Source organism: Panthera uncia, assembly GCF_023721935.1.
Source record: "Panthera uncia isolate 11264 chromosome A3 unlocalized genomic scaffold, Puncia_PCG_1.0 HiC_scaffold_11, whole genome shotgun sequence".
Lineage (NCBI taxonomy): Eukaryota > Metazoa > Chordata > Mammalia > Carnivora > Felidae > Panthera > Panthera uncia.
In genome coordinates this window covers 56,446,120-56,583,415 of record NW_026057578.1, presented here as the reverse complement: position 1 = coordinate 56,583,415, position 137,296 = coordinate 56,446,120, and the positions used below count along the sequence as shown (strand labels likewise).

At 41.8% G+C, this 137,296-nt stretch overlaps 2 protein-coding genes across 7 annotated transcripts; both read left to right on the top strand.

Annotated features, from left to right (window-relative positions):
• Nucleotides 1–6,737: 6,737 nt before the first annotated feature.
• Nucleotides 6,738–41,163, top strand: IL18RAP (interleukin 18 receptor accessory protein). Of its 6 annotated transcripts, none has more exons than XM_049651261.1 (13): nucleotides 6,738–6,840; nucleotides 6,932–7,136; nucleotides 8,641–10,662; nucleotides 15,017–15,186; nucleotides 17,212–17,530; nucleotides 17,627–17,816; nucleotides 25,169–25,319; nucleotides 29,589–29,654; nucleotides 31,132–31,255; nucleotides 33,760–33,911; nucleotides 35,050–35,187; nucleotides 37,777–37,950; nucleotides 39,510–41,163. In XM_049651261.1, exons 4-13 carry the CDS (start codon nucleotides 15,114–15,116, stop codon nucleotides 40,007–40,009), a joined length of 1,887 nt encoding a protein of 628 aa, XP_049507218.1. In that variant the 5' UTR covers nucleotides 6,738–6,840; nucleotides 6,932–7,136; nucleotides 8,641–10,662; nucleotides 15,017–15,113; the 3' UTR covers nucleotides 40,010–41,163. The 6 variants fall into 6 exon arrangements, with proteins under 6 accessions (XP_049507218.1, XP_049507221.1, XP_049507219.1 ...); XM_049651264.1 differs by having other exon boundaries at nucleotides 8,510–10,662; XM_049651262.1 differs by having other exon boundaries at nucleotides 6,932–8,744; nucleotides 10,534–10,662.
• Nucleotides 41,164–64,107: 22,944 nt separating this feature from the next.
• On the top strand, nucleotides 64,108–129,911 carry SLC9A4 (solute carrier family 9 member A4). The gene is made up of 13 exons (XM_049651259.1): nucleotides 64,108–64,363; nucleotides 69,341–69,804; nucleotides 96,863–97,122; nucleotides 98,299–98,516; nucleotides 101,466–101,668; nucleotides 102,278–102,364; nucleotides 105,620–105,690; nucleotides 109,914–110,064; nucleotides 114,838–114,855; nucleotides 115,488–115,577; nucleotides 120,882–121,013; nucleotides 122,701–122,788; nucleotides 129,273–129,911. The coding sequence occupies exons 1-13, from the start codon at nucleotides 64,108–64,110 to the stop codon at nucleotides 129,626–129,628; spliced, it is 2,394 nt and encodes a 797-aa protein (XP_049507216.1). The 3' UTR covers nucleotides 129,629–129,911.
• The last annotated feature ends 7,385 nt before the right edge of the window (nucleotides 129,912–137,296 follow it).

The following is a 137,296-nucleotide window of genomic DNA, read 5'->3' as shown; positions in this document are numbered from 1 at the left end:
TTGTGTGTACCTTCTTCGTTCTACCTTCCATCCAGGAGCAAAAAGAGAATTCTCTTCTACAAAGCCACAAAGCCACTCAATACGCAGCACAAGAATTAGCTCTTCACACGCCAGTTAATTCGCGTGCATATTTTTAAGTCTAAGTGCAAACAGTTCCAGCTGGGACCAACAAATAGCTATTATTGGTAGAATAATGGCATTCTCTTCTGTGGATTCAGGTGTCCTTAAACGGTGGGGTCCATTTCAGAGAATCAGTGAATAGCCAGCCATCCAAGATGGATAAACTACTCCATGTATGTCTACTATGTGCTGCAACATTTATTAACATAGAGTTATATTCTTTTAAAGCAGAGAGCTTATTACCCACATAGTCCAAAGCCAGGAACGGGGTAAGTCCGGGGATTGACCCAGGTCACACGACTAGCTAGTGTGACAGGCAGGGGCAGACAGGTGTATCATCTCTTCTCTTTGGAATTGCCTGTTGGGCAGTAAGTCTTGAGATGAGTTTTTGGAAGTGCTGGCACTTTCCCGGGAAGGCAACTTATTCTAGGGGAGTCTAGGACACGGCCTGCAGAGAGGAAGCGTGGCTGCTTAGGACTACCTCCAAGGAGGACAAGAGAATATGAAGGCTCTTCAGTCTTTCTTCTAGGACACTAGGGTAAGGATGGAGGGGACAAATGGCACTCCAGCCCTCACAGGATGAAAGTGTACACTTGACTGGAGCATGTCTGCTGTGGCATCTGCCAAGGTACAGGGAGTGGGGCCTCTGGCGGGTACTAGGAGCTCATGCTATGCTGATGCTGATGGTTGGCTAGGACTGTCGGCCAGGCACACAGGAGGTGAACTTCCCTCCAGCTGTCAACATATTTGCCTAAAGCAGGACACTGGCGAACCCAGTGCTCAAGGCAGATCTGAGGGAGGACACCCAACCTCTGAGGAGGCCAACTTCCTGAGCAGAAGCTACTCTAAGAGATGGGCTCAGGAGCACTGGAGGGCTCTTCAAAGGGTGACCAAGCCACAGATCTAACAGGAAATGGTATATGTGTGCCATGGGTGGGACACTGGGTCCATCCCGTGTGCTACACTGATAATGATCACAGTCCAGGCTGGGGGCTCTAAAACTAACGTCTCCATTTCTGTGTGAGGTTTGTGATGTCAAGCTGTTGTCTCTTTACAGCCTATGTTGTGGTGGCTCATACATCCCCAGGCAATGTAATTTATGTTATACCCATTCATATATCAAGATCTATAATGTGATGTGTGTGCTTAATAATTAATGGCGAACATGTTAAGAATAGACTTCCAGATTGTGTTGGGGGAGTCCTAGGGCTCCTCATGGTGCCTTAGGGACCATCCTGGGCAGCAGGGTGGAGTGAGGGGGAAACAGGTGACCTTCCCCCAGCTCTCTTCCCACTGCCATGCCTTCAAGATAGTTCAATCAGTGCAACATTGTTTTTACCCATTTTTATGTTGAGGTTGCACATAACGATTTTATTTAACAAAATAAAGTATCTCTGAATGGGTCATGCTTTAGATGTAATGGACATAATCTTCTTTAGCTAGTTTAAACAGAGATGGCTAGGGGAGCCTGGGTGGCTCTGTCGGTTAAGCCTCCCACTTAGATTCAGGTCACGATCTCACAGTTCATGCGTTCAAGCCCTGCCTCAGGCTATGTGTGGACAGCTCAGAGCCTGGAGCCTGCTATGGATTCTGTGTCTCCCTCTCTCTGCCCCTCCCTTCCTTGAGCTCTGTCTCTCCCACTCTCTCAAAGATAAATAAACATTCAAAAATTTTTTTAAAAAAATCTTAAACAGAGACAATTCTAGAATTGCTTAGAGAGGAAAAGAAACCGACCTTAGGCTCATCTTCCAAGAACATCTTTCAAAGTCACAAGGCACCGGGCTACCAAAGGAGCTGCTGATCCTGCCATAGACAGGAAGAAATCTGCCAAATCTGGAAGCTCCTGCTTACAGCTGCCAGTTCCTGACCTAGTCTATAGTCTAAGTTGAGGGAAAGCCCCATACTGTGGAATTGCCAAGGGCTGGAAAAGCCACTTGCTTCTGGGCACCTGAGTCCTCCAGAACCGACGTCATTATTAATTTGCTTTACCCTACAATAAACATAATAGCCTCAGAACAATTCATAATACTAACACAGCCATATACATTTTGTTTAGTAAAAACAGTTCGAGATTTTTTGGGGGGTGGTATTTTATACCTTCAGAATATCCCATCAGAATATAATAAAGTCAGGCTCTTATGATATAGAACCATTTGGAATTATTCCTCTTGATACAGTTTTGCCAACCCAATAAACAGTTCAATTCCTTTGATTTTGATTTTTAGGGGTTTGCTTGTTAAAATTTTGTTTTGTTTTATAATAATGCAAAAATAGCTACAGCCTTCTAGAGCCAATCTACAAAATAAGGTATATGCAGAAAATTCCAGTTTCTATTCCCTTCCCTATTTGTCTGCTCCTTCCCCTATAGGCAAAGCTTTCTAAAAATGTCAACGTAGCCTTCCATTTTTAATGTAAATAAAAATGCATACATATTTAAATCCCCTCCCTTCATACAGACAAATGGTAGGATATCAGAAGCAATTTTTCTACCCTATTTTTCCATTTCAGAATATATTCCAGAATCACTGCCTAATTGTCTATGGTGCTATTTCTCATTCTTATAGCTACATGATACACCATTGTGTGGCTGTACCACAGTTTATTTGGCCAGTATCAAATGTTTCCAGTTTTTTGCAATTTTAGATACCGTTGTGAACAGTAGTCTTATGCATACATCTTTTCACATTTTCCCTAGAATATTTGGGGGATATATTCCTAAATGTAGGATCTCTGTGTCAGAGGGCAATGCATGCATACTTTGGCCTAATATGGCCAACTTCGTTTTCACAGGGATTGTCATTTGGTATTCCCATTAGCAACGTAAGGGGTAATTATCCCTTAGCTTCTGCCAATTTTTCTGCAAAGGCATTGATCTTTTTCATCTCTGTTGTTGGAACTTCTTTACATAGAAGGCCTTAAGGCACTGCAATGTACGTTGCAAATATTTTGTTTTTCCAATTTATCACTTGTCTTTCTATTTTGCTATTGGCATTTACCCATTTCCTGATTATAGAGAGAATTTACCCATTCTTCCAATATTTGTATAGATTCACTTTTTAAAATTTAAATCTTTGGGAGGAGCCAACATGACGGAGAAGTAGGGGGACCCAAAGTTCCCTCATCCCTCAAACACGACAGTGTTGAGGCCAGAAGACTTGGAATTCCAGGAATCTGGGCTACAGAGTGACAGAAAAATCTCCAGGGGACCACGGGGACAAGTTGGCGGGCCATAGGTACATGATTGCGAATAGCTGGCATAGGAACGGAGGGGAGGGATCCCCTTCTGTGGAGAGACAAAAGGAAGAGAAAGAGAGGCTATGGAAGTGTAGGACTGTATTTGGACCAGAGAAAACCACAGACTGGGGAATGGAAAAAAAAAAAACAGAGAAAGAACCAATTTCTAACATGATCCAGGGTTGGGGGACTTTCTCTGGACTGGGGCCTGCTTCCCTGTTGCAGTGCCTGGGAAGGAGGGGAGCCAGTCCTGGGCTCATTCATGAGCTCACAGGCGCAGTAAGAGAGAGTAATCCCCTTCTTTGAGAGCTGTGGGAAGAAGGCATATAGCCGCTCCAAGGACAAAAGACCCTGCAGACGCCACCCAGCCAGAGGCCCTTTGTCCGTGGGGCAGAGTGGCACTACCCGGGGCCCAGGGCACGTGGAGCAGGATCCTTTAAGACATCAGGGTTTGAATCCCAGCCGAGCATCCTGGGAGGCACAGGAGACTGTGGAGCAGAACAGAACCGGCCGGCTTGTGCCCGTGGCACTGTGAGGACAGCCTGAACAGAGTGGTCTGGGACACCTGGTCTGGGGAGGGGAGGCTGGGGTGTTGCCGCTTTTCTCCCCATCACCAACGAGGTGAGGCTTCAGGCACCAGACAAGGGGCCCACAGTGGAGGCAGGACCTCCTACCTCTGGTAGCTGCTTATGTACCAAAGCTAGATTGACATTGACCAAACCAGACAGCCCCTCCTCCAGGCCACCAGTTCCAAGGTATCAGTCCAGCAGTTTTGCATTTTCTGATTTGATTCTTGGTCAATTCTTATTTTATACACACACACACACACATATTATATTATATTATATTATATTATATTATATTACATTATATCATATCATATCATATTATATTATATTATATTATATTATAAACATGTAATATAGTATTATAGAATATATATACGTATATATATGTATATATACGTATATATATTTTTTCCTTCCTTTTCCTCCTCTTATTTCTTCCCTTTTCTAGTCTAGTTATTCTGGTTGTTGTTTTGTTTAAGCAGACATTTTTAATCTATTCTTTTTACACTGCTTCTGTATCCCCTTCTTTATTTTCCTCTCTCTCTCTCTCTCTCTCTGGATTAAGCCATATAGCTTCTCTGATTCTCTGCCTGTTCAATTTTTTTTTCTTTTCTTTTGCCCTGCCCCTGTCCTTTCTCTCTTTGTATGGGGTAAGGCTTCTCTACCACCCCACCTTCTTAAAAAACTGAGATACCATCTCACAGTGGTCAGAGTGGCCAAAATTAACAACTCAGGGAACAACAAATGATGGTGAGGATGTAGAGAAATGGAAACGCTGTTGCACTGTTGGTGGGAATGCAAACTAGCGCAGCGCATTGTTCTCTGTATTTAAGAGTCTCCTATGGTTTGCCTCCCTCCCTCTCTGTTTAAAACTATTTCGTCCCCTTCTCTTCCCCCATGGTCTCCTGTTAAGTTTCTCAAGTTCCACTTATGAATAAAATCATGCGGAGTTAATCATGCTAATTATAAAGTTCATTAGGAAGAAAGAAACACGCACCACTTTCTTACAGCAGACACAAAGATAAACTCAAAATTGGTGAAAGACCTCAATGTAAGACAGGAAGCCATCAACGTGCTCGAGGAGAAAGCAGGCAAAAACCTCTTTGACCTTGGCGGCAACGGCTTCTTACTCAACACGTCTCGGGAGGCCAGGGAAACAAAAGCAAAAATGAACTATTGGAACCTCATCAAAATGAAAAGCTTATTGGGTACTTATCGGGATGAACACTGGGTGTTGCTCATAGACTCAACTTCTGGGCATGTAAAGCAGAATGTACACGAGGGGGACAGAGGAAGGCCCATACAGGATAGTTCATCAACTGCAAGCCTATTCAAATTCTATTCAGGTGATCAAATTCAGTGTCGAGGTCTGCATTAGGATTCTGAAACTTCAGAAGGACTGCTTCTACTTCCACATGACTCAAATCCAGTTCAATTCAAAAGTTATTGAAGGGGCGCCTGGGCGGCCTAGTCGGTTGAGCGTCCGACTTCAGCTCGGGTCATGATCTCGCGGTCTGTGCGTTCGAGCCCCGCGTCGGGCTCTGTGCTGACAGCTCAGAGCCTGGAGCCTGCTTCGGATTCTGTGTCTCCCTCTCTCTCTGCCCCTCCCCTGCTCATGTTCTGTCTCTCTCTCTCTCTCTGTCAAAAATAAATAAACATTAAAAAAAATTCAAAAGTTATTGCATACCTGTCATAAACATCGCCTTATGTTGAACTTTCTCCTTCCATGCTGGCCCCCAGCATTCCATCCTTTCCCCAGCCTCCAGGTCTCCTGCCTTTCTTCTCATCACTGTGTTGCCCCCATAGGACACTGGGAGCCTGGAGTTCTACATGCCTTTCAGCTGCTTCCTATGACCTCTCCTGCAATAGGTCTGAAAAACAAACAGAAAAACAGTCACATTCTTTTGGAATCCCACACAGATTTATGATTAGTGGCGGGTACATTTGAGGGCTCATTCCTGGCTATAATTGCTAATGCCCTCTTCCACCCTAACCGCAGGTAAACACTTATTTTGCCTTCATCCCAAAGTGAACTTAGTCTTTACTTGTGTTTTATGTTCTCCTCCAGTTATGTGTAGAGGTGGTCGTGGGGCTCTGCTGGGCTCAGATGAATCAGCCTTATCTTTCTTAGAATATGAGACTCTTAGGGCACCTGGGTGGCTCAGTCAGTCGGGCGTCCAACTCTTGATTTCAGCTCAGGTCATGATCTCACGATTCTTGAGATCAAGCCCCACATCAGGCTCAGCACTGCCAGCACAGAGCCTGCTTGGGATTCTCTCTCTCCTCTCTCTCTGCCCCTCCCTGGCTCATTCTCTCTCTCTCTCTCACTCAAAATACATAAACTTAAGAAAAAAAAAAGAATATGAGACTCTTAAGGGAAGCCAATATCAAGGCTTAACCAACATGCTTTCTAGGCAGAGCTCTTTCGGACTGTGTGGTCTCAGGATCCTTACAAAGTGATTTTAGTTGTTCTATCAAAGGAATAGTGGTGCTCTTAATTATATGTTATATTTTGAAGCTTTCTATATTAATGAACAGGTACCGAAAACCTTGGTGATTTTAAACTTTAAATTTATTTCCTCTCTGTCAATAAATTATTGCTTTATGTAAATAGCATCAGAGAGATACTATTTTTTTCCTTTTCCAGAGTTAATAAGTTAGTCATAAGAAAGGCCTAAGTTTATGTCTTAAGGGTTACACTTTCAGAGGTTAGTGTTACAAGATGAAAAAAAAAAAAAAAAAAACAACACAGTTGAGAAATTGAGTGCTATATTCTTTACAGGAAATCCCTGTAAAGGAAACAGGCTTACTCATTCTTTGAACTAAACCTGACCACAAACCTTATCTAGTCGAGGAGGTGGGTCAGAGAAGAGTTTCAGATGCTTCATCTTCAGCACATTTCCTTCTACTGATACAGGTAGTTAATTTGATTTTTCTCTGTGTGATCACGGATTTGGCAAAGACGATGGTCATTTGCAAACTAATAAAAGTTTTCTTTTGTCCTCCAGGTATAACTCATTATTTCCAAGCATGTGTGAGCCAAACGGCTGTTGCATGTCCTCCAGATATTTCTCTGGCTAGGAAGAAATAATAGTAGAGTCCTTTGAAAATGGATATTATTTACACGTTCTTCGGATGCAAAAGCCGGCAGTTACTGAAATAAGGACTTGAAGTTCCTTCCTCTTTTTTTCTGTCTTCAGCACAGAAAATAAGGTAAGAATTAGTACATTTTTCCCACTAGATTTCCTAACCAGAAAACATAAGTTGAGAAAAGAACTTAGATAATTTTCAAAGTGAATTTCTCACACAATTCCTTTTCATGAGGTTTTTAAATAACAGATTGCCATCTAAGAAAATTGAGATCTTCCTATCTATGGAGTCTTCACTTTATAAAAACATGATGGTTATGAAATATACCTATGTACCATGATTTGAGCATTTTGTGGGACAGGTTCAGAGTAAAAGGACTCAAGATGTTTGTCAAATTCTAATCCTTATCTTGGCTTGATCATAAGATCATAAGGTCAAGTGAGTGAGAGCAGGCACTACACGCTGGATTTTCTGTAATTCCCAGCCAATCAGGTATAAAGCTCACATGGACCATGTGAAAATCATAATAACATTAATTGAATTAAACAGTTACTATTGTCCTAGACCATATCTCTCTGTGTACTTGTGTTCTCAGTGTAGAGTCACTGCTGATCCCGTGAGCAATTATAAAGTACTTTGTTTATCTTTGGCAGTAAGATTTTCCTTCCTAAAGCTCTGTTGACACTTACCTTCTCTAGCATTTTCCTCTCTTTCGCCTTATCTCATAAAAAACTTAGGCCAGCAAAAATTTTAGTTCATTGTCAACCAAAGATAATTGAAGGTGTAGCTTTGACCAATGGAGGCGGAGGAATCTTCAACTTCTAACAAAAGAATTGTGCCTCTCAAAAAGCAGGTATGAGATGTTTTGGAGAAGAGACACGTCAGATACTTGAAGATGCCCTGTTGGCCTCCTGTCTTCTTCTGTGACAGGATAGCATGTAGTGATGGGATAATCAGAGGCTTTGAGACCTCTGAATCTGGAAATATTAATCTGGAATAATATTCTTCTAATACTTACCAGATGTGTGATTATCATTAATATTGGGGACTTCTATTTCAAACAATGTGAGCTTTGATGGTCCATCAGTAAAACGTGAAGGACAATCATCTTCCCATCTGTGACCAGAAAATAAATGAGAGCAGTGCACTATATTCAGTGACACCTGTCCATGGTTTTAACTCCCATCAACAGAGACTCTACAGACTGTTTTAGATTAAGTTGTCCTTGCCCAATAAAGCATATACTATGCCTCTTGTGTGATTCCATATGATTCGTGAAAGTGTTTTGGTGATGGTGGAATGAGAGTCATCACATAGATGTTAAATAGTCTTCAAAAGCAGACATTGACAAACAAGTCACACAGTGTGTTAACCCACATAAATGGGGTTTCCAGAATAGGCTTGTCTTTGTGTTGTTCAGTTGCCACCAGTGCTGACAACAGCTGTTATAACTCAGCCCGGACCCACCTCCCCAAGCTCTATTATTTCTTGAGCAGGGCTTCCCGAGGATGCTCCCTGGACCATAGTGATGGTCCTGACACTCGTTTATAAGGTAGATTCCAATGTTCTCCTGGCGAATCTGATTTAATATGATTTGGAGAGTCCAGAAATCTGCATTTGTAATCAGTATTCCAGGTGACTCTTGAAATCAAGAAAATTTCAAAAACGATGTCCCAGAGAGAGCTGTAGCATGGAAAGAGCTCCAGGCAACCTGAAGTCCTAGACCAGCAGGTGAGTGCATCATGGAGAGAGATTCTGTTGGCTCTGGTTGGGATGGAAATTTCTGAGGTCTGGAGACTGCTAGGTGTGGTAATTAATTTGCTATAGGCTCTGGATATTCAAACATGGAATCACAGAAATGTTAAAGCTGAAATGATATTAGCAATCCTGTTCTCATGGTTCCCTAGCCAAGGAGCTTAAAAACAATACACATTTCCTATCTTAGACCCCAGAAGTTCTGATTCTCTAGCTCTAAGGTGAAGGAACTACTGACACAGTCCAAATAATTCATTTTACAGATAAGAAAACTGAAGTACACAGAGAGGTTAAGTATCTTAACTGGAGTCACACAGCAAGTTAATGGTCAAACCTAGATTTTTTTTTTAAATGTTTATTTATTTTTGAGAGAGACAGAGACAGAATGTGAGTGGGTTAGGGGCAGAGAGAGAGGGAGACACAGAAGTAGAAGCAGAAGCAGGCTCTAGGCTGTCAGCACAGAGCCCGACACGGGGCTCGAACTCACGAGTTGTGAGATCATGACCTGAGCCGAAGTCGGACGCTCAACCGACTGAGCCACCCAGGCGCCCCTCAAACCTAGATTGATGTGCATTTGTTCTGACTCCTCTCGAAGTATTCCGTATTTATCTGGATGACAGAACTGATCGTGATTTATACACAAAGCTTTGTCCAAGGATTTGAAGATAAGATTTCTGAAACAGGATCCTTGTTCTTAAGGAGCTCCCAGTCTAGTGGGAGAACACAGTATATGAAATAACAATTACAGTGTGGTGTGGATAACTTACCAACAAGGAGTTACTAAGGTCCTGTTGTTGGCCAGCCACTATTCCTGGAGAGAGCATGAAGGCTGGAAAAAACAGACTCAGTTCCCACTGGCATGGAGTTTTGATTCTAGTTGAGGGAGAACTTTTTTTTTTAAGTTTATTTATTTTGAAAGAGAGAAAGGGAGAGAGCATGCATGAGTGGGGAAGAGGCAGAGAGAGAGAGAGAGAGAGAGAGAGAGAGATCCCAAGAAAGCTCTGTGCTGTCAGCCCAGAGCCCAACATGGGGCTCAAATACTGAACCGTGAGATCATGACCTAAGCCAAAATCAAGAGTTGGACACTTAACCGACTGAGCCACCCAGGTGCCCCGGGGAAGAAATTTTTTTTTAAATATTTTTTAACGTTTATTTATTTTTGAGACAGAGAGAGACAGAGCATGAACGGGGGAGGGGCAGAGAGAGAGGGAGACACAGAATCAGAAGCAGGCTCCGGGCTCTGAGCTGTCAGCCCAGAGCCTGACTCGGGGCTCGAACTTACGGACCGCGAGATCGTGACCTGAGCTGAAGTCGGACGCTCAACCGACTGAGCCACCCAGGCGCCCCAGAAGAAATTTTTAAAACAACATATTTTGAGACGGTAACGTGAACTAAGACAAATATAAAATGAGTAATAAAAGATGGTTGCTGGCCAGTACAGTGGTGAGGAGGGAGGGATGAGCTTATTATGCCAATGGCCAGAGAGGGTCTCTCTGGAGAAGAAATGCAAGATAAGACATGAGAGAGCCAAATCAAGTCCCACAGGGTTTTATAAATGGTGGCCGGGATGAATTCGGTGTCTCACATACAGTGGAGCTGGTGAAGTCTATAGCATGAAAATGGCACGCTCAGGTTTGCTTTTTAGGAAGATGTCTCTAGAAGTTGGAGATGGAGAGATTATTCTATGAGGCAAAGGGAAGAAAGGCGAAGGGGAGGCCACATCTTAAAAGGCTGTTGCTGATCTTGCCTTTTTCCTTGACCACAGTCTTTATAAAAAGAGCCACCAATGGGGATAAATAAAGCAGTGACTCTAGTCCCTGTGCCTGGCTCCCTTCAAGGTGCTCCGCCGTCTCATGAAGCCTCTTGCCCCCTGAGCACACTCTCTTCTCAGCAGGTCAGTGGCCAGGTGGAAACATCCTGTGCTCTGGTCCCCCCTGGGCAAACTGGTCTGAATGGACCTTACTGCTATGCATGGCCACGTGCCTCCTACCCAGTCCTGGTTTCTCCATGGTTTTGGGGATTCTATCGCTTCCTAATTCCTCACTCTGACCTGCTAGCCTGCAAACTCATTCTCCCAAATGGTGTATACGCTCTGCCCTTGTCCACAAGCGCTCAAACACCACCTCTGGCTTCTCTGCTCCGTGTGTGCAGCCTGTGGACTTCACGGCTTGTCCCCACCCCTCACATTCCTCCCACTACTTCTTTTTCTTGCCCTGCTCTCTGTCAACTCAGCCCCGGCCCCTGCCCAAGCTGATCTGATCTATTGGAGCCAAGGCCAGAAGCCATTTCTCAGTCCATTTTGTGCCTACTCGGTAGCTTCTGACACTAACATCCCATCTTCCTTGCAGACTCTCTCTGTGCTTAGGATGAAGATAGTCTCTGTGTTCTGTTTCTTCTCTTCCTTTTTTGGCTTATTTCGTTTCATCCTTAGCCCTGACCCACCCTTGCCAGGCCGGTGTTCTTTAGGGAAATCTGTCTGCCCTTTCCTGGCAGCTTACAGATGCTCCTGGCTTGAACGCTTCCCCATGCTGCTGACCCCCAGAAGCATTTTTTAAGTTTAATTGTTTATTTTGAGGGGGGAAGGGGAAGAAAGAGAGAATCCCAAGCAGTTTCCACACAGTCAGGGAAAAGCCTGATGCGGGGCTTGAACTCATGAACCCTGAGATCTTGACCTGAGCCAAGGTGGGACGCTTAACCAACTTAGCCACCCAGGCATCCCACAGAAAAATTTCTGAGTCCTACCCAGCTGTCTTCGCAATGCTCCAACTGGATCCCCAAAGACAGCTCAAGCTCACTATTTCTGTTAGGGAAACAGTAATTATTGACAAAAAATTATAGATATTAAAATCACTTTCTTCTCCGGCATCTGAAGATGTGGGAGATAATAGCGTGTGTTTGTGTGTGTGTGTGTGTGTGTGTGTTGGAAACTAGTTGAAATGAAGAATTTTATAAGATGAGGAAAGTCAAGCATTTATTTATGAGAAAACATGGGAATACCTGGAAAGAAAGGTCCTGGGCAAGTTGGGGGGTGGAGGCAGTGGTTGCAGGAAGGGCAGCAAGGCAGGGAGGGGTGAGGAGAGGAACTTGGTTGGCTGGTTAGATGTTGAAAGAGAAAGAGATTGATTTTGTCAGCTTCCTAAAGAATATGGATATTGGGGGGAGACTTTTAAAGGGGCCAAGTGACATTTCATGTAACCTTTCTTTCCTTTCTCTTCCTTCCTTCCTCTCTCTCCCTCTTTTCTTTCTTTCTTTCTTTCTTTCTTTCTTTCTTTTCTTGTCTTTTCTGTCTGTCTTTTCTTCCTTCCTTTTTACTTTTTTTCTGTCATCACTGTGTTTATTTCTGTAATGCATTCTTCTGTATTGCTTATTTGCATGTTTATGTTGACAAAGACACTCTTCTCTTTCTTTTTTAACTGTATATTTATTTTACAGAGAGAGAGAGAGAAAGAGAGAGAGAGAGAGAGAGAACATGAGCAGGGGGAGGGGCAGAGAGAGACAGAGGGAGACAGAATCTGAAGCAGGCTCTTCATTGTCAGCACAGATCCTGACTTGGGACTCAAACTCACTCATGAACCGTGAGATCATGACCTGACCTGAAGTTGGATGCTTAACTTACTAAGTCACATGGGCATCCTGACAAAGGGTCTCTTCTTGACCAAACTTTAGTCCAGCTCCTCTGAGACCTCTTCTCCACTAGGCCTCCACCCTGGCCCCAGTCATATGTTTTGTCTGCCCAGACCAGCCTTAGCAAAGCGTCCTGCTAAATCATCCTTCTACACTTGATATCTGATCAAAGTCCTCTTCTCCCATCCTTGATATCTAAGCCCTTGATTCACCTTGAGCAAGAACTCCATTAGATCCATTTAGTAAGATCTCTCTACCCTTGATGTCTCTTTAGTAACTTTCCATCCCCTGACCCCCTCACCTTGCTCTTTGACTATAAATTCTCGCTCGTCCTTGCTGTATTCTGAGTTGAGCTTGATTTCTCTACCCTATTGCAATAGTTTTGAATAAAAGTATTTCTTACTGTTACTTACAGTAAGTGTCAGTAAATTTTTTTTATTTAACATTGTTCTCACAAAAACATGTTTTTGACGTGAAATAAAAGTGTCAATGAAATTTAAAAAATAAAACAAAGAATTCAAAATGAAAAAACAACAACATTGTTTTTCACATTGTGACAGATCCTTGAGGACAGGGACTTTACTGTTTATTTTGTCCACCCCCTCTCCCAACTTTAAAGAGCCTAAGACAGTATAGGAGTGTCTTAGGGGGAATTCTTAGACAAAACTCAGGGATAAGTTTTCTTATACCTACCACCCCAAGAGTAACCCACAGAGTAATACAGAGTAATTTTTACATTAGTGACAATAGTTCAGGACTCTAAAAGGACAGATGAAAACAGTCATATAAAAAAATTACTTTTATTTTCTGCTTGAAACAACATTAAACAACAATCAAATATTACACACACTATTCTGGTCTGAATGTGTTCTTCCCCAAATTCATATGTTGACATTTTAACCTCTAAAGATGATATCACTAATAATGAATATTAGGAGGTAGGGCCTTTGGAAGGTGCTTAGGTCATAAGGGTGGAGCCTTCATAAATAGGATTAGTGTTTTATAAAAGAGACTCCAGAGAGATCACTAGCACCTTTTATCACCCGAGGACACCGTGAGAAGGCACTACGAACTAAGTAGAGAGCCTTCAGGATAATATGACCATGCTGGTGACCTGATCTTGGACTTCCCAGCCCCCAGAATTGTGAGCAATAGATGTCCATTGTTTATAAGCCACCCACTATGTGGTATTCTATTATAGCAGCCCATTGGACTAAGACCCACACCCAATATCCTTATCTCGCATCTCTTATAATTCATTTGAAAGTTGCAATGGCCACCCTATCAACAAGGGAGTTAAAAGTGCCATGAACGCAGGGCAGGGCTCTCATTCTCTCTTGACGTGATCTGCTCCTTTACTTTTTCTATTTCAGAGGATTATTTTGTTCCCCACCCCACCTTTACTTTAATTTTTTTTTATGTTTAGTACTGTTTTTTTTACTTTTAAATTAATTGTTTAAATAGAATTTATTGTCAAGTTAGCTAACATACAGTGTATACAAGTGTGCTCTTGGCTTCAGGAGTAGACTCCCATGATTCATCACTTACATACAACACCCAGTGCTCATCCCAACAAGTGCTGTCCTCAATGTCCATCACCCACTCCCCCCACCCCTTCAACCCCCCACCTTTACTTGTTAAAATTTATTTTTAACATTTATTTATGTTTGAGAAGAGAGAGACAGAGCAAGAGTGGGGGAGGGGCAGAGAGAGAGAGAGAGAGAGACACAGAATCTGAAACAGGCTCAAGGCTCCAAGCTGTCATCACAGAGCCTGATGCAGAGCTCGAACTCACAAGCTGTGAGATCATGACCTGAGCCGAAGTCGGACTCTTGCCTGAGCCACCCAGATGCCCCAACCCCCACTTTCACTTTAAAGAGCCTAAGACAGTATGGGAATGTTTTAGGACAAATTTTTAGGCAAAGCTCAGGAGAAAGTTTCCTTATTCTAACAACCCCAAGGAGTAATACACAGAGTAAGACAATAATATTGATATCCAGTGACCATTTTCCTTTCTTATCTGGGGAGAAGAGAGTCTATTCTCTAACAGCTATTACAACTACTAATAAAAGCAAATAAAACAGACATGTGGACATTCTCAAATTTTATACATATGAGCTATAGTACAGGCTTCCTAACTGTGGAGAACCTGACATTTTCAATCAATTTGGGTCCCCTTTTCTGGAAAAGTTTCACTTAACTTTTTCCAAAATACTCATGGAAATATGCATGCTAGGTGATAACATGAAGAAGAAGAAGAAGAAGAAGAAGAAGAAGAAGAAGAAAGAGGAGGAGAAGAGGAGGAGGAGGAAGAAGAGGAAGAAGAGGGAGGGGAAAGGGAAAGGGAAGGGGGTGGGGGAGGGACAGAAGGAGAATTCCATGAAGAAATGGCACCAAAAGAACACATGGTATGGTGCAGAGGTCCAAGTGGTTGCCATGAGTTTGAGACGCTGCTCTTCCTCCTTTAGATGTACAAGAAATGACATGTTCAACGAGACTGCCACACACTATTGTAGGCATGGGAAGGCTCGCTTGGGTGTGACCTGCCCTTTCAAAGCTTCCTGTGTGACTTGCATTTTGATAACTGGTTCTGATTTCTCCTTTTCTCACCTCTTGACTTACAGAAATGAAGAGGGTTCTCAGGGAAGAGCTCTGAAACACAACGTACCACAGCCTGGCAAGGGAACAAATTCATTCAAGTGATGACAAGACCCAGGGAGAATGACGCTTTATTTGGGCTGGATATTTCTCTGGCTTGTCACAGGAGAGAGAACTAAAGGACTGAATATTTCAGGTAGGGATTTCACTTTTCATGTTAACACTGTGTGTCTTGTGGTCAAAGTATAAAGTGACAGATATTCTGATATATCAGCAACTTGACCTGTTAATACAGAGCATTTCCTTCTTATTGTTAAGACGGGTGCAGAGGGAGAGAAATGACTGGGGTGAACAGCTTTCAGCTTATACCACACATCAGTGAGGAACCCATTTACAATAGCTGGGTGTTCAGAGGGAACAGCTGAAGATGAACGAGGGGTGGTTCAGCCTTCTCTAACAGGAAACTGCTATGGCTAGTGGCCCCTCAAGTCCATGAAGAGGGAGTTAGAACATGAACTTCTAAATGGAAACAGTGAAGAGGACAGACACACAAAAGAGCTTAATCCCTTGTTAAATCCAGCACTGTTTGTAAATGTAAGTTAGAGTTTGATCTTTTCTTCCTTCAGTTTTGTTGAGATATAAGCGATATATAGCACTGTGTAAATTTAAGATATATAGCAAAATAACTTGACTTACATATATTGTGAAATGATTACCACAACAAGTTTAGTTAATACCCATGATCTCATATAGCTACCAAAAAAAGAAAATAAATTTCCTTGTTTTTCAGTTGTAATGAGGACTCCCAAAATCCATTTTCTCCCCCTTCTTCTTCTTCTTCTTCTTCTTTGAGAGCATGTGAGTGAGGGAGAGGGGGAAGAGACAGAGAGAGAGAGAAGAGAGAGAGAGAGAGAGACATACACACAGAGAGAGAATACCAAGCAGGCTCCACACGCAGCACAGAACCCAACATGGGGCTTGATCCCACGATCCTGGGATCATGACCTGAACTGAATTCAAGAGTCAGACACTTAACCGACTGAGCCACCCAGGCGCCCCTCAGAATTCATTTTCTTAACAACTTTCAGATGTATCATACAGAAGTGTTAACTGTGGTCACTGTATTCCCACCAGTCATGTATCTTATAACTGGAAGTTTGTACCTTCTGACCACCTCATCTAATTCCCCTACTCCTCACCCCAGCCTCAGGTAACCACAAATCTGATCTCTTTTTTTATGAGCTTGGTTTTTGTTTTGTTTCTGTTGTTAGTCTCCACGTATAAGTGACATCATATGGTATTTGTCTCTCTGTCTGACTTCTTTCACTTAGCATAATGCCCTCAAGGTCCATCCATGTTGCTACAAATGGCAGGGTTTCCTTCTTTTTTATGGCTGAATAATATTCTATTGTGTACGTGTGTGTGCACAACTTCTGTATCCATTCATTTGATGAACATTTAGGTTGTTTCCATATCTTGATGATCATGAATTATGCTGCTATGAACATAGGGGTGCAGAACATCTCAACAGAGCATTTCTATTTCCTTCAGATACATTTCCAATAAATGAAATTTCTGGGTCATATCATTGTTCTATTTTTTACTTTTTGAGGAACCTCCGTACTGTTTTCCACAGTGGGTGTACCAATTTATAATCCCAACAGTGCACAAGGGTCCCATTTTCTCCGTCTCCTCACCAGCATTTATCTCTTGTCTTTTTGTTGATAAGCCATCTTCCCAGGTGTGAGATGATATTTCACTGTGATAGTGATTGTTATATCAGGACCATTCCCCTGATGATTAGCGATGTTGAACAGCCTTTCATGTACCTGTTGGCTAATTGTATATGTTCTTTGGAAAACGTTTATTCAGATTCATTGCCCATTTTTAAGTGGCTTATTTGGGTGTTTATTGTTTGTTTGTTTGTTTTTGTTGGTTTTGCTTTTGAGTTGTATGCATTCTTTATGCATTTTAGATGTTAATCAGATATATCTTATTAAACATAGTGTTTGCAAATATTTTTTCCACTTCATAGGTTGTCTTTTCATTTTTTGATCATTTCTTTTGCTGTGCAGAAGCTTTTTAGTTTGATGTAGTTCTACTTGTTTATTTTTTATTCTGTTACTTGTGCTTTAGATGGCATATCCAAAAAGATCACTGCCAAGGGAGAGTTTCATCTTCTAATGTATCTCTTTGTTGTTTTGTTCCTTGTGGTTTTCAGATTGCATCACCAAAAAACTTCTTTGGGAATATTCTTCAGGGAGTGAGAAGTTTGTCTTATTTTGTGACTTCACAGAGTCACAGAAATCCCATATTTACCACAGAAGTCAACTCTCACCAACCCAAGCCCCTGAAAACTTGCCCTGCAGTGGTAGTAAGGATCTGTCTGATGTCCAGTGGTACTTTCAACCTCAGAATGGAAATCCATTAGGGGAAATAACTAACAACTATCATCACATCATCCAGGACAAGAGCATCCTACACTTTTCGACCACAGGAATGCATAATGCTGGGTCGTATATCTGTAGACCCAGGATTCGGTATGTCCCACATGCATTCTTATGAGAAAACGTTCCCAAATCTTATATTACCTGGATATAACCTCTACGTTCACAAGACCTTGTTAACTCTCCTAGGAGCCCTCAGGGTGAGGCCTGTTGTGTCAAGACCATCTTAGAAGTTAAGCCTAAGACCAATGTATCGTGTGTACCAAATAACTTCGTATCACACGAGCAACAACTTCTTATTGGCAGCACTGCCTATATTAATTGCCCCAGCTTCAACTGCCAACGTGATGCCCAAAGTTCAGAGGTGACCTGGTACAAGGTAAGAGCGACTCCTCCAAAACCGATGTGAGAATATGGTTTTCACGGTAACATCTCCATAGGTACTTTATGGAAACGTGGGTTTGAGAACCTGAGGTCTAGAGCTTTGTGAATACTGACCTTGCACCTACAGAGAAGGCCTGGGTCCCTAAAGTGGTCTTTCTCCTAGGTAGCCAGAGTCTGATATTATCATCGTAAGAACCGTCTTTTTGATCAGTGCCAGAAAAATTTCTAGAATACCAGTGTATTACACATGAAGTGAGACATAACCTTAGGGCCATCTTCCAATACAGAAGGCCAAGTGGGTTCATTTGTACCGTCTTTGGAAAGCAGTGGGCATTCCTCGGGGGAAGGGAGACCCCAACAAGTGAATCCTGGAGGGTTTCTGAATGAAATCGCAGACTGGAACACTTTCCAAAGAGAGCATATCCGAGAGGGCAGTTACAGCAAACACAGGAGGCCAGGGTAACAAGTGTCTTGCACAGGTGAGATGGGGGTGGGGGTGGGGAGTGCAATGTGAGGATGAAGAGGGAGGAGGGGGAAGGAAGAGGCAAGTTTCCTAATCATTTCGGGTTATGAACCACATGTGAGTAAGCTTCATAACAAAAACACTTCACATTATCATTACATCTTACAGTTTTTCCAAGTGCTAGCCGATATATAAATGCTGCATAGGTGTCTCCTTCAACATAGCCTTATTGACAGTTGACCCCTTGGTGGTGGAAACCAAGAATAGAATTTAAATTGCCTCCTACGCTTGCAATAATTGTTGGAAGTCCAATACTTTGCCTTCAAACATCCTGCAAAGCTTTAAATTAGACTTCAAAATACATCTGTTAGTATAAAAATGTCGTTTTAAATCACCAGTGATCAGTCAAGAAAGTGGCTCATGTTTACCTGGTGGCTCTATGCGTTCCAAGGCTCAGCAATCAGGGTCATGGCGGCACAGGTACCATGGTGTGGAAGACATTTCATCACTTGATTCTCCAGCGACTTGGTGACAATGGGTAGACAGGTGTTATCGTGTCCACTGGGGAAATAAGTACACAAGGAGGAAAAGTGGTGTGCTCTGGGTCTCACATTTGTATTTTGAAGGGACAATGAAAATATGCCGGCCTCAGTAAAATCATAATTTTAAGAAACACCTTAATTTCATCATCTCTAAAATGAGGTTAGCCAGAAGAGACCACGGTTCTGCTTATTCTTTTCAGTTCTCTTCAGAATAAAACTTCCCGTGGTTCAAAAGTATTTGTGATCCAGGAAGACAAATCTGACTATGGCAAGGTGGGTTTGTTCCTAGGCCAGTAAAGAAGGCTTACCCCTAGTTGTTTCAGATGAAATCGCATTTGAATTTTCAATGATTAGTATCCTGAAATGAAAGCTATTTTCACTTTCAGGTAAGCATAAGCCACACGGTAGTTGCTAGCTTTCTGCATATATTGTACTTGTAAACTAAACCCGAAAGGCATATGGCATTCCCAGAAAGAAGCTTCATTTCCCTTCTCCCGGATCTTGACAGCAAATTTCAGGGTGTGTTCGGTGGTGAATAGGCATCCGCCAAAAAGTGGGCCAGCAATGGCGCTCCTTAAAATTGTACTTTCTGATGCAAATTTGGGGAGGTTATCAATCAAGTCGTGTTTCCTAATTGCACGCGTGCGCGCACGTTACATATGCACATATGCACACACATACCTACGCTGGCTCGCACACACACACGCAGTAACCTGAAAAGTCACAGACCTCACAGAAGGAGTGTATCGCCAGAACTGGTGACATTAGGCAGCAAATAATACGCAATGCTCCTTTTCTTCATGCTAAGCCCCAGGTGCTCATGTGGTGGGCAGGTCACACTTAAGCCATCTCAGAGTAGATGACAGGTGCTAAACACTGGCTGAGCAGAGGAGAACATGGCGTTTATTGAATTCAGACGAAACTCCTGATCAGGGATGCACCTGCCAGATGCATATCCAACAGGGTGGAGGCTCTAGGGGCTTTCAAAATATTTTTAATAGACACATCAAAAAATTTAGGCTTGGAGATTCTTCACTGAAATATTAAGTGACCAAGAAGTCAGGATTAAAGTGAATTATCTGGTATTTATTCAAAGAACATTTCCTCTGCATTTTGCTAATTTCTAAAAATACGATAAAAAAATGGCCTCAACAGACTTTATCTGAAATAAATGACAATGACATTGAACGAGAGGGCATTTTTTGCTCTCCAGCTAAGGAAATCTGTGACGTGGGAGAAATTATATAACAGGGCGTTGGGAGAGGTCCTTCTGCACTGGCACCGAGATACAGGTGTCAGTGACACCACTGGGGGCCTCTTGTCAGTTAGAGCTGTGCCCTGAGTACCCTTGCCATTGGTGGTTTAAGACAATCTCCCTCATATGCCACATTCACTCGCCACAATGATGACGTGGCTGCTGCGTCGTCTCTGGCCGGGCATTTAATGGAATGTGCGCACGCAGACCGGCCACTTCTCCTTCCCATTTCCTTTTGGCCTAGTTTTCTTGTAGTCACTAGTGCTGCCTGGCATTCTGAGAACTGGTGAGTATTTGAGACTGGCTGAACCCAAGATCGATGGGATTCCCAATAGGAAAGAAGTAAAGATCATTTCGATTAGATTTTTGGAAAGTATTTTCAAGGTCCCTACAGTGGCCCCTTTTGTTGTTCTCGCTATGGTATTTCAGAATGCTCAAAATCCTGCACAACTTCCTGACATCTGTTCAGTGCTATAACCCCCATGTGGCCTAACCCATAGTGAAAACAGAGGCTACTTTCTTCCTTATTTTGAATAGTGTATCAATGTGGTCTGGATGACATTAGCCTTGGGACAGCTCCATTATGTGGTTGATTCATTCGTAGTTGGCAGGTAAGCAGTTTTTTGTGTTTTTTGTTGTTATTGCTGTCGTTGTTTTCTCACAAGCACTGCGATCAGGCCAATGCAATTTTGTGCTGGGTAGAATTTGTAACTCGTCTTCATGATTTCACATTTATTCCTGTTAAATTCAAATTTGTTGGTTTTGGCAGCATATCAAGAGGATGGAATTCTGAGTTTGAAATCCACCATACTAGCCATCACTCCCAGATTTGCGTGACTTGTAGATGAGAGGCAGGAATGACAGGTCTTAGCAAAAATACTGAAAAGACTGGCACTGAACAGCCCGTCGACTCAGCTATTGATTCTAGCACGATCCTTTTAGTTATACGTGGTCCCTTGATCCACAACTTGGGAGGTATTACTACTCAACTAACTGAAAAAAGGCACCTAAATGTTGACTCATTCAGCCCATGTGTATACATTTTATTTAACAAAGACACCGTCAAAGTATTTTCCAAATGAGTCAGTCACTACAGCGGAGACAGAACATCTACTGTAGTCCTGTATTCCTCTGAGGCTCTGGTCTATTCATTCTATCGTGGAAGGAAATGATCAGACAACATGCCACGGTCTGAATGTTGACAGTGAGTGCGAGCTGGCTGATGTTAACCAACGTTTCCTTTTTAAGGGTTCATAGGCATCTGTTCAAATAACCCATTCAAGATTTTGGCTAGAGATTAGCATCTAGCTCATCAGTCTATACTGTTCATAATGTACCCTTTTCCAATTAAGAGGTAAGCACTAGTACAAAATTTATGTCTGAGTAGAATGTTATCAGTTGATGACTGGGGCAAGAGACCGGGAAGCTGCAAGAACAGGCACATGGGCAATGGAAAACAGAAACACGAGGGGCACATTCTGTGAATGGTGATTGGCTCAGCATGGTGGGAGTGGAGAGTTCCCGAGAGGTGTAGTTAGGGTTAGAGCTGGAAACAGAGGCTGTAGGTTGGTTATGTGGTATGGTTATTGGGGGGTTCCTGTTGGTGTGATTGAACTTTGTAAGGGTGAATCCTGATCTAGGGAACTAGCAGTGGGAACAGAAAGAAGGTGGTGGGTGCCAGTGATATCTTCAGAATTAAATACAAGATTAAATATTTAGGGAAACGTGAAAGAGATGACTCATATGTTGGGTCTTTCTGGCTCAAATATACTCACAGCATTTAGGAAGTTGACAAAATAGAAGTAAATTCAACGAGGGGTGAGAAGAGGTCACAGACACAGATCTGGACATAACGAATCCTTAAAACAGACGTGAAAACGTCAAGTCCATCAGGGAGGATAGGGTTGAAGATGTACATGCCGAGAGTCCTCCCAGACTAGGTAGTGAAAGCCCCAGTAGGAGCTCGACTGTGTCACCCAACTCCACCATATGCATAGTACCATATGCATAGTACTCCCTGGAGTGGCTGCACTTCCCGGTAGTATTAGAGCTTGGTGATATTAGAGGGTAATATTACAAGAACAGTCCTACTAGAATACATTTCCTTTGTTTTTCTGGCTTCACACATACCTTTAAAAGTTCTATTTTCATGTGTTCCTCTTTTCTGTATGCCTCAGTTCTATCTCGGACTTACCCAATTCATACAGGTTCACACTGGAGATGCCCCTCCTTCCATATTTTGTTCCAAGACTGTTTCACGGCTGAGCAAAACAGCCCTATTAGCACCCCTCTTTTCTGTTAGAATCATTTGTGATCGTCTTACCAGAATGGGTCTCCCATCATTGTCGCACAAATTGCCTCTCCCTTATCCGTTTTCTTTGATGTTTCCTTTTAGTTCCATCTTATTAAGTTTTTTTTTAAGTTTATTTATTTATTTTGAGATAGAGAAGAGTACATGTGAGGGAGGGACAGAGAGAGAGAGAGAGAGAGAGAGAGAGAATCCCAAGCAGCCTCCGCGCGGACATCACGGAGCCCAGTGCGGGGCTCGAACTCACAAACCATGAGATCATGACCTGAGCCGAAATTAAGAGTCGGACGCTTAACTGACTGAGCCACCCAGGCGCCCCATTTATTAAGCCTTAATAATACATATGAAGCCATACTTTTCTTTTTATGGAAAAAAAAAATCAGGTTGACTTTGTTTTGACCCATCCTCCCTGCAGCTTAGCTGAGGTCTTGGTCACGACTGCATTTTCTCCCCATTACTTTCTCATGGGACTCATGAAACACCTCCACTCCAATTTCTGCTCTTTGTATGTATGTTGTCTAGGGTTTTAGCTCTGAATTTTACCCCATGCTCTGAAAAGGGGTTCTTGACCCCTGAGATCAGCTGATTGATATTTAACCTTATCTGCCCCATTTCTTCGCTTCCTTTTACTTCCTGCAGCCTGCAGCTGCCCCTCTCTGATCAGTTCTGACCCCCCACCTTGGTCTCCCTGCCAATCTACTGAGGTTCCTTCTTGGGCCACAGGAACCACACCAGAGACTTGGAGTGGGGAAACCCTGCTCCTACCAGTCAGCAGGGAAACAGAAGGGAAACTCCTCAATGAGAACATGAAACTCAGAGTCAGAAAAATTCAGATTGACCCTCAGCCCTCTCACTCGCTAGCTCTGTGATACAGAACAACACACAAACGCCAGAGCCTCAGTTTCCTCCCAAAGCCTGTGCAACCCAAGTCAGAGAGTCCTTGGAATGAGTCATATGAGGTAATACACGAGAAAGAATTTTATAATCTGTATAGATACTAGGTGATTTCGCTGTGTATGTCTTTGCTTTGGACTGTGTGGTAAGACACACACTCCAGGTGCTATTTGCTGGAGATTGGAAGGCCATGGGCTACATGGAGATTAGGGGCTACAGAATTATTGGCAAAGGGATACTCAACCGTTCAACAAAGATTTTTTGAGCCCCTACTAGGTCCTAGCCCCTACTGATAACTTACATGATTCTCACGCTTCAAAACGTTTCAATTATATATACTTTATTCACGCATCATTTACAAAGAGCTTACGATTCCTGGCCTGCTTGCCATATAGTAGAGACACAAAGACCAAATCCGTCTACATGCATCAGCCTCTTCACCTTGGCCCTATTTCCTATATATATTCTCCATTTCAAATATTTCTGAGAAGGCACTTAGCTTAATGGAGTGATTCCTACATACTCCTTAAGGTCTGATTGGCCTGGAGGGAGTAGCCCTGCTTCTTTTGAGTTGAGGCCAGGTCGTCCAAGTGCATCGCACTCTGGCTTATTGCTTGGGACCTGCCTTCTTAGACTGAGTGCTCTCTGCAAGGAGGGATCTGTGTTTATTCCTGCCAGTGTGTGTAGGAGCAGTTATGTGTCTTGGCACAAAGGCTGGTCTTCACAACTTCGGAGAAGGAGGTAACTATACACATCGTTATGATCAGAGGGCTATGCGCGATCATGGAGGTCTGGGAGCACGAAGGGACTGGTTCTGCTCAGGGAGTGTGTGATCACCCTCTTCTCTCTGTGAGAATCATCCTTCTGAGTTGGAGTTAAAGACTGAGCTGCAGCCTACCCAGGGGGAGAGAGTGCTGGGAGAGACTTACAAACGGGTAGCTGATGAAGGAATATGGTTATTTCGGGAATGGCAAGTGAGTGGAGGGGCAGTAGCAGGAAAGGAGACCAGGAAGGAATGGTCTCCTTCCTGGAGACTGCAGCCGGGGGAGAACTCCAGACCTTAGAAGAGCATCCCTGAAGGATATGCTGAGTAAGGGAGAGAAATGTTCATAATTGCATTTTAGTTCTCAAGTGACTTTGGGTCCGCCATGAGTTCATTGTGTCTCACTCACTAGTCATTCCTTGTCATATGTCTGTACACCTGTTTAGTTATTTACTTAATATTTTAAATTTACACTTCACCTTTAAAAAAATAAATTTCACCTTTTTTTAGAGTGAAATTTACTTATTATTTTTTTGAGAGAGAGAGGGCACAAGTGAGAGAGGGGCAGAGAAAGAGAGAGGTGGGGCTCACCCAAAGCAGGGCTCGTGCTCACCAGATATGGGGCTCGAACCCATGAACCGTGAGATCATGACCTGAGTCAAAGTCAGATTCTTAACCAACTGAGCCACCCAGGTGCCCCAAGAGTGAAATTTATTTAAACAGGAAGTTTTATATTAGCCCGTCCCCACCACAAAACTATGTCAATTTCTATAACCATAAATATACATGTTTTCAAAAAATTCATTGAGATATCAGTTATGTAGAGTACTATGAGTTTTCTAGAATATTCTCAGGGTTCTGCGTCATATTTTGGGAAATACTAGGCCACATAACTCTTGGAAGATTAGTCAGATTTGGTGCCTTGATCTTAAAAGATAATGTAATTGCATGTGAAAGTGCCTCTCATTAACAAATAAGACTCTTACCAATACAGTTTTTGAACAGAAGCTCTTCATACTTGGGTGATGCCCTTATTTATGAAGTTTTTCTATAAGTTTGACTAATATTACTAACAATTCTCTGGTTAGAGAAAGTTATTCACTTTTTTGTCCCTTGGATTAGAATGGAAAACTACTCTCTGAAGAAAGGAGCAACTCAATCCTAGTGGATGAAGTTTATGACCACGACCAGGGCATATATGTATGTGATTACACTGATTCAGATAACACAAGTTCATGGACAGTCAGAGCTGTTGTCCAAGTGACAACCATCGGTAAGTGAGATTTTTCATTTCAAGATTTGGGATTTGAACCCCTATTACCCCATTAAAGCTATCTTCCTTCGGTTTAGTAATGGTTTCCTTTTTGGGAAAGAAAAAAGATAATCATATACTGGTAGTCACGTGAAGCCTTAAATGTGGGAAAACATTAATTTCCCCATAAATCTAGATTCTGTCCCCCAAGGAAGGCCTCATTCTGGATCATATTCATGTTGTCACAAGTTGGGTTTTCCATGCACTGATGAATCCTGCTAAGTTTTTGTAATAATTTAAAAAATGATTTTAAATATTTCACACACAGCAGTGGCACCATGAACCTATCAGCTTTAATACATATTACTGTTTCTCTACACACTTAGAATCTTGCTTTTTCTTTAAAGAAATGAGACATTGCAGAGACAGATTGAGGCCTATGCTCTTACCCCTTCCTGCTCTTTCTCTTCCCAGCTGTAGTCCAATCATGTACCCTATATGCTTTCCATTTATGTCTTTATGCTTTTCGACAAAAGTATATATCCATTAATAAAATAGAATACTGGGGGCGCCCGGGTGGCTCAGTGGGTTAAGCATCCAACTCTTGCTTTTGGCTCAGGTCTTGATCTCCTGGTTTCATGGGTTCAAGCCCTGCATCGGGCTCTGTGCTGACAGCATAGAGCCTGTTTGGGATTCTCTCTCTCTCTCTCTCTCTCTCCCCCTCTCTCTTTGTCCCTCCCCTACTCATGCTGTCTGTGTCTCTCTCAAATAAATAAATAAACTTAAAAAAATAAAATAGAATATCGTTTTATATTACAAAATGTGTTTTGTGTTAAAAACACACGGTACTATTCTATCATTTTGCCAGTTTATACCCCCCTTAGTGAAGAACAGATTCTCGTTATTACCAAATAATGTTTGATGTTTACAGACTTTTTGACTGGTGTCAAGTGAGACCTCTTTCTCTCTCCCCCTTTTTAAATCCCAATTTACATCTCTCTGAGTACTAATGAAGTTTAATACCTTGTTATATGTTTGGTGGTCTGTTGGGTTTGTTCTTTTGTGCTCTATTTTGGCTCAGTCTTTTCACTGAGCCGTTCTTCCCAGATTTATAAGTATCCACATGAATAAATTATACGACGTCATTAATTTAAACATGGTTCTTGTCAAAACACAACAGGGTCAGTCATCCATGCTTTGTATTAAAGAGCTACAGAATGGTTGACCTAGCTCTTAGTAAACATATCGATTATTTTTACCTCTTCTTCTTTTAGTGTAGGATACAAATTACGTTAAACACCTTGAGGCCAAGGTAACCACTTCTGCCTACTTTCCTGGACTTCAGCAATGACCATTTACATTAAACTCTTCCTTGGAGGAGAAGTTAGAGCACAAGCACCCCACTTGTGCCACTAGCCCCCTCCAAGGGATGTGTGATTCCTCTTCCCTCGGACATGCCACTCAGCCCATCAAGTTTTCAGGGGCTGAGTCTGCTTTTCTCGCTCGCCCGAGGGATTCCCCGCAACATCGATTGCGTGTCTTTCGACCAAGCCTTCTCTGTCATCATTCCTGTCTTCCTCAGTCATTCACTTTTTCACATATTCATTTTCACACAAGTATTTGTGGGACATCTAATATGTATCAGGCGTTGGGCTTGGTGCTCAGGCTGTAAGAACGAATACCTGGACACATTGTCTGTGATCACCCGGAACTTGCCACTTTGTGGGCACACAGGCTGTCACTAGACAGTATGATGAGTGGGGAGAAAGGGAAGCAGTGGGGCATACAAGAGGCCCACTAAGCCCAAACCTGGACATACCACGCTCGAGCAAGAACAGACGGGTGAGGACCAACCAGCCCAAGGAAGGTGGGAAAATGCCGTTCCGGGCAGAGAGCTGCAGTGGGGATGGACAGATGTGGACAGACTCAGAGACTACGGAGAGGGTACAGCTGAAAGGACTTGGAAATTGGGAGTGAGGAAGAGGAAAAAGGAGGGATCCAGGATGAGAGAGAGTTGGGTTTTAGGTTGGGCAACTAGGTGGATTTTCTGTTGGACGCTGATGGAGGATGGCCTTGCACGGCATACATAAGAACTTACACAGCAGGTCTGATGCACATTCTTGGAAGATATCTCTGATTGCTCACTGCACAGACTTAGCAAAGGAGGTGAGGAGCGGCTTTGTTTGTGCATCCACAGAACTTGATGATGGATTTAATGTGTGAAGAGGGAAACCAAGGATGTTTTTGTTTTCTGGCCTGGATAAGATGGTAAATGGTGACACCATTTCATGAAACAGGAAAGGCTGCAAGAGAAGAGGGTCTAAGGAAGAAATTAAACATTACGTCCGAAAGGACTTTCGGTGATCCGAATCACAATGACAAGGAGGAATTTGGACAAACCAGTCTGGAGATGATAGGGCCAGAGGTGTAAATGTGAGGGTGGTCAACATGATATCTAAAGCAAAAAGACTGGGGGTGCCTGGGTGGCTTGGTCGGTTAAGCGTCCGACTTAGGCTCAGGTCATGATCTCACAGTCCGTGAGTTCGAGCCCCGCGTGGGGCTCTGTGCTGACAGCTCAGAGCCTGGAGCCTGCTTCAGATTCTGTGTTTCCCTCTCTCTCTGCCCCTCCCCTGCTCATGCTCTGTCTCTCTCTGTCTCAAAAATAAATAAAAACATTAAAAAAAATAAATAACTAAAGCAAAAAAAACTGAATGAGCTCATCTGGGGAGTGAGTATAGAGAGAAGAAGGCCTGGAACCGAGGACTGTAGCATTGCAACACTTGAGAGGTTGGGAGAAGCGAAGGGATCCCCAAAGGGGGTGGAGCAGGGGAGTGAGAACAGAGGGAAACTGTCCCAGGGCATGGTGGCTAAAGTATCTCCGGGCAGAGGGAGTAACGCTCTGCCTCAGGGGTGAGGTCTGAGAACTCATCGCTGGGTTTGGGAAGGGCAACGGAGGTCATTATTTACATAAGTTAGTGAGTACCAGTGGGAGAGTGGGGATAGGAGCTGTAAAGGAAGTGAAACTGATGATGGAGGAGACAGATCATTTAAAGGTTCAAGATCTTTAGTAGGGAACAGTTCTAGAGAATGAACGGTACCACCCAGCGAGAGTAGATAGAACAAAAGACCACTAGCAGAGAACAAGGGAGAGAACTGATGTTCACGAGAAGCCCAGAAGAAGAGCCCCCAAACACACAGGGAAGTGAGCAGAGAGGCAGAAGGTAAACAGGAAAGTAGGGAAGCAGGGAACGAAAAACGAGAGGATTCTAAGAGGACATGCCCAACAGTGTCCAAAGCTGCTGAGAAATAAAGCAGAAGAAAAACTCAGTTGTGTCCAGTGGATTTAGGGGCAAGGACGTCACTGGGAACTTTAGCTGAAGCAGTTTCCGTGGAGTGATGGGGGCAGGAATTGAAATCCATGGGAAGCGAGAGAATGGAGGAGATGAGCACATATGGCTCCTTCAAGAATTTGGCTTGGAAGGAAGGAGCATGAACGTGACAAGGACATAAGGTGTAGGGAATGTTCTCTCTTTTAAAATGAAGAGACTGAGCATGGATAAATGCCAATGGGCAGAAACCCAGAGAAAGAGAGTGTGTGTGTGTGTGTGTGTGTGTGTGTGTGTACGTGTGTATGTGAGAGTGAGAGAGAAATATACAGGGAAGATAATGGAGTCATTGAAGGAAGGAGGTCCCCGAGAAGTAAGAGGACAATGTCCAGAGCAGAGGTGATGAATTTTCCTTGGTCAGGAGATGGGCCATATTCAGGAGGAAGTCTGACCACAGACCCCTATTTGACAGTTTGTGGCCGGAAACTCAGGCATAAATGAGTAATGGAGGGTCGGACTCACTTTTATCTTGAAATAAACCATGAAATTAAGGATGGAGGATTGGCCTCCGGTCTGGCTGATGTGGGCATTTTCTCAAGTGCATTCTTCTTCCGGACTACTCAGCCAGATGGTACCAAAAAGCAATGTTGTAGAAGACAGGAATGGGGGCTCAGGTCTGTAGCAGTTGAGCAGGGTTGGTGTGGAAGAAAACACACCCGGGTGGACAAGGATTTATCAGGGACTAATGTTTCACTAGCACCTGCAACCTGATGTCACGCTCATCTTTGGAGGCTTGCTTTTCATGTGGAAACCTGAGTTCCTACTAACTTTGTAGACAATGCACCAAAATCGAAGAGGGAGCGCCAAAGCATTTAGATCAAAGTGCTACTTTGCACGCACATCTTCAGCAAGGAGGCCTTCTGATTTCCCAATGCAAATAATAATCACTATTTTCATCTTTTAGTGAAAGACACTATTTTCAAGCCAGATATTCTGGACCCCATCAAGGACACACTGGAAGTAGAACTTGGTAAGGTGGGTTGTATTATCACCATTGAATGACATTGTGCTTCTGGGAGCAGGTCTAAGTGTCATATTAAGGAAAAAAGTATTGGGATTTTAAGTCAAACAGAATTCCGTGTGAATCTTGACTCAGCCACTGGCTAGTTTGTTGACCTTAGAGAGTTATTTAATCTTTCTAAGCCTCAGGTTTTAAATCTATAAATAGACAAAGGAAAACTGACCTCATCTGGTTTCAGTGAGAAATGTAGGATAATGTATGTTAGGTGGCTAGTGAACTGGTCATGTTCAATAGATTTTAGATTTCTCCTTACTCATCCCAGAAACAGGTGGTTACGTATATTAGGTCCATTGATTAAATCTGTAAATGTAACCGATTTACCACCTTGAAGAGCATTAACCTTTAAAAACGTGGTGTTCGGTGTGGGCTTTGAGATACCTATGGAAGAACACTACATCTCCTGCCCAAGTAATTTGTACTCCCAAGTGGTGTCTTTTTTGTGTAGAGGGGCAAAGTGACTTTTCTCTGGTCCCCTTTTATTTTATCCACTTCAGTAACATCTACATTTTCCCCACACAGCCAAATAAGAACTTCTCTATTTAAAACCAAGTGCTGGTTGTTCCAAGAAAATAAGTGATTCTTTTAAATGCTAACACATCTATACTTATAGAAATAAATGTCAAAATAGATACTATGGTAAAAGACCACTAGGTGGCGGTATCAGGGTATAGCATTAGCAATACCCACAGCATCACAAGAATGTAAGGAAGGAGGAAAGAAAAAACATTAATAATTCAAAAATAGCCAAGTTACCTACAGCTTCAATGAATTTGAAAACCCTAAAGGGCGGGGGCGGGACATTATTAAGGTGCGAAGATGATTTTTAATGGAATCCTTAACCATTTCATGGTGAAAATATTGAATTTGAGGCAGAGTGTATCTGGAGACCCCTTGTAGAAAAAGAGGGTAGGAAGAGGGTAGTGTCATCACATGCATGCCCACCCATAGTGCATTGTTCAAGAAACTGCTGAATATCTAAATAATTCCTTCTTTAAGCTACATTACAGTAACCTCACGATTTTAAGTTAATATGCAAATGTTGGTTAGTAGTAAAATGTTCTTTGTTGACACATTATGTACTCAATAGCAGCATTAGAAGACCAGGCTGGTCACTGAGAAGACTTCTCATTTTCCCTCCTCATTGAGGGCATTTGTGTCTGCCCTCAAACCACATCAGAATTCTTAGCGCTGTGACCAAAGAGTCACAAGTCTGAGATGTAAGTGTTGCTCAATGGAGAGAAACATACCTGGTCTTATTTGCTTGTGAATGAAAGACCGGTAGATGTTTGGTTATTTCTAGCACACCTATTTATCCTGCAAACGTGATTGCAGCAGTGAACAGTGTTCGGATGGCGTCTTCCTCCTGCACAGGACAAAGTGTCCTCACGGACTTCCTTCCTATTTTGTGTGTCTCTCTCATTTTCAGGAAAGCCTTTAACTCTTAACTGCACGGCACGATTTGGCTACCAACGAGATTTTAAACCTGTAATAAAATGGTACATTAAAGATTCCGACCAGGAGTGGGAAGTTCCAACACCTGAGCAGAAAAGGTAAGAAGGAAATTAGCAGATCATATTCTTTGCAACCTACACTGAACACTTTTTAAAACACCTTTGGAAACCTCTAAAATGGACTCACCGAGGTGAACAAGCGCGCAGTTGATGGTGTGGCCACTGGCGCCAACTAGTGGTGAATAGAAAAGGACAGAAACGCAAAGTGCAGGATCCTTTTCAACCCTGAGATCAGAAGCAGTTTCTTAATATGGCCATAAAATGAAATATTTAAGCTGTTTGAAAGCTCAGGGTTTTTTTTTTTTTTGTAATGTTTATTTATTTATCTTGAGGGGGGAGGGAGGTAGGGACAGAGAGAGAGGGAGAGAGAATTCTAAGTGTGCTCCACACTGTCAGCACGGGACCCAAGCCATGTTGGATCCCACGAACCATCCCACCAACAGAGAGTTATGACCTGAGTGGAAATCAAAAGTTGGACGCTCAACCAAACGGAGCCACCAAGGTGCCCCTAAAGTTGAGTTTATAGCAACAGTTTGACGTTTAAACATCAAGCTGACAAGAAGACAGACATACCGAGCCAGGATGGCAGAAGAGAAGTAGCGCGTCCAACCAATGGGAAAGAATGCTGCCCTCTGCCCACACCCCATTTTTCCCAGTGTCATTCATTTAGAGTAGTGGTGAGTTCAGGGATCCAAATATGCAGAGTCATTAACAGTCTGGAATGTATGGAGAGGAAAATGCACAATAATAAGGATTCTGACCAAAAATATGTGAAGCGAGGAATAGTTGAAGAAATCCAACCTGGAAAAGGAAATGCAGAGGTGAGATATCTTGAAGTACTTGGAAACCACAGTGTTTTATGGAAACGAGGCTTAGTTTGTTGTCCAGATTAGTGGACAGAATTTACGGGGAAGACGGTTGGGCTCAATAGAAAGGAAAACTCTGTTATTCAGAGCTATCCAGTGCCTCACAAAACTGGACTCCGGCCGCTGGCGGGATTATGGGTTTCAATCCGATTGGTCAGGCCTGTCACTAAAAAACAGAGTCCCTCATCTTTCCAAGATCCGTTCCACAGTAATAGACTGTGTATTAAGCACGTCCTTCTGAATTTTAAAAAGATTTCAATGAACAAATGTAATATCATTTTGAAAAGTTTATGTCATTACGAAAAAATAAAGGATGAATTTTGAGAACAGCAATAAAAGTTATCAGGAGCTTCTAAGACAAGGGAAGTCACACAACTTATTTGGGTTTGGATTTCTGTTTTCCACCCCCTGGCAATGTGACACTTGACCCCTGTAAGCTTCCACTGTACCATCTGTAATCTGTGGACACTTACGTCCACTTTACTAGGTCCCTGTACGGAGTAGATACAGTAGAGGTGAGAAGGTCATCACGGTTCCTGATTGGTAGGAAATATTCAGTGAATAAGTGTTGGTATTGTAGGGTTCCAAGCAACACAGCCTAAAATATCATCCACCCAGGCAAGATGCCTTAGCTAGTAAAGAGAGACTGTAGATTGGCAACCTTAGAGAACACAAATTGTGCATAAATACTGAGACTTACAACTTGCTGGATGGGGCAGAATGGCCCAGACCCAGAGCATGGGCTGCCACTTCCAAGCAGAGTGACCATGCACGGTCACCTACCTTCTATGCCTGGTCTGCGTTGCTGGCCAAGTTAGGACGACCATACTCTTACCTTGTGGGGGTTCCTGTGAGGAATGAAGGATACTTGATAGTCTACATTTAGTGTTAAAAAGGGTGAGCACAAGGGCACCTGGGTGGCTCAGTGGTTAAGCGTCTGACTCTTGATTTCAGCTCAGGTTATGATCTCACAGTTTGTGGGATCAAGCCCCACATCTGGCTCCATGCTGAGCGTGGAGCCTAGTGGGATTCTCTCTCTCTCCCTTTCTCTCTGCCCCTCCCCTACTCTCTCCCTCTCTTTCAAAATAAATAAACATTAAAAAAAGAGTGAGACGGGGAGCCTGGGTGGCTCAGTTGGTTAAGTTTCCCACTTCAGTTCAGGTCACGATCTCACAGCTCATGGGTTCAAGCCCTGCATCAGGCTCTGTGCTGATAGCTTGGAGCCTGGAGCCTGCTTTAGATTCTGTGTTTCCCTCTCTTTCTACCCGTCCCCCACTTGTTCTCTCTCTCTCTCTCTCAAATAAATAAATAAATATTAAAAAAAAATGAGTGAGCAGAGAAACATGGTCAGCCCTTGGTGGAAGTGCATCATGTTCAACATTATTCTTAAATTATTATTATAGTCTGTTTTCAAGGAGAATGCTTCGCGTAATGGAGGTCAGATGAGGCCCACAGTAAATTAAATTCTGGTGATGCATAAAACGATGCCCAGAAGATTCAATAATCAAAAATGAACCCCCTCTGACCATCTTATGGTCTTCTGGCATCTCCTTCTATGCTTTGATCCGATAGCTCTCCCGAAATCCAAACTGTTGGCCACTAATAAGAATTCCAAATACTGCAAAAGTGGTCAATTTATGCTGCTGAATGAATGGGGTATTTCCCCTTCTTTCCTAGAGTTAAACACACCAAAAAGGATGACGTTATAGAGCGTGTTGTCCACTTGAAAGAAGTCACTCAGAGGGATCTTCACCGGAAGTTTGTTTGCTTTGCCCAGAACTCCATCGGGAACACGACCCAGTCCATCCAGCTGAGAGAAAAGAAAGGAGGTAAGCCTGGAAGGTGGCCGCAGAAGGCACACAACTGCTTTTATCTGAAAGGAGAGGAATTTTCCTAAAGAAATATCCTGCTGATGATGTTGATGATGATAGCAATTAACATTTGTGAGAAGCCAGACATTATGCATTTTGCTCATATTAAACCATTTAATACTTTGACCAAGGACACATCACTAGTAATCACAAAATCACAATCACATCACAGTGATCCAGAACTGGTCCTCTTGACTAATACTCTTTGTACGGGGCCTGTGTTGGAAAAGCCTGCCAACCATTCATTCATTCATTCACTCATCCGTTATTCTACAAACACCTAAAGGGCATGTCTTGTGTAACAGGTATTGTGCTAGGACCTAGCTCCCTTTCAGGGTTTTCTTTTCCTGGCTTCTGAATCCAGAGACCATGATGGTAGGGTACTGGAGAGTGGAGGAGAGAAGAGTCATCTTGCTCACTGCTCAGAGTGATATGTGTGTATCACAGACCATAGTCTTTGACAGGAGGAGTGGAAATTCCTGATAAAGAATAGCTTTGAAATTTCCTTAAGAAGATACTCCGTGATGGAGTTGATATCATTCATTCATTCAATTAAGAACTGATTACAGAACAAGCAAGTTTTGACAGCTAGTGAGGCTTAAATAAGACAAAACTTGTGCTCGGTGTTGTGGATGCTCTGTAGTGGGGCTCCCGTCAGGAGAGGCATGTGAAAGTTCTCACGCGTTAGGTACCGTGAAGAGTGTGAAACCGAGCCATGCGTGCCTCCTGGCCTCAGGAAGTTTAGACTTTTGTAGGGAAGATAGGGCATGAAGATAATTTATAATATGCAATGAGAAGGATGCGAATGGGTTTTGTGGAGGTTTATGGGGGAAAAAATAACTAAAAGTGACCATGATTAGTTTCCCCATCCGTTTCCTGTTCAGGAACGTGCCATTCCCGTGGGTTCTTTCCAGTTCATTGTAAGACAGTTCCCTCAAGATACGATTTTAAGTGTTTCCAGAGTCAAGAGGAATGCTCCCAAGAGCAGTGATTTTGAGAAAATAATAGAGCCTGAGAAGGCGCTGGGGGGCCCACAGCGTCAACCCAAATGTGGTCTCGCAGAGACATTTGTTCATGGCTACCGTGTTTCCCCCAGTGGTGTTCATCTACATCCTACTTGGTACCGTCATGAGCCTGGCAGGCGTGCTGACCACAGGTGCTCTGCTCTACATGTACTGGATTGAAATAGTGCTGCTGTACCGAACCTACCAGAACAAGGATGAGACATTTGGGGGTAAGGTGACCCCGACCTGCCTCTGACATTTCTTCTCAGACTTAGAGGGAGAAGCTCAAGAAATGGATGTTCCCTGATGGATAAAGTCATGCCCCTCAGCCTTTTAAACCTCCTTCCAGGTGTGGTGGCTCAACCTGGGAGAACTGGGAACAGGTGGAGAAAAAATTTCTTTTCATTCCAGTTTCCAGGAATCTTGCTGATCAACGATGCTATTGCAGAGCATGTTGGGCTCGAAAACAATCTCTCTGCTCACCAACCTGACGCAATATGACAGATGAGCTAACATCTCCATGACTTAGTTTCCTCTTCTGGAAAAAGGGATTATGATCACAATCACGATGAAATCTATGAGGACCCATTGGGTTAAGAAATATTTGTCATTTAGAACAGCATCTAGCATGTGGTAAACAGTCCATGCCAGTCAGGTGTATTAGGTACTTTGTCACTTGAATCCTGCAATCAGACAGAGAGACGTAAAATCGCGTGCCCAAAACCGAACTGCAAGATGGTGTTAGAACTCAGGATTTGGACCCAGGTGATTTGGCTCAGAGCCCCCATTAGCTATTACCTCAGCCTCATCTGTAAAATGAGGGGCTTGAAGATGGTGGCAATGTCCCCAAACATGTGACACTCTGTAAAAGGCAACCACTATTACAATTAATGGAGCTGTCTGCCCATTTCCCCAGGAGACAGGATGATAGTGCTTCTTTAGAATAGAAGAGCTGCTGGTGTGTTTTTCTAGCCCTGGAGGTCTCTAAGATTAGGTGTACTGTTTTACTGGATGGTTCTCTTGCTTGCAAAGGGCAGCATCCACTCTGCTGGAATCCGGGGATAATTACTTACCTGCCTGGGATAATTAATTCCCACACCGCTGCTCCTCCCACGCCGGGAATGCAGCGAAAAGCTGTCAGATTTACAGGAAAAGGAGAAGTCGAGATGCATCAATCATACCTTCCTTTCAACTAATTATTGAAAATTCACGCTAGAAACCCGTCAGCCAAGAGTGTTTTTTGAGATTTATTTTTTTAATTAGCTTCTTAGCGTTTTTGAATTGAACAAATTATTTAGCCAATGCCTCAATCATCCCCCTAAAAGATTTATATTTCCTTTACTAAAATGTTATTTATCTTAAGATTCTAGAGCTTGTACAAAAGAGCCAATCAACTGTGACACTTTTAAATCTGCCCTTTCTCTTTTTACTTTGCACAAGACACTACCCTGATGAGGACGCAGACGCCGGTTTTCAAGCACGGTGATTCAGTGCCCTCTGTAGCTAATCTAATGTTTTACAGCAAAACGGCTGTGTCCTTTGAAGTTAATGCCGAATATCCAAAATTTTAGAGAGATGCAGAATGTCAGAGTTGCAGAGGACCTAAGAGAGCTCTAATACTCCCATTTGTTAATTTTCTTACTAAAGAAATGTAAATGTCTCCAGATGATAGAAAAATCCAAGCCTGTTGGAGTTTCACAGGGACGTGGAAGGAATCCGAGGTGACTGTGGTGTCTCACACATTTAAAATGCACAACACTTCCTGCCGGCCATGCCCCATGAGCCTCCTCCTTCCCACCTGGGCAATGAGGCGCTTCCCAGATGAGCCTCCCGGGTCCCTTTCTTGTCTCCTGGACCTCCTCCACTCCTTCTTCTTCTTCTTTTGCTGGCATTTCCATCCAGGAAGGCCTCTTCTTCCGTCCACATTAAGCAAGCGTTCTGCCCATCACATCAGCCACCGGCGCTATTGTTTGCTATTTTGTAACACTGCTATTTGCCAGCCATTGTGCAAAGCACTGGAATATGACACCAAATGGGTATGTCCAGACTCTGAAGCCCATGAGCGAACTTTTGAGATTTTCTGCCTCTCTTGGTTAGTTCGGTAGCACATCCCAGTAATCAACGTGAATTTGTACTAATCGACTCAACAGAGGCACATGAGACTTTACAAATATCCTAAAACAAGTTTCATAAATAGAGTTTCCCATCTGGAAGGCAGGGGGGAGTGGATATTTATCTTGTGCCCTGCTGTGAGCCAGACACCACGCGCTTTATATACGTTATATCATGCAACCCTGAAGACAGTCTGCCAGGGAGTTACTATGATCTCATTTTACACGGCGGGGATTCTAATAGAGGTACATGTGCCGTCAGCTCTCTCGTTCACGTGCAAGGTGCTGGGTCTTGGCCGTGCTCCGCTTGCTGGATATTATCATGCTTTGATGGAACAGACTCTTCTTTGATGTGTAACTCATGAGACAGCAACACTGCAAAGAAAAAAAAAAAAAAAAAAACCCAGAGGAACCCCTGACTAATATGATTTAATCACAGAAGCTGCAACTGTTTGATCTGACCCCAGTGAAAATGCAGGACCGCGTCATAAATCAGAATTCGAATTTGGTTGGGCAATCGATACGGCTCAGCAGTGTGATTCTGAATTGGACGCAGCTGCTGCTTTTTATTGTTAAATCAATTCAGTAAGGAGCCCGGCACTTAATTCTTGCCCATTTGCCATATGACTCCAGCACGTGTAGATATGCCACGATAGTGAGAAAAACGTAAATGGCTGACTTTTTTTCCCTAACATTTCTCTTCCTCAGATAAAAAGGTATTTGATGCTTTCGTATCCTATGCGAAATGGAGCTCTTTTGAGAGTGAGGCCACTTCATCTCTGCATGAGGAATACTTGGCCCTGAATCTATTCCCTGAAGTTTTGGAAAACAAATATGGATACAACTTGTGTTTGCTTGAAAGAGATGTGGCCCCAGGAGGAGGTAGGTCCTATAAGCCAAGAGAAGATATAGAACAAAAAGAACAGTTGAATGCAAGTGCTCTATGGGCTTCCCTGCTATTCCTTCTGTTGGGATATACACCCTCTGGAATATTTCATGAGCTTAGAACATGCTGGGCAACAACACAGAAAAACATACATTGCAGAGATGTGCTGCATCATCCAAGAATAAGCCATCTTCAGAAAAAAAAAAATTATTGGGCCCTAGGGATGCCTTCCAGAACAAGATATTGCTCCTGGGTCCCCTGTAGGAAGTCACCTCTGTCAATCTGAACAGGTGGTCTCCCTGCTTTGTAGGACTCTGCTGGCCACAAAAATGAACAAATCAGGAGACTATAGATGCTGGAGAGGATGTGGAGAAACGGGAACCCTCTTGCACTGTTGGTGGGAATGCAAATTGGTGCAGCCGCTCTGGAAAGCAATGTGGAGGTTCCTCAGAAAATTAAAAATAGACCTACCCTATGACCCAGCAATAGCACTGCTAGGAATTTACCCAAGGGATACAGGAGTACTGATGCATAGGGGCACTTGTACCCCAATGTTTATAGCAGCACTCTCCACAATAGCCAAATTATGGAAAGAGCTTAAATGTCCATCAACTGATGAATGGATAAAGAAATTGTGGTTTATATACACAATGGAGTACTACGTGGCAATGAGAAAGAATGAAATATGGCCCTTTGTAGCAACGTGAATGGAACTGGAGAGGGTTATGCTAAGTGAAATAAGCCATACAGAGAAAGACAGATACCATATGGTTTCACTCTTATGTGGATCCTGAGAAACTTAACAGAAACCCATGGGGGAACGGAAGGAAAAAAAAAAAGAGGTTAGAGTGGAAGAGAGCCAAAGCATAAGAGACTCTTAAAAACTGAGAACAAACTGAGGGTTGATGGGGGGTGGGAGGGAGGGGAGGGTGGGTGATGGGTATCGAGGAGGGCACCTTTTGGGATGAGCACTGGGTGTTGTATGGAAACCAATTTGACAATAAACTTCATATATAAAAAAAAATTAAAAAAATTAAAAATAGTATATATAATTTGAAAATAAATAAATAAATAAATAGATAAATAAATAAATAAATAAATCTATTAAAAAAAAAAAAAAGGATGCTGCTGGCCACAAGTGTCAGCATTGGGTGAGGCGGGGCGCAGTTCTTGCCACTCACCAGATGTACAGACATCATTCCTTCCCCCCATTTCCTCTGCCTCGGACACCCCACCAGGGAGCCTGGGACATCCCATGCCCCTCTGTTATCCCAGCCTGACTGGTGCCAACAAGGTCTTCTCCTAGAGGGAGTGACAGTTTGAAGAGACAGAACACAAAGAGAGGAATGTAGAGTAGAGAGTCCCCAGATACTTGAGTGTATCTTCAACTGTCCATAGAGTTGATACAGGAAAGCGACATAGCAAACCAAGCTTCCTTTCCTCCTTCCCTAAAAACCTTTGCAGGGAACTCTCTGGGTAGGTCTGGGAGATTTGGGGTTATGGAGACTCCGGGTTCAGCAATACAATAGCAAATGATTCAATTCCTTATTTCCAGCATATGCAGAAGACATCGTAAACATTATTAAGAAAAGTAGAAGAGGAATATTTATCTTGAGCCCCAACTATGTCAACGGACCCAGTGTCTTTGAACTACAAGCAGCAGTGAATCTTGCCTTGGATGACCAAACACTGAAACTAATTTTAATTAAGTTCTGTTCCTTCCAAGAGCCAGAGTCTCTACCTCATCTGGTGAAAAAAGCTCTCCGGGTTTTGCCTACCGTCACTTGGAGAGGCTTAAAATCGGTCCCTCCCAATTCCAGGTTCTGGACTCAGATGCGCTACCACATGCCGGTGAAAAACTCCAAAGGATTCAGGTGGAACCATCTCAGAATTATGCCTGAATATTTTTCCACTGGAAATGATTCCGTAAAACAGAAGCCACTGGGAGGAGCTCCCAGCCTACAGAATGGTAAAGCAGACCCTGAACCACCTGCCCTCAGTCCCTGGGCGAGTAGAGACGTTGATGGACAGAGCACAGAGCATGAATCGGGCTGACATAAGATGGAGAGTGTTTTGCCGACCCCGAGCAAGCCTGACAGGCAAAGCAATGACCCCGAAACTGTGGTTAGAGCTTCTGATTTCCTCTGGACAGAGGAAGAGTAAATTCTGCAGACGCATGCACACGTTCAGCACACAACGCTCTTAAGATTTGCCAAGGGGTCTGAACAGAAGTGGCAGATACAGCCGCTTCTGCATTGGGCTACCTATTGGCTGTCACGTCTACTATGGATTGTACATATAAATTATATATATTTGCAACCAAATAAATATTATTTTATTAGGAGCGATTGATTTGAACTTTACCTAAATCTTCCCTGTAAAAACAAAGCAACACAAAACAATTTTTATTCAATGTCCACCCATTAACTCTGGAGCACAGAAAGCAAGTAGGAAAGGCAGACACCGGGGAGGGAGCGGGGGGGGGGGGGGCAAGGGGCAGACAGGGCCCCAGTCAATCTCTACTCTGTCCCTGCCAGAAGCACCCCCTGTAAGCAGGTGAAATAGAGGAAGGAGACCCTTCTGGTGGGCAGTGCAGCCCTGTGCTAGACACAAGGCTTGGAGAGCAGAGTAGGGCTAACCTCAGCATCTCCTCATCCCCTTGGCCTTGGTGCAGGGCAGGAGGTCCCCAACCTTACCCTGGGCTGCTGAAAGTAGGAACGAACTAGGCCAAAATGCTCAGGCCAATGAGGAGGCAAGGAATGGGCCAGCACATACGTACAAAGTAGAAAGACAGTGACAAGAGCTAGCAGCCAAGGTAAGAGTTTGGTAAGTAAATGTAGAAACTGGTTAAAAGACAGCAAGAATGGAGCTTGAACAGAGCTTTAGTCTGAGCTCTTTGCCCATCAAGGCTGGCACTCCTTGTATGTGCTTCCTGACCGAATGATCTCAGTGGAGTCCTAAGTAACAAGGCAGGATGCTGGAGCACCAGGAGAGAAAAGGTGGATTTCACTCTCATAGTCTGTTTTCCTTATGGGGATTCCAGTTCCAGCTAGAGTTAAAACAGTGTTCTAGTCACGTAGGGATATAAAACCTTCATGCTCTGTCCTCGCCTGAGTGGAATGATTCATTTGAGCCTAAAGACTAGCAACTTCTGGACTCATTCAGATGTAATGTGTCACAGTCACTGGTACGGACACGATCCAAGTTCAGAGTGGCTAAAAGTCACTGTCATCTGGCTACCACTTGGAGCCTGTATGAAATGGTCTTGAGCTCTTTTTCCGCAAAGGCTCCCACATCATAAAAACCACTGCGGCCTTGGCACCGAGAAACATCCTTGTTGGGAATTTCAGTGATAAAGTTAAAGATGAGTTAAAAGGTATAAATTATTCCTGGAGGAAGTTTCTTGTGGGAAGGCTCATTGTAGGGTCTCAGTGGGGAAGAATCCACACTGTCATTGTGCCGTTGTGCTATGGTGATGGTCAGAATCCCTGGTTTTCCTGCCAGCCGCTCTCTGAGATCTAAGACTCAGAAACCTCTTTGGGCCAGTTTACCCGGGTTTACTTTATTCTAAAATAAATTTTTCTATCACCGATCTATCCAGTAGTCCAGACTTTTGTTCTAAGCTTAACAGAAACTCAAACTGAGCCTCAGGTTTGTATATATACTCAAAATAAAAGAAAAAAAAAAAAAAAAAGAAAAGCACTTCCCTAGGCCTAACATTTACAGAACGCACTCTTTCCAGGTTAGTAGATCCACTGAAGACGACAAATTAGCATTTAGGACAAAGGTTTATTTACATTTCTTACATGCAAATCAATCAAAACAAAGTGGGCAGCAGAAGCACATTTTCTCTACATAGGAGACTAATGGTAATCAAACAACTGAACTCAGTGAAATACAATGAGAAAAGAGTATAACTCTCTCTCTCTACATTTTCTTTCTTTTTTTTTTTTAATTTTTTTTTTTAACGTTTATTTATTTTTGAGACAGAGAGAGACAGGGGGAGGGTCAGAGAGAGGGAGACACAGAATCTGAAACAGGCTCCAGGCTCCGAGCTGTCAGCACAGAGCCCGACGCGGGGCTCGAACTCACGGACCGCGAGATCATGACCTGAGCCGAAGTCAGCCGCTTCACCGACTGAGCCACCCAGGCGCCCCTACATTTTCTAGATAAGGTGACTTGTTTCCGGCTTACACCTGGTGCCTAACTATAATGAAAACGTGTCCTCGTTTGAATGATGGTCACCCTACCTCTAACACACACTGGAGAGTACTCCTTAGTAACCCTGGATGATTCCTCAGGCAGATCTCACAGCTGTCCTGGTCTCTTCTGGATTTCAATATCTACATTTTCTATGTATATTATTTCCAGATCACAGTTCCAGGTAAGATGGAGTAGGAAGGACACCACCCCCTCTCTCCCACTCATTGCAGCTATAAAACCTGAATAAAATGCTTGCGAAATCAGTTTGAGGATTTCCGAAGCTAAATCAAAGCAGAATGATAAGACAAGAGTTCAAAGTTCCATGACTTTATTTTCCTCCAATATCCCTTGGCTTGGACTCAGTGCACTGTGAATCCCACAAATGGACATTAGTAATGACAGAAGGTTCCAGAAGGAGCCCTCTTGTCCCACCTTGAAGACCGAGAAAGGAGTTTCTTAACACTCTCGTACTTTTTCCTTTTTATATTCTTAGTGGCACCAACAAAAAGGGGGCCCTTGAGAGCCTACATCTCTGTGGAAGGAGAACTGTCCACTTTGATACCAAGAGAGTGTGGTAAATCTTTTTTGATTTTGATTTTTTGGTCTCTCTGTCCTCTTACCATTTAGGTGTGGAGACAGAAGCAGTCAGGGAAGTGCACTGCAGAGTAGGGTATACACACGCCAACACTCTGGCCAGAGAACTGCATAAAAAGGCTAAGAGGCCTCTAGAACCAGAAAGTGCCATAGAGATTGCAGACAGAAAGGTGGTCAGGAAAGCAAACCCATGAAGTTCCTTGCAAATTCCCGGGCTCATCCCTAAGCTGCATATGCAAGAATCTGACCAAAAATAGAATACCATAAACTCTGAGAATTAAACTATAGGATAGACTACTTCCTGAGCTCCAGACTGACCACTGAAAGGTGTATATATGGAATAAGTCTAAATAGAACTGAAAGACAGTGAAATAGAACAGACATTGAAACCACAAGGCTGGTTAGAATTTGGGGCTTGAATCCAACTGGGTCAATTGCTTGCTAAACAAAAATAGCATTCTACATAGGATTTCAACAAGATCCAAAGTCGCATAACAGAATATTTAAAATGTTCAGGATATAACCATTGAAAGCAAAAAATTACATCTTCTGATTGGGTTTTCGATGTAAGTTACGGTAATATGTAAGTTAACTACAACATAAAGGAGAGAGGGTAGGGGAGCTTATATGGTGGTAAGGTTATCTTTGTATCTCTTGAAGTGATAAAATATTGACTCTAAATTGAAAATGAAAACATAAGTATGTTATATTTTAATGCCTTGGGAAACAACTAAAGCAAACAAAGAAAAAAATTTTAATTAGAATAATGAAATTTTGGGGGCACCTGAGTGGCTTGGTCAGTTAAGTGTCTGACTTTGGCTCAGGTCATGATCTCACAGTTCACGAGTTCGAGCCCACATCAGGCTCTGTGCTGGCAGCTCAGAGCCTGGAGCCTGCTTCTGATTCTAAGTCTCCCCCTCTCTTTGCTCCTCCCCTGCTCGTGCTCTCTCTCTCTCTCTCTCTCTCTCTCAAAAATAAATAAACATTTGAAAAAATTTTAAAGTGGTAAGTACTTACATTAGAAAAGGAAAGTATGTCAAATTAATAAGCTAAATTTCCACTTTAGCAAGAGAGAAGGGAAATAATAAAGATAAGGATATAAATTGATTATATTCATTATATTGAATACCACAAAACAATAAGAAAATTAACAACACTAAAAGCTGGATCTTTGAAAAGATCAATAAAATTGATAAATCCCTAGCAACGCTGATCAAGAAAAAAAGAGAGAAGACACAGATTACCAATATCAGCAATGAAATGAATGGTAACACGACAGACCCTGCACACCCTAAGGGGATAAGAAGGGGACACTATGAGTAACCATATGGGCAATGGACATGTGTTTGGCAACCTAAATGAAATGAACAAATTCTCAAAAAAAAACCCTAAAAGCTATCAAAACACAGCTAGATAAACTGAATTTCACATAACTATTAAATAAATTAAACTCTCAGTTTAAAATTTCCAAAAGCAAAATCTCCAGAACCAAGTGTTTTCACTGCCTAATTCTGCCAAACACTTAAAAAGGAGGGGGAAAAACCCCACCAATTTTATATACTTTCTTCCAGAAAATAGAGAATGTGGGAGCACTTCCAAAATCATGTTATGTGGCCTGAATTTTCTTAATACCAAATCAAACAAAATATTAAAAAACTACCAACCAAAGTCCTTTATGAACACTGACACAAAAGTATTCAAGAAAATATTAGCAAAGTGAATCCAGCAATATATAACTATAATAATATACCATAGCCAAATAGAGTTTATCCTAGGTGTACAAAATTGGTCTAATATTGAAAAATCTTTCAATATAACCCTCCATATTAACAGCCTGAAGAAGAAACTTCACACAATCATATCAACCGATTCCAAAAAAGCATCTGACAAAATTTACCACCCTTTCATCATGAAAACTCTCAACAAACTTTCTCACTATGGTAAAGGACTCTACAAACACACACACACAAATCTATAGCTAAGATCATTATTGATGGTGACACACTGTTTGCTTTCTTCATAACATTGGGGAAAAAAACAAGGATGTTTGCTCTCACAACCTATTCAAACTTGTACTGAAAGTCCTCACCAGTGCAATAATGCAAGAAAAAGAAATAAGATGCATGCAGTTTGGAAAGGAAGAGATAAAACTGTCCTCATTCTTGACACAGGAATTTTTATGTAGGAAGAAAGCTACAAAAAAAAAAAAATCTAGGACTAATGGGTGAGTTTAGCAAGATCTCAGGATACAAGATGAAAATGAAGAAACCAAATATATTTATTTATTATTATTATTATTTTTTATTTTTTAATGTTTATTTTTGAGAAAGAGAGAGAGAGAGAGGGAGGGGCAGAGAGAAGAGAGAAACACAGAATCTGAAGCAGGCTCCAGGCTCTGAGCTGTTAGCACAAAGCTGGACTCAGGGCTCGAACCCATGAACCGTGAGATCATGACCTAAGCCAGAGTCGTACATTCAACCAACTGAGTCACTCAGGTGCCCCAAATCAAATATATTTCTATCTTTAGAAATAAACCATTCAAAACCTAAAATTATAAAGCATTATCATTTACTACAGTTACCTCCAAAAAGAATTACTTAAGAGATAAATCCACAGAATGTGTGGATGTTCTGTACACTGAAAAATACAAAATTCTTATGAAAGAAATCAAAGAACAATTGAATAAATGGAGAGGCATAGCATGTGCATTTACATAAAAACTCAACATATTCTCAAATCAGCAATTCTCCCCAAACTGATTTAGAAATTTAATACAATTTCAATCAATATCCAAGCAAGATTTTTTTTATAGATACAGGCAAACTGATTTGAAAATTATATGAAAAGGTAAATCATCTGGAATAACCAAAGCAATTTGAAAAAGAAAGTTGGAGGAGTTACATTACTCAATTTTATAAATCAATTTACAATTACAGCAATTAAGACAGTGTGATACTGGCAAAGTGAAAAAATGGAACAGAGTCAAAATTGTAAAAATATGCCCACACAAATATGGCTTGTTGAATTTTGATAAAGTTTCTGAGGTAATTCAGTGATGAAAGACAGAGTTTTAAACAAATGGTGTTGGATAATTGGGCATAGATATGTGATAAGATGAACTTCATACCTTATGCAGACATTAACTCAAAAATAGGCCATGCATCCAAATGTAAAACCTAAACCTATAAAACATTTAGAAGAAAACATGACCTGAGATTAGGCAAAGAGTTCTTAGATATGTCACCAAAAGATGAACTATAAGAAAAAGACTGATAAATTGGACTTTGACAAAATTAAAAACCTTTGTTTTGAGAAAAATGCTATTAAACAAACGAGAGCACAAGCTTTAAACTGGTAGAAAATATTTGAAAAATCACACATCCAACAAAAGACTTGGATCCAGAATATATAAAGATCTTTCTAAATTCAATAATAAAAAGCAAACCACTTAATTAAAGAGAAGCAAAAAACTTAGACAATTCATTGATATACAAATGGCAAAAAACACATGAAAAAAACCCATCATCTATTAGAAAAACACAAATTAAAATGACAAACTAAAATGGCCAAAAAATAAAAATTAAAAAAAGGGAAAAAAAAAAGGAGGAAAGGAAAGGAAGGAAAAGAAAAGAAGAGAAAAGAAAGAAAAGAAAAGAAAAAAGAAAAGAAAAGAAAAAGAAAAAGAAAAGAAATCTGACAATCCCAAATTCAGGCGATGATTTGGAACAACTGGAACTCTCATGCACTCCTGGTGAGAATGAAAAATGGTGAAGGCACCCTGAGAAAAGCTTAACAATTCCTTATAAAGTGAAAATCCACTTAATTATATATCCCAGAAATCCCATTCCTAGATAATCTACCCCAGAGAAATAAAAACTTATGTTCACACGCACACAAAACCTGTACATGGATATTTATAGCAGTTCTATTCATCATCATTAATATCTGGAAAAAACTCAGTGACCTTCAACTAGTGTATCCGTTTGGGTCCAATCAGAAGACTGAAACCACACAGTAGTCTTAAAAGGGAAGTTTTAATATAAAGAATTATTTGGCTATAAGAGAGTAAAACACGTGAATAGAACTCCAGACTATATCAGGGCCAAAAGAGACTAGGAAGACAGACTTGGGGGGGCCCTTCTCCCATCTGGGGTTCAGATGTTGTTAGAGAAAGTGTGGTACTGCCCACTGAATGGCAAAGTTCTCTTGGTTGCCTGTGTCAGAGCTGGTCCACGGTTGCTGGAAGACAGCAAGCAGACCTCTGGGACATGGCAAACCGTGGCTGGCGGACAGACCTGAGACATGGACATGGCTGGGGGAATGAGGTCTGGAACACACAGTGTCGGGAGCTTCAGAGAACAAAGGAGAGCTGCAGCTGGTGTGGGGGTGCACAGGGGCATGTGGAGTGCCACCTTGGGCATGAAGAATTGGAGGGTGGTGTCCATGTCAGGAGGCCGTGGGCAGGTGGCCACCTGACTTAGGCCAAGAGAGACTGCTTCCTCTGGGTGCACGGCTTGGGTAGGGCCCCACAGATGTCTCACACGCCCACGCTGCTGACTGATGGTCCATACAGCTCAAGCAAGAAAAATGCGGCATTCGGCACCTGGACTCAGGAAGACCCTCATGCAATGCCCCTCCAGCCCCCTCTACTGACGGAGCTCAACATTGCACTCACTGTAAAGGATAAATTCTCCAAAACTCTCTCGTCCATCACGCAGAGTAGATACTGAATGGTGAATCCGGGGCTGACAGCTAACAAAGTGGTAACTGGCACAGGCCAAGTCAATAATAGCTGTACATGAGAAAGATTAAATACTTCTCGGCAGTAAAAAAGAGTTCACTACCGAGATGCAATAACTTGGATGAATCTTAAAGCGTCGCAAAAAAGCTAATCCCAAATGATTACATTTTTTTTTTCATTGATCTGACATGTTCAAAAAGGCAAAACTGTGGCAGAGGAGAGATCTGTGGTTTCCAGGGGTTGGAGGTGAAGAAGGGTGTGACAAAGGGACACATGAAAGGCGAGAACCTGCTTGTCTTGGGGATTATGTCAACCTACACGTGTGTTAACACTCAGATGGCTGTACTTTATTATAGCTTATTTTTCTTCCATTGTACTCTATTATTTTAATTGTATTCTATTTCATTTTAAAACAAAAAGTTTAAAAGTCTAGTCCAACCTAATATCAAAACTTTAGTTTTGAATCCAGCTCAAACTTCTCCCTTTCCCCTGGTTGAGACCCAACCCGTGAGTCTGTAGACCGGCAATGGGACAGAGGAATGAAATCTACTTTTCCCTGTCCTCCTGCCTGTTCTGTCTTTTTCCTCATTGGGTTATGATGGGGGAGGAAGTAGAGGAGGAGGAAAAAAGCTGAACTCAGATGGTGTTCTTTGAAATGCTCTCTGAACAGTAGAATGCTGCTCCTTCTACCCGATGCCAAACTGCAGGCTCCTTCTGGGTGAGGCATTCTGGTGAATTGTTTGGACAACCTCCCCTCCCCCGCAGCCCCACCAGGACCCCCACTGCTTGTGGTGCACCTGCAGCAGGTGATGCCTTCTTGGGATCCCCTTCATCTCCTGCCCCATACACTGGCCCCTGATGGCCCCTGATGGCCCCTGATGGCCAATTCTTTCAGCGTGATTCACCTGGCTCGGGAGGAATCAGATGCCCACTTTCCCCACCACCGTGGTTCTTCCAGCTGATGTCTTACTGCCAGTGATATTCTGCTGAGGGGTCAGGCACCCGTCTGATCTTTGAATCCCAAAGGAAAAATGCCACATTCTCCCAAAATTGTTTTGAACTCTTCTACATCCAAACCCCAAGGAAGCTGTGAGAATGATAATTCTTCAGCTCTGCATACCTTCAGCTAGGAGTGGTAGGGGTGAATTGTCAGATGTCAGTCTTCCAGCTGGCGGATAAGCCCCACCTCTGATTTTCTCTTAGAGGCTCTCTCCCTGGTGATAGTGATGAGGGAAACAAAGGCAAGAGAAATGTAGCTTAAATGAAATCTCCTTACAGTTTGCAACCTGATGATAGACACCTGAAACATGCAGAGTGTGACCTTGCTCAAGGAACTCATGGCCGCCTTACTTCCTTAACGTTTTTGTTTTATTACAGACGAAAAGCAACCTTATCTTAACAGTAGCTAGCCCCTCAAGGTCCTGAAAGCCTTGCTTCCAAATTCCTTAGAGACTTACACTCTCCCTAACTCCCACCAATTTAGAAGTATATAATCAGTCACTCCTCACAACCCCAGTGCAGCTCTTTCTGCCCACGGGTCCTGTCCCCATGCTCTAATAAAATCACCTTCTGCACCAAAGAATTCTCAAGATTTTTTTCTTAGCTGCTTGCTCAAGAACCCCATCAGTAGGGCTGAGGCTCCCCTTCTGTTGGTGGCTGAGGGTTATGATCTGGCAATTCAGCTACCCTCAGAAAGTCCTGCAGGGGACTTGCTAACACCTTTGTCTAACACCTCTGTGTGGACCAGGAAGGCACCTGTAACTCACAGTCCTTAAATTTGTGATGTCTGCCAAAATTCAAAGTCCAGGGCAAAAGCCCCATCTAACATCTCCTTGTACCCACCCTTGGGCGAGTTTCTGTGACCTCTTTAAAACCAACTACAGGGACACCTGGGTGGCTCAGTCGGTTGAGCATCCAACCCCTGATACCGGCTGAGGTCGTGATCTTGTGGTCGTGGAAATGAGTTCTGTGTTGGGCTCTGTGCTGACAGAGTGGAGCCTGCTTGGGATTCTCTCTCTCTGCCCCTCCCTCACTGACCCTCTCTCAAAATAAATAAATATATATATATATATATATATATATATGTATATATATTTAAAAACATAAAACTATACAAAAGCAAGTTTCTGACCACAGCACATTTAAATACCACATACTGGCTATTCTTACCTTTCGAATCTGGCTCATTTCATGTCTGGAAGTTTTTCACAACCTCTCCGGCTATAAGTGGATTGTTGAACAGGTTGAATTTACGAAGATATCTGCAGGAAATGTCTTTATTCTTCTCTGACCGGTGCCTGATCGTATTCCCTAGAGTCCCTTTCACCTCCCCTGCTCAGATTCCAAAGGAAAATATTTACAAACCACCATTCGGTTGTGGGTGGATGATCACTTACATAATTGTACCTTGAGTCTAATTAGAGCTACTGCAGGGGTGTAGTGAACGTTGCTATGTGTTCACCGAGATCATTTCGTTTTTTTGAACATATGGGATGGTCACTTTGTCCAGCCTCCTTTGCAGTTGGATGAGGACACATGACAATTTTTTTCTAGAAGGTGAATGGATATGATATGCGGTCTCTAGACTGAGGCAGGTAAGTGCAGGTATCATGTTTCCATACTCTCTCCCCCTGCCATTGTGACCTTGGAGTCCACAGCCTGAGATGGCATTTCCTTGTGATAAAGAAGGGCTTCCTGGGGCGCCTGGGGGGTTCAGTCACTTAAGCGTCAGACTCTTGATTTCAACTCAGGCCATGATCTCACGGTTGTGAGATTGAACCCTGAATCAGATTCTGCATTGTCAATGTGGAGACTGCTTGGGATTCTCTCTCTCTCTCTCTCTCTCTCTCTCTCTTTCTCTCTCTCTCTCTCTCTCTCTCTGCCTCTCCCCCCACTCTCTCTCTCAAAATAAATAAATAAACTTAAAAAAAAAGAAGGGCTTCCCAACCCACTTTGAACTGCAGTGTAAGTGGGACATAGACTTGCTATGTTGAGCCCCTGAAATTCCAGGATTATTTACTACCACAGCAAAGCCTAAACTGTCCTGACTAATATAAGGCAAAGACTTTTCTGTTTCCCTTCTTAATATCTCAGAGAACTCGCCCTAGGCTTTGCCGTTTGAAACTGTCGTGATCTTCAGAGTTAAAGAAAATAATATGGAAACAGTTCTATTTTGGTGGGGAGGATCATCATGTCCCTCCATGTTCTTTCACTTCATTTCTCCTCTATGACCTCTTCCTTTTGCCTTCTTGTTCTGGACAACGTGCTTGTGATGGAGTAGGTCAGTCAGTAATTATTGAATCAAACTGAGTCCTGGGGTTCTACTTTATGCACTGCTAATGAAGAAATCCATCGCTGTTAGCCCCAGAGATATTTACAACTTATTCTGACAGGAGCTCTTTTTAATTTTCCCATGCCTGTCTTTTTTCCTCCTCTTAAAATTAACTAAATGGCTCTTCTCTTTTGTTGGGGAAGCAGAACGTAGAGATTCCTGAGAGGGATCCAAGTACACCAGAATCACATCAATTAGCATATTTCTCAGTAAAATGGGATCCACTATGATTGTGTGGATATGGGTACTCCATTGCAAGTGGGTTTAATTGGTGGGAAAAGGTCACATCTCCAGGCTTTTTCTTTTGCAACACACACACACACACACACACACACACACACACACATGCACACGGTGTGTACTTGCACATGAACACTGAACTCTGTGGAAAGAAGTTGGCTGCCCCAGAAGGAGCAGATGCAGCCTATAATGTGGCTGATTTCCCCAGAATTTTAGCTTTCTAGTGATCATGAGAAGCCAGTCACTTTCTCCATCCAATGAGATTCCTGGCAGAGTAGAAAGTAGTACTTGACAAAATAGCACCATTCTTGGGACCCTGCTAGTCTTGGTCCTCAGACCTTACATGAACTTGTCCTAACAATCCGTGACTTCGGTTTAAGGGATTTAGAAACCTTATGCGTCTTTAGCTCTCACACCAAATTCAACATTGGTTAGGCCACATCCGTGAGTGGGGAGAAGGTAGAGATAATGCCTGGGCCCTTGAATTTACCACTGCCCTGTTTTTTTTTTGTCCCAGATGCCTTTTCTCTCACAGAGAACATCCTGACTCTGATGAAAATCTCTCCTACCTGGGTGGTTCTGTAATGACTTTGTACTAAGAATCCTGTGTACAAATTCATTTGCCCACAATAAGACATGATCCCAAAGACTTGATCATAAAAATTGACACCATAAAACTTCTAGAAGAAAACATAGATGATAAGCTCCTTGACACCAGTCTCGGTGATGATATTTTGGATTTAACACCATAAGAAAAGGCAACAGAAGCAAAAATAAATAGGTGGGACTATACTAAAATAAAAATCTTCTGTACAGCAAAGGAAACCATCAACAAAATGAAAAAAACAACCCACTGAATGTGAGAAAATATTTTCAAGGCATCTATCTGCTAAGGGTTAATATCCAAAATAGAGAGAGAACTCATACAACTCAATAGCAAAAAACAGAAAAAAAAACAAAAACAAAAGCAAAAAGTAAACAAACAAAAAAAACCCCAAAAGCAATTCAATGAAAAAATGGGCAGAAGATCCAAACAGACATTTTTCCAAAGAAGACATACATATGACCAACAGGAACGTGAAGATACATTGTATATCACTAATCACCAGGAAAATGCAAATCAAAACTACAGTGAGATATTACCTCACACCTATTAAAATGGGTATTGTCCGAAAGACAAGAACCAACAAGTGTTGGCAAGAATGTGGAGAACAGGGAACTTCTGTACAATGGTGATGGGACTATAAATTGGTTACAGCTACTACAGAAAACAGTATGGAGATTCCTTTAAAAACTCAAAAAGAAAACTACCATATGCTCCAGCAATCCCACTCTGGGTATTTATCTGAAAGAAATGAAAATGCTAACTCAAAAAGGTATATGCCCCCTAATTTATTGCAACATTATTGTTTAAAATTTTTTTAATGTTTATTTATTTTTGACAGAGAGAGAGACAGAGTGTGTGGGAGGGACAGAGAGAGATGGAGACACAGAATCTGAAGCAGGCTCCAGGCTCTGAGCTGTTGCTTAGGAAGCAACCTAAGTGTCCATCAATACATGGATGGATAGATGTAGTGTGTTCACACACACGCACACACACACACACATACACACATACATGCACACACACACACACACACACACACGCAGGAATGATTATTCAGTCATAAGAAAGAAGTAAATCTCGCCATTTGTAACAATATAGATGCATGTTGAGGACATTGTGCCAAGTGAAATAACTTAGAGAAAGAAATACGATATAATCTCACTTATATATAAAATCAAAAATAAAACCATGAACTCATAGATACAGAGAATAGATTGTGGTTGTCAGAGTTAAAGGGCAGGGACTGGACAAATGAGTGAAGATGGTCAAAAGGTACAAACTTCCAGTTATAAAATAAGTCCTAGGGATGTGATGTACATCCCAGTGACTGTAGTTAATAATACTGTATTATATATGTGAAAGTTGCTAAAAAAGGAAATCTTAAAAATTATCATCGCAAGAAAAAAATTGTAATTATATGTATGGATGGATACTAACTAGACATCGTGGTGATCATTTGCAATATACACAAATCTCGATCATTACATTGTATACCTGAAATAATATAATGTTTAATTAATTATACATTCATTATATCTCAATAAAACAAAATAAGTTTTTAAAAAAGACATAACCCCATTCAAATTGCTTCAATTATCAAAAAGCTGTAAGAGCCTTTCTCTTATACCTGAGCTAGGAGTTTCATAAATATCCCAGAAACACGGTCCTGTCTTACAGCTTTCAAGAGGGAATTGTGTTTGGGAATCTCCCAGAGTTGATTAAACCTTTAAGCAGCCCCCTCTTTCTCTGAGCAGTAGTAGGTCGACTTTAGTGAGCAGGGACAGAGCTCAGCTCTCTTGTCCTGAAAGCAGGGTCAAAGCTCTTGACTTCACTCCAGTGTGGGATGCAGGCTTTCAATTTAGGGGTATGATACACCAGAACTCCAGCCAAGGCCATCCAGCTTAATTGCTAGCTAGGGGCTTAGAAAGAAAATCATGTTTCTGGACAGCACTGACCAGTTGTCTATCACTGCTTCCTTCTTCTTCTCTTAAAAAAAAAATACAAAGTTTAGCCATAAGAAGGTAATAAGAGATCAGGGGCAAGCAACATATCCTTCAGTCCCAAAAGTGCTGCACAAATACTTTCTGGTAAAGTCAATTACTGCCAGACACTGGGAAGGAAGAAAAGATGTGCTGATCAGTTTGTTTAAAACTTCTGTTGGAGAGAAGGGATTTTCTAACTCATCGTGTGCAGGCACAGAATATGGTGTCAGTTTTACCCTTGTTTCTTTTGGATCTTCTCCTAAAACAAAGGTTGCCTTGGGGAAAGTGAGGGTGAAAAGGGAAGAAGACCAAACTCCCAAAACTCTGCTTCCAGCTGTGTGCAGCTGGAGCCCTGGGTGAAGGGCAATCCCTCTGCTGGGTGCACCACCCTTAATTAGTCCCATGAGGGTGGACCGGATATGGTCACTTAAATTATAAGGGATCCACTGGGGAGAGGACATCAGGTCATTCCTTCCCTACCACTGGGCCATATGAGTAGATGGGTTTCCAAGAGCAGATGACAAGGATCACAGGGATTCTTGGGACCTGGCACCAAAGGTCAGAGCAGGCCCGGTTTCTACCGCCAATCCAATTATCTGGATAATCAGACCAAAGGCATCGGATAATTCAGTAGCTTGCTGCTGACCTAAAATTCCAGAATTATTCCTTCAATTCTCTGTCTGGCAGGTTAAAGCTGGTTCTTTTCTCTTTCCCTTTAAAATTTCTCTTTCCATATACAACTGTGGATGGATAGGTGCCCAGCACCCTACAGTGCCCTGAGACTTCTCAATTGATCTTTCTCAAGGAATTAAATTAACTGGTAATTTTCACATAGATCTTATTACAATGTAGACTCCTAAAGAAGAATTTGTTTCAGCTAAACAATGCAGATCTAACTGAAGTCTCCTTCTTATCAATTGCCTGGACCCTTCCTAAATGACCACATCCTCTTGGTTCTAGTTGGAGAAACCTGCACGATGCAAAATGTGTTTCTTGACACATCACATATTCTTTCCCCTAAACAGCGTCTTTTCCTTCCCCTTATCCTCAGGACATATGACAACAAATTCATCATGTTTGTTGAATGAAGAAACGCCCTCCTCCTCCTCTCCCCTTCTTGCCCTTTTCTTAAGCAAAGCTTACTTACTGTTTCTTATGTGCCAAGCACTGTGCTAAGCACTTTATAAATATCAACCCACATAATACTCAAACGCTTTTTTAAGTTTATTTATTTATTTTGAGAGAGAAAGATAGAGAGAGAGAGAGAGAGAGAGAGAGAGAGAGAGAGAGAGCACACAAGCAGCTGAAGGGCAGAAAGAAAGAGAGAATTCCAAGCAGGCTTTGTGCTCACGGCATGAATTGTGAGATCATGACCTGAGCCAAAACCAAGAGTCTGACGCTTAACCGACTGAGCCCCCCAGGCACTCCAATACTCAAACACTTTTATGTTTAGGGGCACCTGGGTGACCCAGTTGGTTAAGCATCAGATTCTTGGTTTTGGCTCAGGTCATGATCTCACAGTTCATGAGTTCTGACAGTACAGAGCCTGCTTCAGATTCTCTCTCTCTCCCTTTCTCTGCCCTTCCCCTGTTCTCTCTCTCTCTCCCAAAATAAATAAATGAACTTTAAAAAAAAACCACTGTTATGTTTAGTATTCTCCTTACATTACAGATGACGAAGTCAAGGCACAAAAATGGCGAAGCAACTTTCCCAGGTCACTTTTCCAAGCCAGTAAAGAGGAGAGCTGGGATTTGAAACCAAATCATCTACTCTAGAACCCGTGTTCTTAACCACCCCACGGTACTGCTTCGCTAAGAAGTTTTCTCAGTGTGCAGCTTTTCCAGAAAGGCCTCTTAGCGTTGTCTTCCTTAGTTGTGACTTTTAGAAGGAAATGAGTTTGCTCTGAAACTTTGAAGGAAGAGTTTAGTTTTTCCTTATCGAGAAAATCAGAGTGTGGAATAACTGAGATTAGTGGGGAAAACTTTTCATTGCAACATGGATTTTTAACATCTGTCAACCAAGTGCAGCCCCTTTGTGCCAGACAAGGCGCTGGGCACCGCAAACTCTCAAAGATAAACATGGAGGTACTTGCTCTGATGAGCTCATCATCTGGTGGGAAGAGACAGGTTCACGAAGTCCCAAGAGAAACCCTCTTCCAGAGTAGAAGAAAGTGAGATGCTCCTGGCTTGAATCCTGAAGGACCAGAATGCATCGTTCAGATTAAGGGCAGTGATGGGATGTAGAACTGAGGTATCCCAGTCAAAGGGCATTTTCAATTATGCAGGTGTGAAGGGCGAGTGTAGGGCTTTGTCTCCAAGGAACTGCTAGAAATTCGGATAAGTGGAGCTGGAGATGTTCTCATGGGTTAGAACCTGCAAGCCACTTACATTATGCTAAGGAATAGATGGACCACAGAGGCTTTTTTTTTTCTTTTTTTTTTTTTTAAATTTTTTTCTTTTAACGTTAATTTATTTTTGAGACAGAGAGAGACAAAGCATGAACAGGGGAGGGTCAGAGAGAGGGAGACACAGAATCCGAAACAGGCTCCAGGCTCCGAGCTGTCAGCACAGAGCCCGACGCGGGGCTCGAACTCACGGACCGCGAGATCATGACCTGAGCCGAAGTCGGCCGCTCAACCCACTGAGCCACCCAGGCGCCCCTTTTTTGTTTCTTTTTACCAGAGCCAGTTTATGTCCCACGACCTCTACCCCCTTCCTCCCCCACCCCCCCCCACCCCCCAGGATTTCCTGGGCTCCATCTGTATGAGTCTCGACCACTTGCTCTGGCTGCAGTAACCTCCTTTGCTCCCCTGGTCCCACATCAGATTGGTCTTGTTGGGCGGATGCCCTTGAGCCCGTGCATGAGCAGTTGTTGTCGGAACGGTAGCTTCTCACCCAGCAGATGGATCATAATCCCAGGAAGCTAGGATGCCCGAAACTTTTCTATGTGCTTTGAGGTCAGCTTTCACAACCAGGGATGAGCAGCTACGATGACCTGTAGCTCACCCTCTAGACCTTGCCCCTTCCTATCCCAAGCCAATATGAAGCCCTGCAGTACAAAGTGTATTGCCTGGCTTTCTCACGGGTGCTCTGTAAATACATCCTAACGTATAAGGAATTAATACCCAACGGGGCAAATGTGGACCGATAAGAGATAGGGGATAAAAAGAACACTCCAGATAAATCCTTTCTTATTTCCCCCAGTCCCATAGACTTTTCCAAAGCATGGTGATTCCACAAGGGTCCTGGCAGATATCTCATGTGACTAAGCAACCGATCATGTTTTCTTATGATGCTATAGCTGCTGAATAATAACAAATGAGCTCCCTTCCCTGTCTCACTTCCTAGATTTTTAAACAGGTTTTTTGAGATGTAATTCAGATTTTGTACAATTCGCCCATTTAAGGTGTACAATTTCAGGTGCCTGGGTGGCTCAGTCAGTTAAGTGTCCAACTCTTGATTTTAACTGAGGTCATGATCCCACAGTTTGTGGGCTTGAGCCCCACATGCAGCTAAGTGCTGGCTGTGCATCCAAAAGACTTGTCTATCTTGGACACATCGTATAAACAGAGCCTTATGATACGTGGTCTTTTGTGACTGGCTTCTCTCACTTAGCATAGTTTTTCTGATGTCATTCATTTTGTAGCACATGTCAGAACTTCATGCCCTTGTATAGATATTCTAAATTTCATTTATCCATTCAAACAATTGATAGACATTTGGGGTGTTTCCACTTATTGGCTTTTGTGAGTGATGCTGCTAAAAATATTCATGGACAAGGTTTTGAGTGGATATATGTTTTCATTTGCTGAGTTGTGTGGTAACCCTGTGTTTAACATTTTGAGAAACAGCAAAACAGCCCCATTTTTTATTTCCATTAGCATTTTACCTTCCCACCACATCCTTGCTAGCTTTGGCACCATTGGTTATCACGTGTTAAATTATTATTATTATTATTATTTATTATTATTATTGTTTAGACATTCTAGCATTCTAGTGAGTATGAAATGATATCTCATTGTGGTTTTGATTTGTATCTTCCTTTTGACTAATGGTATTGGAACTCTTTTCATGTGCTTATTGCCCATTTACATATCTTTTTGAGAAATGTCTTTTCAGATCCCTTTGCCCATTTTGTAATTGGGTTATTTATATTTTTATTATTGAGTTGTAAGAGCTCTTTTTATATTCAAGATACAAGTCCCTTATCAGATATGTGATTTACAAGTATTTTTTTCCATTCTGTGAATGGTCTTTTACACTTCCTTGATAGAATAGTTTGGAGCACAACGTTTTTATTTTGATGAAGTTTAATCTGTTGGGTTTTTTTTTTTCTTTTGTTGGTGTGGTTTTGGGGTGTGTATGTAAGAACATTTTTGCCTAACTCAAGGTCACCCAAACTTACTCCTGTTTTTTTGGTAACTTTTGGTGTTTAGCTCTTACATTAATGCATACTCTATTTTGAATTAACTTTTTTTTTAAATGCTTATTTATTTTTGAAGGAGAGAGAGAGTGTGAGCAGGGGAGGGGCAGAGAGAGAGGGAGACATAGAATCTGAAGTGGGCTCCAGGCTCTGAGCTTTCAGCATAGAGCCCAACGCGGGGCTAGAACTCATAAGCTGTGAGATCATGACCTGAGCTGATGTTGGACACTCAACCAACTGAGCCACCCAGGTGCCTCCATTTTGAATTAACTTTTATGTATGGTATAAAGATGGAGTACATTTTCATTCTTCTGCATGTGGATATTCAGATTTCCTAGCACCATGTGTTGAAATGGTTATTGTTCACCTATTGAATTAATCGAGTTGGAACACTTGTCAGAAATCAATTAAATGAATAAATAAATGAATGAATAAATGAATAAATAAATAAATGAATGAATAAATAAATGATAAGGTTTATTTCTGATTTCTCAATTCTGTTCTATTTACCTATATGCCCATTCAGATGCCAGGATTACATTAGTTTGATTACTATAGCTTTTTAGAAAGTTTTGAAATTGGGAAGTATAAGTTTTCCAGCTTTGTTTCTCTTGTTTCAAGATTTTTTTTTGAGTGGGGTGCCTGGGTGGCTCAATCAGTTAAGTGTCTGACTCTTGATTTCTGCTCAGATCATCTCAGAGGCTTGAAATCAAGGCCACATAAGATTCTCTCTGTCTCTCTTTGCCCCTCCCCAACTTGCTCACACACCCACACAGTATCTCTCTAAAACAAATTAATTAATTAATTAGTTAATTAATTAATGTGTTTGGTTTGTTCATTTTTGGACAGGGGCATTTCTGGGCACATTCCATATAAATCTCAGGACCAGTTTGTCAATTTCTAAAAAGAAAAAAGGCACAGGATTTTGATAGAGATTGTGTTGAATCTGTAGATAATTTTGGGGAAGTATTTCCATCTTAACAATATTAAGTCTTTTGATCCACGAACAGAGATATCTTTCCATTTATTTAAGTCTTCTTTAACTACTTTCAACATTGCATTTTTCAGAATGCAAGTTTTATACTGCTTGGTTCAATTTATTCCTGAGAAATTTAGCTTTTGATGCTATTAATTTCATTTTGGTTAATTCGTTGTTACAGTAAAATACAATTTGTCATTATATATTGGTGTCGTATCCTGCAAATTTGCTGAAGTTATTAGATCTAAAATATTTTATTCACTTATTTAGAATTTTCTGCATAAAAGAACATGTCATGCGTAAATACAGACGGTTCTACTTTCCCCTTCCAATCTATGTATCTTTTATTCTATTTTTCTTGTCCATTGCCCTTACTAGAACCTCCAGTAAAATGTTGAATGGAAATGGCAAAAGTGAACATCCTCGTCTTGTTCCCGATCTTATGGGAATGCATTTAACCTTCACCATTGGGCATGATGGTGGCGGTAGGTCTTTTATAGATGGGCTACAGCATGTTGAGGAAGTTCCTGTCCATTCCTACTCTGTTGCGTGTTCTTAAAATGAAGGGGTATTACATTGTGTTAAATGTTTCTTCTCAGTCTACTGAAAAGGTCATGTGGTTTTGTCCTTTATTCTTTTGATATGATGTTATATTAAATGGCATTTGGATAGTTAACTGGCCTTCAATTCCTGGAACAAATCCCACTTGGTTTAGATATGTTTATAATTGTTATGTCTTCTTGGTAAACTGTCCCTTTTATTTTTATAAAATATCCCTCTTCCTCTCTAGTAAAATTTTGTGTCTTAACATCTGTTTTGTTTTGTTATTTGTATAGCCACTCCAGCTTTCTTACCGTACTGCCATATGGTATATTTTTTCCATCCCTTTACTTTCTATCTGCTTGTATCTTCGAATCTAAGGGTGGATCTTCTGGGGACAGCATAGAGTCTTACATTTTTGTTGTTAAAAACTGGGCATTTTAACATCTTACAGTGATACTTGATACTGATTCTGCCCCCTCCCCTAACTCCAGGTGTTACTGTGGTTTGGTTTTCTGTTTATTTGTTTAGCGACTTGGCTGGACTATTTCAATAAAGTCTATTTCCCTATGCAGACTTTAACATCGCCCTTGAGTCTATACGGTCTTGGGCGTACTCATAATCCCCCTGACCTCTTCCTCTCTCACCCAGGATGACAGTGGCTTGAAGAGGGTCCTCTTTGACTCTTTTGCTGATCTCCCTGTTCAGCTTTCACCTGGTCTGCTGTCTCTATTAACATTGCACCTAGCTGCTAGCCTCCTGTAATCGCAAGTGAGTTCAACATTGTGTTCAACATAGCTTAACTAGCTCCACAGTGGGATCCAATTAAAGTCAGGTCCCTTTGCAGGATCATCTTGGAAGCCAGTCTTCGACACTTCTTTGACCTCATGATGACCTTTGACCCCATGATGAGCCTTCTGATCTGTTTCCCTCCAGAGTTCTTCTCTTATCTTTTGAGTGGTCTACTTTTCACATGTTGATATCATGGAGCTCCCAGCTCTTCTTACTCGTGCAATCTACATCTCCATTGTTGTTGACCGTGCCCTTAGGCTTGAACTTCCCTACGTTCTGTTCCAAGTAGTCAGTTCCCTTAGCGATTCTTAGGGAGTTCTTTGTTACTATGGCCTGCCTCCCCCCTTAATAGAAACTCAGCTCCAATACTCTGGGAAGGGACACGGGGACAGCACTCTGCTTCTCTTCGAGTGACACTCCTGCTTTATGAAGGAGGTGCTGGACAGGGACAGTAGCTCTTAGTCTTCTTGGCTTGTCTTCCCTGGTGTGGAAACTCAGCCCTCTGAGTAAGCAAGGGCGAGAGTGACTGGTGGCCAGTACTCGTGGCCTGCCTCACTTGTGGTAGAATTTCAAGCCTGTAAGTGAGTGGACCTGTACAGAAAAAGGGATCTCTCAGGCACGCTTGCCTGCAACACAGCTTGTGCAGCACAAGACGTGGGGCGTTGGGGTGGAGGTTGGAGACTGATGACAAATACCGCCAGCCTGACTTTCTGAGTAGAAATTGTAGCCCTAGACTGGGAGCTGGGGTTAGAGGGAGTCCCATCCTCTTGGCTGTGCCCACGCAGAGTAGAGTTTTCTTGACACTCGGCTGGGAAACGGGGGCCGGAACCAAGTCATGCCACAGACTCTCCCAGGTTTTACCAATATTTAGAAGGTTGTCTTTAATTTCTGTATGCCCACAGGCCATTTCCACAGACTGAATGGTTGTTCTTTTTTTTTCTCATGTCTATTTCTTTATTTTGAGAGAGAGAGAGAGAGTGCGTGCACACACACGAGCAGGAGAGGGGCAGAGAGAGAGAGAGGGAGAGAGAGAATCCCAAGCAGGCTCCACGCTATCAGTACAGAGTTGGATGTGGGGCTTGATCTCCCAACCTGTGAGATCTGACCTGAGCTGAAATCAAGAGTTGGATGCATAGCCTATTGCTGCATAGCCTATTGCCGCCCAGCCACCCCCGAATGGCTGTTATTTTTATTTTCATTGGTTGTTCCCAGTTATGGTTGTCTCCCTGCCACTAGGGAGAGGGTCTGGAGAGTCCCCCACACTGCCATTCTGGAAATGTTTCTCTCTTGTTTCCCTCTTCCTCGCACTTTTGCTGCCTTTGGTTTGCACCACTCACGCAAGCTTTGTCTCACACTGTTTTCTAGAGAACCGGGATGAAGAGGGCGTTTTAGAAAGAATATCCAGGGCGCTGTGTGAAAGCGCTGTTGAACAGGTGGAAGTGGTACCAAGGATTGACAAGGCAGACAGCAAACCTTGACCTGGAAGGCAAAGTGGTCAGCTGCTCTAGAACTCAAGATTTCCCCTCACTGTTCCCTACATTGGCCTTACTTCTCTGACATTACTTGCACTCTCCACTACTATGTAAGGCTAAACAGGTGCTAATACATTCACAAAGACTTGAAAGGAAAAGCAGGAAAAAACACCTCATACGGACAGCATCTTCATGTATTATTTTTATTTTTTAAATTATTTATTTATTTATTGTGAGACAGAGAGACAGCAAGTAGGGGAGGGACAGGCAGAGAGAGAGAGAGAGAGAGAGAGAGAGAGAGAGTCGAACTCAAAAAATGTAAGATCATGATCTGAGCCCAAACCAAGAGTTGGACACTTAACCGGCTGAGCCACCCGGGTGCCCTGTGCATCTTCATCTTATAGATGAAAAAAAACCTGAGGCTCAAATAGGTACAGTGACTTTCCTAGAGTGAAGCAGGTAATTAATGCCCAGGAACAGAGGTGTTCCGAGTCTTAGTTTCGGTCTTGGCAGGGAGCACCATGGGAAACCCTCTCCCATTTCTTTTTTAGAAAACAAAAGTAAAAGTGTGAATAAGAAGATAAGGTGTCTATTCCAAGGAAGTTTTTCATTACAAGGCTATGCATATCATCTTTTCTGAAAAAAAAATATTGACCCAATATGGTGACCTGCTTGTGGTCAACATGATGGTCTCAGTTTAGTGACTAAATCTGATCTCTTTTAGAGCCAAACTGCAAAGGAAAGAGAAAAAAAAATACACATGTGCGTTCTTGAGATGTTGTATCTAGATGCCAGCCTTCCTCAACATGTCCTATCTCCGTTTTCCAGTGATCTTTGCTGAGTATGGGGAGGGGGATGGGAGTCATCGACACTCACTAACATGAACCAAATATATATATAACTCATCCTGCAGTTAGATACAGAAGAGGCATTGAGACTGTTTATGAACAATAATTCTCATTTTCTATTGAATGCTATTCCTCATTGCAACAGAGTTCTTATTTCCATATAGAATAAGAAATGTGATTAAAAATAATAAAAACCAACATTTATTAAGTGCCAGTAATATGCCAGATACTTTGCTTGTTCTCTCTTATTTAATGCTTCTAGGCAATCAATGAGTTAGATATTTTTGTCCTCCTCATTTTCAGATAAGGATGCTTTGAGAGGTAACAAATTAGGTTAATGTCAAACAGTCTGTTGTATCGCTTTTTTTTGAACCAGGGGGCCATTAAAAAAAAAAAAAATCCTTTAAAATGAAAAATTTGGATGTGCCATGGAGTTTTTTAAAACTAGGTTTTAGATGTATTTCATGAAACTTGTTCTTCTGTTCATTTTTTTTTTTTTCTGCATACAATTCATGGAAAGCTGGAACTTCTGTCTTTCTTTGGATTACTACTCATGCGTTCAGTAATGTGTATGCTGCCTTCTCCTCTTCCTCGTTCCTAATTTATAGAGACCATACGACTCCAGGACAATCCAGGCTGAAGTCTATGGTCTGGCATAATTATTAATAGCTCTTCCTTATTCTCAGAAATGCCCTGGTGTGGATGACAATTTCACCACCACCTTTAAACATTTCATCATTAAACACGCCGAGGTGTCACATTGAGGCTGCCCACTAGGTGTCAGTAATGTAACCCCCGGAAAACACTCAAGGAAAGCATTTCATTACAAAAGTCATATCAGAGCAAATAATTAAGTGTAGTGCAGGAGCTACCTGCAGCCTGTCCATTCAAAACAAGTGAGAGAGCTCGGGGAGGAGAGCGGGATCAGGTGCAGGACAGACAGGTAGCTCCTTACTAGGATCTGGTGGAGAGGGAAGGACTCCTTTCTTAGCCAAAGGACTCCAGTGATATCTGGAATGGACACCCTGGTGTCTTTTTTTAATTTTCACTCACAAGATGAAGCCAGTGTGCAGTGACGTGAAGAAACAGCTTTGAATGAAGACATGTTTTTCCCCTTCCTAAGCTGCTCTTCAGATCATGATCGGACGAAGGTCACATAGGCGACCTGGGCTTTAAGGAGTCTACCGAATGACTGACGCACTTGAGCCAGAAGCTGAGTTATCTGAACACGAATCCTTTAAAGGACTCAGAACTCAATGACATGCTCGGACTCTTCTTGGAATGACTCACGGACTGTACGTATATTACCCTTGACCCAGGTGGATGCCCCTGCTCTCTAGAAACCCTCCTCACTGCAGATGTGTGGCACACCATGACATACAGGGTCGGGGAAGCCCACAGCATGGGTTTTCAAGTGTTTGTGCCTTTCAGTCCCTGGAGCTGGTTGCTATTGCTGGTGGCCCTCAAGTGTCCTGAAGCATCTTCTGATTTGAACGAATCCACAAATTCCACTGCCCAGCGTGAACCTAACGTTCGGTTTGCTGCTGCAGGCTCAGAGCCAGATGAGAAGATATCTGTTTTTGCACTGGATTATGACTATGTGCAAATTCCTTATGAGGTCACCCTCTGGATACTTCTAGCATCCCTTGCAAAAATAGGTAAGTCCCCGCACACCTGGCTGTGAGAGTTGTTCTCCCCATGAGATAATGTATGTGAAAATGCCTTGCCCCTGGTGAACTACGTGGATTTTAACTGTTACTGCTATTGCATCAAAAAAATCTGTTCCTTCGAGTCAAGGGGAAGCCATAACTGCTTTGTGTAAAGCCATTTAATCCTTCGGGACTGTGCTTTGAAATTTGAGCATACTTCTGGGTTCCGGGTTGTTTTGATTTCTTCTTGTTTCAGGATGACAACCATGTGACTATTTGGCACATGAAAATCTCAAGTTCTGTGCATTAAAAAATAGAGCAAGGCCTGTAGGTCTCGGAATGATGCTCCTTAGAAATTTTAGGAGCACATAATGATTCTTCTGTGAAATACTCTTCCTTCATTCTTGGCAGTGTAACTGTGGGCTTCATAAATGACTCCCATTGTTTATTCTTTAAAAGCGTGACATGCGCTCCTTGCAGATTGACGGAAAGCAAGGAGCAAGACAACCACACTCAGTGGTGGGATATGGGGGCATAGAAGATGACATGTCAGTAAGATATAAGTTTATGCCTGAGCCAAATGGAGCCGGTGGGGCACCTCTGGTTTCCTTTGTGAAATAAAGGAATTCGAATTCATGGATTAATTTCTAATCAGGGTTATCTGTGTCAAAAACCAAAGTGATCTTTTACACTCTGTGACCATTTAATCCTTAACTCCACCCCCTTGTCTCCTTAATACCAGCTTATTCCAAAGTGGAAAACTGATGCAGTTATCTCACTTATTAAGCATAACATCTCCTTTGCCTCAGTTACGAACTTTGTTATTTGGGTAGATACATTGTCCTACTGGGATAGAATCCACGAAACATTTTGATGCTTATTTACCCTTTTCTTCTAGCATGGGTATGAAATATGGGTTGAACCACCGGATCTGGCAGTTAACTCCTTGGGATCAGGACTGTGGGTTCCATCTATTCATCTAACTTCCTCCCTGGGGATGACAGGGGTACTGGTGTATTCACTCGATGCTCCTTCACAACTGCTTATCATTATGAGCTAGTAAAGTCTGAAGAGTGAATGGAAATTGCTAGTGTGAAGAACTCTTGTGTGATTTGTCAAATCATTAACTTACACAAAGGGTCTCATGTTATTTCTAAAAAGTGCTCAAGTAAAACCGGCTTTCTAACAGGGTAACATTCTCAGTTCAGAGCTAGGGTTCTACTACCTTTCATGCAACCACATGGGCGCTGAGATCATTCAAAGTGACCTTATGTGGATCTTGAGTTTTCCTTTGTGAACAATGCTGTAGATTCTGCCCCACCCCCTCCCCCCAACTCCTTTCCTCTTCACAGTAATGGGTGAAGTAGGTCTGGGAATCAAGGAATGACAGCTGACACTGACGAGCTAGTCACCTTGACTTTCTAGGTCTCTGTGTGCCCAGCTGTGAGATTATTTCTAAGACCTCTTTGGGTGCAAATAAGGATTTTCTAGTGGCAAAGAGGTTTACATTCTCTAAACAGGGCAATGCAGAAAGGATATATTTGACCTTGGTTTTATGTTGTCATAAAACGTAGATTGTTTTTTAGAGTATCTCATGTGTCCACACTCACTATGCCTAGAAGTTCAGAGGATGGTAAGACAGTATTTTTCACAGGACTACTGGCTTAAATGATCTTGATTTTCATGTTGATGGAATGCAACATACTTTAGAAAAAAAAAATAACTTCAGTAGGTTATCAGTTGGATCATGCTTATTCAAGTTCAATGTCAAACTTGTTAGTCTTTAAGGATTCAGACTACTTCTATACTGTACCAGAAAAAAAGGTCACATTTATTGATTTTTATTTCTTACATGTCAAGTACTGGACTCGTAGTTTTATATATGGTGGCTCATGTGTCTGGGGCAAAAAAATATGACATAGAACTATAACATGCAAGAAATCTATATAGATTTTCTTAGATTCTATATTATAAAACTAGAATCAAAATATAATTGATAATCATTATATTTATCATTTATTCTTTCATTCAGTCATTCTATCAAGATACATTTATTAAATGCCCATACCATATGTGGAAATGACCATGGTCCCTGGCCTCAAGGGTCTAGTTGAATGGGGAAAACAGATGAATTTAGCACTGCCTGATAGGCACTCTGACAGAAGAATATCACAACTCTCCCCCAGTCTTTTTTAAAACATCCAACTATGTGTGTTATAGAAGAACAAAATTATAGAACAAAGATAATACAGAATCACCTCAGACTTTTTCTTTGTCTTTTATTTTAGATCCACCTCTTGGAACACTATAGAAGGGTGTTCCTTGAGTCATTGGGCAGAATGGAATTGTAGCACCATCTTTGACTTTCAAGCAGGACTTTGTTATTTGTGGCCATTTAAATTTAGGGCCCTGGAACTGTAAACTCTCTCAAAGTGACTGACTCTATTGTCCATCATGAAAGGGAGGAGAGTTGTACAGTGTGAAATGCACATGATGGTTCTCTTTACAATGCCTTACTTTACAGTGCATGGCACCTCTTCCTGCTACCACTGCGTAGGTGTAGCTTAAGGCAGTTGCATGTGGGATCCATTTCAGGAAACTCAATTCCTGGAAGCAAGACCAAACTGGGAAGACACGGGGACTGAGAAAATCACACTATAGACTCTTCCACCTCTTTTACATATTAAAAAGTTCAGTGTAGTTAAAATAAGCACTAACTGAAGAAGATGAAGAAGAAGAGGAAGGAGAAGAAGGGAGAGGAAGAGAGGTAAGAGGAGAAGGAGGAGAAGGAGGACAAGAAGAAGGAGGAAGGAGGGGGAGGGGAGAGGAAGAAGAGAAGAAGGAGGAAGAGGAAAAAGACAAGGAGAAGAAGAATAGAGGGAGGAGGAGGGTGGGAAGGAGGAAGAGAAAGTTATCATTAGGAAATGGAGAGAGCAGGACTCTCAAACTCTTGAAGGAGGCCTTAAAGCCTACTTGAAGGAGGCCTTAAAGCCTACTTCAAGCCACTGGCTTGAAGCCAGTGGATAGGCTTGTGGTTTTGGATTGTCCCTTGATACTAATTACATTCTATCATAATAACCTGCCTGCTGATAATAAATGAAATTCAAAGCTGTGATCAAGGAAACCCACATGCTCTTTGGATGGCTGGACTTAAAATTCCCAAGGAGACATTCAATGGCTCTCTGTGGCCTATGGGAGAAATATTCACTCTTTAGCCTTAAACTCAAGACCCCCTATTATATGGCTCAAAATCATCTTCCAACTCTTCTTCCAATATTCATCCAATTCATAATTTCCTCCAGCCAGGTGACCTCCTCGATAAATGTTAGACCTATCTGACTGGGCCATTCCCACCTCTTTTCCTTTTCCACTGGAATTCTCCCCACCTAAAATCTCTCCCATTCTTTTGTCCAACTATGTAACTCCTTGTCATACCCCAACAGCCTGTTCAACTTCTGCTTCCCATATAAAAGCTTCTTTGGTGAACATTTAACCTGATCAATCATTCATTTACACACTTATGGATTCTTTCAGCAAATAGACCAGCTGCTGTGGGCAAGACACCTTGCTAAGCATGTTGGGGAGATATAGAAATGTATGTCATTCTGTCTGAGTTGGAAGAGTCTGGAGGTGAGCAGGGGAGATAAGTCATGCACAAAAAATGATAGAGAACATTGTTGTTAGATACTGATAAAATAATACAGTAATTCAGAGGAAGACATATGCTTTCCTTGGGAAGTGGTTGGGAAAGGTTTGAAGACTGAGATGGACCTAAACAGGTTGAAGAAAAGACAACCCAGGCAACATTAATGGTAAACGAAAACTAGAAAGGTGTACCGCAGGGAAAAGATGTGTAGTTGGCTGTGATGTAGGATGGATATATAAGGATAGTGTTGGGTGGGAGGGATATTGATTTGGAGAGAACCCCAGAGTGACCTGCTGTGCTCTGATCTCTTCTTATATTTGTGGAAATAGTCAATGTACACTTCGCTGTATACTTATGCATTGCCTTGCTTTTGTCTTCTTATTTGTTAATGTCTTATTTCTGAAATTCCACCAACAGCTGGAATTGTAATAAACATGTTTGGTTCTCCACTTTATACACAGTGCTTCCCAGTGGGTTGGTCTTGGCCCAAGGATGCTTCCCAAATGCCCTCAGTTTAAAAATCTGTGAGTTGCTTTATGTGCCTTCAGAGACTTAGGTGCGGACTGAGATGATCAGATACATGTGGTTTGGAAAAGTCATCTGGCAGCAGGAAATAGAGTGGACTGGGGAATTGAGGGTGAGATAGGAGAAGAAGCTAATGCAGTAGTCAGGATGGGAAATGAGGAGCCTTCAAAAAAAGGCGGTGGTTGTACAAATGGGGAGGAAGAGCTGGTCTTTAGGGGCATGGCTGAGAGACATAGCTGATGAAATAGGGAGCTGGTTGTAGGAGGGGCAAAGTTGACAGGGCTTCAGGGATTGTGACTTGATTTCCTACTTAAGTGGCTGACCGGCTGGCAGGGTCATAGGTTAAATAAGGAAAATAAAATAAAGGACTGAATTTTTGTTTATTGGTTTGGGGAAGGGAGGCTCGGAAGAAGCTGATGTTTAGGTGACTGTGATTGACTGCCTGAGCCCTGAAGGTGGGTTTTGCAGGAATGCAAAGGAACTCCACTCTCTTCTCTCCTCTTCCCCCACTGCCCTCCTGGATCCTGTAAGGTGGGGAAGCAGGGAGGGGCAGGAGAGGGGACGACTGGCTGAGGACCACTCTGGGACCTGCTCCGGGCCTGGCATGTTAAGTACTGGATCTTGTTTAAAGCCCCCACAACACTTCCAGTCCCTGCTATGCATGGGGACCTGAGGCTCAGGGATGCACTCCAGCCTACCCAAGGTCCCCTCTGCTTGGTTTTAGATGGCCTCTTGTATACCAGTCTCCTGGTAGCTTAGTGGCCAGAGCCATCTCATTTGCAAACATCTAAATGTGGTTCTCTGCTTTTCCCTAGGCTTCCATCTTTACCACAGACTGCCAGGCCTTATGCCAGAAAGCTGCCTCCTCATCATCGTTGGGGCTCTGGTGGGCGCCATCATCTTTGGCACTGACCATAAATCTCCTCCTGTCATGGATTCAAGCATCTACTTCCTGTATCTCCTTCCACCCATTGTCCTGGAGGGTGGTTACTTCATGCCCACCCGGCCCTTCTTTGAGAACATTGGCTCCATTTTGTGGTGGGCAGGCCTGGGGGCCCTGATCAATGCTTTTGGCATTGGCCTCTCCCTCTACCTCATCTGCCAGATCAAAGCCTTTGGCCTCAGTGATGTCAACCTGCTTCAGAACCTGCTGTTTGGTAGCCTGATCTCGGCTGTGGACCCTGTGGCCGTGCTGGCTGTGTTCGAGGAGGCACGTGTGAACGAGCCGCTCTACATGATGATCTTCGGGGAGGCCCTTCTCAATGACGGCATTAGTGTGGTGAGATGTCAAAGCATGTCCCCGGGGAGATGAGGAGTCAGGTGAAGCTGGAGACAGCAGTCCATCCTCTGGACAAATGGAGAAGGCTGAGCATGGCTGCGTCAGGGCAGGACAGGAATAGGCTTTGGTCAATAGAGTGTAGCCAAGTTCTGGTGACTTCTCTTAGGATCTGCTACAAATAAATAATTGCTCACTAATGCTGCTTGTCACTCAGTAACCAAATAGCTTCTTTAAACAGAGGAAAAGGAGAGGACAGATCATTTTTTAGTTAAAATCAGGTTCCCAGAAGAAACTGTTGTCAAAGCCTCTTCTGGTCTTTTCACTAGGATAATCCATACTTTACCATTTTTCTTTTCTCTCATTCACTGGACCTCATCCTCATTCCCTTCATATGCTTTTCGTTTGTTTTGTGTTTAACATGTTGCATGCAATAATGAATTTAAATAAAAGATGAGATAGGAAGGGAGTTGAAAAGGATTTGCAAAATTGTGTTAGCAGCCTTGATTGCATGACTCCTACAGAATATGTGAATGAGGCATTTTTGTGTAAGGACTCCTTCTGGGGAGAAGCTGAGAAAAACTTCACAGGCTGTCAACACAGGGCATTGAGGCCCAGAAGACGTCTTTGGTGCTGGAATATTCAGGCAAGTCAGCCCATTGCTTAGTTTCATTACGTTACCTCAAACATTTACCAGGTGTTAGACTGTGAAACTTTTTTTTAAATTGTTTATTTATTTTTGAGAGACAGAGCATGAGCAGGGGAGGGACAGAGAGAAGGGGAGACAGAATCTGAAGGAGGCTCCAGGCACCGAGCTGTCAGCACAGAACCCGACGCGGGGCTCGAACTCACAAACTGCGAGATCATGACCTGAGCCGAAGTTGGATGCTTAACCGACTGAGTCACCCAGGTTCCCCTAGACTGTGAAACTTTTATATATAGTTTGATTTGCTTTTCTTATCTTTTTTAAAAACTTATTTTTTTTAATTTTTTTTAAATTTTTTTTTAACACTTATTTATTTTTGAGACAGAGAGAGTCAGACCATGAATGGGGGAGGGTCAGAGAGAGAGGGAGACACAGAATCTGAAACAGGCTCCAGGCTCTGAGCTGTCAGTACAGAGCCTGACGCGGGGCTTGAACTCACGAACCATGAGATCATGACCTGAGCCGAAGTTGGACGGCCAACCGACTGAGCCACCCAAGCACCCCAAAACTTATTTTAGAGAGACTGTATGAGTGGGGGAGAGGAGCAGAGGGAGAGAATCTTAAGCAGGCTTTGCACTAATGGGGGGCTTGATGCCAGACCCTGAGATCATGTCCTGAGCAGATATCAAGAGTCGGAAGCTCAACTGACTGAGCCACCGAGGCTCCCCTAACTTTTCTTATCTTTAAATTTACATCACACCACATAAGTGATACAGGAATGCATTTTTATCATAGAAGTTCCAAACAGTACAAAATTACACAGCATAAAAACACAAAAGCTTCCACTTTCCCCTCTCCTCACTCTCTAAGCAAGCCCTTTGATCAGTTTGGCATTTTCTTTCCCTGTCTTTTCTTTTTTTTAATGTTTATTTATTTATCTTGAGAGAGAAAGCACATGCGATGCAAGGTGGGGGAAGGGGCAGGAAGAGAAGGAGAGAGAGAATCCCAAGCAGTCTCCATGCTGTCAGAGCAGAACCCTATGCCGTGTCTCAGGAATGGTGAGATCATGACCTGAGCCAAAATCAAGAGACAGATGCTTAACCAACTAAGTCACCCAGGCACCCTCCCTGTCTTTATTATATGCATATGTGAGCGCACGCATGCATGTGTGTGTGTCTAGATAGATATTATTTTGCATAAACTGGGTGGGGTTATATTATATGCATTGCTTAAATATAACAATTCATTCTATATCATTTGTTATGGAGTATTTCCCAGATTATATTGATGGTAAGTTATTTAACCATTTCCTGATGATAGAAATTCAGGTTGTAACCAAATTTTCACTTTTGAAAACTACAACATTGTGATGAATATTATTGTTTCTGTGTGAGTATTTTTATAGGGTACATTCTTGGAAATGAAATTTCTGGGTTAAAAAGTGGGTACCTTAAAAAATTTAAAAGATGCTGCTCATCCAGTTGGTGAAGGAAGGATTCTTCCCCCAGGGATAAGGAGTGACACCCAACAATAAACAGATGACAACAGTTAGATACATACACTCATAGCCCAGGGGAGGAGGACATTGCACACCATGCAAGGCCACATGGGTGCTGCACTTGGGAACAGAGAGAACAATCAGGGATATGGGAGTAAGGCTTTGTGGTAACAAGAAGAGAGGTACCTCCTGGTTCCCCCAGGATGATGTGATTGGCTTGTTTCAAATCATTCCACAGGCTGTCAGGAGACTGACGCCTGATACTCAGGAATGAGCAAGTATAGGGCCTGGTCCCATATAGGAAGGGCTATTTGGCCAGTGAGCGGTCAGGCTGAGGAGCAGAACTTGGAGTTATGCCACTCAGGACCCTCCCCATTTTACCAAATATCAAGGTAGTACACAATATTGGACCTTAATTTTAGTTGTTATACCATAGCTGCTAGAATTTTCCAGAAACCCTACATGGTCTTACATTTCCATAGACAGTATGTTAAATGCATGTTTTCTTTTATTGATGTCTATAAGAGTTATTTCTTCTTAATGTTTTCCAATTGAATGAGCACAAAAGGGTTAATCTTGTTTGTTTTAATTTGTATGATGATATGAAGCATCTTTGCAACGATCTTGGATCATTAGTGTTTCTCATTCTGTAAATTGGAAGTTCATATCCTCTTAGGGTGGCCAGACTTTAAAAACATGAAGGACGCTCAGTTAAACTGAAATTTCTTATAAACAATTAATTTTGGGGGGCACCTGGGTGGCTCAGTAGGTTAAGCATCCGACTTCGGCTCAGGTCATGATCTCGCCGTCCATGAGTTCGAGCCCTGCGTCTAGCTCTGTGCTTACAGCTCAGAGCCTGGAGCCTGTTTCAGATTCTGCATCTCCCTCTCTCTCTGACCCTCCCCCATTCATGCTCTGTCTCTCCCTGTCCCAAAAATAAATAAACGTTAAAAAAAAATTTTTTTTAAATAATGAATTTTTTATATGTCCCAGTTATTGTATGCAAGTATCATATCTCGTCCATTTTTCTTTGCTGTTTTTTAATTTTCAAGTGATTTGTAGAAACTCATTGAATTATCTAAATTTTAAACTTTTGAGTATTACATACAAATCAAATATTTTCTCTTATTGTGTCACTTAAATGTTTTTAGGGGCACCTGGGTGGCTCAGTGGGTTAAACATTTGACTTTAGCTCAGATCACGATCTGGTTTGTGGGTTCAAGCCCCACATTGGGCTATCTGCTGTCAGCATGGGGCCAGCTTCAGAACCTCTGTCCCCTCTGTCTCTGCCCCTCCTCCACTCATTCTTTCTCTCTCTCAAAATAAATAAAAACTTTTTTTCTTAGATTATGGTATCTTTTATCCTATAAAAGTTATAAATTTTTATGAGCTCAAACCTAATGTACTCTTTTATTGACTGTGGGTTTCATATCTTGCTTTCAGAGATTATGCCCAACCAGAGATCATGCAAACATTGTTTTTTTTTTTTAATTTTTTTCCCTTTTACCATTAGTTATTTAATTCATCAGGCACACAATATTTTATGGTGAGGACTTTATGCAAAAAATAGATAGTGCAGGGAGCAAAAGGCTCTTAAAATGTAACCCAAGATATCTAGGATGGATTTACCAAGTGAAGGAGAAAAAAACCATACATGAAGTCAGACATCAATTAACTTATTCATAATGAGAATCTCTAACTGTTCAGCAAGATGCTAGACTCATCAGGGCTACACATTCTTTCCTTCTGGACAAGTTCCACAGGAAGCCAAGTTGTCTGAAACTGGGAGGAGAGATTGGGACTGCCCATGGAACTGCCACGGGAATGACCTCCTGCCATGTGCTTCAGAATCACTTAGGTGGGACTGATGAATATTCAGATGTCCAAACCCCATCCCAGACTCTCTGGGAATGGACCCTGGGAATCTGTACTTTAACAGACACCTCAGGTGATTACCAACGTTTGAGAACTAATGGTTTCTCACCTTTAGGTTGAGAGCAGCTGATGTATCTTGACCTAAAACAATAATACGTTTAGAACATGGGTGGTTCTCTCCTCAGACTGGGCTGGTTGAAGCTCTGAGATCACCTTTCGCCACCATTTGGTCTTTAGATATTTTCATACCTCTGGTTTTGTTATAATGGAGTTAGTGGCCCTATTCCACTCCTAGGTGGCCCCTCTGAACCGTGATGTGTTAATTTCACACTTCATCTCCTAAAGATAATCTGATTTCATTTAAATCTAAGTTATTTGGTATTACTTGCTTACTGTAACCCCCATCACTGGCTGAGCCACTGAGAGCGCTTATCTGTAATAACATCAAAGCCACCTCTTGACTGTCCATTCCAGGGTAATTCTTCAAACTTTCCTTCACAAATGAGTTTCTAAATCCCACCTCTTGTAATTTTCACAGGACACCCTATTTCTAACATTGGACTCTGTTGCTTCTTTGGTGTTGCCTCTGAACTTGAGAATCTGACTTCACCCTGAAATTTCTCTAGAGTTTATATCTAAAGCCAATCACAGCTCGGTTTCTGGTTGGGGTTTCTTGGCCAGCGACAGTTGTTTGATTTTCCCAAAGTTAAATTGTTTCCACTTGGACATTTTTTTTAAAATGATCATTTCAAAATAAAATTATAATTTTCAACCGACCAGAGTATCTGCTGAGGGCACTGTTGTGACCTCCAATGGGCGAAGCTGCTGTTGTTTTGGCTCCAGGGGGGTTGCCCACACGTCACTCCTGGGTCACTCTGTGGTCACCCAAAGCACAGTGAGTATTAAGTGTGTGCTCGGGCACTTCTGTGCCCCTACGTGAAACCAGAGAAGCTCCAGGGCCAGATTTAGAAAGCAGTTTGAAAGCAACTGGTATTTAATGCAGTCCAGTTGTATTTTGAGCTAAGGGCCTTGAACTCACCCTTTCATTGAGGAAGGGGCCTTCCTGAGGGCAGCAGTCATAAGCATGCTCTTTCAGCAGAAAGTCTGAGTCATCTGGAAAGCGATCTGTGATTTGCGGGTTACATAGGACAACTCTCCAGATCTTTATTCACTAAAGAATTGCTTTCTTACTAAAGAGGAGCTGTTCCAGAACTGTCGAAATACCAATGAATCTGATTCTCCAGGTCTCTTGCCCCATGTGTTTCTCCCTCTTGTTGAATATTTCACCAGAGCACACCCTTCGTGATAGGCAAAGGGAGCAGAGCCAAAACCCAAATAGCTCTAAAATGATAACTAGTATCCCCAGTTGAATCTCAGGGCCAAAGCCATAGCAGGAAGAGAGGTGCAGCTATTATATCCAGGCCCTGCATGGGGTCACTTTGACACTTACTATTTTATTAAATTGTTGCTTTTTACTATGAGGCATGAATTAACAAACACATTTCACGGATGAAGAAAACAAAGCAAAGGAAGTTAAAATAAATTGAACAAGGGCATGCTGCCAGGCCAAGGACAGTCTGGACATGGACACACAGGACTGTCTCATTCCAACCTTTTTCCTTTTATTCTTGCCTCTTGAGTTTTCTTGTTTCCTTCCTTCCTTCCTTCCTTCCTTCCTTTTTTCTTTCTTTCTTTCTTTCTTTTTTCTTTCTTTCTTTCTTTCTTTCTTTTTTCTTTCTTTCTTCTTTCTTTCTTTCTTTCTTTCTTTCTTTCTTTCTTTCTCTTTCTTTCTGATTTTGTTTTTAACTAATCTCTACAGCTAACATGGGGCTCGAACTCATGACACCAAGGTCAAGAGCTGCCTGCTCTACTGACTGGACTGAACCAGCCAGGCGCCCCATCCTTCTGAGTTTTCAACTTATGGAGCCAGAAGGGATAGGAGAGAATCCATGTGTTACCGATGACTACTCTGGGCTCAGGTCCAGTTGGCCGTGAAGCCAGCATTCTTCCTCCTAAACAGAATTGCCTTATTTGGCCAAATCCAAGGTGTGGCTCCAGGAAAGATTCTGATTATCTCTGGGCCTCATTTCTATAAAATCGGGTCGATAATATTACTTAGCTCATAGGGTCACTGGAAAATTCATATTAAGCTTTTTGTATAGTGAGTGCCCCGTGAGTCCTGGCTGTTATTGTTATATCATATCAGCTCATGGACATGGCATGGTAGTTGGCTCCCTGTTCATAGGTACCTGGTTTTAAACATGGCACTGCTTCATTTATTGTAGGCAGATGGTTCTTACTTCAAGCAGATTGTTCCTCCCTGGTTCTCCTGGGTCGATTTGCTGAATAAGCAACAAGGCGATATTGCCAAGGTTTCTTTTGTGTCCCGTCTTTCCCCATCGGCCCCCTCCTCCAACTCATCTGAGAGGTCCAAAAGGCTAGTACAAGCCAGGCCTGAGACCTGAACCCAGGCAGATGGCCCCAGAGCACGTCTGCTCCTGACTGCTACTCCATGCTGTCCCTCACCTCTCCCTCTCTCCCTCCAGCTTTCTTTCCCTCTGCCTTTCCTTTCCCTAGTGATATCTTCATTTGGCATCTTGCTGTGCTAGAGTCTGTCCTCTAGGACCACAGTGAATGAGAGAGTGGTAAAGGGGGGCAAATGAAAATGTCTGAACCCAGACCTTGGGCCATTCACATTAATGGTGCTTTACATAATTTTCCTTATTAAAACTTCATAACAGCCTAGTGTGGAGGGGGGTTGTTGTCCCCATTGATGAGATTTTGGAGAGGTGGGGTTGTTCGGAGCTGACAGCCTAGAAATAAATCTTGAAGACATCTTTGGTACAAAAAGGTGATTTTATTAAAGTACGGGGACAGTACCTGTGGGCAGAAAGAGCTGAACTGGGGTTGTGAAGAATGACTGGTTATATATTGCAGGGGTGGGGGAGGTAAAGTCAAAAGGGAAGTTTCCAAAGAGGTTTTCATATGCTAAAGAAGACTCACAGGATACTGGAGGTCTAGCTATTGTCGAGCTAAGGTTGTTTTTCCTTCTAGCAAAGCATTAACATTAAGACAGTAGGGAGTTCTTGAACTTTAGGCTATTGATAAGAATGCGTTTTTCTTGTAATATTACCAAGGTATTTACAAACTGATGGAGACTCTCAGCTTAGCCATTTGTTTTTTGTCTTTCCTTCGTTCTTGGGCAACCGGGAGTGCCTGAGGAATGTCACACATATCCCACCTGAGGAGGCCGGGGGGGGGGGGGGGGGCGGGGAGGGATAGCTTGTACTTTGCTCTCAGCTTACCTTATGCTCCCTCATCACTCATGGTGTGAAAGGACTGTATGTAGTGTTTAAAAGCAGGGGCGCCTGGGTGGCTCAGTCGGTTGAGCGTCCGACTTCGGCTCAGGTCACGATCTTGCGGTCCATGAGTTCGAGCCCCGCATCGGGCTCTGGGCTGATGGCTTGGAGCCTGCTTCTGATTCTGTGTCTCCCTCTCTCTCTGCCCCTCCCCCGTTCAAGCTCTGTCTCTCTCTGTCTCAAAAATAAATAAACATTAAACAAAAAATTTAAATAAAAGCAGAGATAGCCACACCCCAGACCCAGACATCTGGGTTCACATCTCCTACTGACTCTTCTTGCTCCTTTGAGACTTGTAGGTGAATTACCAGATCTCCACATGCTTAATGTTCTTCATTGTCATTTTTATTACAAAGATACAGATTGTCTGGAAGTCATTTATTGAATACAACCTTTTTTTTTTTTAATTACTTGTTTTGAGGACAACCTTCAGAATGGTGTAGGTTGTTTTTTTTTTTTTTAATGTTTATTTATTTTTGAGGGAGACAGCATGAACAGGGGAGGAGCAGAGAGGTAGGGAGACACAGAATCAGAAGCAGGCTCCAGGCTCCGAGCTGGCAGCACAGAGCCGGAAGTGAGGCTCGAACTTGCAGACTGCGAGATCATGACCTGAGCCGAAGTCAGGTGCTTAACCCACTGAGCCACCCAGGTGCCCCTGAATACAACTTATTTTATGTGGCTCAGCATCCCTTTTGGAGGGATGTGAAAAGTTCCCCTCCCACTGCTTTTGCAAGCCAGCCATCCCCAGGAGCAGTTTTTCACGGAGAGCTTTTACCTTTCATTCAGTTAGCCCCTCTATTTATTATGAATGCTTGTTGCTAGCCTTATATCCCAAATTTCCAGACGCTGTATGCTGGAATTCCTTGCCCTCCTCTGATCTCATCTCATCTTGTCATACCATTGCCAGCCTAACTTTGCCAAACAGTTGCCAGGTGACCCCCATGATTTCTTTCCTAGCAGCTTGTGCCGTCATCATAGGACCAGCATGTAGCATTGAGCCTTGCAGGCGTGCTGAGTCATGCGCAGGAATGAATGCTGCACAAAGAGTGAATAAATGAATGGAGGATGGGGACTAGGAGAGACTGTGCAAAGGCTGTGCTTGCCCTGGAACCTGCAGCTCTGGCCATCTCCGGAGACCACAGCTCTCCCTCCCTGACTCCCTAGTGACACTCAGTTTGAATTCCAATTTGTCAAGGAAGCTGTGAGCAAACAGGGGTGTTCTCCTGACACGCTGCCACCACCTAACAGTAGAATTTCTCCCTGACCCTAAATGCTAGAGGTTGGATGAAACCAGTGGGAAAGAGGAGTCCCAGTGTCCTTCCTTCTCACACCTTCAGGGAGCACCTGTCCATGCTGGGGCTGCCTAGGCACAGGGCAGGAGAAGATGAACGGTGGGCCTGTAACCCTTAGGGCAGTCACTTGATGGAGGAGGGACAGCCATTAACCTTGCTGGTTGTGAGGACGAGATGACAGGTTTAAACCAAACTAGGACAATAGGGAGCAGCTTGCCAGAGGAAGCTGCATTGGATCTGAGAGAAAACATTTGTGTGGGGTTGGATTTTCCTTCATGATTCTCTCTGGTTTATGACTTTCCTCCCTTAAAGGGGTCTTAGCTCCAATAACATCATTCAAGAGGCAGTAAAGTGTGGCCAAGAGCACAGAGAGCAAGGCCATATGCCTTAGTTCAGTTGCTGGCTGCACAGCTTGCATCGGTATGACTTTAGGTGAGTTATCCTCTGGGCCTCAGTCTCCTTTCTGTAAAATGGAGATCAGGTTGTGTGCGGGAATTAAAGTGAGTTAACACACCTAACCACGAAAATGGTGTCTGTCACGGAATAAGTAAAGGATGTCTGGTGTGTGTGATATTGTGACTTATGATAAATATATATTTGGTCTCCATCCCCACTCAGGGCATGGAGTTCATAAAACCCTTAGAATTTCCATTGATGGCACTTGCAACAGGGTATGCCTTTTTATGTTAAAGAGGCAAATTTGGGAACCCCCCAGTCACCTAATGTTGGGGGTTGGTCTCCTGGGGAGCCAACCATGTGATTAGAGGGTTAAAATTTTCAGTCCTCACCCCTAGACCTCCAGGGAGCAGAGAAGGGCTGGAAATTGAGTTCAACCACCAATGGCCAATGATTTAATCACGCATGCCTATGTGACGAACCCTCCGTGAAAAACCAAAAGGACTGGGGCACTTGGGTGGCCCAGCTGGTTGAGCATCAGACTCTTGGTTTTGACCCAGGTCATGATCTCACAGTTGTAAGATCAAGCCCCATGTTGGGCTCTGCACTGAGCACGGAGCCTGCTTGAGATTCTGTCTCTGCCCCTCCCCCACATGTGTGCACCTTCGTGGGTTTGGTCTCTCTCTCTCTCTCAAAATAAATTTTTAATTTTTATGGAAGCTCCATATCCTGTCTCCATATCTTACCCTATGCATCTCTTACATCTGGCTATTCCTGAGTTATATCTTTCTATAACAAGCTGGTAATCTAGTCGGTAAAATGTTCCTCTGCGTTTTGGGAACCACTCTAGCAAATTACTAGAATCTGAGGAGGGGGTGTCAGGACCTCCGATCTATAGCCTATTTGTGGGAGGCAGAGGTGACAACCAGGACGTGTAGTTGGCATCTGAAGCGAGGGTGGGGAGGACATTCCTGTGGACTGAGTCCTTAATCTATGGGATCTTCTGCTATCTCCAGTGGAGTTCATTGCTTGGTATTGTGGGATAAATCACACACATCAAAATTGGTGTCAGAGTCGGGTGTTATTAATAGAAGTCCATGTACACGAGCGCTTCTAAGCCACAGAGCTCTCTTCACATCCTAAGGGATGCCACATCATGCAGTCCATCGGGCTGGACTTGGTAGGCTCAGCTTTTCCCATAGAAGTGCTGTGCACAAACTTGAACAGACTCTTCGGGGCAGGGGGAGCGGCGGCGATAGGCAACTTTTTCTTGTCCTCTTTTGAGCTCTTTATTTCCTTTCATTTCATTCAGCTTCCTAGGATAGGAGGTGAGAGGCTTCAGATACAAGTAGACAGTTTCCTCTGGCCAAGAATGTAGGGAGCTCTGTGTGTAAGGGGGAGGTGAACCTTACAAGCTGTACAATTTCTGAGCAAGTGACTCAATCCATTTGTGTCTCCATTTTCTCAGGTATAAAATGGGATGATTAATCTGACCTCAGACAGTGGTTTTGAGGAGGATGTGAAAAAATACACATAGATGCCTGGCACATAGTAGGTGATGAGTAAATTTCCTATTGCCCTTCTTGTATTCAAGAGGAGGTTCCACACAAGAAATGCAACCTGTTTGGCATCTGTTGGCATAGAAATGGGGATAAGCCCCAAGCCTCAGACAAACTGGGCTGGTTGGCTTTAGTTGCCTGGGGAGTGAACTTCACTCCCCACAGTCATTCAGCAAGTGTACCTGAGCTATAAGGAAGTTCCCCCCAGAACTGCTTCTAACGCACCATAGGGGGACAGCAAGTGTCTGGTGCTCCCCCAGCCCAGGACTCAACCAGCGGGGGCCTTTTCAGGGTGCGCATGTGTGAGCATGTGAATATATGATGCAACCACACAAATATCTTGGGATAATGCTTGACCAGGCTGGGGAGATGGAAAGAACTGGAAAAAAAGAAGGGCAGAGGACACTCCAATGCAAACAGGATGTTGGAGAGGTCAGAGATTCACCGACCTGAAAGAGGCAAATCAGACTTCTACGTTTCCCCCAAGGGATAATACCTTTACCTCCTACATGTCCAGGGTCCAAGCTGTAGACTCCTGTTAACAAGCAGCCTGAAACATCTGTCCCCCAAGGGCACCTGGGTGGTTCAGTTGGTTAAGTGTCTGACTCTTGATTTCGGATCACGTCATGATCTCACGGTTTCGTGAGTTCAAGCCCTGCATCAGGCTCAGTGCTGGCAGTACAGAGCCTGCCTGGGATTCTTTCTCTCCTTCTCTCTCTTCTCCTCCCTCATTCATGCTGTCACTGTCTCTCTCAAAAATAAATAAACTTAAAAAAAAAAAACCCTGTTCCCTGGACCCATGTGTTAACTCAGTAGCTTAGGCAGGACAGGGTCAGAGAGGGACACTTCAACCATTATTTCATTGGAATTCCTCAAATTCGATTCATAAACACCTGTTTAGTTCATTTTCTTTGGGTTGAAGAAACGACCGACTGAAGTTTGAATTGTATAAATTTCTTTTCAACCTGCCTACGCTGTGAGCCATTTATGGGTGGTTAGAACTCCCTGCAGTTCACAAGGGTAGGAAAAAAAGAACAAAGCCTCACCGGTTATCAAGTTGTCTTTCCTTTGTCAGGAGGTAGGGCTGAGAAGCTATGGAAATGGATTTGGAAAAGAAACACTTAGGGGAAAAGCAAACTCTTTAAGTCTTTAGAGAACAATCAGAATGATCGCAGAAAAGCATGTGAAAGCAGTTCTTTCAAAACCTTAACAACCACGCACCACACGCACCAACTGTGCTAAGTGCGGGGATGCGGAAACAAACAAGTCTTGTCCCTGCCTTTGAGGAGCCCCAAGCCGTCAACATTGGCCTTATTTCTTTTTGTCTGTAAATTATTCTTCTTACCCTACAAGAACGGATCTGCCTATTCCTCTGTGTTTTCTTATTGCCCTTTCAAGCCACAGAGATTTCTTAGGCGATTACATAATACATTAATAGAAATCACTGACTTGGGAGAAAATCCTAGAATTACAAAGAGCCAAGAGAGTTTCCTAGCTTGGTGGTTTTCAAGAGATCCCACCCTCCTCAACCGCATGCATGCATGCATTCTCAAGGGCGAGTTGGGTGTGTTGGGCTGTGGTATGGAAAAAATATGCTCAGTATCATGTGAAAATCCCCATGAGTTGGCAAATAGTTTCCCTATAGCTTCCTCAATGATTATGTAAAGTGAATAGTAGCCAGCAGAACCTGTTGTACAGGCCCTCTCTGTAACGTTATATCCAGGCGATGGGTTGGAGAGATGAGGCCAGTGATTCTGGTTCTGGGCGAAGGTTATTCAGATTTCACCCCTTAACACCCAGGATCAGCTTTGGTCATTAGTGAGTATGAGACTAAGCCTGAGAGTAAACAGAGAGATCAAAAAAAATCCAGCTCCTTTAAGTTAAAGGTAAAAGTTCAGTCCTATTTGATTGACCCAGAGTTCACCTGAATCTGAATCATTCATTTATTCATCATTCATTCATTCATTCATAAAAATATTATTGAGCAACCATTTTTCAGTTTCTGAAAGTTCGGTTTCTCTAAGCTAGTCTTCAGCTTATTTAATCTACTGGGCCAGGCTGATGTTTGCTTTTATAGTTAAAAAAAAAAAAAAGTCTTGAGGCTAAATAGCCTTTAAATTGCTTTTCCTGCAATGTTGGTGAAAGTCCTGTGGGCATTTGCTCTAAGTTGATGGGAGGGTGAGGGAGACAAGATGACATTGACTCAGGGGTACTAGGCTGGGGATTTCCTTCGATGGGATTATGGATGAGGAACAGGTGTTGCTGGGGCCTGGGTGATTACTATTAAGTTAGTTTTGACCTTCTGAGTTTGAGATACCTAGAAACCATTGAAAAGCATTTTTTAATTTAATAATAACTTAATTTAATCAGTAAAATCCTGCCACTGGTACTTCTCTCTATTAAATTTTCTGACGTCTACTCAGGTCAACTTCCTGGTCTCTGTTCTCTGAGGTTCTAAGTAACAAACATTCAGGGATATCAACCTTAGGAGGGTTGGTAAATCTCATGTTAAATCTCCTGTCCATGGTTGCAGATCTTCTATTTCTTTTCTTTAGGAGTGATGTTAAAGCTTCCTTTCTGTCTTTTCTGTCATTATGCAGTGCCTGCTAGGTAATTGCTGGTTTTCTTAGTTGATTTCCTTTGCCAGTCAGAGCAAGTGGTTGTCAAGGAAATGCTCTATGATAGAGTTTAATGTGCCCATGGCCCTTCAAACAAAATAGAAAATTAGCTGGATTCATTATTCAAACAAAATAGAAAGTTAGCTGGATTCATTATTTAATTTCCTCTAAGGTCGATGGATACATTTCCTTATGATATTCTCCATACCTTTCCAGTATCTGACATATAGTAAGGATCATTTTTACTGTACTGTGTTGTGTTCTGAACTTTCTGTGCTTTTCACATGTGTGTAGAATCAGTAATTAGTTAGGCTTTTGTTTTTACGAAACTGAGTTTACAGCAAGCTCAAGTAATGAGGATGAATTAAAAAGAAACACGAGGCAATCAGGGAGACACGGATCCCATATTAGTCCATTAGGGCTGCCATAACAAATAGCACAAACTGGGAGACTTAAACAAAAGAAATGTATTTTCTCACAGTCCTGGAGAAGTCTGAGGTCCAGGCGCAGCAGGGTTGGTTTGTGGTGAGACCTCTCCTCCTGACTAGCAACTGGCCGCCATCTTGCTGTATCTTCGGTGGTCTTTCCTCTGTGCACCCTCTTGGTGTCCCTTCCTTTTCTTATAAGGACAGCAGTCCTAATGGATTAGAACCCCACTCTTAAGACCTCATTTTAACTTAATTCCCTCTTTACAGACCCTATCTCTTCTTATCTAGTCACATTCTCCAGTACTGGAAGTTAAGACTTCCACACATAAATCTGGTTACTTTACAACCGGGTCTCATAAAAGCCATAACTAGAACCAAGCTCATTTTAAGGATTTCAGAAGCACCAAAGTTGAGGGAAAAATCAGAAGTAAAACCAATGAATCACTGAAGTAGTAATTAGTAAAAGTTTATTGTGCATACACCCAAAAATACAGTTCGCAAACCAGGAGCACCCAAATCAAAACATGGAATGAAGATCATAAGTATGTTGTTAGAAAGCAGCTTATATAGCATAAAGGCAGATACTTTTCTTTATAGTGATTGGTTACAGTATTAGAATTTTCTTAAATTGAAAGGAAATTGGTTAGTGGTTACTTCATATCAATTTTAGGGAATTATTTAAATTTTGCTAATGATTTTTCAGAGGCATAGGCAAAAAGGGACCCAGGTCAGGCTAGCCGAGAAAGTCTTACAAAATAAGCTAAATTAAGTGTTGCTAGTATGGTTAGACTGGTTTTGTCTGCTTAGGGAATTTTCAAGTCTGGTTTCCATTTGTGTTTGATTTTAAGAGAAGCAAGAGTTCATAGATCTTTTTTGATAGTCAGGAAGGGCCAGGTTATGCTGTGGTAATAAACATCCTTCTAAACCTTTGTTGGCCTAAAACAACAGACATATTTCTTGTTTACACTACTTGCCAGAAGAAGGCTCTATGCATCATGGTTGCTCAAGACCTTGGGCTTAAAGAGCAGGCACCATATTAAGCATTGCTGGGCACTGCACCAGAGCGAAAAAAGACTTATGGAATCTCATCTCGGCTAGCAAGTGCCCCATCTCATAAATAATATAAATCACTTCTTCCCCAAACGTATTCAAACTCAAAACTTGGCCAGGCATAGACACATGGTGGAGCTGGAAGTGCAATCCTATCAGGTGCCTAAAAGAAAAAGAAATATGGGGTGCTAATAACTATCACGTTGTCATTCCAGAGCCCCAGCACAGATGCAGCTTTGGTCAGTTGCTCAGAATCTGCCGCTTTTTATAGATCATTCCAGTTTCACTCCAAACTCTAATCCTTAGTGTTCATTATTCAGTTTCTGGCCCTCATAACCCATACTTCTTTGTGGCCCTTTATCATCTCTTAATTAGTCTCATGGTATCTATTCATCAACACCTAGTCAAGTCTCCCTGTACATCTCAGAAAATGCAGTTGCTGTAGCTCCAAACTAGGAGAGGGTTTCACTGGCAGTCCCCATCTATAAATGGGTTTCTCTGGGGTCTGTCTACTCCTGTTCTTGAATGGGAAGTCTCATGCTGAAAGTCACATGAAGCTACCTCTTCTTCAGATGCAATGTCATAGAAGTTACCCTTACAAGGAGCCATAAGCATGGTCGGGAGTATGACTCTAATGTCCAGGAGGGTTCATAGCCACAAAATATGCAATAACTGATCATTAAGGCCTCAACTGTCAGTATCAGAGGAATCCAGAGATTTATTGTGGAAACAAATAGCTTTCTCACTTTTGTTCTCAAGGATGATTAAAAGTTGGTACACTTAATGGACCTACATGGTTATAAGATTTCTGTATTTTATGTGAAGTGGTATAATGTTAATGCAAAGCATCATGTAAAAGAGTGAGAACTTTATATTGTAGAGCAGTAAACATAATGCAAAGAAGTATGGATGAGAATAAAGTTAAAATAGAATTCTAGAAAATATTCAAATAAAATGAATGCAGGAAAGGGGAAAAACAGAGGAAGGAAAGAGAGAATAAGTAATAAAGTGGTTGATTTAAATCTAATCATAACAATGGTGGATGCAAATTGACTGAATCTTTTAGAATCTCTAAAAGAAAGAATTTTATTGAAGCCCAAGTTAGGACAGCTGCCCAGGAAACACGCCCTTCACAGGGAAGAAAGTACTCTGGAGAATGAACCATTTTACAGGGTTATGTACTTTTTTACATCTTGTAAAAGCTCAAAAGATTACAGATTAACATATAAGTGAGAATCACACTTTTTATCATAAAGGAATGCAGGGAGTAAGAACATTGACAGATATCTCAAGACAAGATGGTTTTCCTTTAGGCTGCTCATTCACAAAGCCAGTGTATAGTGCATGTATGGCCAGCCATAAATCAGGCTTTTGGTTTGAACAAAGCTTATGTATAGTCATACTTACACCAATTAGAAAGAAATCTAAAATGGTTTACCTTGTATATCAGGCTTTTAGAGAGTTTTTCCTCTCGTCACAATAATTACATTAAATATTAATGGACCAATGCTCCAGTGAAAAACTGAGATTACCAGAATTGATTATAAAACAAGATTCAAATGTATTCTATTTATAAGAAACACAACATAATTATAAAGATGCAAATAAGTTGAAAGTAGATGAATGAAAAAGATGCACCAGGCAAATAGTAAGCATAAGAATGCTGGTGTGGCCATGTTAATATCAGCTAAAATAGATATCACAAGGAGTGATCACTTTCTAACTCACATTGCAAGGTCAATTCCACCCTAATACCAAAATGAGGCAAAGATAATGCAAAGAAACTACACACCAATATCCATTATGAATATAGTCCAAAAATACTTAAGGAAAAAATTAGCAAATCAAATTCAGCAATATATAACAAGAATAGTAAATCCAGACGACCAAATGTACCAGACCAGAAAATGCAAGTTTAACATTGGAAAAAAAATCTATCAATGTAATCCATGCTGTAAACAGGATTAATGATTGTATCATTAGATGAAGAAAACCACTGGACAAAAATTCAGCACCCATTTATGATAAGAAACTCCTAGCAAGATAGAAAGAGTAAGTAACTTCTTCGATCTGACAAAGCATATTTATGAAAAACCAGAGTTAACCTCATACTTAAGGGTATTCACTCTCAACACTTCTATTTATTAAGCAAGAAATAAAAAAGCATTAATACAAGATCACTAAGGAAGCAGTATTTGTGGAATACTGTTATTTCTTTATTTGTGGCAGACATGCTGACTTATGTAGGAAATCCTCAAGATGAAAGCAACTACTAGAATTAATAGGTAAATTTAGCAAGGTCACAGGACATAGGGCTAATGTACAAAAATCAACAGCACTTTAATACAGTAGTGGCAAATGACTTTAAATACTAGCAGCAAAAGGATATTTCAAAATTCCACTTATAAGTACTGTCAAAATGAAAATTCATAGAAGCAAATTCAACAAAGATGTGCAAGACAAGAACTTTTCACTGAATATTATAGAACATTGCTGACATGATTTAGAAGACATAAATAATATCATATTTGTTAATGGAATATTCAATATTATTAGAGAGGACAGCTTTCTCTTAATTGACCTGTAAATTCAATAAAATCCAATCAAAATCCCAGAATTTTTTTTGTAGAAATTGACAAGCTGATCTTAAAATCTGACTGCAAGTTCAAATGATATTAAATGCACGAAACAATTTTTAAAAAGAAGAACAAAGACAAAAGATTTATTTGAAGTTTACTATAATTCCACAATAATAATAAAGCAATAAAATCAAAATATTGATCAAACAATAGATATGACATCATGGGGGAAATAGAGAGTCCAGAAATAGACTTGCACGTATATGATCAATTAATTTTTGGCAAACGAACCAATGAAAAAGAAAGACATTGTGCCGATACTATGGGCATCCATGTAGAAAAATATGAGAATTACCCTGTACCTCAAACCAAATTCAAAAATTAGCACAAACTGTATCGTAGACTAAAAGTAGAATTTGCAATTATAAATGTCATGGAAGAAAAAAAATCTTCATGATCTTGGAGTAGACAAAGGCAGAAAAAAACACAAGCAACAGAAGTAAAAAGATAATAAATTGGATTTTATCAAAAAAAAATTTTGCTACTCAAAATACACAGTTCAGTAAACAAAAACGTAAGCCACAGAATAGGAGTCAGTGTTCACTATACATATATCTCAGAAAAGACTTACATCCAAGATAAATAATTTTATAACTTAATAATAAGAATATAAGTAACTCAAAGATGGTAAAAGATTTGAAAAGATATATCATAAAGTGTAAAATATAAGTAATCAATAAGTACATAATTTGTTCAACATCTTTCATACTCAAGAAAATGCAAATTAAAATCACAATGAAATGCTACTACACACCCATTAGAGTCTCTAGAATTATAAAGATTGACAATATCAAGTGTTGACAAGGATATGGAACAGCTGGAAATCTCATACATTTCTGGTGGGAATGGAAAATGATCCAATGACTTTGAAAGACAGTTTGGCAGTAGCTCTAGACTGAATGTTCATGCCCCTCCCCCAAATTTATATGTTGAAATCTAATTCCCAATTTGATAGTATTAGAAAGTGGGACCTTTGGAAAGTGATAAGGTCATGAGTGTGGAGTCCTCATGAATGGGGTTAATGCCCTTTATAAAAGAGACACCAGAGAGCTAACTTGTCCTTTCTGCCATGTGAGGACACAGGGAGGAAAAGCTGTGTAAGAACCAGGAAATGAGCTCTTACAAGACACCAGGGCATTGATCTTCGACTCACCAATTTCTCCAGAACTGTGAGAAAAAAACTTCTGTTGTTTATAGGCCACCCAGATTATGATATTCTATTACAGCAGACTGTATGGACTAAGCAGTTTCTTAAAATTGTAACTTGTATGTACCACACTCCTTAGTCATTTGACTCTTAGGTATATATCCAAGAGAAATGGAAACATAAGTCTACACAAAAGACTTGTAGGTAAATGTTCATAGCAGCAATATATATTCCAATAGTAGGAACAGGGTGGTGGGAGAAGTGGGGAGCAAATGTCCTTCAACAGGTGAATGGAAGAGCAAAATGTACTGTTAACCATCTAATGGAATACTTCTCAGTACTAAAAAGGAATGAGCCCCTGAAACCTATAACAACATGGGTAACTCCCCAAAACATTTTGCTGAGCTAAAGAAGCCAGTCACATAAGAGACCATACTTTGTTATTCAATTTATATCAAATACAAATTAATCTATATCAGTGGTTTCTTGGGGTCAGGGATAGAGGGAAGGAAGGACTTCAAAAGAGTAATAAAGAACCTCTCTGGGTTCGTGGAATTGTTTCCATTTCTTGACCACAGTGGTGATTTTATAGGTATATGCAATGGTCAGAATATATTCATTTTAGATGAAACTTACCATACATAAATTACTCCTCATTAAATCTGACAAAGAAAAAAAAAAAAACATCAGCACATTTGAAAATAGTTCTCCATCTCTGCTAAGACTTGGTTGGTGGGCTCGTGCTTTTAGCCATTATTTTGTGTGTTGAAAGGGTTTTGCAAACTTATGCAGTGGTATTTTGTTAAAGGGTCGTCATAATTATGACCTTGGGAGGTTTGGTGAGCTCCTTAAAGGCAACATAGGAGAACCATTTCCTGAGCCACCTTCTCTGTTTCGTTTTACAACATCGTTTCTGACACCAAATGTATGGGTGCATTTCCCTCTTCCAGGCAATTCTCCAACTCTCCAGACACCAACCTGGTTTTCTACAATTTAATTCAATTCTGACACTAATTCTGAATTAACACAGACCCTACAGGTTAAGGGCTCAGTCCCATACAATGGTCCCCTAATTGATGTCTGTCCCCATTACAGACATCAATTGCAAGTCTGGGCCACCCATACTTCTGACTGACTGGCTGTAAAATTGGGGTTCCCACAACCCTCTCCTCAGGTTTGGTAATTTGCTAGAATAGCTCACAGAACTCAAGAAAGCAGTTTGTTTGGTTACCAGTTCATTATAAGGGATGTAACTCAGGGAAAGCCAAATGGAAGAGAGACAGAGAGCAAAGCATGGGGGGAGGGGTGCAGGGCTTCCATGTCCTCTCCAGGCATGCCACCCTCCCAGGACCCACCTGGACGCTTTCTCACCCTGGGTGTTTAGGGTTTTCCGGAGGTTCCGTTACATAGGCGTGGTTGATTAAATCACTGGCCTTTGGTTATTGAACTCAATCACTAACCCCTCTCCTCTCCCTGTAAGTCATGGGGTGGGGATGAAAGGTACAGCCTTCTAAACACTTGCTTGGTTCTTCTGGCAACCAGTCCACCTCCAGAACCTATCTGGGACCCAGGCAAGAGTTACTTCATTAGCATAAACTCAGCTGTCATTGAAAATGGTCCACTATGAAAAACAAAGGATGTTCGGCTCACTCAGAAAATGACAAGATTTTTTAGGAATTCTGTACCAAGTACTGGGGACAAAAACATATATACATATATATATATATATACACATGTATATATATGTATATATATATATATACATATATTTTTCCTGTTATATCACAATATTGCACCTCCACCCTGAGTGAAGAGGATAAATCTAACCTTGTTTCCATGAATGCCACGGGCATGTTTGAGATTTAGCATTGGCCGAGATTTCCTCTCCAACATGTGAAAAATACACACACGACTGTGATTGAAATGAGTCCAAAGAAAATCTTTTACGACTGTAATGACATCCAGAGCCGTGTAATTTGAAAGATAAGAATTGTTTTTCATGTAGTCATATGGATTGTGTCTGTAAATGTAGTCTTCTTAAATTATATGTACTACTTTAGCTTCTGAAACTACCATGGCATCTTTCTGGCAGGGCATACTGGTGTCCAGAGACAGGGCTGGCCCAACTGACTTTCCCAGACCCTTGCAACAGACTGGGTAGCTACTTATAACCTGGAGAGCTATGCAGAGGAGTTTTGTTTGTGGCAACAACATGCAAATCTTTGAGTCTTAATCATATCCCCCGTGTTTCCTCTGGATTTGAGAGTCAAATCAACTCCCAAGTCCCACTAACACTCATTTAAACCTGCCTTTTTGGGGCCTTGTGGAATGTCTGTTTCCTCATCTTGGCTCCACTTCTTGGGATGTGAGCACATCTCCAAAGTGCGACATGCAGGGCTTCTAGGACCTGCACGTGGGTTGCTCCAAGGTCAAACAGAAGGTAAAGCTGGACTAAATAAACTCCACTGAGTTGGGATACAACCACTAAGCTTCTTCTGCATGCATTTTGAGAACTTAAGTTACAATTTTCTTTCACTCAGCCAGGATTTTTCTTAGAACCTGGCTTCCCTTTGCTTAAATAAAAGAGACCAATGTTATAACTGTTTGGTAAAAACATGGTGGTTACACAAACATATCACTAGATATTGTCCAGGTCAGCCACGTACCGGACATTCAAAGGGCATTAGATGCACAAAAGATTAATAGGGGAAACTCCCGTAAGAGAAGATGGGGATGGAGCTCGGAGAGACAGGGAGCCTCAGACCACCGTGCAGAATGACCCTAGGAAACTGGGTGGGAATGTCTGACTGTATTTCTGAGAGAGTTTATCAAGCCCAGCGGGAGTCTTCAGGGCTAAGAACACCCATCAGAGGAATCCTGCACCTTCCAAGATTAGGTCTGCCACAGTGCCCTGCCACGCCAGGTCCTTGGCTAAGGGCAGCAGGGGAAATCAAGGTACAGTGGCTGGCTGCTCAGTTTCATTCCCTGAAGTCCGACACCTGAGGGGTCCTGACTGCCCAAAATAGAGAAGTAGATGGTAGATGCCAGGCAGATAGATAGACGATGGATGGATAGATGGATGGATGGATGGATGGACAGATGGTTGGATGGATAGACAGATGATAGATAGATAGATAGATAGATAGACGGGCAGACAGACAAGCAGGATTAGAAAGGATATATACATGTGTGTTTATATAATGTTACACATTTACATATGTATTTATAAATATATTTACATATACACTATAATATCTATATGTAATATTTAGAGTGGCTTTCTCTGGGAAGGACTGGGTTTGTGGGGATTTTCCTCTGAACTTTTATATTTTCTAAAATTTCTGCACATCAGCATGCATATTCTTTTTTTTTAAGTTTATTTATTTATTTTGAGACAGAGAGAGAGAAAGTGCACATGCACAAGTGGGGGAGGGGCAGAGAGAAAGAGAGACAGAACCCCAAGTAGGCTCTGCACCATCAGTGCAGAGCCCGATGTGAGGCTCGAACTAACAAACCTCGAGATCATGACCTGAGCTGAGATCAAGAGTCAGATGCTTAACTGACTGCACTACCCAGGTGCCCCAGCAGCATGCATATTCTTAAGCAAATCTGGTTTGAAATTTGAGCAAGACTCTCCCTCTCTCTTTTTAAGGCAATTCCTTTCCTAATTGCAGAGATGTACAGGGCTCATGGTGGGTATGTGTGTCCTCGCTTGAGCCAATTTGCACCAAGCTTTTTGCTTCTTCTCTTTCACCTTCCCCATCTTCTTCTCTTCTAGCAGATGATACACTAGAAGCATCTCTTTGGGAGAGGAAGCAAGCCTATTTATAATCTTCTGCCCACACTCCAAAATCTAAGCAAGCTTGTAGGTTACTGGCCACTAATTACATTAAAAAGCAGGAACTAATCCAGACCCTGAAAACGTGTGCCCTAAGCTCTCTAAAGAAATAGAGTGGATCAAGAGAAGACAGGCCACAGATTAGGACTTCATGAAATTCAAAATGAAGTTGTGCCTGAGAGATTTACAATGAAAATCTGCTAGTCCATAATACAAGTTAATTTCATTGGAAGGTCATTTTGCTTATAGAAGCTGTAGTGGATTGAATAGTGCCCCTCCAAAATTCATGTTCCACCCAGAATCCCAAGATGGGATCTTATCTGGAAATAGTTCTTTGCAGATACAATTAGTAAAGATGAGCTACACTGGGCTAAGGGAGGCCCTAAGTCCAGTGACTAGTCAGTCTCCTTGTAAGAAGACAATGTGAAGGCGTGGAGGAGAAGGGAAGGCCATAGGTAGACAATGGCAGAGACTGGAATGGAGTGTCCACAAGTCAAGGAACACCGAGGCTTGCCAACAACCCACCAGAAACCAAGAAGAAGCAAAGGCATATCCTCTCCTAGAGCCTTGACAAGGAGTGTGGCCCTGTCAACACCTTGATGGCAGACTTCTGGCCTCTGGGGCACTTAATCTTATTCAACAGAATAAGTTTCTGTTGACGGAAGCCATCCAAGCTTGTGGTATTTTGGTGCAGCCACTCTAGGAAACTCTTACTCGGGGGGATGTGTCAAAGCTGTACTGGGAAGGGAAGGTGCCTGTGAACCTGTGAGCAGAGGGAACACTGCACACCCTCCTCGTGTCCCTTGTCCCCATTCAACAAAGTGCATTAGTGCTATATCTAGCACCCTATGTGAGGATTAGTGATGACAGAGCTACTTTGAGGACTGTCCTCTCTGCCAACTCACATTCCAAAGCCAAAAGCCATTCTGTACTGGATAATATTGTTTTCTTCTTGAAATTCTCTTTATTAAAGGTATTATTGTTCCCAGGGCTAGAGGATGTCGAGGCTGAAATTTCTATTTAAAGGTAAGTGCTCACAGCTGTGAGGGCCATGCAGGAACAGGAAACCACACAACCCATTGTCATTTCCGTAACATCAGGGCAGTATAAAAGAGTCAAAAAAAAAAAAAAAAAAAAAAGGTCCAAAAGGATCTTTAAGGGAAGATTAAATGGAACAAAATTGGAGGCTGTAAAATGGCAGAGTGCATGAGAATTCCTTATACACAGAAGTACCATCATATTTTAAGACCCATTATTAGGAAAACCCCAAAACAACAAATGACTTTCAGCTTTCAACTCACAAATTTCCAGAAAAAACAGAGAACTACTTGTGGGTTTTTTCCGTTTATTATCTTTTGAATTGATTTTTTTCTGTTTAACTCTCCTTCTTCATAACTTAGTATACAAAGACTAAATGTGAAAAGTCACCACTCCTGCAATATCTTGTAGCAAAACCCTTTTATCTTAAAGAAGGTAATATACAGTCTGTGGTTCAGAAAGGAAATTCAAGTCCAGAGATTCTGTAGGGAAAAAGGAGGGCCAGACAAGAGAATTTTCCCAGTGAACAGCTATATTTGGCACCCAAGGATCCAAACCAGGTTAAGGAAGAATGGAATGGATTTCCAAGAGAAGTAGGCAGGGAGCAAGATCTGAGGTATCGTAGGAAGGAATCTCTCCACGCTTGGCCCAATGAGGTGCACCCTGTGTGTGTGTGTTTTTTTTTTTTTGCCAGGAGAGGGGACCTGGAAGGGGGGATGGGCAGCATCCAGAGAACAGTATTTAAGTACTGGTCACAGCATAAGCAAGTTGTGTGGTGTTCTGTGGAATGCCCATAGTTATAGCAGTAATCAGCTAAATATGTAAAACTTGAAAGAATGGAATAATTAAACTCTTCTTAGATAAAGAACACCAATTCATCATTCAGAGATGTAGTACAATGGTACATTTTATAGACTGCCAGGAAAGGACATGATATGGGCATAAGGACCCACCCTACCCCAGGTGTCACTGGCTCCTGCCCCAACTCCTACCTCTTATCTCAAGAAATAGACTAAATATAACAGTAGAAGAAATTACTTGTTAACAACTGGACTCCAGAGAAGAATAGTGTCTACACCATTTTGAAAGAGAGAGCATGTATGCAAACAGGGGAGGGGCAGAGAAAGAGGGAGAGAGAGAGAATCCCAAGCAGGCTCTGTGCTGCCATTGCAGAGCCCGACTCAGGGCTGAAACCCATGAACTGTGAAATCATGACCTGAGCCAAAAACTGAGTCGGATGCTTAACCGACTGAGCCACCCAGGTGCCCCACAGGCACACATTTTTAAACAATTCTGCTGCAAAAGTTTTCAGATATATCAACCGAAATTTAAAACCTGTTTGTCGGGGTGCCTGGGTGGCGTGGTCGGTTAAGCGTCCGACTTCAGCTCAGGTCATGAGCTCACGGTCGGTGAGTTCGAGCCCCACGTCAGGCTCTGTGCTGACAGCTCAGAGCCTGGAGCCTGTTTCAGCTTCTGTGTCTCCCTCTCTCTCTGCCCCTCCCCTGTTCGTGCTCTGTCTCTCTCTCTCTCAAAAATAAATAAACGTTAAAAAAAAAAAAATTAAAAAAAAACCTGTTTGTCGATCCCATTTTTTTTCTTTCTCCTTCCAACTTTATTGAGATATAATTGACATATACCATCAAGTAAATCTGGATAAGATGTTTTATCTCCACACAGAAATGGACAACAAAATGTATTAACAGTTTACATGGTGACCCTAGGGTGCCCATGGACAGAGATACTCATTATAGTCCAGCCGCTCGTTCTGTTTCTGCTACAGGAGAATGACCTCACTCAAACAAATGTGAGGCACTCCTTAGAAAAAAAAAATGCAAATAAGATGAAATGGGGCTTTGCTTTAAATATACCTTGATGGTTTATGATTGTGAACCTAACAAGAAGCCAGCCTAGGCTTCTTCATTGCCCATCTCTGTCAGATAACAACAATCTTTTATCATAAAGGTGATGTCACTGGGGTGGGGGGCAAAGCAGACCTGGAGGGCCAGGACTGGGAAAAGGGCTGGGGAAGGAATGGCAGATTGAAGACCACGGGCAGGGAGTCAGCATGTACACAAAGCAGCCAGGAGTTCTGGTAAGCCCTGTGGGTGAAGCCAAAGTCAGAATGCAAAAGCTGTCGGGGAACCTTGAAGGACACTGAGTGTTTCAGTAAGGACAGACCAAGACCAATTGGGGGGATGGACAGGTCAGAGTGAAGCGGAAGGCACAGGCTTGGGCAAGTCTTGCAATTTGCAGAGTGGGGGATCATTCCAGAAGTCAGGCGAGAACAGAGTGTGAGCTGGGGAAATGAATGGGATATAGACTGAGGGACTGCCCACTCCTGTGATTCTGCACACAGAATATAATCACTGACCCTGTTGACTCTTCAGGGCCTGATAGTCTCAAAGGCCTTCGTTTTCTGCAGAGATCTTACTTTACCTGTTCTGTGTGTCTCATTAACTGTGTGGCAGCTGCCTCTTTTCAGAAGCTCAGTCTAACTTCTGGGCTGTCAAGTACATGAATTAGTGATCCCTAGATCACTGTAATTTCAAATAAGTGTTGACGTGAGTAGAGACCTAACAGGCAAATTGGAAGCGTGTATCACATGGGGGCTCAAGTCCTTTGGAGGATTCAGTGAGACGCCATGTACGGAAAGTGTAGCAGGTGAGGCCTGACTGAGAAATAGAAACCACACAGTAGGTTAAACAGAGATTTTAATATCAACATGTTAACGCTAATAAAGGAATAGCTGTAAGATATAAGGGGATGCTCCCTGGCATGCTAGGACTGAGGGATGGCTCCCCTAAAGAAGGACAGACTCGGAAGGGGTTCAGTTCTCACCGGGGAAGGTGTGGATGGGCCACTGGGCAGCAGAGAAGCTGGCTGGTTTCGCCAGAGGAGGTGGTATGGAGCTGCTGGGCAAACAACAAGTCACCATCAGGAGGGCAGGCAGGGAGCAGGCATCAGCAGTGGGTGGCGCACGGCATGCAGTGCAAGCTGGGCTCAGGCCGGAGCACAGGGAGGTCAGAGGAGCAGGCTGTGTGGACAGGGGTCCAGGAGAGGGTTTACAGACAGAGGGCTGCTCACACGGACCCGTGACCACAGCCATGCCGCAAGAGGGCCAAGCCAGATTGTCTTCAGCCAGCGGTGTAAGATGACAGAGGAACCGCTTCCATGCCCTTTGGCCCCCACAGGACCCACAGGAAGTCCTCCCAGTCACATGACTGGACTCTTGCCCCTCCCACCGGAAGTTGCTGGAAGCTCCTACCTCCCGCAGGGTCCCTTCAGCGCCCTCTACTGAGAAACCTGTGACATGGTGCTCTCTTGAAAGGAGAAAGAAATTTTGCTGAAGGAATTCCATTGTTTGTAACAGAGCCCGTATAGAAAGGTGCCCTCGGAGCGGGGAGGGAATAAACTGGTAACTGACACAGAGGTTGAGCGAAGAGACTGGCACAGAGTGGGTGTTCAGTGATTGAAAGCTGTGTTAGACAATTATCCAGTGTCACCGAATACATTTAAATTATTTGGAATACATTTAAAAGTTAGATATTAGCCCTGTTGATATTCATGGCTGTGTAACTCATTGCTATGTGTTATTTAAGTAGACATGAAGTTAAGAATCTGTGTCAAGTATTTCTCATTTCTAATTTGTTTCTTTTCTTTAATTTTCTTTTTGCCTAGGTCTTATACAATATATTAATTGCCTTCACAAAGATGCATAAATTTGAAGACATTGAGCCCGTCGACATTTTGGCTGGATGTGCCCGATTCGTTATTGTGGGGGTTGGGGGCGTCTTTTTTGGTGTCATTTTTGGGTTCATTTCTGCGTTTATCACACGTTTCACTCAGAATATCTCTGCAATCGAACCACTCATCGTCTTCATGTTCAGCTACCTGTCTTACTTAGCCGCCGAGACACTCTACCTCTCTGGCATCCTGGCGTGAGTATAAACCAAGGACCAACTCTCACAGCAATAAAAGAGAATTTAGGACCACATTGTGTGCACTTGCATCTGAAAAGGCAGGGCTTTGGGCACCAATCCTTAAAGGTATTGCTGGATTCAGGCTTTTTTAGCTTTTGTACAATCGGATTCAGGTCCTTTGCCAAACAAATATGTTCTCTGAGCATTTGTACTTGCTCTTTTCCTGAATTACCTTAGCATAGCAGAGCATGGCAATTATAAGGTCAATTTCAAAGGCTCAGAAGAGCTGATCCAGGGAAGAACTAGAAGTTCAAGGTTAAAGTCTTATTTCAATAGTTCTTTTTTTTTTTTCTTGAAAAATTCATTATTTTAAAGGGTAGAGGGAAGCATGCCATGAAGGACTGTCATTCCTGAGCTCTGCCTTCTGCTATTTCCCTTAAATTACACCACAGCTCCAGGACTTATCAGTGTGGAATGAAACTAGGTAGATGGGATAAGACCAGAAGTCCAGATTTCTTTTTCCTAATGAAAATATTTGTAAATGTTTATCCTTCCATAGATCTCGGAATGAGGCTTCTTAACTTGGCTCGCCATATCTGGTCATGTTGTTTTCTCTATGGCATTATCCTCATACCCAGCTACTCAGGCAGAAATATTTAATTTTATTGTATAGAAATATCTATTTTAATTAAATATAATAGTGTAAAATCTAGATTCACTATTGTCCCACCTACTACTTAGACAAGGCAAAGTTGTATCTCCTCTCCCGCCCCCAACTGCCACCCACCCCGGACTTCTTAGTGGCTCTAGAACAAAAACATTTTAAATGAAAAATTTCTCATTAAATTCTTGTAAGAAACGTTGCTCAGGTGGAGGAAACGAGAGCCTCGCTGGATCATTTCTTATACCAGAAACAGTTCTGCTTCGGGTTGGTGCATGGTTGATGCCGTGTTCTTGTGAGGAAGTCATGCCATGCCCACCTTCCCCAACACCCTCCACTGGCGCAAGCCCCTTGGGGAGGGAGAAGAGTAAGAAAGAAAACCCCATGGGGAAAATGCACCCAGAAAGGGGAATGGAGAAGATGCTTTCTCTGGGTAAAAACGGGAAGAGTGTATCTGTGGCATTACCAATAGGGAGTTATTCGTGGAGGGGCAAAATCTTGTGGCTCCTCCTAAGACTCTGCTCCTTCTGCAGGATCACGGCCTGCGCGGTAACAATGAAGAAGTATGTAGAGGAAAACGTGTCTCAGACGTCCTACACGACCATCAAGTATTTCATGAAGATGCTGAGCAGCGTCAGCGAGACCCTGATCTTCATCTTCATGGGCGTATCCACCGTTGGAAAGAACCACGAATGGAACTGGGCCTTCATCTGTTTCACCCTGGTCTTCTGCCAGATCTGGAGAGCCATTAGTAAGAGGCAGTAGGGCCCCCAAGGGGCTCCTGCCTGCTGCTTTTTGTTTATTTCTCTTCTTCCTTTATGCAGTGTAATGGCCTAAGGAGTGAGGTGAAGCAAACTGGTTTTACTGGTTAAGGGAGTATAGGCACCTTGTAGGGACCTGGAATGGTGTCTGTTTGCTCCCTCAATCAGTTTAGAGCAATTAGTGGCTGATAAGGTTGTGCACTGCAGCAAGGCTGGAGCAATGAGTTTGTTTTTCTTGCTTATTTGAGGAGAGAACTTTCGCATCTACACGTTTAAATATAACTCAAAGAATTTCTCCCTTGCTCTTCACCGCTTTGTCAATTTTCCCCTCTTGCACCTTCAATCAGATATAGATTATAAACTGTGAGCATTTACACTTTTATTACAGGAAAAGTGAGATCTCACTAAGTATATTTTATGGAAGGCAGGTACTGTTAGGAAACATTCCTCTAAATAATACACGTGGTTTTGGTTGAAGGTTGTGTTTGATGTAGAAAAACGCAAGGATCAGAAAGTAAATCTTTATTTTTAAAAGTGCTTACTTTAACTAATGAAGGCAACTCTATCATGTAACTGGCATCACCCCTATGAAATATGCCTAATTTTAAAAAATGAGATATCTTTTTTTTAAGTTTATTTATTTATTTTGAGAGAGAAAGAAAGCATGAGTGGGGAGAGGCAGAGAAAAAGGGGGAGGGAGAGAATCCCAAGCAGTCTCTGTGCTGTCAGTGTGGAGCGTGATGTGGGGCTCGAACTCACCACCCGTGAGATAATGACCTGAGCCAAAATGAGATGCTTAACCAACTGAGCCACCCAGGTACCCCCCAAAATGAGATATCTTGACCAAAGGCTACTTATTTACCTTGAACATTCATGTTTCTGGGGCTAGCAAGAACATTAAGTACGGGACCACATTATATGTGCTGCCTTTTGGTTAGAAGCAGTTTGATTTTAAAATGATTTTGACCAGGATTTGAAGCATTTTCTTAATTGACTTTGACTAACATTTTCAAACCAATTATAATGAAAGATAAATTATGGGAAATGACTGAGAACTTACCTTGGACATATCAATTTTAAATTAATCCCAAGTGGGTTTTAGAATCTAGGAAAGAATAACAAGAATGCAGAAATATTAAAATAGTCATAAAACTTACTCTGAATATATATGCCTGTTAGGGTGCCAGGGGAGAAAGAATTAAGAAAACTATGTTATGTAATTAGGTAAACTTATAATTTCAAATCAAATCATGGCACTGTTACTAACTAGCTATTTGACCTTGGATGGACTTAACTGCTCCAAATCTTCCTCCTCAGCCACAAAATGGTAGGCATGAACAAATTTCTTGAGTTCCCTTCAGTTCTAATACTCTAATACTCTCTAATGTCAAGAGAAGTAACACCACCAAGCTTCAGCCCAGCCTACAGGAATATAAACCATCTGAGAGAGTGTTAATATTATGGATACCTCAATATTGTTGGCCTTTGGTGACAATCCAACCCAATTCCTTCATGTTCTAGCTGGTGGAAGAGTCATCGAGAGAATGGCTGACTTGGCCATGACATAGTGAGGGACAAAGCCAGCTGTCAGAACCTAGTTCCCCCTCCCAGCATCCCAGCCTGACTCCTTGTGGCTAATAGTAGTTCACACTCAGGAAGGCTTATAACATTGTAAGTCCCTGTTTTCTATGGTTTATAGATAGTAAATTTATCTAAATCTTCCATGTATCTTCTGAGAGGAATACTACCATTACCTCCATTGAGCAGATAAAGAGACTCAGCACATCAAAAGATAAGAACCTTAGCCAAGGTCACATGACTAGTAAGTCTGTGGAGGAGCCCGGACAAACAAAACACAGTGAAAGATGTTAAATTCTACTGTCTCTCACACTGTCCATGTGCTGGGTATCACAGGTTGCTTGCTGTGGGGCACCTGGGTGGCTCAGTCACTTAAGCGTCTGACTCTTGATTTCGGCTCTGGTCATGATCTCAGGGTTCGTGAGATTGAGCCCCTGTTGGGCTCCATGCTGACAGCAAGGAGGCTGCTTGGGATTCTCTCTCTCTCCCCTTCGCCCCTGCCCCAGCCCTTCCCCTGCTCATTCTCTCTCTCAAATAATAAATGAATTTTTTTAAAAAATTCAAAAAGTTTTGCTTGCTGTGAGGCATGTGTGATTAGAAGTCATGGGAGGATACCGAGAGCTTTGTTCCACAGTAAAACCTCCTCTTTAGCCAGAGCTTTAGTGAAGGGACCTTTCCCACCAGGAAGCACTGTGTTGGTGGTAAGCTAGGACATGTGGCCACAAGGGGATGGAAAGTCAGTGTGGTAGAAAACACCTCTGTGTTTTAAACAAGCTCTGCCATCCTCCACCTTCCACTTAATGACAATAAGAACCCCCCTTTAAGCCCTTGCCAACTTTCTTGTTTGCACTGAACCTCAGGAAGAACCAAACCAACCACAAAAGTTTTGCTTACCCCGGAAGAGACCACAATCACTAAGAGAGTCCTCTTATGTTTAAAATTATACACCTCCTTTGGTTACTCATTGAGAACACGAGATGATAAAAATGTTTCTGTCCCCAAAGCAATACCCTTGCTTTACCTAGTTTTGAAAGGCAGAGCAAAAGCTATGAGTATAGATTAGAAAATATATCATATTTCTTATATGAGAAAGTATCAAGATTTTATTTCGTTAAACACACACACACACACACACACACACACACACAAGGTAGGAAAGTAACAATCTGAAGCACTATTGTTCACAACTACTCAAAAAGTGAAAACTTTTGTAAGATATTCTGTTTGGGATGGACAGTCATGGGTATGATGGAATTAGGTTGCCTTGTTTTGTGGGCGCACGCGCAACACTTGGGTTCCCTAGTACTGAATATCTACGTATTCATAACCTTCTGCTCTAATATATATTTCTCCCTTTCTAGGCGTATTTGCTCTCTTCTATGTCAGTAACCAGTTTCGGACTTTCCCCTTCTCCATCAAGGACCAGTGCATAATTTTCTACAGTGGTGTCCGAGGAGCTGGAAGTTTTTCACTTGCATTTTTGCTGCCTCTGTCTCTTTTTCCTAGGAAGAAAATGTTTGTCACTGCTACTCTTGTAGTTATATATTTTACTGTATTTATTCAGGTTGGTAGACTTCTTTCATATTTGAAATAAGTAGATTCTTTCAGGATTATGCATTAAATTAGCATAGTAATAGTATAGTGTCCCAAAAAAGGGACACTCTAATTTTTCAACATGTGCTCAATTACTCCAGCTAAATTCTTAAATATTTCTAGATCATGTTTGTTCATCTTTTAACCTCTAAAATATGTTTCTTTTTAATCAATAAAACATATTAATCAAAATATTCCTGGGTAACGGGCAAATGATAGTCATTCTACTGTGTTTTGCTGAAAACAAGATTCCAATTAGTACTAGATAGTACAAGTTTTTGTTTTAGGTGGAGATATCTCTGAGTAAACTAGCGAGAGGTTATTTTAAGGGATGGCACTAAATTCCTGTTTTAAAGCAATGCCCATTTTCATTGCTTTTTTTCATTGCTTCACTGAAAAAATTAAATCAGAACTAATTAAATAAAAATTAAAGTAAACAGTAGAGCATTTATCTAGTAGCAGGTAGTACAAAACAAAGATATGAACATTAGAAGCTCTAATAGTTTTGCTAATAGATTTGCTCTCTTTAATGAGAATCTTCACTACAATAATATTGTTTATTTTGCCATTTGTGATCTAGGGAATTACAATTGGCCCACTGGTCAGGTACCTGGATGTTAAAAAGACCAATAAAAAAGAATCCATCAACGAAGAGCTTCATATTCGCGTAAGTTTTCTATCATAATTAGCAACTTAATAGGATGTTTTCCTTTGCCACTGGTAGGAGTAATCTAGACCTTTGGTGCAGTGTTGTGTCCATGTCACTGAACATAGCCTCTTTCCTTGCTTGTGCTAGTTTCTGATTGCTGCTGTAGGAAATTGCCATAAATTTAGTGGCTTAAAAAAACCCCACAAAGTTATTATAGTTCTGGAGATCACAAGTTCAAAATGGTCTCAGTAGGCTAAAATCAAGATGTTGCAGGGCTGCATGTCTTTCTGGAGGTCCTAGGCAAGAATCTGTTTTCTTGCATCTTCCAGCTTCTAGAGGCTTCTAGCATTCCTTGGTTCATGGACTCCTTCCATCTTCAAAGCTAGCAATGGCCGGTCAGGTCTTTTCTCATGCTGCATCACTCTGATACTGACTTTTCTGCCTTCCATGCCCACATTAAAGACCTTTATGATTATATTAGGCCCATGTGGATAATTTAGGATATTCTTTCTGTCTTAAGGTTAGCAACCCTTAATCCACCTACTATCTTAGTTTTTCTTTGCATATAAACTAACATATTCACAGGTTCTGGGGATTAGAACATGGACATCTTTGGGAACCATTATTCTGCCTATCACATCTGCTGCCCCTCAAAGATTCACATCTATTCCACATGCAAAATACATGAACTCTATCCTGACATCCCCAAAGTCTCAACCCATTATAGTGTCAACTCAAAGGCCACAATCTCATCTAAATTTTATCAGTTCAAAAGCCCCAAATCTCAGCATCCCAGTCATCTAAATGAGGGAAGAGGAGTGAGCCTCTGGGTATAATCCATCCGGAAGCACAGCTCCTCTTTAATGCCAAACCTGTGGAACTCGAGAAACAAGTTGTCTGCTCCCAAAATACACTGGTTGAGCACTCACAGGGTAATGGTTATAGATATTCCTTTTCAAAAAAAAGGGGAAATTAAAGGGAAAAAGGATTCATATCCAAATTTCTAAGTCCACTTGGTTTCAAGGGCTAGGAACAACCTCTGTTCCACCAGATTAGAAGTCCAATCTGGGTTCTACTCTTTGGGTTCTCAGCTTCCACCCTATAACCTATAGCCTATGTTTTTAGCTCATTCCTTTGATCAGCTTGTTTCTTGCCTGCAGAATGTTGGGGTCCAACCATCCCCTTTCACTTTGTTTTTTCTCTGTCCCTTTTCGTCCAAGTTAGCAGTGTTTCTGTCCGGGTTCAACAGGGAAGCAAAACCAGTAGGAGATAGATATGGATATAGATATAGATATAGATATAGATATAGATATAGATATAGATATACATATACATATACATATACATATACATATAGATGTAGATGTAGATAGATTATATAGATACAGATATCAATATACATACACATATACATAGATATAGATATAGATATAGATATAGATATAGATATAGATGTTAAGAGCTTTGTTGTAAGGAATTGGCTCACTAAGCAAGTCCAGAATCTGTAGGACAAGCCTTTAAGGAGGGTAGACCAAAACTCTCAGGCATGAGCCACAACTGCTATGCAGTTGTGACCGTTCTTTATCGGAGAAGCTTTGGCTCTACTCTTCAGGCCTTATAACTGAGCAAATTAGACCCACCCAGATCATCTAGGATAGTTTTCCTCACTTTTAGATAACTGATTATGGACTTTAATCATATCTACTAAATATTGTTACACCAACATCTAGATTACTGTTAATAATACTTGGGGACAAGCCTTGCCAAAGTGACACCTCAAAAAACTATCATGGTGACTAATATTATGAATTGTCCTATGTACTTCTGAAATAATTGTTCCAATGGAATATGGGATCCTCTGCTCTTTCGGAATTTTTAATTACGAAAGGGTAAAGGCTTCTACTACTTCTGCAGGAACAGCCTAGTGGCAGTTTTCAGTGAAAACATTCAACCCTGACAAAGATGAAAATGAAGTTGGGCACGGCTTCTACCTGTTGGTTTAAGTTCAACACACTGTTGGAGGGATGCCATTTTGTATGGCTCCAGGGAATAAAAATGAGAGCGAATACATGGAAGACAGAAGGAAAGAGACTTCAGCTCAGTTAATGAAGAGCATTCTGGAAATAGCTATGGCGTACCCAAAGGTGAAATGGATGTGTACAAACAATGACTGGGAACGCTTGGCATAGCTGCTAAACAGGAGATTCAGGCTTTTAGGGGATTATTGACCCAGATAATCTTTAGGTTTCTTTTATCCCTGAAAGTTCATGGTTCTAATGCTGGAGAAACTGATGAAGCCTTTCAAAATCAGCCCTGAATTTTATGGCCAAAGTCATCCAAATCTAAACCCAAAATTTTCAAGACCATTTGAAAATACTCGACAGAAGGGATAGGGAGTGAGTGTTTTAAAATAAGAAATGATTTAACTTGATTGAGGATTTTTGTTTCTGTCTTTATCCCCTCCGTTCGTTATTTTTAGAAATTAAATAGTATACCTAAGACAATAGAACATAGATATTCCCTCTTTTCTTATTTTTTCTCAAATAAAGTTACAATTATTGGTTGAGAATACATCAATTAAGTATTTCAGAATTAATTTAGTATTTTAATGTACTTTGCAAAACAAATTTTAGAAGTCAGCATAAATTTCATTGATTGCAAATTTAAATTATAAAGACTAATTCATAAGTTTTGAAGAGATTATCGTTTTTTTTATGAAATTCCTATAAGCAATTTGGGTAAAGCAAATTTAGTACAATTGGCTTGCATGGTGAAATATAAATACTGAGACAAAATAACCAGGTAAAAATGAGGCAGATAGATAAATTTTGTTGTTATATATTATTATTATTATTTTTATTATTATAAGATATCTGTAGAATTATATTTTCAGAAACTATAAGTTGGATACTGACAATGCGGTGAAATTAAAAGGAACAATTAGTTATGACATTCATGTGATTTCAGTAATGAGACATTTTCTAAATCATTCTAAAAAAATATTATTCAAAGCAAATAGCAGGTATCCTGTTTTCATTGAAAGTTAGGCACATTATTAAGGAGCTTATCGACGGGATCTGTGAATCCTGAAACTCAGTTGAATTATGATGGAAGGCACTATAAGTTTCAGTTATATGAATGGGGTGATAGAAAAGAGGCTACACTCCAGGAAATTAAAGCCTCCTTTGTTTTCCGAAGTGTATTAGCTTTCCTTGTGTGTCTTTTAGGGTTAACGTTTCACTAGCAATCATTTTCCTGTATTTGGCTTGGCAGCTGATGGATCACCTGAAAGCTGGAATTGAAGATGTGTGTGGGCACTGGAGCCACTACCAAGTGAGAGACAAGTAAGGAGGCCGACAGTTTCGCTGACTTAGGAAGGATTATTTGTGGCCTGGGGAACCTCAAAACGTTACACTGAAAACTGAGCAGTTGACTAGAAAGAATCCAGAGGAACGGGACCAAGAATATGAAGGGCCTGGGAGCCGTGGCACGGAAGGGGCAGGTGGGAGCACTGGGAATGCCCAGCCTGTAAAAAGGAGAGCGCTCAGGGGGAAGGGGCTGCTGACTTAGCTGAGGCTGTGTCAGAACTAGACTAGAGAACAACTTTCAGATTGAAAGGAGACAAGTCGAATCTAAGTTTAAAGCAAGAAGTTCCCCAGTGAGAAGAGAAGCTCAACCATGACTTCATAAGGCTATAAAGGGAGTTTGGTGAATCATCAGGATCCTGGGAAGGAGAGTCCTCCCCTGGGGAGGGAGGTTGTGGAGGAAGACCTTCAAGGGTCCTTTCCACATATGATTCCGTAAGAATATTAAATGTCCCTCTCCTCTGCCACCATCTCACATTTCAGAACACATTCTCTCCCTGGATTTAGTCTACAGCCTATTTCTTCTGTGGCCCCGAGGAGAATTTCACTCAGGATAAGGAAGATAAGAGTTTGTAAGTTAAACATAGCTATTTAGCAAACGTAGGAGTTAGTAGTAGTTGAATTAACCGAATGGTAGATGTCTTCTTTTTAGGGATTGCCAACATATTAATGTTGGTGATTCCAAGAGAAACGAGATCTTGAAAATTCTGGCTGTCAAGGAGTAGTGGCACCCACATGAGAAACTGGGAGCTTATGAGTGGGCTTTTTACATTTTATTTATTTATTTATTTATTTATTTATTTATTGTGTGTGTGTGCGTGTGTGTGTGTGTGGTTAATCTACTTTTTGATTTTAATTCCAGTTAGTTAGCATACAGTGTTATTATTAGTTTCAGGTGCACAATATAGTGATTTCAACACTTCCATACAATAATACCCTGTGCTCATCACAACAAGTATACTCTTTAATGACCATCACCAATTTCGCCCATCCCCCCCCCACCCCTCTGGTAACCATCTGTTAGTTCTCTATAGTTAAGAGTCTCTTGGTTTGTCTCTCTTTCTCTTTTTTTCCTTTGCTCATTTGTTTTGTTTCTTAAATTCCACATATGAGTGAAATCATAGGATATTTGTCTTTCTCTTTTTTATTTCGCTTAGCATTATACTCTCTAGCTCCATCGATGTTGTTTCAAATGGAAAGATTTCTTTCTTTTTTATGGCTGACGAATATTCCATTATATATACACGTATATATGCCACATCTTCTTTATCCATTCATCATTCGATAGACAGTGGGGCTGCTTCTATAGTTTGACTATTGCAAATAATGCTGCTATAAACCGGGGTGCATGTATCCCTTTGAATTCGTGTTTTTGTGTTTTGGGGGTTATTTAGTGCAATTCTGCCATCAGAGCATAGTTCTATTTTTAACTTTTAAAGGAACCTCCATGCTGTTTTCCACAGTGGCTGCACCAGTTTGCATTCTGAGTGGGCTTTCTTTATGAGATAAAAACTATAGTTTTAGCAGTCCTCCTAGTGTTAAAATAGAACTTAAGTTATGGGAATGTTCACCAATCTAGAACCTAGGTCATGGATTTTTTAAGTTTAAATCCTATAGTTCTTCCAGTGAAAAATCATTTAATATTATTCTATTTAGCCAAATCGGTACCAAATTTTCTAGACACCAAGGCAGATATTGAGAGCAGTAAGATGCACCCAATGCACTCAAGATCCTCACAATTTGGTAGACAGGATCCTGGGGGAACAAAGAGAGAAAGAGCTCCAACAAATACTGATGATCTGTATAAGAAACACTATAACGGAGGTAAATGCACGGAACTGCTATAATACAGAAACAAGAGTGCATTTTGAAAATAAATGAGGTGTTCTACAGGCAAAGAAGAATGGAAAAAAATGCCAAGCAATAGCAGTAACAGCAGAGTATTTCCAATTGTGAAGGCAACAAAGAGCATAGCATGGTTTGGACACAGTCCGAGAAAGGAACATGGTAAGACAAGAGCTTGGAAAGACAGAGATACGCTTCTGTGGCACAATGCTAAGGAGTCCTAGAGAGCCATTAATCCTATAAAATTCTATTTGACCTTTAATAGATCAAAAGGCTTTTATTTTTTTTTTTAAAGTTTATTTATTTTTGAGACAGAGAGAGAGCGAGCATGAACGGGGGAGGGTCAGAGAGAGAGGGAGACACAGAATCCGAAACAGGCTCCAGGCTCTGAGCGGTCAGCACAGAGCCTGACGCGGGGCTCAAACTCACGGACTGCGAGATCATGACCTGAGCTGAAGTCGGCCACTTAACCGACTGAGCCACCCAGGCGCCCCTCAAAAGGCTTTTAAATACGAGAATAACATGACCATACTTGGCTTTGGGGAGGCAAACAACAACAGAGATATGGAAGCTGGGTTTGAAACAGATACTGTGGGGAAGGAGACCTGTAAGGGATGTTCACATGGATGTCTAAGAGTTTCATCTTGCAAGCATAAAATAAGCCTCAGGTACTGTGCTATCTGTTTCATATATGGTATCTTACCTGACATCCTGAATCTCCTGCGTTAGCACTATTTTTCTCCTTGAAGATAAAGAAACCAACTCCAAGAGATCAACTAACCTATTCTACAGTGGAACCTTGATTGAATTCAGGTCTGGCTTTAGGACCTCTTCTGATTTCAATGAACCATAGAGCTTTCAGAATCATAAGGATGAGGAATTAGCAGAAAGAGCACTGAAATATTTCTGAGGTGGAAATGGTGACTGGCTCTGGATATAACCAGGAGGGCTAGGAAAGAGGCAATAAGAATGACTTTCAGATTTCCAGATAGCGAGTCTAGGGGACTAACAATGCCATGGTTAAATGCATAGACTATAGAAGAATGTTTAATTAAATAATAGCTAGGTGAGGTAACAACATGGGTGTGAAGAGGGGAAGCTGAGGACAGGACTCTGAGAAGTTTCCGTTCCTCTGGGGCAGGTGAGGAAGAGGAGGAGATTTGGAAGAAGTCTTTAGGGAGGCTGGAAGGGAAGCATGTGTGAATCAGGAAGTGGAAGGCACAGAGGAAATGACCCCGTGGCACATCAGGAGAAGCCATGGGGCAAGTAAGGCAAGGGCAACAGCACCAACTAGCATTGAACAGTAAAGGTCAAGGTGAGCTCAGTGTGAAGAGTGTCAGAGAAGTCCTGATGGGTGGGGAGCAATGTCGGTAGATTGAGCAATAAATAGGAACAACAGCCTCTTGTGAAGAAAGAGAGAAAACAAGAAGGCTGAGGGTTTGACCCATTTGGAGCGAGAGCAGGCACGAGCTAAACACAGATCATAAGGTATCACAGCCTGTAACCCCGGAGGAGACTTGAGTGATAAAGCATCCATCCGCCTCATAGGCCAGGAAACCAATCACCAGATAATAAGCCAGCAGCTCAGGGAGTTATGTTCCCCTCCAGAAAATAAAGCAGGCAGACAAATTACTCTTTGAATGTAAAATGATTGGAAGTGTTGACAATGTCTACCCCAAACAAATGGCCAACTCTGAAGGCGCCATATGCATACGTGCAGCTCAGTCTAATGGGCCAGCCAGAGGTTTGCTACAATAGTCGGCGGCCATCAGCGCCTAGCCTATTCAGATTCTCCATCATTCAGACTGTCAGGATAGATGTGGGGTCTCCCCCCAGCCCCTCCTTAATTGTCAGGATTCAAAATGATCTGCAGCATAATGGGCAGAACTACTGTAACTACCGGGCCATTTAAATTTATTGGGTTCTGGTTGAATAGGCCAGTATTACTGTAAGAGCAGCTGCCACTGTCAGGAGGCTATTAGAATGAAACATTTGTTCAAAAGCCTCAACCCCTCATTTCTTCTTTTACAATTGGAGCTGGGCTGGGCTGGGCCTCCCCCGCTCCCCACTTATGCATACTTTTCTGCCCTGATTGCAGCTTGTCCCCTCCTTTTGTTTAGTTGATTTTCAATGTATTCAGGCCAGTAGGCTATTCTTCCTTTACTTAAAAAAAAAAATTATATATATATATATATATATATATATATATTCTATGATTTTTTTTAATGTGTCCAAAGACTGAATTCTCAGCACTGTCCTCGTGTTCAGAATACAGTTAGTCTGTTTTAAGAAAAATATATACTTCCATAACACATACAGAGATCAAAGATTGTCAAACTGTTGGTCTTTGTTTTTAGGTTTAAGAAGTTTGATCACAGATATTTACGGAAAATCCTAATCCGAAAGAACCAGCCCAAATCAAGCATTGTCTCTTTGTACAAGAAGCTGGAAATGAAGCAAGCTATTGAGATGGTAGAAACTGGGATCCTCAGTACCGCAGCCTTTTCCGTACCATGCCAGTAAGTTCTATATGCCCTTTGATCTGGACTTTACATGCCAGAATTCCAAGGGCACACATTCATTGTTCAACTGAGAGATAACACTAGGATCAGAGAGGCAGAAATTGAAAGAAAGGAGTTGTGAAAAAAGGATGACCTGAGTCTTGGCAGCTTGTAGTCTGGCCCACGCTCAACCTATGTCACCCAGTTTTTGAAAAGTACTTTCTAGCAAAAGTTGTGTGCGACAGTTGTATGACACTTTTCTTTGGGAAGGAGGGGCAAGTGAACTTACAGAATTATGGCATGGTTTACAAGACTCTTTCTTTCTCTTTTTGATTAATTGCTACCCTTTAGCCGCTGTTCTTTTGATTCTGCTAATCCTATAGTAAAAATTATATGCATTTCTCCCATAAGTCATTTCTCTTCCATCTTCGTATGAGGAGAGACCTGGTCAGCACCTTGTGACGCTAGCTGGGATTCGGGGATGAGTGGTGGAAGCCGGAGGTGTGGTGGTTGGTGGGCTACTTAAATTTACCACCCTCCCCCACCCCGTCAAGGATCTCCAGGGTTCTTCCAAGAAGCAGTTTATGAATTGAGCAAACTACTCACAACATATTTAAGATAAGGAACACCTGCATTCTGTCATCTTCTGTAGGTAAAGTCACTTGATCGTGAGCTTCAACTGTATCTTCATGTTTGAAAAGCAGGTGAAGAACAGGTAGCAATAAAATTTTCACTCATGCCTGAGTGTTATCTCACATCCCTTACTTGCTAATGAATCAAACACCCTCACCTTTCTTCCATGGCCTGGAAAAAATCTAAAGTAGCGTCCTGGAGGGCATCTTGGTATGAACAGAAAGCTTTCTGCCTTATTTCTCAGTGAGACTCTTTTTGTGGTTGGTTGGTTGGTTTCGGTGCTGCCCACTGCATGGCTTGCTTTAAGGAAACTTCTGATATTAAAACGGCAGTGAGCTAACAAATATTTATCGGCAATGCCATGCGGAGCCATGTTAGAGCCTAAGGCAGAGGAAAAAATCAGGAATATTGATTCTGTCTTTATTTAAAGTGCTGATATTTAATTCATCGTGGCTTTTTTCTTCTCTGCATTGACCTTTGTTTTCTAAATTATTGCATTTCAATCCTACTTAACTTGACTGAACATTTTTGGCGTCACCTTAGGCCCAAACCTGTTCCTTGGGCACTTATTATGGGCCAGGGACTGTAAAACAAACACGTCATGGAGCTCATACCCTAGCAGGGTCATGGCATTAATAAAAAAAGGTCTGGGCCACCTGGGTAGCTCAGTTGGTTAAGCGTCCGATTCTTGATTTGGGCCCAGGTCATGATTTCACAGGTCATGACATCTCTTGGCAGCCTTGCGTAGGATCCTCTGTCCATCTTACTCTCTGCCCCTCCCCCGAGTGTGCTTGCTCTCTCTCTCAAATAAATAAACTTTTTTTCTTTTAAAGGCCTTACAAACACATAATCATAAAATCTAGGAAGCTATGAGAGTATAAGAGGTGACCCTCTGGTCTCCAGGCATTTGGCTTGCTCTAATGGGAGTTAATGCATTGCAGGAGGCCTGGATAAGTTCAGGTGCTTTAGACCATTAGGAACTTCCTCAGTTGGTTTGCTTACTAGTTATGTGAGCTCTCGGTCTAAGAATGTAGGGGCACTTATCTCAAATGCAATCTATCATGTGTTAAACCGTATTTTGAATCTCTGTATTACACTGCACTGGTTGCAAGCAATTGCCCCTGTTTCTAACCTCAAGACAGTTTTCAAGCCAGCTTTATTGGGAGGGATCCTGTCTGTCGAGTCACTTATTTTTTAGACACTGATTCAAGATTAGTAAGAGAGACTTATAAGTTAGAGACTTTTTTTTTCCTCCTGTAGCCCAAACCAGTTAGTAAACTAGGGTAGGAGAGGAGATTCTTTTAACTGATATTTAATGCAAGTTAAACTGTATTTAAATCGCATTTATTTGATCTCATCAGAAATCTGGACGACATCAAGCAGAAGGAATTCCTCTCCTGAGATCAAAGCAGCCAATTTCTTAAAAACAAACCTTCGTACAATCATAGGAAAAAGAAGTGTGTACCCAGCTCACTTTTTATTATTCTGTATGAGACGATAACAACAAAATGCAGATACATTTGTGTCTTTAGAAGTTGAAGCAATTGTTCTACAAGAGGTTTAGCTTTGCAAAGTCTTCAGGAGAATACCGCCACCAGAAGCTGTCAATAGCATTGTGCAGATGGTGTTAACTCTACGAAATGCCCTTACTTTTACGTGCATTATGTTATTTGACCCTCACAACAACCCCATGGGATAGGTAGAGTATGTACTGGGATTGTTGGCTTCAATACAAGGCACCTCGTTTTACCAAGGAGTGGTAAGCTTTTAGAAATATCAGACGATAAAGGCTCAACCTCTTGAAAGTGTCAAAGCTTTCAAAAATATGTGGTAAATATTAAAGAGATATTAAAGTATATACATTTATAGGCATAACAAACTACAACTGTACAACTTCAAAACATCATACTTAAAAACTCCCAAATAATTCTAACATGTCGTTTGCAAAAAAACACAATTTATTGTAGTTTAAGGATTTTTGAATCGATCACACGTTGATAGGTATAGGTTTGCATTTCTGCGTTCTTATACCAAAGATTCTGGGATGACGATAATGGTGCCATTTTCACCTCCATAATGGAACATGGTGTTGTGCAGAGCTGGGCCCTCTTCTGTGCCACTCTTCACTCATTCTAAATGTTGGCCATCTTCGTGACCTTTCTACAAAGACACAAGGAACCCACACTAGAGAAGAGCAGTTAGGTGCCATTAGTTGATCAGTGGGCACATTCTCCAGTCACCTTAGCGTGTTTCTCATGGATTTCACGTGTAAAGCTATCACAAGAGAATGGGTTCTTACAAATGAATCAGGGGATAATATTTGATCTTTTACGAATTCATTTTATGGCATGAATAAGAACATCTACGAGTTCATATCTATATTGCTGTGTTTAGAACTGAAGCCTCTTTTTACATTATTATAGCATCTGATTTAGAAAAGTTAAGAGAAGGGTGCCTGGGTGGCTCAGTTGGTTGAGCGTCCGACTCTGATTTTGGCCCCCGTTGTGATCTCATGGTCATGGGATTTAGCCCCGTGTCAGGCTCCAAGCTGAGCGTAGAGCCTGCCTGGGATTCTTGCTCTCCCTCTCTCTCTGCCCCTCCCCTGCATGCACACATACACTCTTTCTCAAAATAAATAAATAAACTTAAAAGTTAAGAGAATTATGAAGCTTTTATTAAAATACACTTAGGTTCAGATTTTCCCAGTTTGATTCAATAGCTATGAAATTACCACGGGGCTTTCATTTAAGGTGATGGAAATTTCCTTTATGGATAATGAATAAATGTTCCAGTGACAAGTCTTTCAGCTTATAATTTAACTTATTTGATCTAGAGATTATTAACATTCTGTTTTTCTAAGGATTGTACCTTTCCTGATAATAAGATCATTTCAGGGATGATTTTGCTAATGAGTGGCATGTAGAAAACTCCAGGTATCCCCTTGCCTAAATTAATAATTCCTCTGTATAATTTCATATCTGTAACTTCCCAGTGTGGGTCAATGAAAGATAGTGGTCCATCTGAATGGACCTTAATTAAGTCTGGTCTTTCCCAAAGTGGGCAATTACAAACCGGGGAGAGTGCCAAGTTAGATCTCCTGCTATCTCAAATTTAATTTGACCATCTTATGACTTTTTCCTAGTTGGTTGTGAATCTCATTATGAACATAGGAATGTAACTTTTGATTAGCTGTTGTTTCTGCTTGGCAAGAGATTGCTTCCATTATAACAAAAGAATGTGCTCAGATTGTGGGAATGTGTAGGTGTACCTCAATCAGAATAGATTTTATTCCAAGGACTTTTAAACAGTTAGGTTGAAGTGCCCTGATAAGACTGTTTAGATCACCAAGGGTGGTAACCGAATATCAATAGTGTTGACATTTGCAGCTCTGAGATACAGAAACTCTGATTTCAAGGATTTTGTAGAAAGGGCATTAGTCAGTCTACAAATAGTATTGCTAAATAAATTCTGGCATACTGTGATATCTGGTATCCAAGTCCTTAAAGACATTTTACCAATTGTACTTTTAAAATGTTCTTACAAAATGTACTTACAAAGTGTACCAAAATACTTACTTGCAAAATGTCCTTGCTATTTATGGCTCTATTGCTACTAACGTTTGGGAAAAAATACTTTTAAAGTGGCCTGTATTGAAACCAATAACTACTTATCTTCATGATCAATTATCCTAAGACCTCTGCATGGCGATAGTGGCATCTCAGCGCCCTTACGCACTGAGAAGAGCTGCGGTAAGGAACGAAAAAGAAATCAATAGTCTGTAAGGTTTTATACCAAGATATTAATGGAAGGGATAGTATTAAAAGACAGATTTAATTTTCCTTAGTTTTCTCTTTTTTGTTCTTACTTTCTATAGTGAACATACATTATTTATTCGCTGAAACATTTTTTAGAAATTCCTGCCAGGAGATTGAAATGATTGAAATCAAATATATTTGTCACATGAGAATTCCGCACATAGCGATGTCATGCCTTTGACATCCTCAGAAGACAATTGTGCATTGACTGATAACCTGGACATGACTTGATTTTTAAATCCTTTCGGGGGTGCGGCAGGGGGAGGGCTCATGGTGAAGGAAGCCCTGGGGAGCTGTTCATGCGGAGGCCGGGAGCGGTCAATTGCTTCTAGAGTCTCACAGAGTGCCCAGTGTCTCAGAGCTCGCCTGGCTTTCAGAATATAAATGGCCTAAATATGATTCTAGTTTCTTACAACTGTTCTTTAACCAAATATAAAATCTCTGAAGGGCCAATTCCAAAATTTTAACACTCCCTTAGATCAGAGCTATATCCAAAACGTGGTGTGCAGATGATGTCCGTGAGCTGTTTGTCACCTGTTTGAAATGAGAGAAGTACAGCCTTGACTGAGTAATCTTATTGCCGTGGACTCTAACCGTAAAACATTCGATTTTAATTTTATAGTATCTTTTTAAAAATTTATATTCTAACAGTTGACTGTTGTATTTAACCAACATATCTCTTTGTAATGAATATGGAGGAAAAAATAACAGACTTGTAACCACCTGAAACCCCTTTTAAATAAAGGGATTAGAATAATTCCCACATAAAAGCTATAGGGAGGAAACCTTATCTTCAAAATGTAAGTCATGACACACGTACCGACATTTCACATGAATTGACTAAAACAATAGAAAAAAATGATGTAAAAATAGGGGTTCTGGAACTTAGAATGCCCACACGTATGTTGATACTTCTGTGGCACTCTTGCCAAGATGCAAGAATAACGCTTGGCTTCCCTCCAATGATGTTTGCAGGGCCCAGAGGATACACAGAATCAAAAGGCTTTCCCCTGAAGACGTGGAATCCATGAGAGACATCCTGACACGCAATATGTACCAAGTTCGACAAAGGGTGTGTATAAATTATCTGCCTTGTTCCCGGGCCTGTCCTTGGAACCGGTCATTCAAGAATCAGTTCTTATTCATATTATCTCCTCTGCAGCAGCCTTCTTGCTAAACGACTTCTTTCTGCTTAATTGCGAGAACAGAAAGTTAATTGTTACTTTTCTGCTAAAAAAAAAATTGGCACGTGTGGTGTAGAAAAGAATGCAAATCCAATTGCTGGCCCTAGGGGTCAGGCTGCCCTAGCCCTGCAGCCTGGTACTTTCCAGAAGCAACAGGCTTCCCTCTACCTCCGGAGATGAACAAGTAGTGGATCTCACTCACCGCCCCACAGAGAAAGATGGCAGTGGGATGCCAATGGCAGTCAAGTTGTCCTGATCTGATTGACTGTAATAGAGCTTAGAAAATTGAGGTGGTTGTTGCAACTACAATGCTGAACGCCTACATCAAAGGAGATGTACTCGGCATATTATTTTTCAATTCTGGATAAAGGTATGGAGTCTGTACTACCACTTGGGAACTGGTGCAAAGTGTATAGTCAGAACATTCCCGGGGGCGGTGGGTGAGTCCTTCTGAAATTTTGATTTAGTCAAATGACATTTAAGCCTGTGAACTCTACTTAGGAGTTGTTGTTGTTGTTTGTTTGTTTTTAGTTTTTTTTTTTAAGTTTGACTATCCCAATTCTTACGATATGATTATAAGTAAAGTCATTGTGAGGCCCTTGGTTATAGAGCATAGTCTTGATGGGACCAAAAAAGCCATCAGGTGAAAGCCCCTCGTTTTCAAGTAGAAGATGCTGAGGTTAGGAGAGTTGTTTATCTGACCTGTTGAAGGTCACACACACAAAATCCAAGTTAAGAACCTAGGTCTTCCAGCAGTCTACCCAGTGCTCTTTCCATGACTCCAGACTTAAGTGATACAGTTAAAGTGAATGTTTTCTGGCTTCCCGTTTTGGAAAGGTCAGTGATTAAGGGGAATGTGTCAGCAAAGACTCTGCACCTGCTGAAGGAATATAGGTCAGCATCAATCATAGCAAGCTTAGAGTAAATGCAAGAGCTTTCAAATCATTCCAAGTGAAACTGTTTCAGTAAGACTATCACATTCTGATAAATAGTTAGATAAATTGTTAAGAACTTCCTGGTTTGAAGAAGGTCGGCTAGCTTAGTGAGGGCCAGAGCTCGATGAAGGCTGACTAAAGCATAGCCTTTTCCCCATGTTTATGAATGTTGAATTGAAGGAAAGGCCCAGAAATGGAGATGGAGATCCTGGGACTCCAACCCAGCTTAAAATGAGGTCAAATACCCATTCTGTCTTTATTCCCTTTTATGCAGGTTCCCAGATAGCCACCTTTCTTCTTTTATAAGGGTGCTTATTCAGTCTGTCTTCAGGCTTCTCCCTTCTAAGCCACGTAGCATCCTCCTTTCTTGTTGCCCCCAAATAAGCAGATAGGTCATGAAGATGGCATGGGGAGAACGTAAATAATAAATGGAAGGGAGTTTCAAGCTCCTGAGATGGCTTCTGCCTCCACTTTTGTTACTTTGAGAGAGTGAAATTCACCAGTCCTTCCCCTTCCTGTCTCCTTTCTTCACCATCTTTTACGTAGGTCATATGACTCTTCTTTTCCCTGTGGTCCTCTTGCCCTCTTGAAGGAAAAACTGCTCTAGAGATGCAGTGCAGGACAGCTGTCTGTCTCCTTTGTTTCTAGTGGGCAATCTACAGTTTTGAAGATTGTCACAAAAGGTGACGGCTGTAGTCTGGGTGATAGGTCAGTGGGCCTCATGTGGTGTGGGGCTGGTGGCTGGAACATTTCTCACAGTCCACACCTCAGAAGAGGCCATCTTGGGAGTCAGGAGTCATTTCAGAGCAAGGCTGGAATGAGTGCACAGTTTGACTCTAGGGGATCCTGATATATAGTTGATCTGAAGCTGAGCTGGTCCTGCCGGGTCTATTGCACCTGGGAGGGCTCCGGCCACTCCTGTTTGAAGCCACTGCCCTCAGCAGATTGTCACTGCTGAGCAAGCTGAAGAACTAGCTTCTAGAGGTTTCCAGTGAGACAGCCCTCTGGGACACAGAAGCTGTCTGGAACACAGTGGGGATAGGAAATGAGAAAAGTTATCTTTAAACCTACAAGGGAAGAGACTGACCTCAGCTCAGACTTTAAGGATAACTTAGAGATTGATGGGCAGTCCCCTGATGTGGCCTAAATGATCAGGTCACACGCTGAATTCCCACACACTTTCAAAGGAGGAAAACCATTTATGCAACTTGAGTTCCCTTCCGCAAATATTTAATGCACTTCTAGCACTTTGTCCCATAGAGCTCAAGTTTTAGGGGGAAATACGGTCTTTAAACAATCACCAACTCCTTCATTAAAAGGCTGAAATGGAAGGAACAGAGGGAAGAAGCTTGCATATACATTATATGCATAGGACCAACTACGCTCCCTGCAGATAGGCAAGAATAAGCACATGGGTGATGTGATATGAGACAAAATAGAACAAAAAGTGTCCAAATGTTCCTTAAAGTACAGCCCTCAAGTCAAGGTGTGGGAAATTCCTAACAGCAACGTATACATATACATATATATGTACAGATACACATATATGAGTGTGTGTATACAAACATCCATGCACCCCGAATTCACTTTTTCATGAAGTTAACATTGATGAAAAATTGTAAGTCTGTCTTGGTGTTCTAGATGCCTAATTTTAAAATACGTTTTGATAGTGTCGTATGTCATTCTTTAATATCTCCGTGTATAAAGAGCACTTAGGTTGAGGTCCATCATTAGTGATAGTGGATAAGAGTCCGTATTTCAAACTGTCTTCAAAACTTAATTTTTTAAGGCAAGCGTTTATCAGGTTGGTTAATTTGTCAAGAGTGGCTGATGAAGATCTCCTATCAGCAGATGGTGAAGGGTGTCTGGGTGGCTCAGGCTCGCTTCAGCCGAAGTGTCCTACTTCGGCTCAGGTCATGATCTCATGGTTGTTGGGTTCCAGCCCCATGTTGGCTCTGTGCTGACAGCTCAGAGCCTGGAGCCTGCTTCGGATTCTGTGTCTCCCTCTCTCTCTGCCCCTTTCCCGCTTGTGTTCTCTCTCTCTCTCTCTCTCTCTCTCTCTCAAAAATAAATAAAAAGCATTAAAATGTTAAAAAAAAAAAAAGGAGACGGTGAAAGCTGGCTTTGCTGACTCCTCATTGTTCCCTTGGCCTCCAACCTATGCCTTCTTTGCAAATCTACTTTTAGACAAGTGTCTATTTTGTGAGGATTAGTTAGTAGATAATGACAGCCATAAATCTACTTCACTGGCTGTATATACACTAAAACACAAACAATAAACTAAAAGCCAGTGAACCAATAAGGACGCTGTTGTCAACCCCTCCTTGTTACAAACACCCCCTTCTGTTGTACAGGAAAGCGGACCATCTCATGTACTGACCACACAGGGGTCTATTATAAACCTGCGTGAAAAGCACTAATAAGGCTTAATTTCTTTTGTATTTTTTATAAAAATGAGTGGAAACCTAAGTATTAGGGTTTTTTTGTTTGTTTGTTTTGTTTCTTTGTTTTTTCTCACACTGGGGATCATCTTGTTGTAACTCTTGGAATGTATGCACCTAACCTAAGGGACCTTTGGCCTAGAGGACAGAATCTTCTTCCTTGGCAATTGTCCCCAGCCCCTTCCTGTGCCTGTCTCACTTCTCACCATACTTTGAATAAAATACTAAATTCTCTTGAGGTAGAAAATAAATTCCCAGCTTGTCTCCAGCAAGTCCTCCTACCTCCCATCACATATTTTTTATAGCTATGTATTGTTTCATGTGTTCCCTCTTCTTGGAGGAAACATCCACTCGTCTTTCAAGACACAGCTCAGTGCAATGCACCTTTCCCCCCCCAAGACTGGATGAGTGTCCTTTGCGTATACTCTGTAAGTCCCTGCAGACCCCAAAATCTTATCTCTTCCTGAGCACAAAACAGTATATGCTTGTCAGACTCCCCAAGTAGACCGTGAGCCTTTTGAAGACCATAATTCAAATGTATCCATTTTTTTAAAACCCTGCACCTACCATGGCACCTGGCACATAGAACATCTGCTGTTTTGCTGTTGAATTGAAAATGCTTATTACAGCATCCATTAACTGGGAGTGGTAATGCCTGTAGCCCTGACCCTGTTATCCTGTGGGACCCACAGACCCAGGGGAAACAGTATATTCACTGCTGCACTTTGACTGAAAAGAAAGGAGAGATGAAACTCCAGCTAAGCACTTTGTAAACATCTGAGGACCAAGGTTGGTCTGTGGTTCAAGACAGGTTTTCAGTGGCCTGATAACAGTAAAGAAGATGAGGTGTCTGGGTGGCTGGGTCGGTTAAGCATCTGACTTTGGCTCACGTCATGATCTCAAGGTTGGTGAGTTCGAGCCCTGCATCTGGTGAGCACAGGCCCACTTTGGGTGAGCTCATGCTCTGCTTTGGGGGAGCTCATGCCCTGCTTGGGGTGAGCTCGAGCCCCTCTTCAGTTGAACATGGGCCCCGCTTAGGTTAAAAACAGGATCCCTGTTACAGGTGAGCCCTTCTTCTCTTCTCTCTCTCTCTCTCCCCCTCATAGGATTCTCTCTCTCTCTCTCTCTCTCTCTCTCTCTCTCTCTGCCTCTCACTCACTTGTGCCCTGTCTCTCTCTTTCTCGAAAAAAAAAAAAGCAATAAGGAAGAAATTTTTTATAAAGATAATTGATTCCATTTAAAGGACTGCTCTTTATCGGAGCTTATGGATTACGTCCTTCCTACAGTTTGGTTAAAAGACCTCTTCCTTTCTGAACTGGTAATGGTGATAGTCATTGGCTGACATCTTGAGTGCATCTTCCATCGGCAAAATTTAAGAATAGCAACCTTAATGAGATTTCCAATGGAGTTTTGACATTTTTCTGATCCCTTCGATCCAAACACGCAGACACCACCGTCCGAGCATAAAGAACACAACCTGCGAAAGAGGGTGGGTATGGAGCAGCCAAAGTCCATGAGCCCCTCGGGGCAGGACTCCTGCAAGGACACCAGAGGGGCAGTGCAGGTGGACAATGCTCCTCGAGCTGGGAAAGCACAGGCTCCAACCACAGTTCCGTCCTGATGGGGGTGGCCTTGGTCACAGACCTTTCTTCTCGGGGCCACAGCTCGCTCCTCTGTAATTGAGGCGGACGCTCAGGTGGCATCTTCGGTGTCTTCTTTTTTGGGTCATCTTATTCTGCGACATTTCCATGGCCTCCTAAAGCTGAAGGTTGTACGCAGATGTCCTTATGTATTTGACATGCCCTTCTCTCTGCAGACCTTGTCCTACAACAAATACAACCTCAAACCCCAAACGAGCGAGAAGCAGGCTAAAGAGATTCTGATCCGCCGCCAGAATACCTTAAGGGAGAGCATGAGGAAAGGCCACAGCCTGCCATGGGGAAAGCCGGTAAGTGGGGTCTGTAGAATCGCTCTGGGAGCTGGGCCAGCCCCTCACAGGGCCTCCTCCTCGGGTGACTGCCAGCGGCAGTGAGACAAAACCACCACCTTGTGGCCAGAGGAATACAAAACTAAGAGGCTGTCGGACACTAGACAACCTGCCTCTGGGGCCAGAGCCTCGGGGTCGGTTGGTCAGGTTGAGCCTCCAGGATGGGTCAGTGACTGGAACACGCTCACTGGACTGTGCGTCTGGACCAGATGCCATGGTGGCCAGGTACTGAGCAGTCCAGGGAAACCTCCCTGGACTGGGGCACCGGGCTCTAGGAAGCTTACTTCTCTCCCAGGAAGATATAGGGAAGAATATGTTCTTGCCAAAACGCGTGGGCCTCATGTTTCGTATCACCCACTGTGCATCTGAACTATTCTCTTTGAGGCCATATCCCACCAATCTCACTGTAACGTCTGGACGAAGGGTAGGTCTGGAGCAGATTCTAATTTCTACCCTAACCTCAGTGGCTCAAATGTAATAATAACGATGCCGATAGTGATAATAGTAAACAACCACCTGAGGAGATGGGTTAAGTGACCTTGTTCAAACATTTTAGTTTTGCGATTTGTTATTTTCAAAATAAAATCAAACTAAATAGTCGACCTGTGATCTTGTAGTAAAGGCTACCTCAGGTATGCATCTGACTGGGTCACATTAAAAGGCACCTGGGAAATTATTAACAATATCATGGCATAGCATTCATATCGTGTTTTCAAAGAATAAAAGTGCTCTCTAGTGTTTTACTTTGTCCTCAAACTATTCCTGTGAACAGTGTAGCATAGGCATTTTATCCCCTTTTTCTAGACAGTGAAACTCACACAGAAAGGCTAATTGGCTTATCCCCCTTAATTATAATTATCCCTGTTATCAGTGAGCAGAACGCAGACCATCTCCTGACCATGGACTAAATACTTTTTTTTTCCTGTAAAAATATATATGTCAACAATCCATAATTCTGGATTCCTTATTAAAAAAACAAATGCTTGGGGGCCTGGGTGGCTCAGTTGCTTAAGTGTCTTTTCGGCTCACGTCGTGATCTCGTGGTCTGTGGGCTCGAGCTCCACATCGGGCTCTGCATTGATGGGGCAGAGCCTGCTTGGGATTCTGTCTCTCCCTCTCTCTCTCTTGCCCTAAAAAAATAAACATGTAAAATAAAAAATTAAAAAAAAAATTAAAAAACAAATGCTTTTCGGGGCGCCTGGGTGGCTCAGTCGGTTAAGCGTCCGATTTCAGCTCAGGTCACGATCTCGCGGTCCGTGAGTTCGAGCCCTGCGTCGGGCTCTGGGCTGATGGCTCAGAGCCTGGAGCCTGCTTCCGATTCTGTGTCTCCCTCTCTCTCTGCCCCTCCCCCGTTCATGCTCTGTCTCTCTCTGTCTCAAAAATAAATAAACGTTAAAAAAAAATTAAAAAAAAAAAAATACTTTTCTCAAAACCAAAAGTCACTTTGAGGGGATCATGAGAGGGGAAGGAAACACATATTGAAGGCTATAGCATTCTACGTTGTTTAAACCAGAGTAGTAGGAGTACAGGAGAACCTGTGATCCAAATGAGGTGCCCGGTGTGAGTCTGCACCCGTTACTTTGTTTTCCACGTGACACTCGGGACCACAGGCCTAATTCTGCTTTTTCTTTCCACTTGCTGCCCACAGGGTGGTACCAAAAACATTCGTTACCTCTCCTTTCCCTATGGCCACCCTCAGCCGGCAGGAAGAGACACGAGGGTTGCTGAACTCACAGGTAATCTGCCTGCCTGGCTCTTCTTCCTCTTTTCCTGCAAAGGGTCAGAGGGCAGATATTTGGGGGCTTGTGGGCCAAAAGGCAAACCCGAGAATATCATGTAGGTACTTATATGACAAGAAAAAGAGAAAACAACATTTTCATTAAATCTAATTCAGAACTTGATGTATGAACATTGAAATTTGAATTTCACGTAATTTTTCCCTGACATAATATATTCTTTTAATTTTTTTTCAGCCATTTAAAAATGTAGCAACTATTCTTAGCTCACAGGCCATAGGAAAAGAGGCACAGGCTGGGTATAGCTTAGGGGTCATAATTTGCTGATGTAAAATGGGCACTTTTTTGAAATATTTGGGGTTCACCCAAGGTTTAAAAGTTAGCAAGATTCTCCAAAGTTGGTTAGATTTTACTAAAATGATTTCATAAATAAATAAATAAATAAATAAAATGATTTACCAAATTTACTGATTAAATGTTTCCAATTTAATATCTAATTCTTAAGTAGAATTCTTAGATTTATTGAAACTGCCTTTTGTTCTAGTAAAAGCCATTATTATTTTTCAAATGTATATATAAAATAATTTTTCTATTAGCAAAAGGTGATATGTAATATATAATATGCCATATTATCTATTTTAATTTTTTTCAAATTTTTAAGACAAAAACACATTGGAAATTCAAATAAACTAAACTCAGGATTTTGGAATTAAATCTTTGAAGAGTGAATATAATTATTCTTTAAAATAGAACTTTATTTACTTCTGATTTAAAAATGTAAAAATAAAATAAAATAAAAACTAAATCAGTAGATATAAAATAAAATAAAAACTAATATTAGATATAAAATAAAAACTAATCAGTAGATAAAAAGCATAAAATAAGAAAGTTAAAAGCATGTGAAACCCCAATACCAAGATATAATTACTATAGAACATTTTGGTAAACATTCTTCTATAATTCTCTCTGCACTATCCTAATCCCTATCCCACCTGTATCTGATATAAGAAAGAAAAAAACCCAGCACCATCAAAATCGTAGTATCGTCATTGTTTTGGAATTTTTATAAATTGTCTACTTTATTCAACCATCTACTGTGGACATATTTCCATGTCAATATATAATGTTAATAATCACTTTTATGATTGAATAATAGCTAATTATATAAAATAATCCTAGCTTATTTTGCTAAATGCTTATTAACAAATATTAAGGTATTATGACTTTTTATAGAAGGTAAGCAATGATATTTATTTAATAAGCACCTTGGCTCACTTGTGAATCACTTTGTGATTTTTGCACAAATAATCAATTACTCCCTTAGTGCGTTTTCTTGGAACCAAGATTTGGGGGTCAAAAATGAAATACATTTAAATTTACTCTCACAACAGTCTGTGAGAAAGGTTGCTTTCAATCATTTTAACCATCACTGGGCTATTGTCAAACTTCTGAGTAATCTATGATGGAATAAGATAACATTTGTATATCATATTAATTTTAATCTGAGTCTGATTTTTAGTGAGGTTGAACATCGTTCACATTCTTGGAAGCAACTATTACTTCTTGGGAAGTTTCTGTTTCTGCCTTTGGCCACTTTTTTTTTTTTTTTTGGTCTATTCCGTTGTTTGTTTTCTTACAATGAACTGGAAGAACACTGTATAACAAGGATATCATCCATTGTCTCATATTTTTTGCTAATGGTTTTTCTTCCAGTTTCACATTTATCTTTTAGTTTTTAGATATACTTGCCATCAGATATACATTCTGATTAGTCAAGTCTGCTCAGTCTTCCACAGAAAAATTAGAATACGATTTACCCAATGTTTTTCCCTAGAACTTTAATAGTTTAATTATCCCCTTTATATCTCAAACCCTCTGAGACTTCTCTTTGCATAGATTTAGACACACACACACTTCAGATTGTTTTTCAGTGGCCATGCGCCTGTCCCAAACCCATCTTTTCCTCCAAGAGGAGATGCTACCTTTGCTGTGCTACAGTCATTTATCTTGAGAGAGTTTTGGACTCTCAGTTGTGTTTCATTGATCTAGCCATCTATTCCTAGATCACACTCTTGGAACTAGTGTCATTTTATGTCATAAAAGAGCTAATCCACAAACCAAAGCAAACGAACAAACAAAAGAGCACCGTTGTAGGGTTTATAATAATTAATTTCCAAAAACCTTCCTGCTACAAGTAATCTGTTGCTATTTACATTGTTTGAATGAATAGGAAATGTGAAATTCTCATGGCCATTTCTTATGATGTCGTTTCAATATCACATGCTCCCGTAGCAGGAGATTACCACATAGCAAACTCACATGAGCACACATGTGCAAATCTTAAATAAAGCATTATAAATACAATATGGCAGGACATTAAAGAAATACTACACCTTACAAAGTGGGATTTATTCCAGAAGTGGAGGTTGTTTAACATTTGGAAATGTGTTTACGTTACTCATCAAATGACTAGGTCAAAGGATTCTATTCTTCAGACAGATGCCTTAAAAGGCATCTCACTCTTATTTTCTGTAAACATAATAAAACCCTAGGAAAATATATATAGGACTTATACGAAGAAAACATAAAAGTCCACTTCTCCATTTCCTCTCTGTAAAGGGATGAATATGGGTACCTCCCACATACAACAGTTCTGTTTCAAGCTAAAGCCAGGCAATGCATGCAAAACTCTTAGAACAGTGCCTGGAACCAAGTAAATATGCAAGAAATATTAGCCATTGACAATTAATACTATTGAAGAACATCAAAGAAGGCTTGACATGGGTAGATAGAGGTGTTCTTGGAAAGAAAAGACAACACTTCAGAAATGTTGGTTCTACATGAATTAAACTAGGCATGGAATGAAGTCTTAGTCCCAATGCACTTTTTTCTTTCAAATGTGCATAACTGGTTCAAAATTTTATTAGGTTATCAAAAAATAGTTGTTAACTGGGGTGCCTGGGTGGCTCAGTCGGTTAAGCATCCGACTTCGGCTCAGGTCATGATCTCACGGTTCATGGGTTTGAGCCCCGCGTCGGGATCTGTGCTGACATCTCGGAGCCTGGAGCCTGCTTCAGATTCTGTGTCTCCCTCTCTCTGTGGTCCTCCCCTGCTCACACGCTGTCTCTCTCTCAAAAATAAATAATAAAGATTAAAAAAAAATTTTTTTTTAAATAGTTGTTCACCTAGAGATATGAGAAGGGTAAGTAATGAAGTCAAACTTATTTTTTTATTTCATTAAGTTTTTAATTTTAATTCCAGTATAACTAACATACACTATTATTAGTTTCAAGTGCATGATATAGTGATTCAATAAGTCTATACATGACTCAGTGCTCTTTAAGATATGTGTACTCTTAATCTTTTTCACCCATTCTTCCACCCACCTCCCTTCTGGTACCCATCAGCTTGTTCTCTATAACTAAGAGTCTGCTTCTTGGTTTCTCTCTCTTTTTTTCCTTTGTTAATTTGTTTTGTTTCTCAATTTCCACATACGAGCGAATCATAAAGGATTTGAATATTCCATTGCGTGTATATACACCACATCTTCTTTATCCATTCATCAATCGATGGTCACTTGGGCTGCTTCCATAGTTTGGCTATTGTAAATAATGTTGCAGTAAACATAGGGGTGCGTACATCCTTTCAAAGTGGCACTTATTTGATCACTTATCCCTAATAAGTTTTCAAGAATTATAATAATCAGGGTTAGACTGAGATAGTTCTCAACGTGTCTCCGGGCACAATTATTTGAATCCACATTCTCCCCAAATTTGAAGCCTTTCTGCACCTGGACAAGCCAAGGAATGGCCAGAGGGCCTGTAGGGGACAACACGGAGGGAGTGTTGGCATCCAGCAGGCAGTCCCTGACTAACCAGGCTGTGACTTGGGCAGCATCTGCCTTCCTCACTGTCCCCTGCTCTCCAGTGTTGGAGCATTCCTTACTCTAAATGTCTGGGGCTCCACATACTCTTCCAATGCTCTTTTTCAAGGAGCCGAGGCTCACTTGGAGTTATAACTAGAGATGGCCTTCCTAGACACCCCTCCTCTACTCTGAGACAGCTTACAATCCATGTGGATTGGGAAAAAATGAAGACGGTGGTATTGGCTGCATAACTATGTGAATGTACTTAATGCCACAGAACTGTACGCTTCAAAATGGTTACAATGGGGGGAAAAGATTAAAATGGTAAATTTTAAATTACCATTATTAAACAGAATTAAAACAAAACCATGAGGAGAGGCAAGAGAGGGGGCTATACCCCAGATCCGGGTCTCTAAAGAGCACACATTGTATGAGGTGGTCCAGTGTCAACCCCTGGGTATCAGGCTCTGCCTTGCCCTATGCAGAAGCACTGTTCCGCTTCTCCTTCACCTTGCCCCCGGGTGCCCAAGTCCAAATGTTAAAATGCAAGATAAAATAACAGATATTCAGATTTTGCGGCAAGGTCTCCATCGATCTCTCCCTGGAACTGCCGGCCTGAGTGCTGACCTGAGGGAGGTTGTGCAGTTGGGACAGAGCCCAGCCCCCACTCTTCCTCCTTCCTCTTCCACTTTCAGCTGCCCTCTTCCTCCCCTTTTGGACAGATCTACTGACTTGAGGTGAGCGGAATCTTGCAAGTCACCTGCTCAAGACCCTTCTGAGTGCTTGGAACCCACTTTTCAATAAGCAGAGGTGGTCAGGAAACATCGGCTATGATCTTTGGGCTGAGGGGAGCATACACTCAGAAGGAGGGGTTGGAAACCAGGACAGGGCAGAGGAAAGCGAGCCAAAGGACTGCTCTTGAGGGCAGAAGCATCCAGGCCATTGTTTTCTTAAGTAATATTCCAAGCAGCAAAGAATCAAGAGGAACTCGTGTTCCAGGCCAGATGGTAGAGCACAAATTAAAGGGAAGTAATAAAAAAAATGGACAAATACACTTAACTATTTTTTTTTTAATTCAAATCAGTTGATTCCTGTCCCCTATCCCCCTCAACTTCCAGGCTACCTTCTCAGGATAATTCGATCACATTTAGAAAAACATCATTGAACAGGTTTTTTTAAATTTTTCTGATGACTAAATACCTTTTGTCATGTGTAAACCTCTGAGCATATTACTGTGGGGTTCTTCTTTTGTGTTGTGTTTTGTTTTTTAGGAGGGAATGGAGAGTGGGACAAAGAGCCCTGCTTTCAGATTTAAAGTTCTTAAAATACTTAGAGTCTCGAGAGAATATTTAAAGGAAAGACAAGTTTATAAGGTTACAACTTGAGGAAATGAGAATAAACGAGATTTGTGAAAAATACTCCCTTGAAGATGTGTGCACAGGGAAATAAGGAAAAGGCAATGTCCTAGGCATCGAGGAGGCCCTTCGGAAGGTCATCTGAGAGGGGATGTCACGTAGATACCCAATGGCTTCCCTCCGCTCTTGGTGTACCCTTCCGACCCGCATAGGGCATGTATCAGGGAGCCAGGCACAGCCTGGCAGAGAGCAGATGCACAGTGGGACAGACTCTGTGCACACTGCAGTCCCATCTTCTTCACTGTGTGATACTGAAAGTCATTTAACATCTCGAAACCTCAGCCGCTTTACCTCTGAAATAAGGATGCTAATTTCACTCATCTCCAAGGATTACCATAAGGACTAAATGGCACGACAGATGTAAAATAGTTAGCACAATGACAGGTGCATGGTGAGTTCTCAGTACATGGACATTCCTACCACTGTCGTTGCTGTCACCTGCCAGTGGAAATCTGTGCACCCTTTTACCTCCCTTGAAAGGAGGACATCTAATCACTCTTGTTTTGCCACACATGACTCTCTGCTGTGGCTCTCTCCTCTTCCTGTTCCACGATTGGCTATTTCAAGGTCAAAGGGATGAAACTCAGATCTCATGCTTTCTGGTAAGCACTGATTAAAAAACAAACCAACCGTTTAGAAGCTCATGGGTGGCTCAGTTGGTTAGGTGGCTGTCTCTTGGTTTGGGCTCAGATCATGATCTCATGGTTCATGAGTTTGATTGAGCCTCCATGCTGACAGTGCAGAGCCTGGTTGGGATTCTCTCTCTCCCTGCCCCTGCCCCTGCTCGATCTCTCTCTCTCTCTCTCTCTCTCTCTCTCTCTCTAGAAATAAATAAATAAACTTAAAAAAAATTTTCATATCATTGTTAACCATGGAACCTTCGGTTTAGTGTTGGTCTTTGCGCCTACTGGCCACTTGATCTGCTTTTGTAAAAAAAAAAAAAAAAAAAAAAACCTCTCTTACTTACCTGCAGGAGTCTAGCCCAATACACAGGTTTCCAGGCATTTCTATTTATTTATAACATGGCCCATAACAGGGCTTCTATTGGGTGCCCTCCTTGGGGCAGAGAAGATCAGCCAGGTGAATGTAAGAGTTAGAACATCAGGAAGGACTCTTCTTCACTCTGAGTTCTTGCCATGCAGATATGAAGTCTTCTCTCTGATCTTAAGTTGTGTTCTTTCCTCCTCTTGTCATATTTTCCTAGACAATGACAGCAGCGATTCAGAACTCCCATCCATCATGTTCAAAGCACACTCTCGAGCAGGGATACTTCAGGAAAGACGGCTGACGCAAGAGATAATCCCAATGAAGAGCTTACCCGGAGGAGGGAAACCATCCCACTTCGGTTATCAGAGAAACACCAGCCAAGAAGAGCATGATGGAAGAGGCAGAAGGGAGGCGCTACGGCCCAAACCGCTGTTCCACGCGGTAGATGAGGAGTTTGAATCTGGAGAGGACAGTGGAGAGGAGACCTCAGCAGTCAGATCCAGATGGTCAGGGGAGCACAGACCCACTAGGCAACATCACAGGTCCCACAGTCCTTTGCTCCAAAGAAAATAGTTTCATCATCCACACAGTAGTCTCCATGTATTTCAAGAGTCCATTTTCCTATTGTTGTGGAAGAAGGAGTTTTAGAGTTACGAAGAGAGCTACTGAGTTTATTTTTTGGAGCCTATGAGCCATACATGTATAAGAGGCACGGAGATTTTTTTGGAGAAAAACGTGGAACAAACTTGCAGGCTCTGCTGTATTCTTAGCTGGTGTACTTTGTAGATGAAGTCCCCAAGGGTGATAAATGTTAATCATCACAGGAATTATTACTAAAATTCCTAAAAGTCTGTGATCCGTGAACTGTATTGTGATACAAGTATGATTGGTCAGTAATTCACCTTAACTGTATGCCTGTGCAGCTTATAATCAAGTTATAACTGGGAAAGGCCTGGGAAATCATCTGGCCCAACCCTCTGTGTTTACAAATAAGGACCTAAGGACACCCTTCCCAAGGTCATGTGGTGAGTTGCTGCTTTCACAAGCTGGTTGTTCTCCCTCCCAAGAGAATGTATTCAGTTTTGATTTTGATATGCACTATGTGATAATTATTTTTCTGGGAAAAGGTAAAATTTGCCATAACAATGCTATATTTAATCAGTAGCAATAATAGACAGATGTGATATGTAGTAGTGGATTAATTTGTGAACAATGGGCTTGTAATCTATTTTATAACTGGAATATTTATTTTAAAAACAAAATAGCCATAAACAGGATGTAATAGCAACGACACGAACAACAGGTATTTATTAAATGTGCATTTGTAGGCTGCGGTACTGTGCCCTAGAGTTTGAAACTCTTTCCCAGTTTAATTACCATCAGGAAATTAAATCATTCCCCCAGACTTGACCTTGAACCTCTCACACTCCAGCTCACTGACTTTGCTAGATGACTTTATCTTTCTTCCCTTCTTGCCCTCTCTTCCTCTTTTCTCTCTGGTGGCCACCTATAGATGAACACATATTTATTAAGTGCTATTTATTGTGCCAAATGGCTGATCTATAACAATTAACCATAATATCCTTTCTCATTACTATTTTTGACTTCTCTAGCCATCCCCAACTGATTCAATCCCATGCATCTTTAAAGGTTGTTTTCCAATGCACCTGGCTGCCTAGACCGGCTTTGATCCCCTTAATCAGAAGCAATGAAGTAATCCCCTTCCTCCTGGTTGTGCCCACACCGCACTGGGTGTGTCACAGAACTTATCTGGTAATTAAACTTATACACGTGTGTGTAACTACCCAGGTCTGCAGGACAGGGAGGATAGTCTGTCCATTTTAAACTTTATCCATTCATCAGTTGTGTTTCTTATCTCTTGGCCTTACCCTTTTTCAAGTTTTATTTTTTGTTTTTTGCGTTTTTTTTTTTTTTTTTTTAGCTTTTATCCATTTTTTGTCTTAGTTGTTACAGTGCCTTGTTCATGGTAGATCATCTATAAATGTTGGGGCAACAGTGCCCTTTTTTTACAGCTGAAAAGGAGGTCGGAGAAGATATGGTCAGACGTTCTTATTTTCCAGGTTACAAAGATGAGGTGTTGAGAAACTGGATGGTGCCGCTTCAGGGGTTTAAAGGGTGTGGGCTTATTCTCTAGTGTAATCCGTGGACACCATTGCCTGACAAAGGATATACGGCCTTCCCTGGACTTATATTTTGTGAAGGGCATTTAACTGCCAGTGGTCACTGCTGCAGTGGTAGAAATGCCAATCAGAAGAGCCCACTTGTTTCTCTTCTTCTGAATCTGAAATATAACCCTGCTTCTAAGTTGTCTCAATGTTTTAAATTATCTACTACCAGATAGTAGTAATCCACCCAAAGGGACAGAAGCATTTATAAAACTCAGGGATCTCTGGGTTTGGTTTTTTGTTTCTTGTTTTTGTTTTTCATTTTTGTTTTCCCATTATTGCTTAAACAAACAAGCAGGCAAAGCAACGGAAAAACCTTATGACCCATGAGAGGGAGTCATGGAGTCATTATCCTCACACTATAGATGAAGATACAGCGACAGAACGGGGGCGTCAGAAATCACCTTTACAAAGCCATATGCAAAGCCAATTCCTGAGAGGTAGAGAACACTGTATTCCTTGCTGGATTCTCCATATAACAAAAGAAATCCAAACTGTGAAGGCCCCTTCCCAGAGCAGACAGCAAAGTCTAAGGATTAGTGGAATTTATCTGATCCTTCTGTTTTTCTCTGAGATGCTGGTGCCCTGTGGGAGAGGGATGGTGGGACTTAGTGAATAGAAGGGAACTTGCCCTTTTAACTGGTAGAAGCCAAAATGAGTCATTTACCCCGAGGCCGTCTGTTCATCTAGACAGTGTCTGGCCCTCGCTGCCTGAGTCTAGAAATTGGCCCTGGAACGCCTTCCTGAAACGTATGGTAGGTTGAGGGCCCTTGTGGTCCTGGTGGCTCTGGTAGCTTGGAGAGCTCATGGTAGACATGGCCTCTTTGCTTAGTCACCCAGGATCGTTTCAAAATGCAGTGTGATCTGATCTTCATTTCCTGGCGACAGCCCACGCTGGGGTTTGGTTGAGCGTGTGATAGGTGCCCCAAGAATGCTCTTGGGTATCAGTTTCACATCCAACAGGCACCAGGCCGTGCAGCAGAGAAAGTTCCCTCTGGAGTGTTGAGGGAGCTCTGCTGCTTACTCCCGACTCAGCTCGGGGAGAGGTTGGAGTCCCTCAGAGGGGCTCTCCTGGGCCTGGCCGCTGGTCCACTGAGCCTCGCAGTTTGCCCTCTTATCTTCAACCTCGGAGAAGTCAACACACAACCCACAGAATCCTGTCTTCCCTCCATAAGTTTTTTTTCTTTTTTTCTTTTTCTTTTTTTTCTTCCTTTCTCAAACGTGCTCCTATTGTGTGCCTCAGTGGTCTTTAGGTTTCAGTAACTTCTGAAATGGGGTAAAGTCGCATTTCCTTTCATGTATCCTATATGGCAGCTTTCTACCTGAAAGGTTTTCCACATGTTTGCTGGTGTTTGGGATGTGGCAGATATGTATATTCACCCTGCCCAAACCTGACATGATGCCATGGGACCTCCCCGGTCTTTATCAGCCTCCTACCAGAGAAACAAACGTTGGCTGTAGATAGGAATGCGCCATGGCAGAGTGGTGATGACATTCCAGACACTTTGTCGTGCTTCCCCCCATGCTTTTGCCTCTCTTTCGTGAAGGCCATATACTTTTGTGCTTCTCTTCTTAGAAAAAGTTAAAGGGCCATGGGAAGTAGGTCTGGAAATACCACCGGAATTCAGTGATAGAATTATCATTCCTATATGTAAGAAGTGACTACTACTGCTCGGCTCTTTAGCCTACCATTTTGGTTTCAGCCTGCAGGGAAGCTTCTAGAACACTTCCTTGCCTATCTGGATGCCTGCCACTGAGATCATTTCGATTTTTAAATCAGTGTAGTTCAGAGCTCAGGCTCTGAAGTCAGACCACTTTTAGCTGTGGGGCTGTGGGCAGCCTGGTTATCTTCCCTAAGCTGAAATGTACTGATTGATAAATAAGGTGATAATCTTGTCTACCTCAGAGAATGATCATGAGGGTCAAATGAGATAGTGTTTGTAAAATTCTTAGTTTAGTGCTTGTTTTGTAGGAAGAGCTTGATCACTAACAGCTATACTAATTTAGGCCAAAATGTATGTACTCATGACAGAGGACATACATTCAATTAATTACATAAAGAGGTATAAATAATGGACACCTGAGACTTTTCTGAGAAGTAGTTTGAATGACATTATAGAGGATATTTGGGGCTATCCATCAATCAATAGCAAAACCAGAGATCAGATCTGGATATGGATTCATGGTTTTCCGGCAAAGCTTATTGAATTTTTTTGTCATTACCTCAAAATTATTGTGTTTTCTTGTTTGGAGGATGGTTACCATGGTGTCCAATCCAAATCATGGTTTATCCTCAAAGAGACAGTGAATTTAGAAGACCTACCTCTGTTTATCATGACAGGCACCCTGTGAAAAAAGGGAAAATTGCTCTTTGTCGGGGAAACATTCAATGCGGTTTAATTCCTCAGCTTGGAGTCTTTTCCATAAGAGACCTCCTCTCCAAAAGAGTGATTATTTTAACTTATAAATATTAACTAGTTAAATAAGTGTTTAAGGATTTTCAGCATGGAAAAAAGTAGTTTCTATTACGTTTGATAACTTTCTGAAATTAGGGAGAGTAGTTGTTTTGTTTTTTTCTTTATAAATAAAGTCAGTGAGTGTGTTGGTGTTATCTAGAATTTTTGCAAATATATTTCATGTATGAGTAATACAGGTGGTTTCTTGTAGTTTTAATTTTTTTTTTTTTTCATGACTAAACTCTGTCAAGTATCCTATTTGTAACTCCTCCTGAGAAAAGCCAGTAGTGCAGACAGAAAGCTTCCTTTTAGGACATCAGTCACTGCTAATTGTTAATTGGGCCATAAGCCGAGGGGAATAAAAGAGATGCCTGGATCAGCGCTAGTCACTTCTGTAATTAACAAGTGATATGTTGTTTCTCTGCGCACAATATTTGATTGAATAAATCCTTTTTCTTTCTGAGAGTCTAACCAGCTTCTGAGCCAAGGGTGCTCAAAGTGAGTATGATGGGTTTGAAATCGAAATTTCCATTGCCCAGCCTTCTTCCGGTTAGGGCTTATTCAACAAAGTAATCGGAGCCACGTTGTAAACTGAACCAAGACAGTCACTACTCTGTTTCCAGACATAGTGATATAGATCTTGAATTAAAATGGGTGGTCCTAAAATCAAGGTATATACCCTGTGTTCTAAGAGATCAGTCTTGAATAGAACAGTAATAATAGCCAATATTCATAGAGTGCTTACTATATTTCAGGCAGTACTCAAAGTACTTTACCTACATAGATGCAGTGTCGTCCCATCTTAAAACAAGGTTCAGAGAGATCGAGTAACAGGTCCAAGGTCTCCCTGCTTCCAACAAAGACCTTGGGAACCAGGTCTATTTGGTTTGTAACCATTGACCTAAACTTTCTCCCTGAGGAGAATTAAGAATTTAACTTTTTCTCACTGGGGAAAGATGCAATGGAAAGAAACAGAGGACCTTCATCCTACCAAAAAAGAACTTGGCTTTAAAATGGACAAATAAATACAGTGGAAGGTGATGTGTTTGAAAATCTGTTTTTACAAACTTAAAGGATGATTATATCATGAGAAGAATTGATCATTTTTGGCATTAAGATTGTTTTCTGATAACAATTAAAATGTTTTGTGTCTGATTTTACATTGAGCTTTTTTGAATATCAATTATAAGTTGTTTCCAAAGAACTTTGTTCTTGATTCCCAAATGAGGTCCCAACCAAGCAATCTCCACATGCTGCTTACCCACGATGGAAATACAAACCAGCAACCCACTGAGAGGGTGGGAAGGGGTTGGGAGAATGACCAACTACTGTTAAACTGCTAAACAACTTTAGTAGTTAAAGAGGTACGCATATGCTTGGTAAGCATACCATTGATTGGAAACGAATTATGTGTCTGGCTTTTACTAGGAACTTTTCATATAGATTTTAAAAAATTTAATTCTCATAACAGTCTTATGAAATAAGTATTATGATTATTATCCCCATTTTACAGGTGAAGAAACAGAGTCTCAGAAAAGCTTTCTTTCATCAAGGGCACACAGCTGATCCAAGTGTTCATCAAAGACACAAATGGCATTTAGAGCTGTCTGACTCCAAAGCCACTAATTTTTTTTTTTAATGTTTATTTATTTTTGAGAGAGAGAGGGAGACACAGAATCTGAAGCAGGCTCCAGGCTCTGAGCTGTCAGCACAAAGCCCGACACGGGACTTGAATTCACGAACCATGACCTGAGCTGAAGTCGGAGGCTTAACCGACTGAGCCACCCAGGCGCCCCCCAAAGGCACTAATTTTATCCACTAAAGTATAGTAGCACCTTCATAGCTTGCAACAGCATTGGGTAACCTAAAACACTGAGTAACCTAAAAAATGAATTCGCTGTTGGCCACCATCATTTGCATTCTTAAGGTCACTTCACTATATCAGGTAATCGTTCTGGTCTTGTTTATGCACTGCTTCCACAACCACAAGTTTCCTTGCTGTTTGGCTTGCTGTTCAAATGCTAATTGAAGCTAACAGTGCCTGTGGCCAAATCATTGCTTCCGGGAGTCTGTATCTTAGATTAAGTCTAATGACAGGAGAACGCGAATTATCCTTTAGCTGATTTTTATAATTCCAATATTTTTATTCCTATTGGACTTTATCTTTGAACGAAAGAAAATAGTAGAAATCGAGCCACATAGAAACTTTCAAAATAAGGGGTCACCTAGCACCGTGGCCCTGGACCCGTGGAAAAGGAAGGAAGGGCCCCACAGTGGTTCATTTATTTTGTTTCCTCACAGGAATTTCTCTGGGTAACTAAGAGCGAGTGAAACTCGGACTCTGGGTTTCACTGGTGTACTGTTTCACCGGCGAAGGCTGCCCTTGTTTGGAGTTTGTGCTTGTCCTAGACCTGGCTCAGGAGGCAGCCCTATTATCTCGCTGTGCCATCTTCCAAAGGGGTTGTGTGTATGGGCAGGGGGGGATGTCCCAGCGTTACGAATGCAGAAGTAAAAACACCAATCTGAAAAAGGAAAGGGAGGATAAATGTTCTGTCCTCCAAAATAGAGATAGTCTTAAAACAGGAGGACAAAGGACAGGTCCTCACCAGGGCTACGCCCACGCCCACGGGAAAGGCACACAGAGCAGGGCAGTCCAAACCAGCAGTCGTGAGAGCACGAGGCTTAGCAAACAATGGTTGCTGTACTCCACCCACGCCCCTGGAGCTGAATTTCAAGTTCTGAATTTAGACAATACAGCTGGAATTTCTGCAGTGTCACTCTGTGACACGCGGGGCTCCGGGCAGCTCTTGTTAAAAATATCTGGACACCCATTGCAAGAACGAAAATGAATATTTGAAAAGGAAAAGACATCTACGGTGAGTTGGCAGGAATTCTTCCAGGCAGGATGAAAGGAAATAGTTATTTGGAGAGTACCTTCAAGCAGGCTAGAAGTTTCATAATGGCTTGAAGAGGTAGGATGAATTTGTCGGGGGAAAAAAAGATAGGATTATGGTTATATCACATTAGACCCTTCCTCGCATTTAGGGTAGACTCAGGAAACTTTCATTCACAGAAAGGTAACTTTAGGGGCGCCTGGGTGGCTCAGTCGGCGTCCGACTTCAGCTCAGGTCACGATCTCGCGGTCCGTGAGTTCGAGCCCCGCGTCGGGCTCTGGGCTGACGGCTCAGAGCCTGGAGCCTGCTTCCGATTCTGTGTCTCCCTCTCTTTCTGCCCCTCCCCCGTTCATGCTCTGTCTCTCTCTGTCTCAAAAATAAATAAAACGTTAAAAAAAAAAATTAAAAAAAAAAAAAGAAAGGTAACTTTAAATTTGATAAATTATTTGCAAGGCTTGGTGTACCGCCCACTGTTCTCTTCCAGACCATAAACTCTTTGGATGTCAGATATAAAGAAAGCCTTGGGAAATGTTGCTGCATCGATGTGTCCCTAATAAATGGTAAAATATAAAAATCTTAGAGCAGTGGTCAAATGTTGGCTTAACACCACAGGATCAGTCCTTCCAGGGCTGCTGAACACTCCAGGATTATTACGTTGAGACGGGTCACCCAGAAGTCGGCTCTCCTGCTGGGCATTACCACCAG

Bases quoted from the DNA above. Each gene is read 5' to 3' on its own strand.
- IL18RAP (XM_049651265.1), top strand. From the start codon at position 15,114: ATGACGCTTTATTTGGGCTGGATATTTCTCTGGCTTGTCACAGGAGAG. The intron at 25,320-29,588 runs GTAAGTGAGATT...TTCATCTTTTAG, and splicing joins TGTCCAAGTGACAACCATCG to TGAAAGACACTATTTTCAAG. The intron at 35,188-37,776 runs GTAAGGTGACCC...TCTCTTCCTCAG, and splicing joins CAAGGATGAGACATTTGGGG to ATAAAAAGGTATTTGATGCT.
- SLC9A4 (XM_049651259.1), top strand. From the start codon at position 64,108: ATGGGTTTTCAAGTGTTTGTGCCTTTCAGTCCCTGGAGCTGGTTGCTA. The intron at 101,669-102,277 runs GTTGGTAGACTT...TTTGTGATCTAG, and splicing joins ATTTTACTGTATTTATTCAG to GGAATTACAATTGGCCCACT. The intron at 115,578-120,881 runs GTGTGTATAAAT...TTCTCTCTGCAG, and splicing joins TGTACCAAGTTCGACAAAGG to ACCTTGTCCTACAACAAATA.